Raw genomic sequence first — 121,896 nt, 5'->3', positions numbered from 1 at the left:
GAGAGATGGCCTAGTAGTTAAGACACTTGTTTGCAAAGCCTAAAGACCCAGGTTCAATTCCCTAGGACCCACACAAGCCAGATGTACAAGCTGATGCATGTGTGTGGAGTTCTTTTGCAGTGGCTGAAGGCCCTAGTGCACCCATTCTCTCTATCTGCCTTTCTCTCTTTCTCTCTCTCAAAGTAAGTAAATAAATAAAATATTTTAAGAGTACTTTATATTGTTTTCAGTTCCCAACTATCAAACTGAATACATCAAGAGCTACTTACCCCCAAAATCTTGCTGCCATGCTAACGCAGAACAAAGCAAAGCTAAACTTTTTCCACTTCCTGTGGGGCTCTCCAACAAACAATGTTGCCTACTGTTTAATCCTCTGGCAATCTGTTAACACAGAATAAACAAAAAAATAAAAACAATAAACATTTTACTGAAAAAAAAAAAACAAAGATAGCAGTAGAGGAGAGTCACTGGAGAGGTGGAACTCCTGTCTGGTTTTGGGGTGTCCTTGGCCCAGATGTGGACAATATGGGTAATAGGTTCTTTCAGGAAGTGGTCAAAGGAATCTGGAGCATTCCCAGAGAACCAATTATAGTCACAGGCAATGAGATCGAATTTGAATGATGAAATGAGAGCTATAGGCCAAAAAATAATAATAACTTGCAAGCAAGATTTCAAAGGTCATGGGGATGTTGGCAATAACAAGGTCTAGATGATGAACTAAGATGGGCTGAAGAAAAAAGTGACTGGAGAAATTTTGAGATGGAGGGCAGTCTGTGCTGGTTTAGGGTTGTGAAAAAGGCTATTGGGGCTGAAGCTGTTCAAATTTGCTGCTGTCATATTTAAGAACCTTGGTCAAATAATGTTTAAAAATATTGCTGGTTTGTAGAAAATCTTTAAATTGTAAAATTAATATTTACTTAGTATACTAACTTAAAACATGAGATCATGTACAAACAGTACTTTATGTAAAAGAAAAAAAAAATAATGGGCTGGAGAGATGGCTTAGCGATTAAGTGGCTTGCCTACAAAGCCAAAGGACCTAGGTTTGATACCCTAGTACTCACGTAAAGCCAAATGCTCAAGACAGCGCATGCATCTGAAGTTCATTTGCAGTGGTTAGAGGCCCTGGTGCACCCATTCTCTCTCTTTCTTAAATAAATAAATAAAAGTTAAAGGTGCTTGCTTGCAAAGCCTGGCAGCCCAGGTTAAAATCCCCAGTACCCACGTAAAGCTAGGTGCATAAAAGTGACACATGCATCGGAAGTTCATCTGCAATGGCAAGAGGCCCCAGCATGCCCATTTCCTCTCCTCTCTGTCTCTTTCTAATTTCAAACAAATACAAATATTTATTTAAAAATTTAAGTCTTACCAATACTAATTTAACTGATGTTTGTCTTTTCCTCTTCCTGTAGTTTATCTTGATATCTTAATAAATTTTCATACTCCTAAATTTCAATTGACTTCCAAGTTTTTTTGTTTGTTTTTTTGAGGTAGGGTCTCACTCTAGCCAAGGCCAACCTGGAGTTCCCTATTTAGTCTCAGGGTGGCCTCGAACGCTCAGTGATACTCCTACCTCTGCCTCCCAAGTGCTGGGATTAAAGGCATGTGCCACCATGCCCGGCTATTTCCAACATTTTATCTTTTACATTTCAATTCTGTGAACTATCTCCAAGACTTCATTTAGTGTGAAGTTTCTTTATCTTTTTATCATTCATTTTAACTGATTCATGGAATCTGAGTGCAAATGTCATGGTAGCTGTGCTGGCATATTCACCAGGCAAACAGCTCATGCTGACTAGAACAAGGGAGCAGACCTCACTGGCGGTAAAGGGTTCCAGTTAGTAAATATCCTTTTCTTTCTGTATAGCAAATAACTTCAGCACTTTGGTCTACTGATTGGGAACTTTTATCTATGACGGTCTTCAGTCCAGCAGGATGCTGGGCTGTCATCAGCTTTCTACTCCCAGAATAATATTAATTAAAAGATGTAGCAGCAGCTTTGCATCATTTTTCCTACTTCCTAGTCTTGTCCTCCTCAGAACGTCAGTGCCTTTAATGAAGGTCCAGGCCTCACCCAACCTTTCTTTGCTTTCTTGTCATGTCAAAATTATCTATCCCTCAGTTTTGTTTTGAGATGATCACAGTTCACTTAGCTTGTTCAGTCCCTTGATAATCCATGCAGGATCTCTTCCTGCAGAAGAAGACAACACTGCTGTGTGCTATGCAGTCTGCATAAACTGAAGAATGGAATAACAGGTGAGCAGTAGCCAGTAACTGGCAGACTCTAAAGAAACAATGATGAGAAGAAACAAGACGCTATGATAAACTAAACTTCTGTATACCCTCAAACACCATACATTGAAACCTTAACTTGGAAGTGAGGTTTGGGGAAGTGATTAAGGTTAGACAAGGTCATATGGCAGGCCTCCATGATAGGTATTAGTATTTACATAGAACTAGGAAGACACAGAGCTGGCACTAGGGAGGCAGAGGTAGGAGGATTCCTGTGAGTTTGAGGCTAGCCTGGACCACAGAGTGAGACCCTACCTCAATAAACAAAATAGGGAGACCCACAAACCTGCCCTCCTCCACTCCCCATCTTCTCCCTATTCCCCTCCTTTTCTCTCTCTCCCTCCACGCACCCACCAAGGAACAGCCATGTAAGGACATAACCAAGATGAGAGCCCTTACAAAGCCCTCTACCACAATGGCATACTGCTCTCAGATTCCCGCCTCTAGACCTTAAGAAATAAATGTTGGTCAAGCTATGGCATTTCATCATAGCAACCAGAGCTCAGATGATGTCCATCAGTTAATTACATGGTGTGGTGAGAGGCTAAAGCTGTATGAAATTAATTAATATACATATGGTTGGGGAGCTGGTGTTATAGAACTATTGATAAGAAAATCTACATATGAGAACTATACGTACTGAGGACAGCTGTGCTATATGGCTTATCTATGTGTACACTGAAATCACAGAGAGCAATGGAAGACCTGATGGTGTACCTCAGCAGCATACCTAGCCACTGTTCCCTCAAGAAAAATGTTCAATAACTCACCATAAAAAGCTTGGAGAAGCAGAAGTCAGTCCAGGGATGTTCAGATTTCTTATAGTGACTTATGTAAACATTCAATCTTTACAGTTCGTTAAAGACTGGAGAGTTGTACAGAAGCTGTAATGGTCTGGAGGCTTTGGGGCAAGAGCACCCTATCATCACCTTGCAATGAACTGCTTCCCGGTGACATGGACAGTGGTGTTGATAGCATGGCAGAGACCTGAGTGCCAGCCTCAGTGTAGCTATCCTCTAGAGGAAGAAAAGGGTGAGGGGTGTAATGTGGGAGTGGCCATAGAAATGGTCACAATACTTTTGCTGTGGACAGGGTTAGCAATCAATGGCTCCTTGTCTGAAGACTTGCTGTGCAACAACTGTAGTGTCTATGTTCCAAATATGGAAGTGCTAGTCCCAGAGTGGGTGTTAGTTCAGCTTCCAATGTTAGAGTACCCTAGAGTCATCTGAGAATGAGCCCAGCCAAGTTTAAGCTCTCTGTGCCCAAATGCAATTGGTTGTATTCAGAAAAGAATGGCCATTCAGCTCAGCTCCTCAACACTACCCCCATATACTGAAAAGAAATCATATCTATATTTTCTGTCTTCATGTTTATAGATATTTCAATGGATATGTGTTTTTACTGATCAGTGAATTTGACAGTTTTTTTCTGTTCAGATTTTAACTGAAAATCATACTGATCACCTTAGTTATTCTGGTTGCCTCCCCATTTTTCACCCACTGTTCCATGGTAGAAGAATCTCAGCCTGTATATTGATTCCACTGTTTGCATAAATCTTAACTCCCTTAAATCTAAAAAGAAATCATCACTATTTCCATGTATTTGGAATTCATACACTTGCTCACCTCTTCTAATACTTTGGGGTAGTATAATGGTAAAAAGAGCAACTAGATTTTGCTTATTTGAAAAGAATACTTGAGACTCATAAATCTAGATATGTCATTTATTTTTGAAAATTTGTGGAGTAAAAAACTTTAGTCTTGTACTGAGCTATTCACAATAGAGAGCAAATACCAAGACTAATGCCACATAAGACTCAGTTTCATGTTTTGCTTGTACCCAGCTGTCCCATGCCACATCCCAGATCCATCTGCTGGCAATCTGTGAAAGAAAATTTTAAAAGACTAACCTTAGATTAACTGTGTTCATTTAAAAATCCCTACTAGTTTGATTTCTTTAAATACTGCACTGATATCTCAGAAAATTGCCTTTAAGAAGTAATGTGTGGGGCTGGGTATGGCTCAGTGGTAACACACCTGTCAAGTATGCACAAGGCCTTGGGTCCAGTCCTTACATTGCAAAGAAATAAAAATGAAAAATAATTTGCCCAATTTTCCCTTTCATAGAAAGACTCCAAAATGATGCTATTTGTACTCTGTTTTTGCTGGTCATTATCTCAATGGATCCCAAGCACAGGGGCCTTGTAACAGGGTCTAGTAGAAACACCAACAGAAAAGGTCTGCTGTGTGATTAAGAATGGCAAGGAATACTCTGCTTGCATACCCACAGGTGATCTAATACAGTTTTCACTCTGTAGTATTTCTAAAATGGCCACACATCCCTTGTGGCATCTCCTAATAAGAGACTGTTTCCCCACCTGTTGGATATGAGTAGGTCTTATTTATGTCTTGCTCTGACCAACAAAACATGATATTTTACAACATTCAAGCAAAGCCATCCGAAGTTCTGTAGTTTCTGATCTTACTTGTGAGGGATGGTGTGCAAGATGTCCATATAAGGAAGCACACTCAGTTTATGGGATAATAGTCACATGTAGAACTCAGGGCCCTAGCCAGCAGCCAGCATCATATCAGACAACTGAGAAGGAGAGATCCTCTGGGATCTTCCAACCCCAGCCAAGTCACAAGCAGAAAAGTTCATGAGTGAGGCCAGCAGAAGTGCACACAGCTGGCCTGGGCTGAGCTGCTCCACAGAATGGTGACAGGATGCTGTCCCTTTAGATCCAGAGCTCTGGTCTGTTCATTATTCCATCACACCCATTCTACCATGCTCCATTAGCCAAAGGTAGCACCCACACCTATTACTGATCAAGCACACCAAACTCACTTGGGCCTAAGACCTCTGTTGGCACATTCTCCCTTGCTTGGCACACCTGGCCTTCCCGTCTCTGGGCAATTCTAAGTAGCTACTCTAACACCTCATCATATCTATGTAGAGCACTTACTGATGAGGAACAGGAAGGACAAATAGGGACATCATTATAGTCTGTACTATAAAAATTCATTTGTACTCCAAGTTGTTAAAATTTAGCCTGTACACATCGTTAAGGGTTTGCTTGTTCTGAATTAACTACCCCTCTCCTAGACTATATGCTCCTGGAGGAGTACAAGGTTTATACTTGCAAATACTAACCAGACTTAGTATTTCAAGAAGTGTCTGGTCTGAGTCCATGCATCCATAAAATGAGGAAAGACTTCAAAGGATAAGAAGAAACACAGACATCACAAATCTGAGAAATGTGGCTGACCACCACACCAGAGGAGCATCTGAGCTCTGAAGTGATTGACTGTCCCCTTTCTCTGTATATAATCTTCTGGCAAGAGATGAGATGGAAGGCAGTTTTTAGGGTGCTAACCTCCTGTCCTCTAGATTACTGGATCTCTGAATAAAGCACAGCTTAAAAATTCAATTCCTGTTTCTGCTCATAGGCCTTTGTATGACAGGCAGCATGAGTCTTGGTGTTCCAGTTGTATTACCACAATCTGGAACTTTCATATGCTTAAGTGAGTTTTGAGTGAGTTATATATGTAGGACTTCCTCCTTGGAAACCAGGACCACCTATGTTTCTGTCTCTTTTATCACCAGCGGCTGTTCACCTGTCCAAATCCTCCAGGCTTCAGTGAGTGGTTGCCTGCTCCATGACATCTCAGATGGCTACACACAAAAGTTCTGCATCTCTTTTCCCTCCAACTCCTATGTAATAACCGTTACCCTACCTATGTAGCCATATAGCCTATTGACATCATGTTTTTATTTATACATAACAGTAAAAACAACTTTCAGATGCAACATTTTTAACATTATTCAATATAACCTTTTTTGTTTGTTTGTTTCTTGCTTTCAAGATAGGGTGTCGCTCTAGCCCAGGCTGACCTGGCACTCACTCTGTAGTTCCAGGCTGGCCTCAAACTCATAGCAATCCTCTTACCTCTGCCTCCCAGGTGCTGCAATTAAAGGAGTGTCCTGGCTACCACCTTTATTTTATAATAACTTTTATTGCTGTTGAGTACTCTATGTTGACATACTAATCCTTATGGCCCCTCTAGGAAGTAGGTCTCATCACTATTTCAAAGGTGACAAGCCCATACTGGGGCCACAACAATGCTCCCCAGATTAAGCAGGTTCTCTGAAGACCAGCTGCTGCCAGTACCCATGGCATTCTAAGCTGGCTCAAGTTCCTTGACTAGTCAAAACTCCTTGAGATTTATGGCTCTTAATTTTTTTCCTGTCTCTTGTTGTTAGCCTTTGTAGTTACAGGCAGCACCAGCTCCAGGATTCTTGTTATCTTACCATCATCACATATTTAACATATATTAGTGTCCAACATAAATTTACTGATTAACTTCAATGACATTAAGATACAAGATCATCTGCTGGGCATGGTGGTGCACACCTTTAATCCCAGCACTTTGGGAGGCAAAGGTAGGATCACCATGAGTTTAAGGCCACCCTGGGACTTGTGAATAGTGAATTCCAGGTCAGCCAGGGCTAGAGTGAGACCCTACCTTGAAAAAACAAAAGAGAAATACAAGATCACTATGCAATTTAATAAATTATTGATAGCAAAGTACTATTTTAGGATAGTACTTGTCAGATAATTGACAATTACATAGTTCATTTCATAAAATGATCCATGATTTGAGGCAATCAGGACCTCCAAATTCCTGGGGGGAGGATGTGTCTCAGTTCTAATGAATGGACTTCAGGACACTGGGGCACTTACATTTATTGCTTGACCAGTCTTCTGAATAAACAATACTTTTATAATGAATTTATAACGGTGGTACCCAAAATCTTTGACTACTGTCAATATTTGGTCTGCCAATTCAAGTGACAAGTGAGAGAAGACTTTCTCATCATATTTGACATCTTTAAGACTTTCCTTTAAAAAAATTAAGAAAATATTCAGTTTTCAAGTCAAATGTTTCCAATATAACAAGTAGAAACCATATATTTACACTTGATCTTAGCCAAAAGGCCAAGAAATGATAGAAAACATATATTTGAATAACATATAAAACTGTTTTAGGCCAGGCATGGTGGCACATGACTTTAATCCCAGCATTCAGGAGGCAGAAGTAGGAGAATGGCTGTGAGATGAAGGCCAGCCTGGGCTAGAATGAAACCCTACCTCAAAAAAGAAAAAAAAAGCTTTTCAAAATGCACATATTTCTGAAAAATATTCCATTTTTATGCTTACCAATTTGTTTTTTCTAATTTTACCTTTTTTTTTTTTTTTTCGAGGTAGGGTTTCACTCTAGCTCAGGCCCTCCTGGAATTCACTATGTAGTCTCAGGGTGGCCTTGAATTCACAGTGATCCTCCTACCTCTGCCTCCCAAGTGCTGGGATTAAAGGCATGTGCCACCATGCCTGGCTTAATTCTACCTTTTTTATTTCATTCTTTATTCATTAACTTATTCAGTTAGATATTTAACATAAAATAGTTTATGTCTTTAGTGCCAAATATGACTCATGTTCATTTTTTGGTATATCCCAGTCCCATGAACTATTCATTCCTTTTGAATGATTGACTTTTTTATTCTTTATTGAGAACCTTAATATGTGAACATATTACAGTTGGGCCATATTATCAGTGAGTGATATTCTATTTACCCTTTCCTCTTTCCCCATTCCACTGAGGGCCCATCAGTAGGGTTATCAGTAATCATTGTGGGGTCATAAATGCACCAGTCTAGGGGGACACAATGCTTGAATATACCTTACCACCCTGTGACTATTAATTTTGCCTCCTCTTTCCTCAGCCTTGGAGGGTGGTGGTTTAAGTCTCCCTTAGTGTAGAGCTCTCAGCAGTCTCTAATTTTCTGTTTTGGTGACTTTTGAGTCTTCTCAGTCTCTACCACCATCTTTGTGGAGGAAACTCTTAGGCTAATGTCAGCTTCATTTTTAGGTGAGGTGGAAACCTAAGATGGAGACGATGTATGTCCTAATAGAGAGCCTGCTTCAACTCCTGTAACTGCAGGGCTGAAACTGTAGAACACTGGTGTGCTGCCAACTGATGCATGACACAAGCCATACCACAGAGAATACTGACTGCAAAAGGGACCTATAAAGCTGAGGTTATACGGAGATCAGCTGATCAATGGAGTTTTAACTCAGGTCCATTTCACACACAGGGAAATGTATGTGCCCTAAACCCATCCTGGGCCAGTTCTTGAACCAGCATAGTTAAGGACAATGCTTAGTAGCTGGCAGAATACCCACATTGATGCTCTGACATGTAAAGAAGTTTTTATGGGAGAAAAACCCAAATGATAGCACTTACAATTACCTCTACTTGATTCAAAAATAATATGATACTCTGGAAGGGACTGCAAAAATCAGTGCCACCATAAAACCCTCTAAATACAAGGGGTGATTACCACTACAGCCCATTTCAGCCCCTGTGTCTGTTTTGTTCAGAGCTCAGCCAGATGGCAACTCCAATTGCAGCTACTATGCAAGATATGATTTCATTGCTTGAGCCAAACAGCATCCTCTGGCACCTGGAACACAGCTACTGACTTGAAAAATGTTGTTTTCTCCATACCCATCAATAAGGTCACAGAAAGCTGTTTGCCTTCAGCTTGCAAAGCCAGCAGTATATGTTCCCTGTCTTACCCTGGGCATATCAACTATATAGTCCCACTTTAGAATTTAGTTTACAGGGGTCTTGATTGTTTATCCCTCCCAGGAGGTACTGAGGTGATCCATCACCAGATGACGTTGTGCTGACTGCACCTGGTGAGAGACAAGCAGCAACTACTCTAGAATTACTGATACCATACTTGTGTGCCTGATGAACTAAACCCAACAGAAAGTTAAAGGCATTCTAGCTCAGTGAGATTTCTAGACATTTGATGGTGTAGGACATACCAAGATATCCCTTCTAAGGTTAGCCTGTTGCATCTGTTCCTTCCTATAGCCAAAAAGGAAGCACTAATGTATAGGCCTTTTTGGATTTTGGACATAACACATTATGTATATGCTACTGTGGCACATTTTCTGGTTGACACAGACAGGTGATAGTTTTTCTTGGGGTCCAGACTTCTGTAAACTGCTTTGCCATAAGGAAACCAGTGGTGCTATAAGTGTTAAGTAGTAGGTAGGGGTACTGATGGTCCCTGTAGGAGATCCTTGCTTGAAAACTGTAGGATCAAGGCTTTGCCATGGTCTGCAGTTGGTTACTCTGAGAAACAGCTTGCAGCCTGCTGCTGGGCTTTTGTAAAGACTGAAATGAACCACAAGCCACCAAGTTGCCACCAGTGGCCCATCATAAGCTAGGAATCATCATGCTTTGCATCTCTGATCAACGGGAGGACTGTTTTCACCAGCAAGCACAAACATGACTCCACTGAATTGGAAGATGACAGTAACATTGAAACTGTGGGCTCTGCATGCCTCTGAAACAAAAGGCAAAAAAAAAAAAGAGAGAGAGAGAGAGAGAGAGAGAGAGAGAAAAGAAAGTGGGGTGGGGTGGGATGGAAGTTATGCTTTTGGCTGGGGTGACTGATCCCAAATTGGACCACCAGTCTGCAATGGAGGTAACAAAGAGTATGTCTGGAATAGAGGAGTTGCTTCAGGGTGTCTTTCTGTATTCCATGTCACAGGATTAAGGTTAAATGAAAACAACACTAATCTAAGTATGAACTATGCATGGCCTTTATTAGGGGAGTGAAGGTTTGGGTTGCTCTCCCAAACAAATATCATGAGCAAGTGGGGTGCTGGGTAAAGGTAAAAACAAATGATACTAGGACTGGAGAGATATCTCATCAAGGTTAAGGTGCTTGCCTGCAAAGCCTATTAACCCAGGTTTGATTCCCCAGTACCCAAGTAAGCCAGATGCACAAGGTAGTATATGTGTCTGGAGATCCTGTGCAGTGGCTAGAGGCCCTGGTGTGCCCATTCTCTCTCTTTCTCTCTCTCTGTGTCTTTCTCTATCTCAAATGAATAAAAATTTTAAAAAAGAAAAATTAAAAAAGAAACTGCAAAAAATGATAGTAGAAGGTAGTTATAAATACCAGGTATTCCCATGTAAACACAATGGAAAAGAGGGACATAATCACCATAAGTATTTCCTTCTTACCTGTGTGTGTATAAAAAAGCACATGTATTTTTCTTTTATTAATCACTTACCATAAAACATATTGACTCATCAATATTGCTAATTTTACACCATAGCACTACAGATTATTGGGAGAAGAGGGCTGGGTGAGGTGGCAAACACCTTTAATCCCAAAAGAGGTAGGAAGATTGCCATGAGTTCAAGGATTGCCAGAGACTACATAGTGAATTCCAGGTCAGCATGGGCTACAGTGAGACCCTACCTCAAAAAAACAAACAACAAAAAAAAAAAAAAAGGAAAGAAAATATAAAAGATTTACTTCCTCTTCTAGGGAAGAGATTAATGCAGGTTATTGTATCATAATGGGGGAAATTTGTGCTGGGCATGGTGGTGCATGCCTTTAATCCCAGCACTCAGGAGGCAGAGGGAGGAGGATCGCTGTGAGTTCGAGGCCACCCTGAGACTACAGAGTGAACTCCAGGACAGCCTGGGCTAGAAGACCCTACCTCAACAACAACAACACACACACACACACACACACACACACACACACACACACACACACACAACTTTGACTAGGGATGGAATCCGGGACCTCAAATATGTTGGGCAAGTGCTCTATCACTGAGCTATACTCACAGCCTCCAGCTTACCTTTAATATCTGCTGAATTTTAGTTTCTACTGGATGTGCTTGGAATTTCTTCAACGGCTCCATTCTATATGAATTAGCAAACTTTAATTTGGACAGGGCACTCTTCCATTCTTTACCTATGTCAGCAATGGAGTCATCAAATGGAGGTTCCACATACTGGACATCATGAAAAGATTCTCTCAGTCTTTCTTTTAAGATCTGTGCATACTAAAGAAATGATAAATATATTATGTTTTATTTCATATTTAAGCATCCTAATACAGTGGAAGCAGGACTGACAAAAGATATCTGTCAAAACAGACTTCTATGAAAATGTAGTCCATAAATCCTAGACTTGCTCTTATCAACTTGGTAAGAGGAAAAAGTCTCTTTCTGTGTATATATACACACAAGCATACATATACAAATTTGTGTGCATATATTTAGAATACCCACAGAAATTTAAAAAACAAAAACAAGAGTAGATTCCAAAAAGAGCAACTGAGTGGCTGAGGGATAGGGATATAAGGACAACTTTGTATGCTTTCCATCCTGCAGTTGTGAATATATTATCCATGAATTTATTTTACATTTATTTTCAAATCACAGAATTTACTTAACACTTTTATAAATTTTAAGTTGAAAGATAACTAAAGCACACACACACACACACACACAGAGAGAGAGAGAGAGAGAGAGAGAGAGAGAGAGAGAGAGAGAGAGAGGGCAGCCCACGCTTTTTATATGTAATATTTATTCTGTAGCAAACACTTATATTGACTCTAATACTATCTAGATTAATTTTATAGCCTCTTAAAGTAGTAAGCTTCATTTTTGTAAAGCCAGAAATTTCTTTCTTTTACCTACTAGCTTTGGATCTGTTGTGCTAGCTATACTACATTTCTTCAAGATTTTAGATTGCATATCTGATACTGACCCTTTATGTCATCTTTTTTTAAAACAATCTGCCAAGCTTAATAATTTTTCTGATCTTTTAAAAAACAGAACTTTTGGGTTTTATGACTTTTACGTGCTTATTTCTTGTGTATGAAGTTATTCATTTGGCTATTCTTTTTATTCTTTTTTTCTGATCACTTTGGATTTCATTTGGCACACTTTCTAGTTTCTTCACATGGAAGATATTTTTACAGTTATTCAGTTAACTTTCCATCTTTCCAAGATCAATTTCTAGTTTGATTCTAGTGTTGTCTGAGAGTGGACATTCTTATGATTTCCATTTTTTTTTTCAAGGTAAGGTCTTTTTTTAGCCCAGGCTGACCTGGAATTCACTCTGTAGACTCAGGCTGGCCTTGAACTCACAGCGATCCTCCTGCTTCTGCCCTCTGAGTGCTAGGATTAAAGGCATATGCCATCATGCCTGCCTGATTTCTTTCTCCCCCCACCCCTTCTGTTTCTGAGGCGAGCCAAACAGACTGACTTTTTTTTTTTATTTTTTAAATAGGAGATAAGATGGGCATGGTGGTGCAGGCCTTTAATCCCAGCACTTGGGAGGCAGAGGTAGGAGGATTGCTGTGAGTTCAAGGCCACCCTGAGACTACAGAGTGAATTCCAGTTCAGCCTGGGCTATAGTGAAACCCTACCTTGGAAAAAAAAAAAAAAATATATATATATATATATGTATGTATATATATATATATGTATATATATATGAGAGAATATGGGTGTGTCAGGACCTCAACCACTGTGTGTGTGTATATATATATATATATATGAGAATATGGGTGTGTCAGGACCTCAACCACTGTAATCGAACTCTAGACATTTGTGCATGTGTGACATTACATGCTTGTGTCACTGCATTTGGCTTATGTGGGACCTGGAGAGTTGAACATGAGTCCTTAGGGTTTGCAGGTAAGTGTCTGAACTGCTATGTCATCTCTCCAGCCCTGATTTCTATTTTTTTAATGTCAGACTAAAGAGATGATTTAGTGAGTAAAAATATTCTTTCTGCTACAATCTGTTAACTCACAGCAGATCAGCTGACATCATGTTTTCCATAAGCAGAAGCTGAACTTCTCCACATCTGTATAAATGCTTAACATAAATACTATAGTATTTTTTTTTCTTTTTCTTTTTTTCCCTAGGCTGACCTGGAATTTGCCATGTAGTCTCAGGATAGTCTTGACTTCATAGCGATCCTCCCACCTCTGCCTCCCTCTGCTGGGATTAAAGGTGTGCACTACCATGCCCAGTTTGTAGAAATTTTTTTAACTCAATGAAAATTTCTAACTTTTTTCCTTTCTTATTATTTACATGCTGTTTGTGGGCTTACTTGATCATTTCTCTTTCTCATTTTGTGTCATAGTTTTCTTCTTCTTCTTTTCTTTTTGTAGACCTACCAATACTTATTATTTTTGCCTTCTTATATGCTTTGCATTTGTTTTCAAGCTTATTTCCCCCTCTGTTGAAGCAATACACTTCTTTTTTTTTAAATGTTTTATTTATTTATTTGAGAGCAACAGACACAGAGAGAAAGACAGACAGAGGGAGAGAGAGAGAATGGGCACGCCAGGGCTTCCAGCCTCTGCAAACGAACTCCAGACGCGTGTGCCCCCTTGTGCATCTGGCTAACGTGGGACCTGGGGAACCGAGCCTCGAACCGAGGTCCTTAGGCTTCACAGGCAAGCGCTTAACCACTAAGCCATCTCTCCAGCCCGCAATACACTTCTTAACACTAATCTTATGCTAAGCAGTGAAAAGCCATTTGATCTTTATGGCCTTGTTCTTTTATTTGTGGGGATACAAACTATTTTGAGTCTGTAGACTTATTTTTTGCTACCTTTAGGTTTTTATTTTTCGAGGTAGGGTCTCGCTCTAATTCAGGTTGACCTATGTAGTCACTATGTAGTCTCAGGGTGGCCTTGAACTCAAGGGGATATTCCTACCTCTGCCTCCCCAGTTCTAGGATTAAAGGTGTGCCAACATGTCCAGCTATTTTTTTTTTTTTATTTCCACTCTGACTTCAACTGTCTTTGGCACCACATATTTTAAGGACTGAAGAGAAGCCTGGAGCAGACCTGGACTCCCAACTAAGAAAGACCTGAAGTGCTGCTCATAGAAACTCACAAGCCAGCAAATTGGAGACAATATTGAGGCTCAATTTCCTATTTCTTTTCGGAAATTCCCATTTTGTGTTATTTTATTATTTTTTATTTTTATGTATTTATTTGTGAGAGAGATAGGGAGGGAGGGAGGGAGGAAGGGAGGGAGGCAGAGGGAGAGAGAGAATGGGTGTGCCAGGGCCTCCAGCCATTGCAAATGAACTCCAGATACATGCACCACCTTGTGCATCTGGCTTATGTGGGTCCTGGAGAGTTGAACCTGGATCCTTTGACTTTGCAGGCAAATGCTTTAACCACTAACGCATCTCTCCAGCTTATCATCATCATCTGTCAGACTTCTGTACCCATCTTTTAATTGTGGAAGATGCTTCCCTAAAGCTAAGGACAATGGCTGGGCATGGTGGTGCACACCTTTAATCTCAGCACTTGGGAGGCAGAGGTAGGAGGATCACTATGAGTTTGAAGCCAGCCTGGGACTACACAGTGAACTCCAGGTGAGCATGGACTAGAGCAAGTCCCTACCCCCAAATATCATCCCTACCCCCCCCCCAAAATTATAATAAAAACCTCTTAAGGACACAAACCTTAAAAAGGTTTACTAGGAGAATGCTTCTCTAGGGAAGTGACTACCATCTTTCCACTCGACAGATGTAACTACATGAAACACTAACAGTGATTTCAGACTGCCTGATTATTGTGGGAACAGGACACATATTTGTAGCCTCCAGTTAACACTTAGTGAACATACAATTCTGCACATTACATCTCTACTATTTATTCTTTATATTCTTGAACTATTTTGTCCCTTTAGTTTGTAAAACCTCAAATAATCTCATTGTTGTGCTTGGCATAAGTGTATGCAATACACTGACTTCTGACTGGTAAATTAGCTATGTAAATACTAAATCTGCACAGGTTTACAGAAAACAATACTGCTGTCTGATTACTCTGGAAGTCTGCAAACTGTTTCTTTGAACTGAAGATGATTACTCAACGTGAGCTTCTCTGGGTAACCCGAATAAAAAAACATTTTAGCGCTTCCTGTCAGGCTTGCTCCGCACGCGCGCAAGGACGAGGAGAGCGCTTCTCGGCGCGGAGCCAGAACTGCGGGCGCGATCGACGAGGGGGAGCCTCGGTCCCGCGCGAGCCTCCACTCACGGCCTCCCTCTCGAACATGCTCGGCCTCCTGTCTCTCCTGAGGGCCACCGGGGAGTGATGGGGCCCCTGGCTCGGGGACGGCTTCAAGATCCGGCTTCGTTTCTCCATCTTGCCAGCCTTCAAGGACTACGCTTCCCGCCTCCACCCGACGCCCAACGACCCCGACGCTTGCAGCGGAAGCGGAAGCGGAAGCGGAAGCCCCGCGCCCGCGCGCAGGCGCCAGGCGGTGCGTCATCGGAGAGCGCCGCTGCCCCGGCCGGAGGCGATGGAGGTAGACCCGCGGCAGCGCTGCTTTGGGATGGGCCTGCGGGACCGGCGGCGGTAGCAGCTGCTGCTCTTGGAGCTCCGCTCTCTACGTGGCTAGCTCCTTGGGGGTCACAGTGCAGGGATGTCTGCAGGCAGAGGGAGACTGGCTGCCCTGGGCCGGCGCCGTGGCCTTCTGTGTCGGGGCTTAGATCAGCGACGGGGTGGTGGGTTCGATGCTGCGGCGAAAGCTGACTTGGACGGGCCTATGTGTCTAAGGGTTGTGGGGACGGGGAAAGTTAGGTCAGCTCAGGGCGAAAGGAGCCGCGTGGTTCCTGCAGTCTAAGTGATTGTGGGCCAGGACGCAGGGACGCTTGATTTTCTGCTGTCACACTTCCCATAAAGAATTGTTGATTTTTATAGCTCTAGAATGAAAAGGCATACCAGAAGGAATAGTTCACTACTCAGAAAGCCCATAGAACCTCTTATAATTCCCCTATCAACAAGTATTGTATCAATGAGGTGATTCAAGTAATTACACTGTTGCAGAAATTCTCTGGAAAGATCATTTCAACCCCAGTATGAATGAAAGTAGAGTAATTTTATTTACCCAGGGGTCAAAGAGCTTGAGATAGCCCTCCAAAGAAGCTGTGGCCCAGAGCTGAGATTTTATACCCGTGTTATGGTTTTTATAGCTGAGGGGAGGGCTAAGTGAACAAACAAGACGTGGCAATTTGTGTATCAGCCATTTCTGTAGTCGGGCCACTATAACAATGAACTTTATTTCACTTTGTTTTAGCGTAAACTGTATTTTCCTTTTTTATCGCCCCTCTATGAAGTTTTCTCTGGGATTTTTTCCCATCTGTTGACCAAACATTTGCACAAACATCCCTTTTCACTATGTATACACATATAATTGTCCTGCTATCCAGGAATCATGTTAACAGCAGCCATGTCTTAATACTTAAGTACTTAGAACTTTCCTCTAAATTAAGTAATACCTTTTTTTTGTTTCATATTTCAGATTTTAAAAGAAGATCCCATTACTACATGTCATTCTCCTTCAGTGTATGACATGATTTGTAACCTTGGGTTTGAAGTCAGAGAAAACTGTGATATCAATAGCATTATAACTCAAAATGGTGAAATATGCTGGAAAACAATTACCAGTCGTGTGAGCTATGCAGAGTCAGGTTGGTACTGTCTTTGTACCCCAAGCTTGAGTTAGCACTGTTCCAGTGACAATAACTTGGACTGTGAACATCCCCTTCCTAGTCAGCTGTTTGTTAGTGGATGTTCTAATGCAGCCCTAACTTAAAGGAGAAAAGGAATCAGTGTGAAAAGAGGATGAGCCCAGAGCAGTGTAGAAAAATAGTGAATGCTGAGCTAAAACAACTGCATATGATCAAGAGGGTCAGGGGGCAGGCTGGACTGGAAGGCTGTTGGAATAGATCCGAGGACCCTAAGACAGTGCTGTGTAGAAGTCTTGTGAATTAAGGTTGTGAAATGACCAGTTGTAGATTATACAGTTATTTTACTTGCCTTCCAGGTATATGCATATAATTTTTGGAGAGTAATAGTTGGTAAATTTAATTGTAGTTACAAAAATTACAAATGTGCATACTCTGGCCAGCAATTCTGTTTCCAGGAATTAGTAAGTCAAGTTCATTAACAGATGTGAAAGTGTGTGTATTATTGTCGTAGCTAAATAAAATAAGTCAATAAATGTGGAAACAGCTAGATAGTAAACAGTAGGGCATTAACTCAGTAAGTTATGATAAATATATGCAGTGAATATTATTCAGTAATAAAAAGAAAAGGTTTACCTAATTCAAACTTCTGTCTGAGGCAGGTTAAATAAATAGAAGCAGCTGGGTGTGGTGGCACATGCCTTTAATCCCAGCACTTGGGAGGCAGGGGTAGGAGGATCACTGTGAGTTCAAGGCCACCCTAAGACTAGATAGTGAATTCCAGGTCAGCCTGGGCTAGAGTAAGACCTTACCTCAAAAGAAAAAAAAAATGTAGAAGCATTCATATATGTGCATTTTTTATATGTAAATATTTGTAAACATGCTGAGAAAGTTAATGACTGATTATAACAGGAAGGAGAATCAGAGTGCCAAATAGGAGATATTCACCCTCTTGTGCTTTTTAATCATGAGCCATGTGGATTTTTGATTCCAAATTTACCAAAACAATAAAAATTGATGTATAACTTATGTTTTTAGAACATAATAATTCATCACTAGAAATCTCACAGTTGTGCTGGAGAGATGCCTTAGTGGTTAAGGCACTTCCCTGTGAAGCCAAAGGACCAAGATTTGATTCCCCATGACCCACATAAGCCAGATGCACAAGGTGGTGCATGATCTGGAGTTCGTTTGCAGCATCTGATGGCCCTGGCATGCCTATTCTCTCTCCCTCTTTCTCTCTTTGCATCTTTCTCTCCCAATAAAAATAAAAATAAATATTTTTAAAAAGAAATATCACAGTTAAACTTAAAGAGTCAGTTTCTTTATTAAATGTAGTAATCCTTATCCTTAGAGTAATTGTCCCAAAATCACCAATGAGTGCCTAAAACTACAGTACAGAACCCTACATATATTGTATGTTTCCCTATACACTGTGCAGTGTGGCCACATGGTACTCGAGTTAATCCATCCCTGTGTGATTCTCTGTTGTCTCCTTTTTGCCATTACTCTTGCACTTTGGAGATGCCACTAAATAAAATAAGGGTTATTTAAGCACTGTGATACTGTAGAAGTAAACCTGGCAACAGAGGTGGTCAAGTGACCAGTGGGTGGGCAGTGTGTGCAAGTGTGGAGACTGGATAAAGGACAACATAGAGCAGGATTATGCAAAATTTTATATTATGCTACTCAAAATAGCATCTAATTGAAAAACTGAGTTATTGATTTCTAGAATTTGCCATGTAGTGTATTGTGCTGCAGTTCACCATTGTTAGCTAAAACTACAGATCAAGGGATACTGCTGGATAGATTGTGAGTCTTATTTCATGTAAACTTGTATGAATATAATCATAATCAGATAAGATTTTTCCTCCTCTAAAAATTTTTTTTGCACCGGGCGTGGTGGTGCACGCCTTTAATCCCAGCACTCGGGAGGCAGAGGTAGGAGGATCACTGTGAGTTCGAGGCCATCCTGAGACTCCATAGTGAATTCCAGGTCAGCCTGGGCTAGAGTGAGACCCTACCTCGAAAAACCAAAAAAAAAAAAAAAAATTTTTTTTGCATTTTACATTCCTTCTACTCTACTTACAACCTCTTATAATTAGATGAGTGTCAAGTAATTTACTTCTACTGATGCATAAGTAAATTTGTTATATGTCCACTTACAAGTTAATTGATATCATTGAAAATCTTATAATCATAGCATGTGTTTATGATTTAGAATTTTTCTTCATATGATGCAGAGCTCTGGCACCAAAACTTGTTTTCTCATCCTTCAAGGCCAGAGTCTGGATTACCAGAGAAGTGTACGTCTGCTGGGCCCTGTGTGTGAAACCATCCATCTACATATCTTATCTCTGACCAGTGGGCAGTTTGAATTCCAGTATTCACCATGGTTTCAGTGGACAAATTTTCCAGAGGTTTGGCATTTGCACACTTTTCTGACCGAGGGGCAGTTTAAATTACAGTATTCATCATGGTTTCAGTGGAGCAAATACAACTGAGAAATCCTCAATGCTAGCCAGTATTACATCTCTTCCATCTTCCATCTCTGGGTCCTCCAGCTGTGAGGAAGTCATAGGGGTCACAAGAGAAGTTTGCGTTGTTACACACACACTGCAGAGCCAGAGTTGGGGAACACAAATGTCACTTTGAGCACCTCTTGGGTTGTCTTAGATCAGGAGTTAGGAAGATAGTACATGGTACAAGGTGCTTATTCTGGGATCAAAAATAAGAAACAAAATTCACTCCAGCATGCAGGTCAGACTTCCTGGAAAAATGATGAGGTGTTTGGAAACCAAAGAGAAGGAGGCTTGGGTTGTTAACAGTAAATTGAAAAAACTGATGCATCATTTGGGGCCCAACCCAAGTCTCCTTTGGTTTGCTTTCTTTTCACTTGACATGTTAAATGACCATAATTAAGCAGTGTCTGCAACATGTCCAATTTTGAAACAAAAACTATTTATTTACTTTCTTGAGAGAGAAAGAATGGGTGTACCCGGGCCTCTAGCTACTGCAGACAAACTCCAAATGCATGTACCACCTTGTGCATCTGGCTTTCATGGTTAGTTGGCACTTGAACCCAGGTCCTTAGGCTTTGTTGACAAGTACCTTGACCACTGAGCCATCTCTCCAGCCCCAAATTGACTTTTTTTTTTTTTTTTTTTTTTTGGAGGTAAGGTCTCACTCTAGCTCAGGCTGACCTGGAATTCACTGTGTCGTCTCAGGGTGGCCTTGAACTCATGGCAATCCTCCTACATCTTGCCTCCCAAGTGCTGGGATTAAAGGCATGTGTCACCATGCCCGGCTTCTTCTTTTTTTTTAAATTCTCAACTTTTGTTTATTTATGAGAGAGAGAGAATGAGCACACCAGGGCCTCTAGCCACTGTAAACAAACTCCACATGCATGTGCCACCTTGTACATCAGACTTACATGGGTACTAGGGAATCAAACCTTGGTCCTTAGGCTTTACAGGCAAGCACCTTAGCCTCTGAGCCATCTCCAACCCCCAAATTGACATTTCTAATTAGAGTTAGGATCACTGCTTCTCTGTCTGTAATTGCTCTTCAAGCAGCAAGGTGAACTGCCTTGTATTTATTATTATGCAGTGGGAAGTAAGAGGTAAACTAGAATATTTGGCTTTAATTCATGATTATTAAGCATTTAAAAAAAATTTTCAAAGAACTGCATGGATATTAAAATAATTTTCTTGATTCTTTATGTATTATAGCATTTAAATAGGCTATTGACTTACACCAAAAAAATAAAATTAACAACAATGAAAATCTTTAGAGGTTGGAATTTTAATAGCAGTATTGTTATTTTGAGAAGCATTCCTTATTTAGGATGAGCTCTGATAGGAATCTTATTTTGAATAGCTGTTTCCTGAAATATTTGATTCCTTGAAAAGCCTATACTCTCCTGCAATCTCCCTCAGTGTGATGAAACTGGCATCATGTCTGGAAAGAGCTTTGGGTGATGTGAGTATGGAAATCTCATTGTTGTCCTGTTAGGTTATCTAGATAGACATGAAAACTCAGATTTTTTTTTTATTTTTACTGTTATAAAATACAATAATTCTCTTTTTGGATAATTAAAAAAAAATCACAGTGGAGCCAGATATGACTCATGCCTATAATCCCAGCATTTAGGAGGCTGAGGTAGGAGAATCTCCTTGAGTTTGAGGCCATCCTGGAGCTGTAAAATGAGTTCCAGGTCAGCCTGGGTTGGAGTGAGGTATTGCCTCCAAAAAACAAAAAGCCCCCCTCCTCTGTCCAATAAAAAAGAAATCATAATGGCTGGGGAGATGGCATAGTGTGTAAATTGCTTGCCACACTTAAGAGGGCCTGAGTTTAGATCCCCACCACCCTTGCGAAAATGCCATGGTATGGTAGTATGTGCTTGTAATCCCAGAGCTGGGAATGCAGAAATAGGAGAATCCCTGGGACTTGCTGGCTAGCTGGTTCAGTCAAATCAGTGAACTCCAGGTTCAGTGAGAGACTCTCCCTCAAAAAATAAGATGGAAAGTGATTGAGGAAGACACTTGATGTAAATCTCTGGCCTCTACACACATCTACCACCACACATACGAACATATACATATATAACAAAAGAAATCTTAACATTGTATCTAAGCATTTTGCTCTATTGCAAATAGTTGTTTTGTGCATGTTATTTTTCAATACTAATTGCCTTATGATAACATAATTTTTGTATGATTTTTATCTGAAATTTAGGTATTTTTACTGACTGGGAAGGAGTGCCCCTTTCTTCTAAGAGATCTGCTTGCCTCTGAGGAGCTTGCTGGAGTCTTTGGGCATTCTGTGGTAAGCTTGCTCATTAAAACACAGAATAGGGCTGGAGAGATGGCTTAGCAGGTAAGGCGCTTGCCTGCAAAGCCTAAGGACCCACATAAGACTCTCCAGATCCTGCACAAAGGTGAGGTAAGTGCATGGCCACACATGCCCACTAGGTGGCCTAAGCATCTGGAGCTAGATTGTATGCAAAAAGTGGTTTTTGAGGATTGAGTTTATGACTTAGAAGCATGTCAAACATGCATTCAACACTTAGAGTTGGTTTTATTATTGTTCTTTTGGCTTTCTTAGTTCTAAGTGAGAAAATAAATATGTTGAATTGGCCCACTCAGCAATTCAGTAGTCATTAACCATTTGGTGATCTGCTGTCCTTACGGATTAGATGGACATTCTGAAAATCTTCATTGGCTCCCCCTGTGGACTCAACCTGAGAAACATCTTGTGGCATGGGTTTGCATCACCTCATGAGGTTCCTCCAAAGTAAGTTGCTGATGAAGTGCCTTTCCTTCTCCCCAGGTCTACTTAAATGTGTGCTTTGTGTAAGTTTTAGAAGAGGTAAATGTGAGTTTTGTGAAAGATGAGAGTATGACAGAAAACAACAAGCTGCACATTAACAGTGGAGTAACTACAGTGGTGCTGGGGTGAGGCTTCAAGCCTTGCATCCCAAGCGGTCTACAGAAAGGTGTCAAAACAGTTCAGGTCCTGAGTTGGTAGAAGACTCAGGAGTATTGGGATATTAATGTGTCTCCCAGCCATGGCACAGCTTCACTCAACCTACTGAGAAGTTTCTGAAATTTGATGGTGGTTTTCTTTCTTAATTTTACACTTTTTTTTTTTTTTAAAGTAGAGCCTTTTATATATATGGCTGGGTGTTGTCTTCCCACAAATCTCTGGTCTTCTCATCTAGATACTGTTCAGCCATGCTTTTGTTGACAGCAGGACTGGGCCAATTACTGAAGAGGTACCTTCAGCACATGAAAGTCACATTGGCACATCGGCCTTTCATAACTCTTAAGAACTTAGAGGATTTGATTGTTTTTCCTGGTAAGTATCCTATTTCCCATTGCCCCCTTCCTGTGTCTTCACGAAGGTATTTACAGTGTTTGTAAGGAGCATCAGACATGGAATGTTGGTGAAGTGTTTCCTGTGATGGCAAGATTGCTTTGTGTATGCTTGGAGAACATCTTAAACTTTAACCTTCCTCACTGCTCTGGCATTGGTGGGGGCCCACAGAATCACAGCTGTGTTAATCAATGTCATGATAGAACTGGTCTGGTTCTCAGATGTGCTGTCATGCAGAATTCCTCAGAGCCATTTATGGCTGCATGTGTTAACAGTGTGAAGGGTTTCCTGTGCTCCACTTGGTCATTGTATTCCACTAATGCTCTTGAGTCCTGTTCTCAGCTTCTGACTCCACTCTCTGCAAGCTTCCTGAGGCCTTTGCACTGTGGCTCCAGGCCAGGTGTTCTTTCTTTTTGAAAGGGCACACTGCCTTAAGGTCAGAGTACACTGCCTGAGGACATTGACTCATTGGTATGCCTCCCCAACTATGTTCCCATCTATTTTTAGGTGGTTCATGTGATTGTATTTAAATATACTTGCTCTTTTGCAGGTGTTACGTATGAGGTACTTTCAGTATTAGAAAAAGTGATGACAAAATCTACCTTTATGTTAAAAATCATGATACCATATTGGGAAATGATAATGAGCAAATTCAAGTCACACAGGTAATGGAGGTAGTGTGGCAGTATGACCTTCTAATTATGCTCTTTTGCTCTTGGGTAGAAATGAGTGAATGTAGGGTTTACTCAGGAGTGGGCTGAATATGAACTATCTTGGCTTGATTACCTAGGAGACACTTATAACTGCGCTTCTGTGCTTCAAATGTTATGTGTTATCTTCTTGGTGCAATTGATACAACTTTGGGGGGCAGGGCTGTGGGGCTGGTGTGTGTGTGCATGCAATCACATACTAGACCAGAGATTGATGTCAAGTGTCTTCCTCAGTTGTCTTCCATCTTGTTTTTGGAAGAGGATCTGTCACTGAACCTGGAGCTCACTGATTGACCTGAGCTAGACTAGTCAGCCAGTGAGTTCCAAGGATCCTCCAGTCTCTGCCTCTCTAGTGATGGGATTACAGACACACCCCTCCTCCTCCAGCTTTTATCCACTGAGCTGTCTCCCCTGCACTCACCTCTGGCTTTTGTTAGTTTTTATTTTTTTAATGTATAATTTTATTTTGTTTTATTTTTTTCTTTATTTACTTGCTTTAGCTTTTTAAATTTTATTTATTTATTTGAAACCAGAGAGAGAGGGAGAATGGGCACATTAGGGCCTGTAGCCACTGCAAACAAACTCCAGATGCATGTGCCCCTTGTGCATCTGGCTTACCTGGGTCCTGGGGAATCTCACCTGTATCCTTTGACTTCGCAGGCAAATGCCTTAACTGCTAAGCCATTTCTCCAGGCCCTTAATGTATTTTAGTATTGACATCTTCTGTCCTTACAGACAATAAACCATGATAATTCCTTCCCCTCCCTACTTTCTTCTTCACAACTCCACTCTCCATCATATCCCCTCCCTCTCTCCATTAGTGTCTCTTTTATTTTGACGTTATTGTCTTTTTCTCCTATTATGACGGTCGTATGAAGGTATTGCTAGGTACTGCAATGTCATGGATATTGAGACCAATTTCTTTTGGAATAGTTGCATTGTAAGGAGTGGTACCCTTCCTTTGGCTCTTACATTCTTTCCGCTACCTCTTTTGCAATGGACCCTGAACCTTAGAGGGTGTGATAAAGATGTTTCAGTGCTGGACACTCCCCCGTCACTTCTCAGCACTATGTTGCCTTTTGCATCATCCCAGTGGTCACTGCCATCTGAAAAGAGAAGTTTCTCTAACCAAAAGTGAGAATAGCAGTAATATATGAATATGAACATTAAGTGTCTTGCTTGCTGGGCAGTTTGGTGAGCATACTATATGCATTTAACCTCACTCTGGCTTTTAACTTTGGTCTGCATGCTTGTACAGCAGGTGGTTTACCCACTGAGCATCTCCCTAGTCTCTAATATAAATGTTTTTAAAATAAATGTTTTATTTTTTTTGAATTACTGTAGGAGAAACATTGAGCCCAGCATTAGAGACTCTTGAAGCAAAGACAAATAAGCTTGGTCACCATGTTCCCTATAGAACAACCTTACATGAAAGCCATATACATTTCTGAATGATAGAGACTGTAGGAGGACCACTGGGTTGGTCTTTATTCTCAGGTGACCTCATCCTGGTACATTCATTTTATGCCCTAACTGCCTGGGGTCTTAGGGTTCAACTAACCTTCAGAAGTGATGAATTTCATGGGTCTTTGATGATATTTTGTTCTGCCAAAGTTACTAACAATGACTCACCAAACACTAAAACACCCCCCCCAAAAATTTTTAGCATCACCTCTCTAATGAAACTTTGATTCTCTTTATTCTCATTCTTGTATTAGCATGCTCTATTACTTCTTGCTTTGATCCCTCATTAGTGTAGAATATAATTGTGATATTTTTCCAATTTCCATGGGTTCCACAGGTTTGCTGACTGCACAGTACTGTTGCTGTCACAGCTGGAGACTGGACTTCGGAGAGTTTTCACTGTAGCTAACAAGTGTCCAGACAGGCTCCTTACTGCTGAGGTGCATGGCTCATTACTCATCGTGTCTGTCGTTACTGCACTGACAATTTCTGTAGCTGTTCAGTAGTTCTGAAGGCTGGTGGGTAGCTCCATGATGGAGCACTGGTCTAGTATGTGTGAGACCCTGGGTTCAGCCTCTAGCACCACAAAAAAAGTTCTTAAAAAGAATTTATCACATTTTATTTGCTGTTAAAGTGATTATTTTAGCTAAGAACTTTCTTTGCAAAGCCTTGCTTATATTGTGTGTCTTCCTACAAAGATGGTCTTATAGAGGTTACGTTTATTACAACTTTGATTATGCTGAGTAAGTAGCTCCACCTTTCCAAATGGCCCTTTTAGCTTAGCAATAGCACACGAGGAGTAGCGCCCTTCTCCCCAGGTTCACCTAGTAGCACGTCATTTTAACTACATCCGTGGTCACGGCCTCCCATGTCAGTGCCACTGTGCACATGTGGGTTGTGAGCCTGTGTGGAAAGTGTTTATAAAATGTTTATTTTCACAAGGTTATTTTTTCCAATTTTTTTTTTAACTCAGTGAATACAGTCAAGTTGGTACCATTGTTATACTCTTCTCTGTCTTCCCTCCTCCACAAAGACCCTCCTTGTTGGGGTATATGGGTCATGCATTGTGGGGTTAGCCTTCAGTTTTGGGTTGGAGGAAATGTCTGTGCGTGTCATGACCCAGTGTGTGGCTCTGACATTCTTTCTGCCCCCTCTTCCGCAAATTTCCCTGAGCCATGTTGGGTTCATTTTAGGTCTGCTTCAGTGTTGAGATCTTGGGAGCCTCTGTGTCTCTGGATATCTGGTTTGGTAGAAGTTGATTGTTCTCTTTGTCTATCTCCTTCACCATTGTGCTGGTTCCCAGTTTGCCAAGAAAAAAGCATTCTTGCATGTTTCCCCAATTATTCTTAGTTTCAGCTGGGGCCCTTTTGAGGTATGATGGGGTGGTTCTGTCCTTAGGATCTGCGTCAGTCTGACAAAGAGAAGCAGATTCTCCAATGGAGAGTAAAGTTAGCACCAAGTAAATATGATAACCATTATTTTGTAGAGAGAGTTTAATGGAGAGCGGGCTCATTTTTTGATATGGTTCTGACTTCTGTCCCAGAGTCAGCTATGGGATCCAGTCTATTGAGCAGATCAGTTACCCAAATCAAGAGCAGTTGGTTTCCCATCATGACTATGTGCCACTATTGCACTTGTGTGAGCATCACATCAGGTTGTTTGCTGCTAGGTAAGTTAGACCATGCGTTGCTTGGACAGATATTGGTCATTTTCCCCCAGTCGCTTCTGTAGCACCTTCTGGCACTAGATGCACTAACTGTCTAGGGAATGACTTTCTTCCAGCTTCTAGCCATGTCACTCCATGTTACGGCCAACAGTGTGTGGTGTCTTCAGCAGTAAGGTCTTACCATTAACCTATGGTGGGTCATCAAACACTTTGACATAAATTTGTCTTCTTTTGGGAAACCTTGTAGGTCTCTCTAATCAAAAGTTCATTGTGGATGATATCTACCTGCTGGTACTGGGAGTTAACAGGTCAGCACCCAAGAAGAGAAAGAAGAAAAAGATGAGTGATATAAAAGAGATAGAGAGATGAGAGAGAAGAGGGAAGAAGGAGGGAGGGAGGGAGAAGCAGAAACAGGAGGAGATAAAGGTCAGTTTTCGTAGTATCCTCTTAAGTGTGTTGTGAATCAGGTGTTCCCTCTAAGGGCCTGGTGAATATTCAACCATTTGGTCTGTCTTTTAGGATGTAGAGTTTTTATGGTACCATTGCTGTTTGGGTCCAGTTTTGTGTTTTCCATCCCCTTCCTTACCCTCCTGTCTCTCCCCACCCTTCCTATTGTCTAGGCCTCAAGGTACTTGGTAGGTATGTCAGCAACTTGGGTAGATTCAGGTTAGGAGCTGTAGATGGGCGAGACTATGCAGTGATCATCTTGATGTGATTGGGTGAGTTCACTGAGAATGATCTGTTCCAGGTTTGACCATTTTTCTTCAAATTTCATCGTGTCATTTTTCCTTACTGCCATGTAGAATTCCATTGTGTACATATACCACATTATCCATTTGTCTAATGATGGACATCTGGGTTGATTCCAGCTCTTGGCTATTATGAATTGAGCAGCTATAAACATGGTTGATCAAATCTCTCTGAACTGAGGCGTGGAGTTTTTAGGGTACATGCCCAGTAAGGGAATATCTGGGTCTGTTGGTAACTCTATAGTCAACTTTTTTAGGAGTCTCCATATTGCTTTCTATAATAGTTATACCATCTTACATTCCCACCAACAGTGGATGAGGGTTCCGATTTCTCCATATCCTTGCCAGCATTTATTTTCATTTGATTTTTTAAGGTTTATTATCCTTACTGGGTAAGGTGGAATCTCATAGTTGTTTTAATTTGCATTTCCCTGATGATTAGGGATGATGAACATTTTCTTAAGTGTGTGTTTGTCATTTGGATTTCTACCTCTGTGAACTGCCTGTCCAGTTCTTTGCCCCATTTTGTGAGAGGGTGTTTGACTTTTTATTGTTTAGGTTTTGGAATTCTTTATAGATTGTAGAGATTAGGCCTCTGTCAGTTGGATATTCAGCAAATATTTTCTACCATTCTGTGGGTAGTCTATTAGCTCTGCTTATTGTATGTTTGTGAAGAAACTTTTAAGCTTCATAAGATCCCATTGGTTGAGTGATTGTTTAAGATCCTGTGCTACTGGGGTTTTGTTCAGGAAGTCTTTTCCCATTCCTATATCATGAAATGTTCCTCCTAAATTTTCTTCCAGTAATTTCTGGTATTATATTGAGGTCTTTGATCCATTTGGACTTGATTATTGTGCATGGTGAGATGTGTGGATCAAGTTTTAATTTCAAGCATATGGTTATCCAGTTTGTCCAGCACCATTTGTTGAAGACACTGTCTTTTTTCCAGCCTATATTTTTAGGGCCTTTGTCAAATAACAAGTAGTTGTAGTCACTTGACCCAAAATCTGGGTCCTCATTTCTATTCCATTTGTTTATACTCCTGTTTTTATGCCAGTACCAAGCTGTTTTTATTACTATGGCTTTGTAATATAGCTTTAGATCAGGTATGATGATGCCTCCAGAGGTGTTTCTTTTGGTGAGGATATGCTTGGATATACGAGGCCTTCTGCCATTCCATGTGAATTTTGGGATCATTTTTCCTATCTCTGTGAAGAACGATGTTGGGATTTTGATTGGAATTGCTTTAAATCTGTACATTGCCTTTGGTAGGATTGCCATTTTCACAATGTTAGTTCTGGCTATCCAGGAGCATGGGAGGTCTTTCCATTTTCTCAAGTACTACTCAATTTCTTTGAGTATTTTCATATTTTCATTGTATAGATCTTTCACTTTCTTGGTTAATGTTATTTCAAGGTATTTTATTTTTTTGTTGCTATTGAAAATGGGACAGTGTCACTTATTTCTTTCTCTGTATGTTTGTCATTTGCATATAGAAAAGCTACTGATTTTTGTGCATTGATTTTGTATCCTGCTACTTTGCTGAAGGAGTTTATTACCTTTAAGAGTTTTGGAATGGAGGCTCTCAGGTCTTTTATGTAGAGAATCATGTCATCTGCGAATAGCGCTAACTTAAAGTTCTTCCTTTCCAAATTGCATCCTTTTTATTTCCTTCTCCTGTCTTATTGCTTGAGCTAGGACTTCCAGTACTATGTTGAAGAGCAGAGGTGAGAGTGGACACCCCTGTCTTGTTCCTTGTCTCAATGGGAATTCCTTCAGTCTCTCCATTAAGTATTATTTGGGCTTTAGGAGCTTTGTATATAGCCTTTATTGTGTTAAGATATAAACCAACCATGCTGATTCTCTTCAATTTTTTTTTTTTTGAGAGTGACAGACAAAGAGGCAGATAGACAGATAGAGAATGGTCATGCCAGGGCCTCTAGCCACTGCAAAGGAACCCCAGCTGCATGCACCCCGTGTGCATCTGGCTAATGTGGGTCCTGAGGAATTGAGCCTTGAACCGGGGTCCTTAGGGTTGATAGGCAAGCACTTAACTGCCAAGCCATCTCTCCAGCCCTCTTCAATGTTTTGATGTAGGGTTTCACTCTAGTCTAGGCTGACCTGGAATTCACTATGTAGTCTCAGGTTGACCTTGAACTCAAGGCAGTCCTCCTACCTTTGCTGGGATTAAAGGCATGTACCACCACTCCCAGCTTCACGAGGTTCTTGATTTAACCAAAAATGTTTCTGACTTTGAATGTTTCTCCATCTATTTTGCTTTAATTGTCTTTTCATTTCTTTCATTTTTATGCAGTCAACAACTCTTTATACCACCTTTGATGAAGTAAGTAATTTAACTTACAACTTGAAGTAAAATATTATATTTTAAAATATAAACTGAAACACAAAAATTGGTATAAGTTATATGCTTTCAATAAAACGTTGCAGTAATAGACAGGAAAAAAAAAGAAAGCTTAGACTAGAATATAGCTATGAAATTAGTTTTGAGATCTGGTATTACTAGTCTCATTTACGTGCTTATCACTGTACCATCAGTGTGCCACTAATCTCATTTCTGAAGTTGCACAGAATGGAAAAATGCCAAGAGATTCTGAAACTGTTGGCTTCTGCTTTAGGTCTAGTATTTGTGATCTTTTTGAGTTTGTAAAATGCCTTAAATGTTTTATGTGGATAGTATATTCCAATATGTTTGATTTGAATATTAGGATGAGATTCTAAAAATAAAATCCAAGAATAGTAAGAATACAACTGGATAGGTTTTACATCCCACAAAATGTGTGTGATCCTAGGCTTGAGTTCTCATGCATCTAAGGACTGACAGAACAGTCAGACTGTCAGGGAGGCTGGGGGTTGAGGTACATTACCATTGTGGATACTCCTTCTGCCTTAAAGATGACTGTTGACTCTAAGTGACCCACAGTGGATTGTTAAAAATGTGCCTGCCTGCCTGCCTGCATAGCTTGTTCCATCGGTAAATAGTTTCTATTATTTCAATATGTAAAACATTTGATAATGTCAATGTCATCAACTCTATAGAAGGTTAGTGCTCAAGGACTGGGCCAGGGCTATCAGATTCCAAAGCCAAGGTGACTTTCATTAAAATCTATAATATACTTAGTGTCCATTTTCTTTTTTTTATTTATTTGCACACACACACACACACACACACACATACACACACACACACAGACAGAGAGAGAGAGAGAGAGAGAGAGAGAGAGAGAGAATGGGCATGCCAGGGCCTCTAACTGTCGCAAAGGAACTCCAGATACATTTACCACCTTGTGCATTTGGCTTATGTGGACACTGGGGAATCGAACCTTGGTCTTTAGGCTTTACAGGCAAGCACCTTAACCAGTAAGCCATATCTCTAACCCAAGAAATAGCATTTTCTGTATGTCACTCTGTATATTGGATGTGTGTGTGGGCATGGGTCTGTATGCATGAGTTGTATGTGTACAAGTCAGTATACATGTGTATAGATATGTGTCTCTGTATAGCTGTGTATGTGGACAAACCTGTGTATATGTGTGGGCATATCTATGTGTATGGATTGGGTGTGTATGTCTACAATTCAGTATCTCTGTGTATGGGTTGTGTTTGTGTGTGGTAGCTTATTTTTATTCACTAATTTAGTTTTGGTGTTTTAGATACTGGCGAAACACTTGAATGATGGCAGCGTCAACCAGCTTCCTCTTCTCCTTGGAGAACCTGCTATGGTAATGTGTTAGGCATTTACAGTCCCCTGTCCTGGTGTTTATGCACATGCTGTCATGGGAGTTAGCATGGCATGTAGTGCATTGATAAGCAGAGCTCACCTGTAGCTGGCTCTGTCACCTCCTGTCCTTTGTAGATGCTCATCAGGGGTGACTACACTGTGGGCACTGTGCTTTATCAGTTCTTGTTACTACAGTGCCCTTTGAAGGTCTGCCCTCCTCCTAAGCAGTATTTGTTGGTTTGTGTTGTTGTGCTATAGAAAGGACTATGCTTGCTTTGTGAAACACAGCAGTCAAGACTAAGATTAAACACTGGATGATAGAGAATTATTGCTTAGAACCTTTCTTTACCTGTTTGTATTTTTTTATTTATTTAGACAGAGGAAGAGAGATAGTCATATATATAAAAGGAATGGGCACCCCAGGGCCTCCAGCCACTGCAAACGAACTTCACATGCATGTGCCACCGTGTGCATCTGGCTTACATGGGTCCTGGGGAATCGAACTTGGGTCCTTTGGCTTTGTAAGCAAGTTCCTTAACTGCTGTCTCCATCTCTCCAGCCCTATCTGTTTGTATTTTATCAGGTAACTATAGTGACTGCTGTGAACTATAGTAGATATTTTATGGCTGTTCCTCTGAATAAGCACCAGCCTAGATTCTGGTTCCTGTCCTATGATGGTGGAATCTCTGTGTACTTTCAGTATCCCTTTCTGCCATCAGACAACAAAATGACTAAACTAATTTAACTAATACTCTTTTATATCTTGAATCCCTGAAAGAAGTATTCCCACACCAGTAAGGTTTGATCTCTTCCTATAGCCTGAAGGAGAGGTCCTGGGCATGTGTGTTAGAGGAGGGAGCAGTTATTTTTATTGGCTTAAGATGGAAGAGTCAGTCACATCAATGCAAGGGACAGAAGAGATCCAAGAATCATAAGTACAAAGGGCTGTGCTCATCCAAGCAAGGGCAGTGACTTCTTTTGCTGCTTTGGGAACTTTTGCTTCCAAATAATGAAGCCCAGTTCCCTTCCTTGCAGGAGGCTAAGATAACAAAGATGTTTCACTAGGCACCAGCACCTTCCAGGCAGCTTTGGCTTAGCGGTTATTCCTCACAACCTTGCAGGCTCTCAGAACAAGGGTTCCTGGATAAAGTCCCAACTGTAGGTCTATGACAAATGCAGCCTTTGAGGCACAAGTTTCCCATCATTTCCACAAAAGAGTCAGGAGCTGGCTGGCAAGGCTCTGTGCCTTCCCCTTACTCTTTCCTCTGCCTGAAACAGTAACAAAACATTTTCTCCATTTATTTTTCTGAAAGGAATTTCTCTGGGATTTTCTGAACCACCAGGAGGGTCCCCGTATTCGTGATCATTTAAGCCACGGGGAGATCAACTTTCATGAGTTTCCAAAAGATGCAGCAAGTCAGCTGCTCACATTTTCCCTTGTGCTTTCACTCAGATTTGCGAAAGAAGATGTGTCGTCAGTGCTTAAGGTACCAGTGCAAGAAGGGTGCCCAACTATCAGGGTTGCTGTCATCCAGCAATGAGAGAGTATGGCTTGCCTTTCAAGTGTAATGCCTATTAATTATTTTTTTGTTTTAATTTGAGTTACATTTCTGCTCCAGTAGGGTAATTATGACTTGATGAAACATATTTGTACATTCCCAGTGAAAGCCCATAGTATGTATCCTAAAACAATTAAATTCATCTCCTAAACACAGTTCAACTTTATTTGGGGGGGAGGTTGAGAGGTGGGGTCTCGCTCTAGCGTACACTTACCTGAAATTCGCTATGTAATCTCAGGCTGGCCTCAAACTCACAGCAGTCCTCCTACCTCTGCCTCCCCAGTGCTGAGATTAAAGGGGTGTACCACCATGACTGACTCAACTTAATTTTTAAAAATATTTTCATTTATTTATTAGAGAGAGAGAGAGAGAGAGAAGGAAGCAGATAGAATGGACAAGCCAGGGTCTTAAGCCACTGAAAATGAACTCCAGACTTATGTTCCACCTTGTGCAACTGGCTTTACAGGCAAGCACCTTAACTGCTAAGCCATCTATCTCTCTAGTACTCAACTTTATTCTTCATAGAAACATGATATTGAAAACCAAAGAACAAATTGTGAAACATGATTAGCTAGATAATATGAAACTTACCAGGTATCTGTTAAGTGGGTAGAGTGGAATATTTGCATCTGTCAGTCAACTGTAATTCTTTTTTTTATTTTAAAATGAATAATTTAGGTAAGAATGTTACTGGTTTTTTTTTTTTTTTTTTTTCCCCAAGATAGGGTCTCATTCTATCCCAGGCTGACCTGTCACTGTAGTTCTAGGCTGGTCTTGAACTCACAGCGATTCTACCTCTTGCTTCCTGAGTACTGGTATTAAAGATGTGCACCACCACACCTGCCTGTTATTGATATTTTTATTTTCTGATCATATGTATGGCAGTTATTTTTAAAGCATTCTAAAAGTTCAAACAGGAAAGCCATCAGGAATCTCATCTGCCAGAAATGACATCAATTAATAGAGGTCTTTGCTTCCATATTTTTTCCATAAGCATACCAAAGTTGACTAAAAGAAAGAAATGTTCTATCTTGTAAGTAGAGTTTTTCATTGTGTTTGGGGACCTTTATTTTGTTGTGCTGTCAGTCAGCTTCTGGCAGAGTTGCTTCAGGAAACCAGTGTGTTTTACTGTATTGAGGACTTGGTGACAAGCAGGTCTCAGCCTCCTGTCTGCATAATATATCCCTGCAAGTAGTTTCTAGTCTTCCTTCACAGTCTGGACTCCATCTTCCATCTTAAAGATGTCCTGAATCTGTTACTCTCTGTCACTCCAGTCCATCACTCCCTGAAGGCACTCTGGCTCTAACTGATCTGTTTCCTCCCACGCTGCTCTTGCTCAGCATAGTACCCAGATCCTTTTTCAAACATCTTGTCCTTCCACCCTATGTCCTCCTGTTGTTTAACCTCTAGAGTGGAAAGGGCTCCTCTACAGGACACACCTCCGCTGCCCACCTCAGGACCCAAGCCTATCATACCTACAAGTCTCTGTCTGCCCTGCTGGGACTGCTGTCATGAGGATACTGCCCACAGCATGGCTGTGACTCAGATTCCCAGGGCCAGTGAGTGGATTGGTGGGCACATGCCCCCATCACTGATAACCTTGTAGCCATTTTAGTCACTTGCTGTGTGCTGTTGAGAACTCAACGGTTTATGCTTCTGTTATGTGCTAGCTCTGTTCCCTGACTTTTTACTTCTCACAGTTTTCTGGGACTGACTTGGGGTTTTCCAGTTATATATTTATATCAGTAGCAGATAAATTGTTTGTACTTTTTCTTCAATTAACTATTTGCAGCCATGTGATTCTCTTCTAACTGTATCAGTCTTTATCCCTAACATTGTTTCTGTTTGGAATCTTCTTTCTTACGCTGTTATAGTTTTGCCATGTCATGTTCAGAGGGTGGCTATTCAGCTTCATTTAAATAATTTTGTTGACTGTTTCACTACCAGCCCAACTTACCTCAATAAAGAGTTTTAGGGGGCTAGAGAGGTGGCTTAGTGGTTAAGACACTTGCCTGCAAAGCCTAAGGACCTAGGTTTGATTCTTCAGATCCCATATAAGCCAGATGCACATGGTGGCTCATGCATCTGGAGTTCATTTGCAATGGTTAGTGGACCTGGCACACCCATTCTCACTCTCGCTCTCTTTGTCTCTAATAAGTAAATAAAGAAAAATAAATTAGAATTTTTTTAAAAGAGTTTTAGGGCTGAAGAGATGGCTTAGCAGTTAAGGCACTTGCCTATGAAGCCTAAGGACCCATGTTCAACTCTCCAGGTCCCATGTAAGTCAGATGCACAAGATGACACAAGCATACCGTGTCACACAAGATGGTTCACATGTCTGGAGTTCAGCTGCAGTGGCTAGAGGCCCTGGCACACCAATTCTCTTTCCCACCCTTGCTCTCTCTCATTTAAAAAAAAAAAAAAAAAAAAAAAAAGAGTTTTACTTTGCCCAGCACTTAGAAGGCAGGTAGGAGGATTGCCATGGAGTTCAAGGCCACTCTGAGAATACATAGTGAATTCCAGGTCAGCCTGGACTAGAGTGAAACCCACCTCAACAAACTTAAAAAAAAAATAAAAAAGTTTGTTTTAGCTGAAGAAAGTTTTTGAAGGAAGATAATGAGAAATTAGAACTTTAAATTACCTATGATTCAAAACCCAACCTAAAATCATAGTAACTAATGTCTACTTTTTTCTAAACTAGGAGGAAGCAGAAATAAAACTATTGGTTGGTCTTGCAGAAGGCTACAGGTCTCGCTGCCATCCGATTTTCCAGCTTAGAAAACAGGTGTGCCACACGGAGTGCATGCGGGAGAAGGGGATGTGTGAAATTACTCCTTCCACAGAGGTGTCAAGGGGGTCCAGGGCCTGGTCCAGCCAGAGATTCTGACCACAGTGTCTCACTTGTTGTGTGGCCAAGAGGCTCAGTCTTTCTGAGCTTGTGGTTCAGGAACTGTATTCAGCAGTTGAAAGTAGTCATGGTGATTGTTCCATCAGATGCTTGTAGTCTGAATGGGTAACTGTAGGAAGTGTTTAGTGTGAAATCTAGGAGGCTGCTACTGCCATCTTATCAGCCAGAGCTAGGACAAGTTTTGTCAAGTGAGGAGTAACATTCATTTCTTCTACCATATAAGACCACTTTTTGTTAACTTACGAATTTAAACAGTTGACGATGGTATTTAGTATATAGTATAGTATTTTCTAGAAAGCTATTTAATATCGATGAGACTCAAAAGCATACTTTGTAGAGTATTACTGAAACTTCTTTAAAAGCAATTTATTTCCTTGCAGATTTTGAGTTGTGAGAAAAGTCTCAGAACATGGCTTCTACTGCCTTTTTCTGAAGAACTCTGTCAGGAAGCAGCCAGGTATGTGTACCCTGTGTCATGCAGACCATGGCTGTTGGTAATAGCCAGTGCCAAAGGAGTTCATCCTTCTCATGTCAGGCTGTTGGAAGAGGGGAACTCCTGGGCCATGTTGGCAGCTGGGCACAAACTGGAGCTGTGTGGGGGGAGAATGAGGCGCTCCCCAAGAAAGGCTCAGCAGACAACAAGAGGGTGGACTCAGGATGAAGAGGAGGAAATACAAACTTGGGGATCACAGGGTACAGTCATGATTGAGAAGCCACAGATCACTTTTGATCTAATACTGTGTTGCTTTCATCTCACTGAGTCTTGTTTTTATCATCCTTGTTCATGGTGATGTTTTCATTTTATGTTGGGGGAAACTAAGCTTTACGTTTTTTGTTCATTGAACATTATTTTGCATACACATTAATGTGGGTATTTTAAATACTGTTTTGTGTCTTTATTCTTTATCATTTGTTCTTTAGATTGGAATGTAATCCTGAAATATGTGCCTGCAAGTCTTTAATTGCCAAGATCTTACATGAGCTCTGCCACAGTGCCCCTGGGAGCCTCTGTGCTGTTGATGGCATGGATGGCATCCCCCAAGAGAAGTAAGTGCTGAGGGAATGTTGTGCAAGTTAGAATAGCAGACTTAGATTCTTTGTTTTAATTGTAGTAGCTTAATATTGGCCTGGAATCCCCTGTTAACGGGAACTTTGGTTTGAATGGTATTGGTGTTTCCTAGGCCTTCAAGGAGGTACAAGGGTCATCAGGTAAGGTTTGGGTCCTGTGTCTGAAGATACAGGCTTGTACTTTTTTTTCACCACAGTTACATGTTTCTTACCTACCACCTGTCAGTGATCTTCCCATAGCACCTCCAGCTAATGCAGGCATAAAGCCAGCAGTAGGCTCAGTGGAGGAATATGTTCCCTGACTCTGTGCTGTCATTTGTAGGTGGCCTCAGCTGCTCACTGAACTCTGCGGTACACACATCCCCACCCTGTTCTGCCCTAGAGCAGTCCTTGAAGTGCTGGTTGTGCTCCGAGGCATCAGCTTCCAGTGTCAGCGAGTGTCTGGCCAGGTTGTCACCTCCTTGCTGCTGAGGCACAGGCAGTGGGTGGAGCGGAGACTGCGCTCACGACAGCGGCAGAACTATCTGCGCATGCTCAGCAGGTGTGCTGTACCCCTTCCCATGGAGCAGGCTTGGGGAGAAGTCTTGGGTGGGTGCTGGTTCGTTCAGAGAAGAAAGTTGCAGAGTGTCCTGTTTTCATACAGTGTTTGTTAAGTTGGACACATGGGAATGTAGTGCTGTCTTCCCAAGTGACTTATAGGGTTTAAGACCTAGGGGTAAGTTCATTTGGATTTGCCAACATTGGTTTCTTTATGTTTCCTTAAGGAAAGGCCATTTTGGACAAGTATTAAGAACTTTGGTTTGAATGGTATTGGTGTTTCCTAGGCCTTCCTGGAGGTACAAGGTCTACACAGGAATTCTGGTACATCATATCCCTCCTAAAACATCTCTGCCAGTTTCATGAGAAAAGATAAGCTCTGGCTTTATTTGGAATTTCAGAGTGGCATTTTTTTGGTATTTCTCTTATGAGAAACTCCTTTAATGAGAGTGAAGTTGTAACAAGGGTATTGGTAGGTACACAGATCAGGACCAAGAGGAGACTGTGGTGCTGACCCAGTGGTGCTGGTGTATAGCACTGATGTGGATTATGACCATGACTGGGCTGGACTCAGACTGGGTGCTGCTTGGGGAGTCTCATAGCCTGAGCATGAAGGGTGAAGAGGGCTGGGTTCACACACTTTTCAGATCTGGAAGACAGGTGTTAGGTGGGATCAGACTCACAGAGACTGGAAAACCATCTTCCCAAATGTTTTCATTTGAAGACATTGGTTAGGTGAGACATTGTTTCTCTTAGGAAAAAAGTACAATGCTCTGTCAGATCTTAACCTGCTTTCATCCATGCTCAGTGTCAGACTTCTGTCTTCCGTGCTTTACCTGATCTTGTTGCTCCTTGCACTGGAATTGGTCAGTGTTCATGATGTCCAAGGAAAAACTGCTCAAGAGTATCAGCAGTATCTAAAGTAAGTATGTCCTGCTTACAGAAAGGAAACCACATTTGGATAACTGTAGTAACTTTCACCTATTGATTGTTTCTTTTCAACCCCCACTAGTCTCACAAACCTTGCTCTGTTGTTTGTGGATTTTGATGCTATGTTTGTGAACATTTGACACTGACATCCATGCAGGGACATTTCACAAAAGTGAATCTGGCTTATGTGTGAATCCTTTCAGAACTTGCCAGTCTACAACAATCTGGTGACTAGGTACATGGTAGGTGAAGAGTGAAAGAATGCCATTGGGTCCTACCATGGCTTTCACAGCTGCCTCAGGCAGTGGGCCTAAAGTCAGTGCCACAAGGCAGACCCTGTGCCATCTAAGTGGCTCAGCACCAATCAGATTAGTTGTATATAACTAATAATTTTTCTTTAATAATTTCAAGTTGAGAAGTCCTCATTTTAAGAGCCTCCAGATCTAGGAATAAAAACCCATTGCCAGGTGTGGTGGCACATACCTTTAATCCCAGCACTCAGGAGGGGCAGAGGAAGGAGGATCTCCGTGAGTTTGAGGCCACCCTGAGACTACATACATAGTGAATTCCAAGTCAGCCTGGCATAGAGTGAGACCCTATGTCGAAAAACCAAAAAAAAAGAAACAACAAACAAATAAACAAAAAAACACCTTCTGTTGAGCACTTGACATGCGGAGATTCCAAACCTGAGGAGACCCCCTTGGTCAAAGCTGCAGTCATGGTACCTTGTGGTCAGATGCAGCTGCTACAACACAGCCCCATCCATGCCCACAAGTTCTCAGTGTCTTCTGGCTTTATACAGTGCTTGGCAGAGTTAAGCATCTATGTATCTTAAAAATGTATATGAAAATATAAACTGCAATATTTGATGGATGGAAGCATAGAACTGAGGCCAGTGGGCTGGTGACAGAATTGGTGTTCTCAGCCTCTTCACCATTGGTGGGCCACACACAACCTTCTTTGTGTACTGTGTGGTGCTGAATGGTATCTGACTACCAGCCACCATATTCCGGTAGCACTCCTAGTGGCAAATTTAGACATGACTAACTGCCCCTGGATTAAAACCTGCTTCCTAGACCAAAAACAAACAAACAAAAAGTTGTGGATTTTCATTGTATCATTCTTTCAATTTCTCTTCAAGTTTGAAAAAATTATAAAAAGTTGAGGAAAGTTTTTACTGCTTGGGGAACTGAGGAGAAATTCAAAAAAGTAAAAATGGGGCTGGAGAGATTGCTCAGTGGTTAAAGATGCTTGTTTGCAAAGCCCAAGTACATAAGTTCAAATTGTCCAGTACCCATGTAAAGCCACACGCAATGTGGCATGTGTGTCTGTAGTTCATTGGCAGCTGCAAGAAGCCCTGTTGTGCCCATACTTGCTTACTTTCTCTCTCCTTCCTCTCAAATAACTACATATATAAATAAATAACCCCCAAAAAGTAAAAATGGGGCTGGAGAGATGGCTTGGAAAGTTAAGTGCACTTCTTGCACAAGTACAAGGGCCTGAGGGGCCATGAGTTCTAATCTCCAGATCCCATGTAAACAGCCAGATGTGGCCACATGTACCTGTAACCCCAGTCCCACACAGGGGAGCCACCATATCAGTAAGAGACTCTGGCTGAAATAGAAACAGGTGGAAATACAATGGAGCGGGACCCCTGACATTCAGCTTCAGCCACCACAGGCTGTGCTTCCAGTTGTAGGTGAGTACCACACACCACATTACACACACACACACACACACACACACACACACACACGCACAGAGAGAGAGAGAGAGAGAGAGAGAACAAGCCAGATGTGGCACACACCTTTAATCCCAGCACTTGGGAGGTGGAGGTAGGAGGAGTGCTGTGAGTTTGAGGCCACCCTGAGATTACATCCTGAATTTCAGGCCAGCCTGTACTAGAGCGAGACCCTACCTCGAACCCCCCCCCCCCAGAAAATAAATAACATTTCTTCTAATTAGTCAGAACTTGCTTCCATTTTGATGAATATATTGAAGGAAAGTTGTTTTTAATGGCAGCAGCTCTGTCATAATGGAGAGACTGTCATGAAGAGGAAACCAAGGGGCACAGCCCCAGCACCCAAAGGATCCTATGGGCAGAGTCCTGCTCCTTGGATGTGCCTTTCCTGTGTCCACATGGCCCTTGGAACCTTTCTGGAATTGCTATCACTTAGAAACATCATGTCTATATTTCAGAGCATGTGAAAAGGATCTTGGGTTTATACAGTTTTGAGAAGCTCATCCTGATGTCAACAACATTCACTTTCAGTAGTTTCTTTTCTTTTTCTTTTTTCTTTTTTTAATTTTTGTTACTTTTATTTACTTGAGAGCAACAGACAGAGTGAGAAAGAGGCAGAGAGACAGAGAGAGAATAGGCGTGCCAGGGCTTCCAGCCCTGCAAACGAACTCCAGATGTGTGTGCCCCCTTGTGCATCTGGCTAACGTGGGTCCTGGGGAATCGAGCCTCAAACCTGGGTCATTTGGCTTCACAGGCAAGTGCTTAACCGCTAAGCCATCTCTCTAGCCCTAGTTTCTTTTCTGTAACGTGTATTATGTCTCATTTTGCTTACATTTCTTTCCTTGAATCCATGAACAAAAATTAAGTAATGTTTAGGAATAATTTTGAGTAAAGACCAGACATTTATGCTACTGCATTTTATAATGGAACAGACAGGAAACTGATAGTCTCGCTGTCTTTCTGACAGGTTCTTGAAGTCAATGTTACAGTACACTGAGAACCTAGCAGCCTACACCAGCCAAGGGAAGAACAAATGGAATGAAACTATCGGTCTTACACATGCAGCTCTGTTGAACATTTTGACTTTTAATGAGAAGGAACAACTATTAATACATTTAGCCAAGAACTCCCCAAGTAACATAGTCTTGTGAGAGTACAAGTCAGATGCTTTTGGTTGTAAGAAAAAAAAAATGCAAACACTGATAACAGCAAGAGCATCCAAAGGTGGAGTGGATTTCAGGATCTGTTTTATCAGAGCCCAAGCTGTGCTTTTCTGCAGCTTCCTGCTTGCTCTGTCCCTGTGACCCTCAGGCCAGCCTTGATGCTGCAGCAGGTTTGGGTTCCTTGTCCTCATGACCTACAGTGGAGGAGTGGTCACTGCCCTGGTAATTAATTACCTAGAGACACATGGGTTACTCTTACTGTCACTGTGGCAAGGGTCCAGCCAGGCCAACTTCTGGGACTGTGATCTGGCGTGGTCTGATGTTCCCTTCTTGGAGGCAGGATAAAGTGGGTCTACATCCTGTGAGCAAGCACTGGTGAGGAGCCTTGGAAGGTGGTGGGCCATGTAGCTGGGTGGTGGGCTGCAGCCATGCATTTTGAGGTATGAAGACTGAGTGCAGGCTCTGGAGATCTGGAGGAAAGTAGACACTTGTGGCTTAGTTAGAACCAAAATCACTGAGCCTCAGGGGTTCCCTGCAGGGCCACTGAGTCACCTGAAGCACTGGGAAAACCATCTATGCTACTTGGCAGCCACAAAGGTGAGTGTTCCACATTGGGAGGCTGCACTGTCCACCTAAGTGTACAGATTCAGCATGCCAGCCTTCATGAGTCATGACTTACTCATCTTTGAGACCTTTGCTGGGGGTGGGCTGTGGCCATTTAGGCAAGGGCATTCTGCAATGCATATTGTGCTATAGGGGAGACCTGGGTCCATTGTGTCAACAGGCAGTTCCATCCCTCTGAACTCCACCCCGATTGTCCTATGCTGACTTCTGGATAGGAGAATAAATGTGCTCCTTGCTAGTATGACAGTTTCTTATGACTGAAGGTCATTGTCCTCTTGGGAAGTGGAAGAAAACTGATGACAGGTACATGTCAGAGTGGGGCAGGACACAACTGTGTCTTGTTTTGTACCTGGCTTTCTGGCAGGTGGAGTATTCACAAGTTCTGTTTCCACAAGTCGTTCCCTGTTCCTTTATCCCTGCACTCCTAGGGTGGTTCTTTCACATGTAGTCTTTCTCATTTGAGGTAAATATTTTATTTATTTGAAAGAGAGAAATAGGCAGGGAGAGAGAGAAAATGGGCACACTAGGGCCTCCAGCCACTGCAAATGAACTCCAGATGCATGTGTCCCCTTTTGTATCTGGCTTATATGGGTCCTGGGGAATCAAACCCGGGTCCTTTGGCTTCACAGGCAAGCACTTTAAACACTAAGCCATTTCTCCAGCCCTGTAGCTAGGTTTTTATCGATATCTTGGAATTAAGTTTTCCCAGAAAATCTCCTCAGTTGCAGACATACTGCTTCCTGTCCATATGTGGTTGATGCTCTACCCCAAGGTAGTGTGGGAAGTCACTTAGGCCACTCCAACCCTTTCTTTGTCCCCTGGTCCACTGGCTGTCAGCCTATGGGAAAGTGGCACACACTGTTTGCTGAAGGTCCCTCTTGAGAGAATACCCAGAACTTTGCTGGGGGTTCCCAGTGTGTATGCTTCCTCAGCCAGTGTGCTCTGGCCATGGGAAACCCATACATTAAGTGGTGTATAACACAGGGAACTTCTTAATGTGGAGCCCAAAGCCCAGCCAACAGAAGGCCTGTCTATGGCTGGGTTCTAGGAGGCTGTCCACCCAAGTAATGGACACAGATCAACACACTTGACAGACCATGTCACTGACCTATAAAGTGCGCCACTGGGAAGCCACACTAAGCAGTTGTGTAGTGCATGGGGTTGTGAGACCTATGGCCTTCCTATCCCCTCCAATGGACAGTCAGTGTGGTCAGTGCCTGTTCTAATGAAGTATGTTGGTCAGACTGCTGTCAGGTTGGATTGCTGTCAGGAATCATTCCAGGCCAGTCTCAGAGCTATAACCCCTGAATCTAAAACCGTGTATGCTTGCCTTCCTTGTCAACATGGCCACTGTAAGTCCAGTGAACAAAGACAGTGGGATGATGAGAGAAAGGCCATGGCGTCCCTTAATACTGAGGGCATGCTCGGCACCTTCGTGAGAACACAGGTGTCCTAACGTCTACTTACTCTTCCCAATCTGTCACTTGTCACTAAGTTCCAATCTTGTTTCTTCCGAGACTCTGATTTTCCAGCCAAACTTAGCTGTTGGTCACTATTGTATCTCTGGCTCCTATGGGCAATGTAGGGTCATCTCATTAGTGCTCTAGTTTAGGGCCACATTGAGTGAGCTATTAACCTTTGCTTTAGGTTTACAAAAATCAGATCTAACTTTTGCTTTAGGTAGCTGGTCATAGGAGACTCCCTGGTAGCATAGGTGCATGTGGAGGTGTTGGCAGCAGTGTGTTTACTGTGAGCATCATGTGCCTTCAGAACACTTCAACACTATCTAACACATGCTCTTTGTCCATAACTGTTCATGGAGAAATGTGGGTCAGTGTTGGCTCAGGCCAGCCAAGAGCTGCTGCTCAGCAAGGCAACAATTATATTATGTAGAAGAAGGTTCCAGGTTACGGGCTTCTTTGCATGCCCTACAACATCTAATCACTCACAGACCTATAATGCATCTTGTTGGGACTGTGAGCACGGCATTACTGCTTTGGAGCTTCATGTCTCTCCAGGCTTCCTGTGGAGTGGAGTGGTCCCTGCTCACTGCAGCCCGTGCTGATCATGTGGTCAGGTTGCTCCTGTAGCCCTACAAAGGCTGTCTTGCCTTTGTCTTGGTATTGGCTGGTGCAATGTAAAGCAGCCAGTCTTTACGGTGGTGCTCTTAGCGTTTAGATTTTGCAAAAAAAAAAAAAACATAAGGGGATAGTTCCTATGACTATCTTTGCATTACTAATGACTATTATGCTATTCTATATGGCAAGACAGCAGTGGCTGTTCTAGATCTCCCTGAAGAACCAAGAGTTGGCCCAGTCTTACAACTAAGTCTGATGGTTTCTGATAGGGCTGTATAGAGAAAAGCTGTCTGCTGTAGACCAGAGATGCAGTTAGGGGTAACAACTGTCCTCATTTCTGTTTTCTGCATGGTCAAATGACTCCATCCAGGTAATTAAGCTCTCCAGCTTTTCCAGTCAGACAACATTCCATAGAGTTTACTGTTCTAGAGGGAAGCAGCTTTGCCACCATGTTAGTTATAATACTGAGAGTGTCAACTTAAAGGAGGAATGACTGATTTTTGTCCCATGGTCTCAGACAATCACTTGGGCCTCTTGTTTCTTGACCTGAGCATGATGGTGGGGAGTGCATGGTGGAGCCTCATGGTGACCAGGAAGCAGAGAGCTCGCAAGGGGCTGAAGACAGATAATGTCATCCCAGGCATTACCCAGTAACTTGCATTCTCTTAGCAGGTCCTATCCCTTAAAATTTCCATCACCTCCCAATAGTCCTTTCAGCTATGACCCCATTAATGGTGTTGCATTTGCCTTTTCACTGCTGAGACACTCAACCACAAGCAGCTTTTGGGAGGAAAAGGGGTACTTCAGCTTCCTGATTCAATGGGAGGCATCATGGCAGAGGAAGGAACCTCGCTCCACCATCCATCCATAGCAGCGAGAAAAAGCAGCAGCCAAGACCCACAAGCACAGCCAGAGCTCCCACTGGCTTTCTGTACACCTCAGTACAGCTGGATTCAAGATCTGCCCCCAGTGACACACCTACTCCAGGAAGGCTGAGCCTGCTGAGGACTAAGTAGAAAGCTTAATCAAATCATACCTCAGGCTATGGGTGACATGGATTTACATTCAAACCACAAGAAGAAATAGACAGCCTTCTAGACCCAGGCTGTTAGGGGACTCTTAAGGTCTATACTATAATATCAATTCCTACTCAAGACCTTTCATCATGGGCCAGGGAGCCAGTGTTGGGCTCTACTAGTCACTGTGCTGACATAGACAACCTTCATGCTGCTGCAAGCCAGAGCTTAACCACTTGGCCTCCAGTAGCTGGTGCTTAGAGTCTCTAGGACATCTTCAGAGCCCAGGTATTTCCTTCTATCATCCACAGTAAGCCTGGCAGAAGCTACAATGCCATTACAGGACAGACTGAGGGCAGGCATGGGTCCCTTCTAAAATCCTGGGTCTGAGGCCTGGCTCCATCCTGGGAACTGAGGAGGGTCTGACCTATGGCATGGTGCTATGAAGTCGGTCCACCAGGCCTAGGGATATTTATGTCTATAGATAAAGGTGACTACCTGTCTCAGTACTCAGGGATTACGACAGTCTTCCCAAGCATATGGTACCAGCTGACCATAGACCCAACGCCCCCCCCCCCTTTTTTGAGGTAGGGTCTCTAGCCCAGGCTGACCTAGAATTCACTGTGTAATCCCAGGTTGGCCTCAAATTTACAGTGGTGCTCCTACCTCTGCCTCCTGAGTACTGGGATTAAAGGTGAGCACCACTACACTTGGCTCATTCAAATCAATCAACTCCTGGCAACTCAGCTTCCTTGTCTGCACCGTATCAATACTGACACTGATATTTTGTTCCTGGTTTGACATTTGGCTCCTTGTCCTTCCATTATGCTGGGAGGACAGAAGAGATTTTGTTCCCTCCATCATGTCAGCCTCGGTGTATATGCAAAAGTATCTGAGGTTTTGCACAGTCTGTGTAAACAAGCTGGTAGGGAAACCGACTGCCCAGCTTCAAGTCCTCACCTGCCAGCTGAGGCAGTTTTGGGTTCTGCAAAATGAGCCCTTTACCTGCAGGTCTGAACTACTGGTGTGGGCAGCATTCCTATCTGCCCACACCCTTCTCCCAGTTGTCAGTGGACATGCTGTGGATCCCCTCACACTATATAGAATCTCCTTTTAGCTTTGTTTCTTTAATGTTTGGGGAAAGAAGCTATCTTATGGAGAAGCTTGGATGCTCAAAGCACAATGCTGCCAGTTTCCATGATAGAATTTTCTGGACCGTTTTTTTATTGTACTTCCTCCAATCAGGCACAGGGTGGCACTCTTTGTCAAGTAATTCCATGGATTAAGCAAGCATGATTCTGGTAGTGATGAAGGAAAATGTCTTCACTGACCTTGACTACAGGAAAATGTCCTCTCCTTTTTTCTCCAATGACAGGTAGAAGTAAGGCTTCATGAATTGTAAGTGGCTGGCTGGCCGGCCCAGAACTCCATTGATTTATGTATTAATGAAAGGCAATAACCATGGTCTGAAACCGTTCTCATCTGCCTGAGACTGGTGTGAGGATGCATTATGTGAAGTAATCTTGTAGGGGAGGCTAGTGGTGGTCACAGGAGAGTGATGGAGGTGCTAAGGTCATCATTAACCCATCCCTGTCCTGCTCTGAATGCCCTTTGTCTAAAGGAACATAAGTAAGCTTTGAAGAGAATAAGCAGGGTGTAGGCTTGCAGTGGAAACTATCTTCTACCCACACATGTTCCCACTGCAGCCTGAATTCACACCTCAGTGTCATCATGAGTCTGGAGATACTCCTCAACAAATATATAAAGAAAGGCCCATTTGGGCTCAGCTTAGGCACTGCCAAAGGAAACTCTTTGATTGGCTGTGGTTTGGTTTATAGCCCTACTAAACAACTGTAATAAAACTAAGTCACCTGGTTGCCTCCTGTGTCTCTGAGTGTTGGAGGGACCCGAACCACAGTCTTCCTGCAGCCCTTGTCTCTAGATTTCCAGGGGCACACATAATAGAGTATTCTTCTAGATTAACCAACAGGCTGGTTAAAATAGATTCATGGTCATATCTTAAGTTTTTACAAAGAAGACCCTATATGAATGTGGGAAGTGCTCTTGGCATGTAATTTTATTAATTTAAAAGAAATGTGCTAGTTTCCAAAAGGCCAGTCATAAAACTAAACCCTTTGCCAGCAATTATAGTCTATGGAGCTATTAGCACAGACTTGTCAGTATGGATATTAAATGCCACCATATGGAAAGCTCAAGTATTTCAAAGCACTTTGTAGTGACTAATTGCTTAGGTCTCTGAATACTTTCTAGGGAAGACTGTATTAGTAACTCTACTTCAGAGAGAAGAAACTTAGCCCAGAATACTTGGAACCCATTGCCCTTCAAGAGAGGAGACATGGGGTTGGTTAATGTTCTAGCTGCCTGGCCCCTTCTTCATTGGATCTATTGTGTCCTGTGATATCCTCTCTCATTCTCTTTGTAGATGGGCTCCCTCTGGTGTGCTGCCACCAGAAACCTGATAATGACATCTGTTTGAGATAATGATGTTCGTTATCTCAAACTCTACTCTCCCAGCAACCTGTGGAGGAAGCAGTGCCTGCCCATCTCCCAGAAGCAAAATAAAGGATTAATGAGGAAGTTACTGTGTCCCTAGTCATGGAAGCCAGGGCTGCATGCTAAGTATGGGCCTTGGGCTGTGGAGGTGAGCTAGCATCACTGAGGTCTGAGGCTTCAGGAGGCCAAAGTCAGAGATCAGAGAGGAGGGCGGGGCCCTGCAAGTGCTGTGGGGGTGGTGGGCACAGAAGCTTTGAACCCACTCATGTTTATCTCAGTTTTATTTAAGAAGCCAGTAAAAGTGGTTTAGGATCTTCTTGAAGTGTTAGCATGCTTAAATTCTGGTGTTAACTCCAGCTGTCATGGGCGGGCAGGAACAGGGAGGTGTGAGAACCACACCTTAGGGATGCCCCAGGAGGTGTGACACTTACAGGCTGACAAATGGTGGGAATGTCACCTCTCTTAAGTGCTCTTGGTGTCCAGATGGTGATAAAGATCCAGTGTGTGGATTATGCCCTCCGGGGAAACACCATCCCCATGTCCTCATCCAGGAATGGAGGGAGCCCTTAGGATGGTGGGCAGGAATCCTGACAGTTTTCCCTGGCTCTGCCGTGCTTTGTGAGTGAACGTGGTCCCCTCCCTGGGACCTGGAATCTCAAGCCCTGCAGAGCACCTCCTGATATTCCACTTGTCACCCTGAGACAGCCATCTCCCAAAGTTCTATGCCATGACACCCACTTTCATGACTTTTCTTGTAAAGGATCTCTAAATTCTGAAGAGCCACATGGAGGATCAGTGCTGTGCTGTTGCTCCCGGGCACGGGGTGACCCTCTCATGTTCAGACTATGGCCAAACTTGCTGAATCTGTGACTAAAGCACTTTTATCTTTGCCCCACTGCTTCCGTTCCTCCTTCCTGGAACATGTGGCATAATGTGCTCTGGTCCCTGAAGGATGTAGAGGAAGGAACTGTTCCCATATCCACTTGATCAGCTAGCATGGGTCAGCTGCCTGCTGAGCAAACTTCACCTCAGATGAAAGTCACACACTTGCAGGGGTAGTTGTACTCATCCTGTGTCACTAGGAGACTGTCAGTCACAACTCAGCTAAGTTCTCTGGGACCCTGCTGAAAGGTGGGTGTCTGTTCTGAAGGTGCCTGTGAGTGCAGGTGGGAGGTCTGATGCTTCCTAAGGCTCCCATAGGCCACAAGATCCCACAAGACTCTAGCAGGAATGGCTAAGGGGACAACAGGGACAGTCAGTAAAGAGCTGACAGGAGTGGGCAGGGAACAAGAGTGACTCAAAGGGGCTTCCTCCCCAAGTGGAGTGTTGTTCCTGGCCCCTGAGTATAGCACCAGGGCAGTCAGCTGCAGGTCACCGGGCCACCCAAAATGAAATGGAGCTAAGAGAAATAAGCAGCAGGGTTGTCACTGTGACTGTGTTGACAAAAATGGTTATGTATGAGCCATCATGTTCTGCCCACTCCCTCTGAGTGTTAGTGACACAGATATGCTATCAGAACTAATCCTCAGTCATCGAGGAGCAGTGGACACCAATCTGAGGAACAGATGGATGTCAGATTGGTCAACAAGGCCCAGCCTAAATCTCGGGGCTGTATCAGAATGAGGGCATTGTATGTGAGAAAGTACACCATCAGATCACTAGGCCAGCATAAAGCCCCAGCCTCCACTAGCCATGAACACAAATTTCCAGAATTTGCTGATTTGATTTGTCAGCACTCATCTTTTCCTGTCTGGCTTCTCACTGAGTCCAGGAAAGCTCTGGGCAGGTTGCAAACTAATGCTTTGAAACCACTCTTGTGGGGGTTGGGGGTGGGGTGTAAGGAGACCAATAGCAAAGGAAGAGCTATGTTTTGCCAACTGCCCCCAGTTCGGCTAACCTCCCCAGCTTTGGCATTTCACATACTAGACAGGTATACTCTCCACAGAGCACATGGTGAATCTCCTGTGGTGGGATGTGCTACATGAAGACAGCATCCAGAAGCTCCTGACTTCCTGGTGTCCTGGTGATTTCTGAGGAAGCAGCTTAGAAGTTACTCAGGGCTCCAAGGAGTTGCTTAGGAAGTGGCTTGCAGCGTCATAAATAGCAAGATAGAGATCATAAAAGAGGAAATGGAGTTGGATAGCAAGGAAGTTTATGGTATTTGAAGATTGATCCATAAATATAACCACATGACATTTAGGTCCATCAAAATAATTGATCTATGTAGTTAAAGGGAGTTGAGTTTATTTATCTGGAAAATAGTTACTTGAGGTCTCTAGCATAACAGAGTGTTGTTTCAATTTTTTAAAAAGATATTTTATTCTCAAATTAAGTTTTACTTCTCTTTTAAAATTCATCTATTGGGCTGGAGAGATGGCATAGTGGTTAAGCGCTTGCCTGTGAAGCCTATGGACCCCGGTTCGAGGCTCGGTTCCCCATTAGCCAGATGCACAAGGGTGCGCTCGCGTCTGGAGTTCATTTGCAGTGGCTGGAAGCCCTGGCGCGCCCATTCTCTCTCTCACTCTCTATCTGCCTCTTTCTCTCTCTCTCTCTCTCAAATAATCAAAGAAATAAATAAAAATCTTTTAAAAAAAATTCATCTAGTAAGGGCTGGAGGGATGGTTCAGTGGTTAAAGGTACTTGTTTGCAAAGCCTGCCAGCCCAGGTTCAATTTCCCAGCACCCATGTAAAGCCAGATGCACAAAGTAGCAATGTCACTGAAGTGTCTCTCTCCATCCCCTCTCCTGGCAAATAAATAAATAAAAGTATCTTTTAAACGTTTTAAATATATTTACTCATTTGTGTTTGTGTGGTGGGGGCTCTCCAGGGTCTCTTGCCACTGTGAATGAACAGACACTTATGCCACTTTTTAAACCACTTTTATTTATTTATTTATTTTAGTTTTTAGAGAGAGGGAGAGGGAGGGAGGGAGAGAGAGAATTGGTACACCAGGGCCTCAGCCACTAAAATAGAATACTGGACGCTTGTGCCATCCAGTGGGCATGTACAGACCTTGTGCTTGCCTCACCTTTGTGTGTCTGTCTTACCTGGGATCTGGGTCCTTAGGTTTCACAGACAAGTTCCTTAACCACTAAGCCATCTCTCCAGTGCTGTCCCACTTTTTGTGTCTGGCTTATATGGGTGTCTTGGAGCTTGAATCCAGATCTGCAGGCTTTGCAAGCAAGTGCCTTTAACCACTGAACCATATTTCTAGTTCCAAGTGCTGGGATTAAAGGTGTGTGCCACCACACCCGGCAGAATTCGGTTTTTAAATATATTTTTTAATATTTTTCTTTCTTTCTTGACAGAGAAAAAGAGAACAAATATGAGCATGCCAGGGCCTCCAGCCACTGCAAACAAACTCCAGATGTGTGTGCCCCCTTGTGCGTCTGGCTAACATGGGTCCTTAACTGCTAAGGCACCCCTCCAGGCCCAATTTATTATTATTATTATTTTAATTTTTATTAGCATTTTCCATGATTATAAAAAAATCCCGTGTAAATTCTCTCCCTCCCCCCACCACTTTCTCCTTTGAAATTCCATTCTCTATCATATTACCTCCCCTTAACAATCATTGTACTTACATATATACAGTATCAACCTATTAAGTACCCTCCTCCCTTCCTTTCTCTTCCCTTTATGTCTCCTTTTTAACTTACTGCAGGCCCAATTTTTAAATATTTTACTTATTTGTTTGAGAGAGAGAAAGAGAGAATGGGTGAACAAGGGCCTCTAGTCACTGCAAACAAACTCCAGACACATGTGCCACCCTGTGCATCTGGCTTATGTGGGTACTGGAGAATTAAACCTGGGTCCTTAGGCTTTTCAGGCAAGTGCCTTAACCACTAAGCCACCTCCCCAGCCCCAGCATTCAAACTTTTATATATATATTTTTTCTTTATTTACTAAGCAAGAGAGAGAAATAGGCAGGTAGACAGAGAGAGAGAGAGAGAGAATGAATGGGCGCATTAGGGCCTCCAGATGTTGCAAACAAACTCTAAATGCATGAGCCCCCTTGTGCATGTGGCTTATGTGGGTCCTGGGGAATTGAACCTGGGTCCTTTGGCTTTGCAGGCAAATGCCTTAACCGCTAAGCCACCTCTCTAGCCCCAGCACTCAAAATTTAAATCCAAATATTTGAGCGGGATATAATTCATGTAGGTCAAAAATCAAAAAACAAGGGCTGGGAAAATGGCTCAGTGAATAAAATATTTGCCATACAAACATGAGTGCATGAGCATGGCTCTCTAGATCACACATGGGCCAGATGTCACAGACCTAGCATCTGTAATCCCAGAGGCCCACAGAGAAATGGAAGGTAGAAGCAGGACACTCCCTGAAAGCTTGGGACCAGCTCCCCTGGCATTCATAGCAGTGGACAGTGAGAAACCCGGCCTGAAACAAGGTGGACAGCAAGGACTAGCACCAGTCATGTTGTCCTCTGACCTTATATGCATCCCATGGCAAAGCATGCTCACACTCACATGTAAACATGCCCACATGTACATGTATACACACACATCCCCCCAAAAGAGGAAAAAAGCCACAGACAGATGTTCAGCATAAAGCCTGCTTTCTATCCATGCCCCCACAGTCCTCTGTGGAGACATTGATTTAGAAGCAGATTGTCCAGTTCTCTCTCAGCAGTAAAAATACAAAGATCCTGAGAACCCTCAACTCACTCTTTGTTGTTTTGCTTTCTTTTTTTTCAAGGCACATTTAATTTAATACCAGAGTGCAATACAAAAGGCCCTAATGCAATGAAGGAACACATTCCCCCATTAACACCAATGGCAGTGCTCTTTAACATGTGCCTGTTGAATAGGATGAAAGTTTACTGAGTCTCATCACAGCCAATATTCTTATACAGTCTAGTTGTGAAATGAATGTTCATAATGCTTCAAAACAGTTTAAACCTCAAGTTTGAGACCACACCTTCATATTTGTATATTCCTCAAGTAAGATTATCTAGTTTCTGTGACCATTCAAAGAACCCTTGATTAGAACCACATTGCTTTATTATGTAATAGAAAGCCCAAAACTAATTTGTTAAGTATATGTACTACTTGTAGTTGCATCTATTATCTGATTGTCTCTTGACTATTAAAGTTGGTGCTTGGCTGGGCATGGTGACACACACCTTTAATTCCAGCACTCAAGAGGCAGAGTAAGAGGATCACCATGAGTTTGAGGCCACTCTGAGATTACATAGTGAATTCCAGGTCAGCCTGGCTTCGAACAAGATCCTACCTTGAAAAACAAAACAAAACAAACAAAAAAGTTGGTATTTAGCACATAAACTCTTTAAAGGTAAAATTCACCTTATTTGAGTTTTGACCTAGGTAGTTCAGCAATCATGGAGTCCACAGTCTTAGTGGCAAAACTGATACACAGTGTTTCTTAAGTCACTATGTTCAAGGTTAAGAGAGATGCATATTCTATTTTTATATTTTACTGGTATTTTACGTGTTCAATTCATGATTTCAAACTTCTAGGTTTTCAATACTCTAAACTGTCTGAGACAGTGTGCCCCAGGCTTAAAATTTCTGTTTCTACCTCTATTTTCTTCAAACAGAAACATTTCTCAAGTGTCTACATGTTCTAGAAGGGGAATTTTTTGGAGATGGCCTCTTCTTTGGAATAGGCTAATGGCATCAGGCCTCTGAAGCAAGGGAAAGGGGAAGATTAAAAAAAAGCTGAAATGGGGCTGGAGAGATGTCTTAGCAGTTAAGGCACTTGCTTATGAAGCCTAAGGACCCAGGTCCAATTCTCTAGTACTCATGTAAGCCAGATACACAAGGTGGCACATTCATCTGAAGTTTTTTGCAGTGGCTGGAGGCTCTGGTGTTCCCATTCTCTCTATTTGCCTTTTCCTCTCTCTCTCAAATAAACAAACAAATAAAACATTTGAAATAAAGTGTTTCTTAAAAAGCTGAATTACAAAGTTTATCTGGCAAATTTTACACTAACCATTACTGGACAGTGTAAGAATGTGGCTTTTTGACTAAAAAAAAAAAAAAATCTGAGTCTTGGTATGGAAACAAGTATGGCTGTCCCATCAAGTTTTCTCGAGGTGGGACTATCAGGGAAGTCTTGACTAGGGGTATGATTTGCTTACCAATCAGGCATAAACTTCAGACACTCAGTTCATTTTGGGCTTGTTCCAGTTTGTCTTTAGTCTGTTCCAGTTCACCTTTCATTTGTGGGAAAAACAAGTTGGTCACTGGCTCTACCATTATTGATATCAGTTGGTCAACACTCAGCTGCTGGACTTGCTTGAGGTATTGGATTTGAGTAGTAGTGCATCATTCCATCACTAGTCACATTACCAGTATGTTCTCCCTGCGTGCAGATTCCTGTGGTTGTTGCTTTAGTTTTTCTTCAGACTCCCTTAGACCAGCGACTTCATTTAAGACCTGTGTACATGCCCTCCAGGGTTTGAATATATGTTTCATACTGTTTTCATCTTAGAATTAACTCATCCTGGGCCATAACTTTGAAGTCTGTCTCACTTGAATGAACATTTTGGGGAAGAGGTTCTTTATTGGCCATCTTGACTTCTCTCCAGAAAGAGGCTGTGTGTGTGGGGGGGTGGGCACTGCTGTTCTTTTGCTGAGCTTGCCACAAGCTCCTAGGAAATTCTCCTGTCTCTGCCTCCCATCTCAGCATCAGGGTGCTACAGAAGCCCACCACAGCTTCTGGCTTTCTACATGGGCTTGGGATTGAGCTAAGGTACTCAGACTTGAGCAGTGAGTTCTCTATCCACTGAGCAATCTCCCCAACTGCTATAATCTTAAGTTTTGATGCTGAATTTTATTATGAGATTGTTAGGTTTGATTTTGACCTGTAATCCTATTTACCTATCATCAGTAGCATGCGTCATTCAAAGCTCATTTTTAAATAATGATATGTTGTTTTCTTATTTTAAGCATGTTTTATTTGTTTATTTATTTGAGGGGGAAGAATGGGCATACCAGGGCCTCGAGCCATGGCAAAAGAACTCCAGACACATGCACACCTTGTGCATCTTGCTTATGTGGGTATTGGGAACTCAAACTTAGGTCCTTAGGCTTTGCAGGCAAGTGCCTTAACCTCTAAGCCATCCTTCTAGCCTGGATATGTTATTTTCTTAAGCATCCAAAATTCAACAGCATACTGAATTCATGTGACAAAATACTAAGCTAAAGAAAACTTAAAAGTATAGTTATATCATGATTGAAAAGCTATGTATGTTCTCTAATTCTGAAAGAAGAATGAACGCCTGTTTTAAGGATAAAGGTCAATTTGTATTATGCTTGTATTAAGTTCTCTTGTGCACAGCAGGTAGGTGTGGATGGGTGTGTAGAGAGTGGTGAATAGGTTGATATTTGGATTAGATAAGCACTGTAGGTAAATTTAAATTGGCACAGCACACACTTTCTAAATCCTTTCTTAAATAAACAGTATGGTAGGAGCTCTAATATACAGATACACCCTGATTACTGGTCTCCATGGAAACCAGGCAGTGCAGGAAAGAAAGGCCACCGTGATGCCACCTTAAGACATCTTTTGTTCTGAAACAGTGACATTTCCTCAGTTCTTTCTCCTCTTTGGAATCACACTACCATTTTATTCTATCTGTCTTGAAGGTACAGAGCAAGCTAGTTAAAAGAAGCACTTTTCCATTGTTTTACCACACATTGTATCCTAAAATATAGCAAGACAAAGAAGAGTGGTCACTCTGTTGGCATCATTATCAGCCTCGCCTTTCTCATGCCACTGTGTCACTTCTATGCCTCTCAATGGTCGACAGGCAGAGATGTCTGGGTGAGCCTCATGTTTCCCTATGATAAACCAGTCATGAGTACACACATGCTCCAAAAGACAGGGGGAGGGGAAGACTATTAAGTTGAAGTCTTTCAAATGGATGGTCATTTTCTGTCCCTCTGAATCAACTTCCTTAAAATACGTGGACAGGGACTGCACACCCCACCTGGGCTGGTTCTAACAGTGGGTGCCATGCTTCTTGAGTGGGGCAAGATGCAGGTATAGCTCCCATTGCCTTGTGTCAAAACTAATTCTGTTGACACCAATCCATGACCTTTGAAAGTTTCAATGTTCTCATTTTTTAAAAAATATTTTTGTTAGGGATTGAGAGATGGCTTAATGGTTAAGGTACTTGCCTGCCATGCCTAAGGACCCAGGTTCAATTCCCCAGTACCCACATAAGCCACATGCACAAGGTGGCACATGCATCTGGAATTGAACCCAAGTCATTAGGCTTTTCAGGCAAGTACCTTAACTGCTAAGCCATCTTTCCACTCTCAATGTCCTCATTTTTCAAAAGGGCTAACAACCACTAACACTGAATTCATTCATAGCAGTATTGGGAAAGAGGCCTGCTTCTCAGCCATCTATGGTCTCTGCATTTGTGATTTCATCCATGTCCAATTCCCATTATCATTGTTTCATTTTTCCTGACAGAATTCCTGATTTCATATATAAAGAGAATAACAATGGAGAATCAAGTGTTATTGGGCAGGGCAGCACATGACCAGGACCTGGGGTAGTGAGTCCAGGTGGAAGGCAGTGGACAGCAGCAGTGTACAGCAGGGCAGAATGGCCAATAGAAAAGTAGCTATAGATGGAGTAGATATACGTTTACACTAAAAATGCATTTGGTACTGCCTTCCTCCTGCTGCAGAGCTCAACTCCAGAATGACCAATAGAAAAGTAGCTACAGATGGAGTAGATATACGTTTACTCTGAAGATGCATTTGGTACTGCCTTCCTCCTGCTGCAGAGCTCAACTCCAGAATGACTAATAGAAAAGTAGCTATAGATGGAGTAGATGTACTGTTGCAGTCAGGTTCACATTGCTGGTAGAAATCACCCAACCAAAAGTAGCTTCTGGGAAAAAGAGATTTATTTTGGCTTACAGGCTCAAGGGGAAGCTCTGCGATGGCAGGGGAAAACAATGGCATGAGCAGAGGGTGGACATCACCCCCTGGCTAACATAAGGTGGGACACAGCAACAGGAGGGTGTGCCAAACACTGGCAAGGAGAAACTGGCTATAAAGCCCATAAGCCTGCCCCCAATAATACACTCCCTCCAGGAGGCATTAATTCCCAAATATCCATCAGCTGGGAACCTAGCATTCACATCACCTAAGTTTATGGGGGACACCTGAATCAAACCACTACATTCCGCCCCTGGCCCCCATAAACTAATAATCATACATGATGTAAAATGCAATGCATTCATCTCATTTTAAAAGTCCCCATAGTTTTTATCAATCCCAAAGATGTTCTTACATCCCCATAGTCCAAGATCTTTTAACTGAGCCATAATACCAATAAAATAACCTCAAAAAACCCACAATGACACAGAATAAATATTCACACTGCAAAAGATGGCATTGGGCATAGCAAAGAAACATTCAACCAATACAAGATTTAAAACAACCAGGGCAAAGATCAAACTCTGTAGCTTCAAGTACAGCAACTCTAACCAGTGACAAATCTTCAAGTCCGATAATTCTAACCAGCAACAAGTCTCTGGCATTCCAATTCCGCCCCTCCAGCTAGGCTACTCACAGTCCTGGGAAACTTCATCGGGGCTGGCAGCTCCTTGGCAGCCATCTCATGGTCCCAGCATCTCCAATGGGTCTCCACTGCAAGCCACGGTTCATCCTCATGGCACCATGGGGTCTCCATGCAGGCAACCAGCAAACCTGCTTCACACTGCCCATGGCCATTTCCAAAACACAAGACCGTGTTGCAAACTCAACGACCCTCTTTCCAGCATTTCTTATACTCCACGATACCAGGTAGGGTGCCAATTTGTTAATCCAGGGGGGATTAAAGCAGACTTTGAAGAACAGGACACTCCTTGAGCACTCAGGCCCCTTCAAAAGAATCTACATTCTTGTTGCCCCAGCGCAGGTCAGCTTGCCCAGTCTCGTAGGTTGTAATCTCTCAGTTGCAGCTAAACAGGCAACAGTTCACCCAAAGATTTTTCTTTGTGTGCCATATTCCTCTGCTCACACCAGTTCATTTCTACGTAAAGAACCCTGCACAACTTCTCAGGACACGGGCATAAGAGCAAGCTTCTCACACAAACTGCTAGCCCAGTCCAGGCAAAGCTCTTTCTCACCCTCATAAGCCAAACCTCACAGTCCATAGTTCTGCCTTTAGGTCTTGCAGCTCAGACCAGAACAGTCCATCAAGCTGTACTTACAGCACTGCAAGGCATCTCTTAGGCCAAAGTTTCAAATCCTTCCACATTCCTCTTGAAAATCACCTCCAAAAGGCCAAAGCCACACAGTCGGGTGTCTAGCAGCAATCCCACTCCTTGGTACCACTTTACTGTTGCAGTCCGGTTTGCATTGCTGGTAGAAATCACCCAACCAAGAGCAACTTCTGGGAAAAAGAGATTTATTTTGGCTTACAGGCTCAAGGGGAAGCTCCACGATGGCAGGGGAAAACAATGGCATGAGCAGAGGGTGGACATCACCCCCTGGCCAACATAAGGTGGACCACAGCAACAGAAGGGTGTGCCAAACACTGGCAAGGGGAAACTGGCTATAAAGTTCATAAGCCCGCTCCCAATAATACACTCCCTCCAGGAGGCATTAATTCCCAAATATCCATCAGTTGGGAACCTAGCATTCACATCACCTAAGTTTATGGGGGACACCTGAATCAAACCACCACATGTACGTTTACTCTGAAGATGCATTCGGTACTGCCTTCCTCCTGCTGCAGAGCTCAACTCCAGGGTACAATGAAAGACACAGGTGTCTGTCTCTGTCTCCCAGCCCTTTCCATTAGGAGAGCTATACAGGACACCCCCCATGGAGGGCTGCTGTGGGGAGGTTAGCCATGTCCTCTGCCTGACATTACAAGGGTGACTTCTGAGTTCTTTTTATTATCATTGGATAAGCAGAACATTTTGCTCATCTGTGCACACCACCCTGTGGTTTGCCGACTGGTAGACACCCACTGTGCTTCAGAATTCCTGCCTGAAATCCCGGTTTTGGGAAGTGGGAAATGGCTTAGAGGTTAGAGCCTTTGACTCTGAAATCCCGGTTTTGCCTTTGTCCTAAAGTTTTTTAAGGCAATCCATAGCAGATCACATATTACTTGGGCCAGCAAGTCCTGTGTTTATCAGATGCTGTTCTAGGAGGGAAGGAGCATTGATTTGGGCTGAGGGACTATAACAAGCAGAGTTTCCATATACTAATCCCAGGTCAAAGAACACTCTTAGCCTGGCAGAAGCAGAGAGGAAGTGGTAGCACCTTCATCTATAAGGAGGACGTTTTGAACATTCATAGCAAATGGAAATAATTTCCCCAACATATGTGCCCAACAGGTGTGGTCACTGCAGCCTGAATGAACCTGAGGTCTGTGTGACCACAGAAGGAAATCACCCAATAGGCATTCTATTGTAGAGATCCATTTAAAGTAAGGGAAATGAGAGACTTCTAAATTTGAGAATGGAGACCTTCTGGTCCTTCCCTGGCTCCCCTTCCAACACCAGCTCTTCAATGGAATGTTTGAACAAGAACCGATAACATGCTGCCCAACGGCCCAAATAAAGTTTTACAAGGAGAACAGGTGGGCCTGTTTGCAATACCAGCTTTCCCTGAAGCAACAATCAGACAAGCATCTCAATCTTGCAACTTGGTTAATGTTTCTCTGAGGGGCCTAGGAGCAACAAAGGTAGGTGAACCGTGCGCACACTGTCTGCAGCACCATTCACCTGCTGTCTGCCACAGTGGCCTCCATTATTACACATTGTCACTCTCCACTTAGAGTTTCAGGTCTCTGCCTCCACTCCCACCAGCTGTCACCTCAACTACCCAAATAGAATCTGTCCTGCTGCTGGGTGAGGCTAGTGGATGCCTGGGTGTCCACAGTGTCTCAGGTCTGTGTGTGGCAGCCTGAATGATGTCCATATACACCTCTCTTCCAAGTAAGGTGTCTTCTAAGTGACCTCTCTGGCCAGGAACATAGCCAGTGGACCCTCTGGGTGCTTCCCACATCATTTCACACTAGCCCCAGTGTTTTGTACATGTTGCTCTCATTTATCAGACCTGGCTGACAGCGGTTCTCCAGGTGGTCAGTGAACTGACAAGGTGTAGCTTCCAGGGACAGAGGCCTTGGCGTGGAGAGGTGGCCCTTCCTGATGCTAATTTCCAAGTTCTTTGTCCTAGTCTTGGGGAAGACAGACAAAGGCACACCTCGCAGGCTAGAGGGCATGGTGTTCCTCTCCCATAGCAACACAAATCATGATGTGCATGCACAGCAAACAACTGGATGAATGGGGGGGGGGTGCAACTCTGCTTAGCCCATGCAGAACACACTTGAGAGGCAGAGCTAAGAGTTCACTGGGTGGCTGAAACAATGACACATAGTTGTTGTCCTGGACAGGAATGTGCTCCATGCATTATCTTATATGAAGAGCTACTAATCTTGGGGGCTTCTTTGGGCTCCCTTTTACTGGGTTTGTATGTATACAGGCTGTTTTGGTTACTGGAAGCAGACTGACCACTGAGCACTGACCATTTATTTCTCCTGTCTTTGGACAGAAGATATATATTTCTGGTCCAAAGCTGGGAATCTGTGCTGATTTTGGAGCCCCTGTGTTGGTTTCTAACAGACTGCTTCTTTCTCTCCCTCATTCTCAAAGGTCTGGAGCACTTCCACAGTGCCTGGACATGAGAGCATGCCTACTACTTAGCATGTCGCAACTCAGCTCCATCCTGGTCCCTCATACTGTCTGGCCTGTGAGCTAGTTTAGTGGCACCCCAGAAACCTATATGTTTGCAGGGGGCTCAAGATGTGCTTTCAGATTTGCCTGTCAAGACTGGGCTTGCTCTTGGCAAAACTCCAAGCCTGGAACTCTCCCAATGCACTGAAGGTTTAGGTCCTGCTGTGATTCATTACTTGATCTCATCTCCCAGGGCTCAGAAGCACACACTCAGCAGAGGACCAAGGCCCAAGCTATTAGCACCCTGTGCCTCCCCTCTGCTAGGGTTCACTCCCTTCTGGTTGCTGATACTACCCACAAAGCTGTGCCTAAATGCTCCACCCACCCTCCAATCCCAGCACAGTAAGACTATCCCAGTGGCTTTCTGCTCATGAACACTGCCCTGTCCATTCGCAGACCTGCAGTGACACACTGCATTGTGAGGTAGGTTGCTCAAGCATGCCAGGTACATCTGTATGAAGCTGCAGGGCCATACTTCCCCTCCCTGGTCACCAATGCAGCAAATGGCCCACTGGACCCTTGTCAGTGACTTCTCCCCCCTGAAAAGGGACAGATCCACTGTTCTCTCCATTGAGCCAGTGTGCTACTCTGATAAGTTGAGCCAGATCATGCTGACTGAAAGGCTGTGGGTACCTATAATGCCTCACCACAGGCCTGTAACAGACTTTTTTTTTAAACTCCAGAATGATGTAACAAAAATGTCCCAAGTTTAGGGGCCAGTACAGAGAAAGTTGATCCCCTGCATTGCAGGGCTTCTCCCATTAGTAGCTCCCCTTTCCTGAGGGCAGGGTTTGCAAATAGCCAGGTAATGGGGAACTTAGCCTTGTGACTTTGTGGGCTCCTCCCATTGACCCCCTTAGCCTACTCTAGTCAGAGCCATGTCTGGTTTCAAGAAAATATTAGCTAGGGCTGTCCAAGGTTGCAGGCTGTGATTGTAGTTCAAGGGGCTGCTATCCTAGGCTGGGAGATCATCTGTTGGCCACAACAGTGGGGTCTATGGTAGGAGGGCAGTGGGGTCTATGGTGAGTAGCCAACTGTCTGTGTTACATGTTGTCATTATTAGTTTATGGTGGAGAAAACAAGCCAGCTAAGTTTCTCAGGTTGTCATGTCCACTAGGCTAGGTCAGAATTTGAACCTTTGAAGGCTGTCTGATGAAGCCTCTGTGCTTTCCCTAGTCTGAGCTACAGTCTCGTTCCCACAACCAAGGCATGACCTAGGCAAACCACAGAGCCTCTCTTGATATCTTGTTTAATATACAGAGTATAAAGATTACTTCTCATCTTTCTTCCAATGCTGAAAAACTCCTACCTATAATTTGAATACCAGGGTCCAGTGGTCAAACACAGGCCATTCTGAGAAGATGACAGATTTTCTCTTTTGGGATCAATTTGACAAGGTGCTGAGAGATAGGATGGTAGAGCCCTTGGAATCCAGGGCAAATCTGCCAGTTTCTGAACTGCAGGGTGTGTGTGTGTGTGTGTGTGTGTGTGTGTGTGTGTGTGTGTGTGTGCACGCACGCGCACGCATATGCATGTGGAAGCCAATATCAGGTGCTTTCTCCTATTATGTTTCCACCTTATTTTTTTGAGTCAAGATCTCTCACTGACCCCTGATCATGGGTTGTTAGGCACTTGCTTGTCTTCTCATCTGTCCTGTCCCTGGGGACATGCTGGCTGTATTGCATGTTCGCCTGCCCCTGAGTCTTTGTGGTGGAACTTGGGCTGTTGGCTATTGAGGTCTCACAGGGGAACTGATCTGCGTCCCAGCAGTAGAAAAGAGTTTGCATTTTCCTCATCTTTACAGACACCAAAGTTTCAAACTTCTGAGAGTTTTCAAATCTGAAGAAAGCAAACTGACACTTATTTCTATTCAAAAATGTTCATTTCCCCCAACAAAGACTATCTATCAAAACTTGGTGTATGGGAACATTGTGTTGTATGCATTGAACACACACAGCAATAAAAGGAAGAATTGTTTTGTAAGAATATTTTTAAATCCTGTACACTAATACTCCTGGGTATATATACTTCAAATATTTTCTGGTTTTTTTTTTTTTTTTTTTGAGGTAGGTTCTCTCTGTGATCCAGGCTGGCCTCGAACTCATGGCAATCCTATCTCTGCTTCCCAAGTGCTGGTATTAAAGGTATGCACTATCATACTCAGCTATTTTCTTTTTTGATTTGCACCATATTTAAACTTAAAAAAATATTTATATTTACTTAGTTGACAGAGAGAAAGAGGGGGGTAAAGAATGGGCATGCCAGGGCTTCCAGCCACTGCAAATGAACTCCAGATGCATGCACCACCTTGTGTATCTGGCTAATGTGGGTCCTGGGGAATTGAACTAAGGTCCTTTGGCTTTGCAGGCAAATGCCTTAGCTGCTAATCCATCTCTCCAGCCCAGCATTATTTTTTTAAGGTAAAGTCTCACTCTATCCCAAGCTGACCTGGATCTCACTCTGTAGTCCTAGGCTGTCCTCAGACTCATAACAATCCTCCTGTCTCTGCCTCCCTAGTGCTAGGATTAAAGGCATGTGCCAACATGCCCAGTTCAATTTGCAATTTTTTTGATTAATTATTTTGTTTTGGAATTATGTTAGACTTACTGAACATTTGCAGAGAAATTAGAGAATATTATCACAGGTCCCTCTTAGCAGGTTTCCCCTAAAGTTGGGGTCTCATATCACCACATAGAGGTGTAGAAACTAAGAAACTACCCTAGGCTCAGGTGCTGTGCACTTAATATCTCAAACATATTAAAGTTTATCCTTGTGGTAAAATGAATGTTTCCTTCTACATACACATATATACACATACAATCATCTCTCAATCATATACCTTTTATCATCTATGTATCATGCCTATATCTAACTAACATATTTTTCACTCATGCCACCTATCAACCTTTCTTTCTATCTACCCTATCCACCTACCTATATATCATCTGTCTATAATCTATCTATGTATCTATCTATCTATTACCTATCTGTCATCTCATCTACCAATCATCTATCTACTAGTCTATCATCTAATCTATCTTCTTCATCATCATCACCTGTCATCTAGTATGTGTCATCTGTCCTGAGGTACACTCTGTAATCCTTTTTGTGGTTTAAATCTAAAATGTCCCAAAGGCTCGTGTATTTGAATACCTGGTCCTCAACCGAAGGTGCTGTTTTGGGAACTGGTAAAACCTTTAGGCAGTAGGCCCTGGCTGGTAGAAGGAGGTAGCTGGGGGTGGATCTTTGAAGGTTACATCTGGGCCCCACTTCCTGTCCTGCTTTCTGCTTTCTGATCTGCCAAGATGCTTCAGTCAACATGGCCTAAGCTGCTCCTGCCACCACGCCTTCCCTGCCAGGGTGGACTGAAACCACAAGCCACATTAGCCCTCTCTCTCCTTAAGTTGCTTCTACTGGACATTTTGTCACAGCAATGAAAAAAGTAACTAATACAACCTTTTAAACAAAAACTTCCTGTATTAGTTACTATTCTTGCTGTGACAAAATACCTACAGAAACAACTGCCAGAGAGGAGAGGTTTATTTTGGCCCACAGTCAGAGAATGCACAGTCTGTTGTGGCAGGTCAGAAAGTAGAGAAGGATCCATGTAGAACCCTCAAGACCTGTCCTTAGTGACCCGCTTTCTTTTTTTAATGTTTATTATTATTACTAACAAGATGTTTCATATGGATACATCCTGTGTTGGTACCCTCCTTTCCCTTGTCCCTGGCCCCCTTCCATTGAGGATGCTGCTCAGTGGGGTTGCAGGTATTCCCCATGGTATTGTAGTTTATGCATTGTCGGAGCAGCAGTCAGTTAGTTTATGGGGGGAGGAGGGAATGCCTCTAGGCATGATGTCTCAACCTATGGCTCTTACAATCTTTCTGCCCCCCATTTCTGCAAAATTCCCTGAGTCATGGTGGTGAGTTTTAAGTCTACTTCTGTGATAAGCTCGTAGAAGTCTCTGGGTCTCTTCTTTGGTAGGTGTTAAGTATCCTCAGGGTCTGTCTCCTTCACCCTGGTGCTGGTTATCAGGAACAGCATGGAAGTAGCACTCTTTCTCATCTCCCAATTCCTCTGTGGATTCAGCTGTGGCTTGGCTGAAGTGTGAGGGTTAGTTTGTCTCCTCTTCAGTGACCCACTTTCTCAAGCTACACACCACCTCCTAAAGGTTCAACAACCCTCCCAGCAATGCCATCTGCTAGAGACAAGATGTTTAAGTACATGGGCCTGTGGAAGACATTTCACTTTCAAAACATAACACTCTCCATACTTTGCTCTCCAGCCCCTGGTAGCTTCTTTGTTTTCTATCTACTAATTTCCCTGTTCTGGGTACTTCACATAAGTGTAGTCATACAATATCTGTCCTTTACAGCTGTTTATTTCACTCAGTATACTGTTCTCATGATCTATGTATAACATGTTTTAGAATACCCTTTCCTTTTATGATTGAATGATATTCCATAATATGGGTAAAGTATACTGTATCTATTCATGCAGTGATGGACATTAGTGGATTTTTTCTTTTGTATCTTGTGAGCGTTATGTATACTGCGATGAACATAGTTGCTCTTTATGGACTTTCTTTTAGTTCCTTGAGATGTCTGCATAGAAATGGAATTTATGGATCACATGAGGATTCTATATTTAATCACGGGGAACTGCCCAATGTTTCCATGGCTGTGACACTATATTGTATTTCCAATAATGGACAAGGGTTCTAGCTTTTCAACCATATCCTCACCAAGTCCTGTTATTCTCCATTAAAAGTTTATTGGAGGACTGGAGAGATGGCTTAGCAGTTAAGGTGCTTGCCTGTGAAGCCTAAGAACTCATGTTCAAATCTTTAGGTCCCACATAAGCCAGACACAGTGACAAAAGCATGCAATGTCACACATATGCACAAGGTATAAATGCATCTGGAGTTCATTTTCAGTGGCTGAAGGCCCTGGTGTACCCATTCTCTCTTTCTCTCCCTCCCAAAAGAATAATAAAAATTTAAAAATGTTTATTGGAGTCAGTGCATTGTTTGTGAAGTGCCATCTTAATTATAGATTTGATTTGCATTTACCTCATGACTAATGAAGCCACACGACTTTTTAAAAAATATTTTATTTTTTACTTATTTAAGAGAGAAAAAGGAAGGGAGGGAGGAATAGAGGGAGAGAGAGGCATGCCAGGGCTTTCAGCCACTGCAAATGAACTCGGGATGCATGTGCCACCTTGAACATCTGGTTTACATGAGTCCTGGAGGATTGAACCTGGGTCCTTTGGATTTGCAGGCAAGCACCTTAACTGCTAAGCCAGCTCTCCAGCACTCATAATTTTTTAAAAAACATTTATTTTTATTTATTTACTTATTTATTTATTTGAAAGAAAGAGGGAGGGAGGGAGAAAGAGAGAGAGAGAATGGGCCCACGGGGGCCTCCAGCTACCGCAAACGAACTCTAGATGCATGTGCCTCCTTGTGCATCTGGCTAACGTGGGTCCTGGGGAATCAAACCTGGGTCGTTTGGCTTTGCAGGCAAATGCCTTAACCTCTAGGCCATCCCTCCAGCCCCAGCCCTCATCCTTTAATGGCTCATTCTTTGGGGAAATGTCAATTTAAGTTCTTTTGTGCGTTTGAATTTTTTTTCTTTTTGCTATAGTGAGTTGTGGATATTTTTTATTCTGGATATTGATCCTTTGTTAGATTTGTGATCTGTAAATCTTTTCTCCCACTTGGTGTTTTGTTTTTGTTTTGTATGTTTTCCAGGTGATTTTCTTCAGTGCACAAAGACTCTCAGTCTTGGCAAAGCCCCACTGACTTGGTGTTTCCTCTGTAGTCTGGGCTTTGATGGCATTGCTTTTTAGCAGTTCCTTGTTACTGTTGCCACCTCTGTCACATATGGGAATTTTGACATGAGCCTTTCAGTTTCTGGCTATGCTTCTTCCTGTACCACCAAATTACAAATTACAGTATGTTTTATATGCTGACATTAAACACTTCAAATATATTTGTTAAATAAAATTATTAAATTATAAAAATTAGCTTTCCAGTTTCTTTTTCCTAAATATTTTATTTTTATTTAGTTATTTGAAAGAGAGAAAGAGGCACAGAGAGAATGAGGGGGGGGATGGGCACACCAGGTCCTCCAGCCACTGCAAATGCACTCTAGACATACGTGCCATCTTGTGCATCTGGCTTATGTGGGTACTGGAGAGTTGAACCTGGGTCCTTAGGCTCTTCAAGCAGGTGCCTTAACTGTTAAGCCATCTCTCCAGCCCCCAGTTTCTTTTCTTAGTCTAGTCCACGAGATGCTTGCTGGGTATGTAAGGCATCTTGGGTAGATTCAGGATAGGTGCTGTAGATGAGTGAGACTATGTGGCGTTTTTTTTTTCTGTGATTCGGTAAGTTCACTGAGAAGGATATTTTATTTGTAAACAGAGAGATAGAGATAGATAGATAGATAGATAGATAGATAGATAGATAGATAGATGATAGATGGTAGATAGAGTGTATCAGTGCACCAGGGCCTCTAGCCACTGCAAACAAACTCCAGATATATGCGCCACCATGTGCATCTAGCTTTTCATAGGTACTGGGGAATTGAACCTGGTCGTTAGGCTTTGCAGGCAAGCACCATCTCTCCAGCCCCTCAGTTTCTTTTCAGTTTTCAACATTGCACTTTATACCTTATTGGTATAGTATTGATCTGTAGCAGGGCCTAGAATGGTTTAAGAAGACACACCTTAATGGAGAGTCCAGGTAAAGCTTGAAATTACCGATCCGGATGTGTGTTCTTGAGAACATTCCCATGGCCAGTCTGCCTCAGGAAGCCATCCTCTGCAATGTCCTCTGTGCTTTCCAGAGGTGCACACATGCTGCTGGGCATTGCTAGAGTTTGCTGACGAACACAAACACTTGGAACACACAATGACTTCCCAGTACTCACTTCTGTTTAGAGCAACTCATGTGAACTCTGCAGATAATTAAACTCTCCAATATTGGTCTTTCAGACCAGACACGTCTGGCTCCCCAGTTTCCAAGGTACAGAAGCGTATGCAATCCAGGAGGGTCTTGGTCACCAGAGGTCCCAGGGGGAGCATTTCCGGAGGGGGGGGGATTAAGCCTAGGGCTGAGCCTTCTTATGATTCACACACCTCCTAGTTAAAAGACCCACCTTCTAAAGGGGCTGCTGAAACCTTTGCCCCTTGGCAACAAAGGCAGGAGATTAGCTCTGTTATCAATCAGCATTGTCAAGATGGAATAAAAAGACTGACTTCACAGGCCTCACCTGCTGAAGCCTTAGAGCTCCCAGTGGAATCAAAGGTCACTCCTGCTCAAAGTTTCGTGTCCCAAGTCCTCAAATGGGCACACTGAATTACCTTTAAAAGTGACCTCAAAGCACCGGAGATGAAGCATGGATTAGTGTCTTAATCTTAATAGCATAAGACCTGTAGTTAGTGTCCAGGACTCACCAGACTAGGTAGCATTGTCTAGGGCTGTCCCTGGCATGAGGCACTATTAGAAGTGGGTGGGGGTCAAGGGTGGGTTTTGTGCCTCAAAACTCTCATCCTTTAACAGGCTTTGTGGGTATTCTCTCCAAGCACATTCAGCTGACTTGGCATCTACCCTGAGACAATGGGATTTGTCAAGAGCCAAATAAATGAAATCTTAGGCTCAGGCAGAGAAGGGCGGACTCCCTGCCTCTGGTATTTATGTGGAGAACAATGGAAGCTGAGCACAAGCCTGGGACCAGAGGAGATCTGGCATGGAAATGCTACCTGGCAGCTCAGTCCTCTCTCTGAGGTTAGAACCACCCAAGAGCAATGGAGATAGATGGGCACTATTCTTCCTGGTTGTTGTCCCTACCCAGTGGTGAAAGTGGGTTCTGTTTGTATGCAGGTGGACCCTTGCTATAGAGCCATGTTCACCTCAAAAGTAAATGGTGGCTAGAGGCTTGGAGGCCCTTGCTCTGGCTTCCTGTTGTAAGCATGCTATGTCAGAAACACAGATGCATATGTCTGTGCCTTTCCACAATGTCAGAATGTATCAAATGGCAATAAATTCACAAGACACTTCTGTTTGGTTGTCTTTGTTACAGGAGCTATTAGAGTAAGAGCCTGGACCCTGGCTGACCGAACAACCTAGGCTCAACCACCTGTCCTCAACAGGCCAATTAAGCAGACACGTGGTAGCAAGAAGTAAAGAAAGGATATTTACTCATGTAGTCACATTGGGAGAGGAACAAAGAAGTCCAGTAACCCCAAAGTTCATATTTGGGGTTCTGACATAAGGTTTAAGTTTAAATTGAGGGCAAGAGATATTCATAACTAAGCAGTCATGGTCAAGGTATGGTTCCTACTATCACTGGCTAGTCACCATCTCAGCTTCAACCTCTCCTTCCAGGTGGTCTGACAACTTGTAAGCACTACGTGGAGTCTTTTCCTGGGAGACAAGTTCCTCACACCAGGAACTTTAGTCTTCCCATTTTTTCACCATGAAATTCATGAGGAACTTCCAATTTTGTGGGGACCATTGCGTCAATATTCTGATAGTCAAAGAAAGAGGCACAAGTATATTTTTTTAGAAGGCCTTTCTTCCTCGGTTTTTCTTGCTAGGACAGTTATAGCTGCAATTTTCCAAGTAGTCCCAGTTTCTCTTGATAGGTGGCTATTGATAAACACAGGGATAGGTTTCTATTCAAAACTTTGCTACTAATATATTAACTTTCAGATTATACTTTACATATCACACAGTGCTTCTATCAATATATGTGGATTGCAGAATGGCTACAAAAGGGTTAAAGAGATAGCAGCAGAACTCAACAGTTCAAACAGTCCTCCCTAGAGGCAGAGGCAGAAGCTTGACAGAGACAGTCTCTTCTAGGGTTAAATGAAACCCTGTGGGAGAGCTGCTGTTGGAGAGGCAGATCCAAGCGGCAGGGTCCCAGTTTTGGATTTGATCAAGCTGTCAAAGTGAGGTTCAGTGGTGAGAAGGCCTTAGAGATGATGTATAGGATCCAGATGGACAAATGAGTGGAGAGGTGAATGGCAGAGTAAACTGTACCAGTAGTAGGCACTGAGTTGAGCTGAACTCCCTGTAACAGTTGGAAGTTCTCTGCCTGTGTCCCTTCACACACACACACACACACACACACACACACACACACACACACACACACACCGTGTGTGTGACAGGTTTGTGAAGGCCACTGACATCACAGTGATGCAAGATTTGGGGGTTCAGAAGGAGTCTCTCAAACTTATCAACCCAAATTTTGGGGTCTTTATTCTACTTTTAAAGAAATGATAAAATGGACTTGAGAAAGATAAATTATGAATTATTGAGTTTTAGGGAGAAATCATAACTCATGAGGTTTATTTAGAGGAAATTGTTATGTAGGAAAAGGCTAGGGCAGTAATACACATACATACACACACATGGAAGATTGGACTTAGAGGTCCCTTCAAATAACAGACCAGAGAGGATTAAGAAATAGTTACAGATTCAGAGATCAAAGATAAATCATACATATAGTAAAAGTGAGAATATATCCCCACAGTCTGACACAGATCAAAGGCAAGAAGAAAACTTCCAAGGCCAAGAGTCCCAGTCAGGGTCACTGTGGGTGTTCAAGCCAGGTCATCGAACAAAAGGAAGAGAGAAGGATTTAGAAGAAACATGCACTCATGTGGAAGGCATAACATCTGCTATAAGCCTCCTTATGGAAGAAAGTTAAGAGAGAAAGTGGTGATGGCTAAAGGAGATAGAGTTCCAAAGAAAAGACCAGGAGATTCAGATGAGAAACAGGTAATAAACAGAGTTATACCTATGGTTAGCTCGAGTTTGGAGAAATAGCACAGGTAGCAGGTCCAGAGTTTAGAGAAGATATCCACATTATAACCTAGAGTGTAAAGGAAACACATATGTGATAGACTCAGGGATTAGAGAAAAACCACATATGTAATTAAAGTGAGATGTTACCCCAAAGCATAAGACAAACAGTAAAATACCCAGGCCAAGCAACAGTGTTCTCCTCCATGGGCAAGGCCAGATAGGGGAAAGCCAGACTGACATGTGTCTAGACAGAGATCACAGGGCAGAGAGGACAGAGAGCTCTAGAGTATATGGGTAACTGCCTTCATATGTATTCAGAATCCAATCAGGGCGAGCCTTTTCATGAGGCCCAGGTGTGCAAGCAGAGACCTAATTGGTTTGGATCCAATAGGCTGACTCAGGAGGGGCCAAGATCTGAGGAGCCAAGATCTGATTGGCTTGTGGACTTAGAGGGCTGACCCAGGGAGGCTAAACTGAAGAAGAAGCAAGAAGTTCCCACTGGGCATGTCACTGGCAGCCATCTTTGAGAGACAGGATCACATTCAAGTTTCCATTTTGCCATGATGGACAGAATGTTCCTTTTTTGGGTTTCTGTCCCTGACTAACTGTCTGAAAGAAGCTAGCTTTCTCTTGTCTCCAACAGTGTTAGGTGTCTTTCTTAGTGTTATGGGGTCCAGGTAAGAGTGTTGTACCCTTCCTGGGTCTGATATGTTTAATAATAAGCTCTTGGGCTTGATTTTCCTGATACCATTTTAATATAGTCATGTGCTCATATGGTCCTAATACACTTTTATAAAGTTTATAGAGTGATACCCTTTTTACTTTTGGAGTTCTACTCAGAGGAAAAGAAAAATGAAGTTATGAAATTTGCAGGAAAATGGATGGATCTGGAAAGGATTATACTAAGTGAGGTAACCCAGGCCCAGAAAGCCAAGAGTCGCATGTGGTTTCTCATATGTGGATCTTAGCTACAGATGACTGGGCTTCTGCGTGAGAAGGAAAAAACTCAGTAGCAGAGGCCAATAAGCTAGAAAACAGATACAAAGGGAAGAGAAAGGAAGGGAGGGGGGTACTTAATAGGATGGTATTGTATATATGTAAGTAGAAGAATAGATTAATGGGGGTGAAAAGGCCCAAAGTGAGGTCATGGGAAGAGATCGAGTAAAGGAAAGGTGGATGGAGAGCTAATCAAAATCTAAGAGGATGTAAATAAATCATATGGAATCCTGCTCTGCTTTTTTGGATGAAGGAACACTCAGGAGCCATAGATTGTTGCTAGAAAATTTTCAGTGCCAGGGATGGGATGCCTTCCAGTGAGTTGTTGGCCAGGGAGGTCCCTGATGCCCCCAAAACATTATAGGCCATTGCCAAGGCCCTTGGTTTCCCACCAGGAATAGATGGTAAGATCCTATTGGTGAAGATTGCACATACTTGGGCTGCAAGGCCACTGAGAAATCCTGCTGGAACTGAGCTGATAACCCCCTCCATGTAGACCAGCTGACAGAAAGCTGGAAGAAGCCATTCTGCATGCAGTTCAATGGGAGAAAGAGAAATCACCAGTGAAGATAGTCAACAGTGGACACTGCAAGCCTTATATTTGGCCAGCCAGGCCAAATGAGCCAACTGGTGCAATAGTGGCATGTCTATCATATATGTCTATCATATATCACCAACCACCCTCTAATTGGACTGGAGGCCCGCTCAATGGGAGAGAATACATCCCTGATACTGAAAACTTAAAACAGGCTTAGTCATGAGCCCTAGGTGTGTAATGTCTGCTGCTGTCTGGCTAAATGTATATACTATGCTTATCAAATTGCCCAGTAAGCACTTCTCTTAATGTTCATACCCTTATATTAGTGCTACTCTCATTTTGGTAGAGATAGACGGACACTATTCTGTGTCTCATGGATGGTGCTAGCCAGCATTGTTTAGATGCTCATAGAGGTGTAGTCATCTCACCTCTGCATTTGCACTCAACATGGAGTCAAATGCTCATGTAAGATGGCAAGGAAAAGGCTGAAAACTGCTGTTTTACACACACGGAGTGACTGACAGCATGGCAAAGCCAAGCTCCACCTTTCCAGTGTTTTCACTGCTTCTTGATAGCAAGGTGACTGGAGACATGTGCTATGGGCAGGTGAGGGCACGTGTGCTGCAAAGTGTATGTTTTAGGGCCTGTCTATGATGGCTAAAGAATAGATGCAGTGTGCTAGAGCAACATGCCTTGCATGGTGGCTATGACTGCATTTCTGTCCTGAATGGCTGGTCTGGAAGAGGCTGCACCATGGCCTCATGGTTGCAATGCTCTGGGTGGACACTTCCCAGAGTGGTAACAACTGAGTTGATAAAGTTTGCCACACTCCAGTCTCTGCCACATTGAGTCACCATAAAACTAAAAGGGCTCTCTCCAGTTATTTCTTCCATGGTGATATAAGCCAGTGGGGCTATTCTCCCTCCCGCCCACCTTCCTCTCTACCAGAAACTACTCAGATGCCCCCTGCATGGCTCAAATCAACCACTAATTCTGCAGATACACAGACTAAGAGCCCAGGGGCATGACAGCCTCACTTAGATTCAAAGAACTACCCTAGATAACCAGTGGGGAATTTGGCACAAGGAGAGAGCCACCACAGAGCCCCACCAGTGCACCCATGAGGTTGGAGCTGCCTTAAATCCCCCAAATATAGAACTGTTAGCATGTAACCTCCACCTCGAGCTGCTGGCAGGAGACAGCAGCCTGAGACTGCAAAAGTACAGCTGAGTCCAGTCAAGCTGTTGGAACCAGGCTGCCCAAGGCCTTGGGCCCAACCCCTTCCCACATGTCCAGGAGACAGCACATGTTGTGAAAATTTATCAAGAGCCATAGGATTTAGTGTCTACCCTCTTGAGTTTGATCTTGCTTTGGGCCTTGATGTTCTTTTCTTCTTGTCTGTTTCTTCTGTTAGAACCAGCTGTCTGCCCTGCTGCTGTATTTGGAAGTGACCACTGAGTTCCAGGACTGATGACTGGATAGGAGGTGTGTTCTCACAGGAGTGGCCTAGTCATAACACTGAGCCCTTCTGCAGACTCACTTCCATTTCTGCTTTTCTGTGCTTGTGAGCTCACCCTGAAAGTCCATCCATGCCCTTTGATCTCCCACTCTCCAGGATCCTGATACTCATAAGCCTTTAGTAACCAACCAGTTCATGTTTCCTATATTAGGGCAACAGAATTGGCTAAGACTGTGCCTGAAGAAATTCTAGCTAGCTTTGGAACAAGGCATGATAAGATGGCCCTGGTGCATGGCATCTGAGGTCTTGACATCTGCTGCTGTTGCCAAGCTCCTAAGAGGGCCTGGCCATACTGAGTGTTTGGATACAGTGATTCTCCTCTGTTCTGATGACTGAGGCAACTGGCAGCCTGTAGAAGCATAGATCCAGCAGGAAGTGGCCACATCAGCATTGCCTGGAATCACCATGGCAGGTTACAATCCTCATCACCACCACCCTCACAGACCCTGAATGCCATACATCCTCAAAGGCCTTTGGAGCCCTTGAGATGCCTTTTCCCCTTCTTGGTTTAAATGTAGCCTGAATGACATTTACTGAGGGTTGTGCATTCAATGAACATTGAATTTTGGAAGTTGATTTTTCTTGGAGATAGTTGGCTCATTTGTGTTCCTGAATCACATCCTAGCAGACAGCAGAAGAGGAAGCATCAGGCCAGTCTTTGTCTTGCCCCATCTCTACTTAAGCTAAGGGTGGTTCGGAGTTCCCTACACACTTTGGCTGATAGGCCCTGGCTTTCATCCCTGGCTTGCTTCCCACATCAGCTGGGTCACCTGGTAGTGGCCAGGTGCTCGTCTATGAGTAATAGAGAAAGGAGGTAGGGAGAAAGGACTGGAGTTGGGATGGTTGAGCTAGCTAGGGTCCCCCAGGTTCTTCCAGAGTTTTTTCCTTGTTTTGTTTTGTTTGTTTGTTTTTTATTTTTATTTTTTGGCAAGCCTCCATTTCTATTTCATAGCTGCACAGAGAATGTGCTCCAGGCTGTCTGCAGGAATTGTCTCCTGCCTGATGGAAACCGGGGACAGCTGAGCAGGCTGGAGCATGGTCACAGCTGTGGTCACTGATAGAAGGCGAGAGGCCAGGTGTGCAGAGGTAGGGCTCCTCCCCCTGATCACAGAGGTTTCTCTGTATGTGTGGCAAAGACTATCACACGTCGCGAAACCTGGCCTGTCCCTTTCCTTGGTGAACAACTGGATGGACCCTTCTCCTGAGCCAACACTGATGGTCCTGGAATCTCTCTTCCCAGGATCCTTGCTCCCTGCCTGCATAGGTATGGGGAGTAGGGATGACTCCATGTATTAGAAGGCTTTCACTAAATGGAGGCAGCAGGACCCTGTCCCTAGCCCATGTCGTTTGAAGTGCAAGTGAGAGACTTCTATTGTGATATAGCATGGAGACACAGACTGTCATAGCACTGTGCCATCAAAGCCCAAGTCACTCTGTGCAGTGACTGAGACTGATTTCCATTGCCTCCATCCTGTAAATAGGAAAACGAGCTAAAGCTTTCAGAGCCAAGCTGAGAAGTGCTAGAAAGAACACTTAGGGCTTGTGACTGGTCCTATCGGAAAGGTGCTATAGGCTAAAATAACTGGCCTCATAGAGTTAGGTGACTCTTAGCTGAGCCTAATGTCAGCTACCATGTGTCTCCTTCACTGTGCCATCTATTGGGCTGATGATTTTTGTTGGGTAAAGTGTAGCATGTCACCCCAAAATGGCGATAGGAAGTAGGAACATTGGTAAGGTGTGTTAATGAGTGGTGTTCTGATTTGGCGAATTTAAACAGGTTTCTATCTGGTGTGGCTGGCCCACCCAGGTACCCTTTCAGACAGCCTTAAGAGAGTTCTCCCTGTGGCAAAGGGCCCAGGCAGGTGCAAGATGCTTGGAGAACATGCATGGACTGTACCCTATGTTAGGGTTGGAGTCTCAGGTAGGAGCATGGAGGGCACAGCAAAAGGCTATCATCCCCAGGTCTCAGTCACATCTTCCTGCTCAACCCACCCCAGTGAGTGGCTTTTCTCAGCTTTCAGTCTTTGTCTTATAAAATTCTTTCTCTATGTCTCTTCTGAGCCATCCGAAGTCCCCAGTTATTTCGCACTAACTTCCTTTACTTTCATTGACATGAGGTTCTTAAAATACACCAGTGACAAAATAGGTTATGAATCACTGATGAAGTCAGATGTTTGAAGCCTATGACCTTAGCTCTCAGGACCATGCATGAATGGCCATCCCAAGAACTCTGGCTCCCTCCAGTTTGCAGCTGGCCCTTCAGGGCTTCATGACATCTGGTCCTGGCTCTGAAGGAGGGGCATCCTGATGCTGGAGGATCACATACTTCTTCTGTCCTGCCCATGGTGGGGAATCTTTTGAGCCCCTGTGGACAGTTTGGTTCCCTCTGGGTTTTCTCTGCCCATGTTTGCACCCAGCTCCTGCATCCCAGCTGGTGCCCATGGATGTGTCCTCGTTTGCTCAGATGGCATAACCCTGGAAAGGGGCCCTGCCCAGTCCAGCTTCTTCTCCTGTTGTCTCACATTCAACACAAGCTAAACTCATGTCTCAGGTGCCAGGGACAGAAGTAGAGGGCAGAAAGCTACAGGGGCTGAAAATTCTGGATTCCAGCCTGAAACTATCACATTTACCATGAGCTTTTTTAAAAAGAAGTACTGTGGGCTGGAGAGATGGCTTAGCGGTTAAGTGCTTGCCTGTGAAGCCTAAGGACCCCGGTTCGAGGCTCGGTTCCCCAGGTCCCACGTTAGCCAGATGCACAAGGGGGCGCACGCGTCTGGAGTTCGTTTGCAGTGGCTGGAGGCCCTGGCGCGCCCATTCTCTCTCTCCCTCTATCTGTCTTTCTCTCTATGTCTGTCGCTCTCAAATAAATAAATAAAAAGTGAACAAAAAAAAATTAAAAAAAAAGAAGTACTGTATAGGTCCCATAACATATCTACAGGAAATATGAGCCATTGATCCACAAGCTTACACCTTCTCCCTACCCTGCTCCCGCTGCATACCTCATTATGGATTCAATGTATTCATTTATTTAGCATTAACTGTGTGGCATAATTAGGCTTGGGACCAGACACAATGTGCTCTCCTGGGCCTTACAGATAAACACACATGAGCTCAGGACATAATTGCTGTAAGCATAATAAAAAGAGACAATGGCTGTACCAGTTACTTTCTCATCAGAATGATAGAATACCTGGTAAAAATGACTTAAGTGGCAAAGAGCTATTTACTTATTTATATTTATTTAGACAGGGTCTAATGTAGATAAGTATGGCCTCACTTTGTATAGTCAAGGATGACCTTAAACTACTGATCCTTCTGCCTTCTGGGTGCTGGGTTTATAGGCATGTGCCCACTCCTGGTTTATGTATTGCTAGCCATTGAATCCAGTGCCTCATGCATGCTAGGTAAGCATTCTGTCAACTGAGATACATCTTTAGCCCAGGAAGGATTTATTTTGCTTTTCAGTCCATTATGGTTGGCAGGGAAAGGTAGAGGGGACCAGTTCACTTCAAGGCAGTCAAGAGGCAGAGAAAGGGAAGCAGACTATAGATATAATCTTCTGAGGCACAACCCCTACTGAAGACCTTCTTCTCCAGTTATGCTCCATTTCCCCAAGTTGCCACAACCTCCCCCAAACACCATGGGCTGGGGACCAAGTGTTCAAAATGTGAGTCAGTCTCTTTCTCTCTCTTTCTCTCTCTCTTTCTGTGGTGTTCACATTTAAATCACAGCAATGGCATTGGGACACACGGAGTTTGAGTAGGACACCAGGGAAGGCATTTATGGGGAGATGGCACTTGAAGTTAAGTGAGAGGAAGGGCCAAGTCATTTCAGAACAAGAAGTACAAAGCCCAAGAGGTAGCAAGAGGCGGGGTTGCAGGGATTCCTGGTGGGTGAGCCTAAGGGTTTCAGCCACCAAGATGGGAGGAGCAGGAAGGGGTTGATCCAGCCAGCCAGATGTCCCTATTCAAGGAGAAGCCAGGGAAGAGCCTAAGTGGAGGACTTTCATTTGTGATTGTGGTAGTCTTGTTTTGGCAGTGCTGGGGATCAAACCCAGGGACTTGGCACATGTGGAACCACACTCCTGCCCTTTTGTTATGTTTTAAAGTCCCACTGCAGCTAAGGGTGATGACAAGGCAAATATAAAGTGGTTTAGGCAGGACTGGGTAAGGACAGTACAACTACATTTTAGGGTTAAAGTTGATAGACCAGAGTGAAAGTTGAGGCTAGGGCAAGGAAAGGGGAGGATTCAAGGGTGACTCAGTGCTTTGGCCCAGAAGAGTGGGCAGATAAACAAGCCATTTATTGGCAAATAAGGGAAGCTTGGTGCATATAGGTGGTCAGAAGCCATCCTTTTCACAGCATCCACTCAAAGGTGGAGGGAAGTGGCCATGGCTGGGCTACCGGTAAGCCTCTAATAACAGAGCTGGGCAAAATCATCTAGGACAGACAAGTAGAGGAGAAATAGCTCTTGAAAGGGGAGAACAGGATGTCAGAAGCTAAGGAGTGACCATTCATGAGGCAACTGCTGACCACTTTGTATGAGCAAATACAGTGCCCAGCTACCCCAGCCTGATGAATGGCTGGAGGGAAGCGTCCCGGAACCTGACCCACTGACAAGCCCCAAGCCCTGGGGCTCTTCTCTGTGTGAAGTTCACACACACATTTTTTTTTTTTTCATTTTTTTGAGGTAGGGTCTCACTCTAGCCTAGGCTGATCTGGAATTCACTATGGAGTCTCAGGGTGGCCTTGAACTCATGGCAATCCTCCTACCTCCGCCTCCTGAGTGCTGGGATTAAAGGCATGTGCCACCATGCCTGGCACATATTTTTTTAATTTTGGAATAAGATAAACTTTAAGCTATGATGTTATAATAAAATGCCCTAGATTTTCTGATTGCAAAATTCTTGGTAATTTTATTCAAATCAACCCTTTTCTATATTTTACTGACTTTTATGAATCCCCTGCTTTGCACATGCTCAGTACACTTAGTTTTAGAACTCATTGCTTTGTTGGGATGGCTCCTCTCCAGCCATCCTGAGCTCTGCTGATGAGTAACTGTCTTAAACAAATATACTCAACTGCATTCCCAGCCCAGAGTTAAAACCTCAGAGCAAAAAGACCTTGAGTCTATGCAGGCCATTTGCTTAGGCCACTTCCTGGTTCAGACTTGGCCTCCTCTCATGTCCTCACAGATTGGAAAGGCCAGGGAACTCTTTGCATCACATTCAACTTAAATCCACATCCCTTTCGAAACTCAATGTGTTGGGGCTTCTGTACCCCAGGTCTTGCTGTCCTCACTTCCTGGCAGCGGTCTCCCTTAGCAGCCCTGTATGGTTGAGCCCCACCTCTGTGTGGGTCCCAGGAATTTTCTACTTCTGTGTCTCTCGCTTTTTTTTTTCTTTTTTTTTTTTTTTTGAGGTAGGCTGACCTGGAATGCACTATGTAGTCTCAGGGTGACCTTGAATTTATGGTGATCCTCCTACCTCTGCCTCCTGAGTGCTGGGATTAAAGGTGTGCGCCACCATGTCTGGCTCAGGAAGGCTTTCTGAGAAGTTTTTACTGCATCTTCAGGCCTGATAAGAAATCTAGCCTTCTTTTGGCCAGGTCACTTGTGTAGTTCTGCTCATTTGCTTAATCAAGGTTTCCACAGGCCTGGCTGTCATAGAGCAGAGCAGGAAAGAATTGTACCCTGGGCAGGTCTTTCAGGGCAGCTCAGTTTCTGATACAGTTTGCCTCGGTCAGTGCCTCAGTCCCTTTTGCTCTGTTGTCACACTGTGAGGTACAAGGTGGGGCCTCAAGCAAACACTGGCAGATGGTGACACTTGGTCTCGCTGATGATCAGTGAGAACCTCCTGTTGGAAGCACCAATTACCACCCCATCCCCTCAGGGAAGACCTATCAGATGGCTATGGGGCTCATAATAATGAATTGGAAGGAGAAGCTGCCCTCCAAGCTCTGAGCTCTGGGTATTCATGTCAGCAGGTTGTAATTAGTTAATTAAACGCCTGGGTTGACAGAATGGCCCCATGGGGTTGCCACCATGCAGGCTGCTGCATACAGGGAAGCAGGAAACACTGGAATCCACAGGGCTGCCATGTTCACCTCCAACCACATGGGCTCATTTCAGGAAAGGGCACTGGGAGGCTTGGGAGGAGCATGGTGGGCATTAACGTCTGGCGTCACGGAAACAAGGATAGAGAGAAACAGGTGCTCATAGAGATCTGGCCATCTGCAGATGCTGGTGCCATGGCTGCAGTGGGCAGGAGGGGTCACATAGAACCCAGGGAGCTCGTACCCTCCAGGAAGAGCAGGCAAAGTACTGTGGGGCAAGGAGAGCTGGGGAGGGGGTTAATGGGAGAAAGAGGACAAGAAGTGGAGCAGAAGCAAAGGAGCTGCTAGAGAAAAGCAACCGAGTGCCAAGGCCTCAAACTTACTGTTGTCAGAATGAGCTCTGTGCCATGAGAGGAGGTGTGTGAGTATGAGGCACACAGAGCATTTGTAATCTCAGCTACAGGCAGCTCCTTACAGAAGTCAATTTGTGTGAGCATGTACTAGGGCAGAGGGAGATAAATTAAGTGATCTCAGACATCTGGTCAGTCCCCCCCCCCCCCAGACCTGGCCCCTCTGGGTTTTTTCGAGCTTGTGGCCTATGTATTTTAAACTTAGCTATTGGGTCCTATGGCATTAAGAGGCATGTGGAACATCTAGAAGTAAGATCTCCCCAGCATTCATATTTATTTCCTTCATATCAGTCGGTCCCACTTGATTCCCACCTACTTGTGCAGCCTGAGTTTACAGGCTTCTCCTAACCCAGAAGTCTCTAGCTGGGTTCAAGCCACTGTGACTTCTCAGTGGACAACAGTTGCTCCAGGTAGCCTTTATGCATCCCTTCTGCCTTATTTCTGTCCTTTCTTCATATACGATCCAAAGATCTTGAGATACTTGCACCAAGTAGTACTGTTCTCCCTCCCTCCCTCTCTTTTTTTTTTTCCCTCTCTCTCTCTTTTATTAAGTATATACTTTGTATGGATACATCATGTGTTGGTACCATCATTTCCCTCCTCCCTACCACCATTCTGCTGGGCATTCCTCAGTTGGATTACTGGTATGTCCCATGGGTTTGTAGGCTAAGAGTTGTGAGAGCAGCATTCAGTTTTTGTGGGGGGAGCAATGCCTCTGGATATGCCCTCCCAACCTGTGGCTTTTACAATCTTTCTGCCCCCTCTTCTGCAAAATTTCGTGAGCCATGATGGGTGGGTGCCTTTTAAGTCTACTTCAGTGTTGAGCTCTCAGGAGCTTCTGGATTTCTGCTTTTTTATGTGTTGGGTATCGTCAGTGTCTCTCAGCCTGGTGCAGGTTGTCAGGTTCACCATGAAAGAAGCACTCTTGCTCATCTCACCAATTCTTCTGTGGTTTCACCTGCACTCTGGCTGAGATGCGAGCGGTGGTTCATCTCCTCAGTTCTTATTATCTTCTGAAAAAGAAAAGATTTTGATGGATATAGCCCCTCTTTTGGCCAAAGACTAGTGGAAGCTTGTTGTTGGAAACTATAATTTTGGTCTCCATAGGATTATGACCTGGTTTCTAGTTTCAGATATGGGTTTCTTTCCACTGAGCAGATCTCTTAGCCAATCAGAAAGCCACTGGTTACTCACCAAGGCTGGGTGCCACCATTGCACAGGTGTGTATGTCTTGTCAGACTGATTGCTTTTGAATAGCAGTGTCTCTTGCTTTCTCACAACATTGTTGGCCACTTTCCCCAGCAGCTCATGTAGCACTCCCCAGCACTATACAGGCTAACCATCTGGGAACTGCCTTCCTTCTGGATTCCAGCCAGATCTCCCAGTATTTTGTGTTGGCAGCATGTGGTGTCTTCAGCAATAGGATCTTACCTTTTACCACAGGCAGGTAATCAAGTGCTTTGATGGAATTCTGTCTTGTTTTGGAGACCTCGTGGTTCTCTATGATGAACAGCTCAATGTGGGTAGCAAATGATTTCTGGTACTGGGAGTTATAGGCCAGAGCCAAATGTCTTAAGATTAGGCTTCATCTCACCCTTTCCAGGGCCCTTCTTGTCAGATGATTTCCCATACTCCTGTTGTGGGTTATATCTTTTAGTTTACTATCCAGGAGAAAGGTTTCTATAGTACCAATTCATTTTGAGTTTCATTATGTGTGTACCTTCCCCAACCTCCCATTCTCTTCCCCCAAAACCCTGCCATCCCTATTGTCTGGCCCTCACATTGCCTGTCAGATATGCCAGCAACTCAAATTTTTCTAGGTTAGGAATCACAGACAAAGAAGAACATGCAGTGTTTGTCTTTCTGTGTTTGTATGAGTTTGCTGAGTATGATCTGTTCTAAGTCTGTCCATTTTCCTACAAATTTCATTATATATATATATATATATATATATATATATATATATTCACTATATATATAATATATATATTTTAATGCTGTGTACTCCTCTTTTAGCAGAAAGTATCCCATGAGCCCATGAGTTCTCATTGGTCTGAGCACAGCTTGCCCCACTAGCATGCCCTAAGGACCTCAACCCACTCCCTGCCTGTCCTTCTTTCTCTCTTGCCCCAGTTCCATGTTTCTTTTGGTCTTCAAATACCCCAAGACTGCCTGCCTTAGAGGCCTGGCATTTGTTGATCATCATGTGTTGGTTTTGTTTAAAAAGGACATGACACTCCTTTCTTGCATTCTCTAAGTTGAGCAGTTTTGAATGATTTCTTTAGGGGTTTCCACATCAGATGACATCTGCAAATAATAACAATAATCTTATTATCAAACTATGGTATTATTATGTATTTTATTAAGCTGCTTCACTACTCTCAGCTTCAAAAAATAGTAATTATCTAATGGTGGTATCTTCCCAGCATGTCTCCTTGTTGTTTGATTGTAACTTCTCAGTGTGAGGCTGACTGCTATAGTCTGTAAAGATGACACTAACATTAGATACTATTGCTATGGTCTCATGATTACTCAGCTGGAATTGAAACTATCACCAAGCTCTGTTGTCTCTGCAGATTCCATACAATAGACTTTTGGATATGGTGTCTGTTTCATACTGTTGTTTTGGTACATGTTAAGATAATTCACCAGATTGCAATCCAGCTTCTTGCACATCCAGACTTCCTCAAACTTGGAAGAAAGTTCTTAAAAGTTAGAAGCCAGGTAGTCATTATTGCTAATTGAAAGCTATTAAGATAATCACATGATGAGCACAAATTACATATCCCACTTGTCTTGAATGGAAATAGCTTGCTGGTATGGCTTTCTGACAGATGAAGACAGTTGATCAGAGATGACCTAAAAGCAACCCAGCTGGGAGATACTGTTCTCTAGGCAGGAGCAGAACACAGAAGCCTCATGGTCCTTGCCCACTGAAAGAGTGATGGAAAGGAGCCCAGGAATCACCCTCAGTTTACTTAGCAGATGTACGGTTCTTAGAAAGTTGAGTGAAATTGCATGTCTTCAAGTAGAATTGTTTAATGTCTAGGGAAGTCTTACTCTTTTAAGAGCATTATATTAGAGGAAGTTTGGCATGGGTACACACTGTAGAGGGGTGAGATGTGGCTTCACCTCTCCTTCCTATGCCATGTCCCTTCTTTCCTTCCTCACCCAAGACTGAGTTCTCAGAGACCGTGCCTCTGCCTCAGCTGCAGCTGTGGTAAGAAAACCCAGTAGTGACAAGTAAAGCACTCTGCTTGGTTTTCGGTTAGGACTGATGTTTTTCACCAACAGGAATCACAATATTGCTCTTTAAAGATTATTTCAAGCACTATTAAGATCTGTATTTAGTATAAAACAAAGCAAAACAAAAGCAAGAGAAGAGATGTATAGTAAAGGTAATTGTACTTATCTATAACACAAAAAACACCAGAGAAATGGTGCTTTGTACAAATGTACATTTGAGAACTTGTTGAAGACAAAATGAAAACAGAAACATTTAATATGTCAATAAATCTCCTTTTATAGAAAATACTTGCTCTTTTGCAGAGTGTGGTTATGGTAGAAAATGGACCTAATGAATGTATTTGTACCTCACAACCCCTTCTAGATTAACAGATTCTTGCAACTGAACAGCAGAATTGAATAGTTTGTGGTGCTTATGGAAGTGCTTGCCAAGTTATATTTCTGAGTTAGTCATTCTTTCCACCAGCCATCAGGGCCTGTGCAGATGTGAGCCTACAAGGGGAGCTGGCTGGTCGGTAGGGATCCCCTGTGGGCTCAGCACTCCCTTCCTTTTCTTGAATGAGCAATCCATCTGGCTAAAAGCATGGCCAACCTCAGCCACCTGGCTGCACCTGCTGTTCATGTGGGAGCCCTTGCCCTGCTGGGGCTTAGCACACAGGTACACTCCTTGGACGTAAAGTTGGTCTCTTCTTCCCTCCCCACTGAGCAGTGCTTTCAAGGGTCTCACCTCACTGGGCAAGTGATCCTTTTCTTGTATAGTAAATAAAGTTCAGAAACTTCGCCCTGCTTAGTAGAGGTCCAAGAAGAGCCACAGAGGTTAAAAGACCTGGTTTCTAGAGGACACAAATATTTTCAGTTGCAGGTAGAAGCCTTAAGCTGCCTGTTTCCAATATATTCATTGCTTTGTTTTTCCACACTAAGACAGTTTGCATTCTCTAAGTTTCCACCCTCTTTAGTTTTCTTATGGATACAGCTTTACCAAGGTAACCCCCAACATTCTTGGGAGACTCAGGTGATCTAGATGGATATTTGGGGGGAAAATGAAGACAGTGGCTATATTGGTCAAGGCCAAACTAGGGAAAATGCCTCAGATATAGGTGGATAGTGGCTACCAAGTCATACCGGTGGCAGATGTTAAGACATATGGGGCTTTGGCTGGCATACCCTCCTGTGCACTGTGGAAGCATTGGCTTTGACGGGATTGCCTGGCAGCAGCTTAGTGGATGCAAACAAACCTGAGTTGAACCTGCATTACCCACTTCACTGTAAGAGTTTGAGTGGACCCTGATTCTGGGTGCCTCGGTTTTCCTCATCAGTAAATGGGAATAATGGACCTCCAGATCGCAGGGGTTAAGGATTTGTGCACAACTTGTGTTCAATTAATGCTAAATGTTATCCCCACTGCAGTTCTATTGGCCGTTTGAGAGTCATAAGAATTGATGCAATGAGTGTGAGTGCAGGGAGACCTGAGACTATTTTCACAGTGAGATCCAGGCTACTCTGCGTAGCCAGACACCACAGTTAGGTCTCAAGTGAGCAGAAAGGTGCCTAGCATGATGTCTATATGCAGTAAGTTCCTATAGAAATATTTTAAAAAATAACGATAATTTCCCGGTAAGCTTCTCAGCTAAAGAAGGCAAGGCTAATGAAACAACGGGCCCAGAGGCCTTGGCACACAAAGCATGAGTTGATAACAAGCCTGTGCTAAAGAAGTGAGTGGGAGAGAAAACGAGCATTTGTGGTGGTGTCCAGCTGTGCAGAGCTACACAACCACTGAAAGAGAACTCTCAGAGCCCTACTTCATTTCCATTGAGCCCCCGGGCCACGACCTGAGATACAAGGGTGGGTTGTTGTGCTTGAAGGCTGTGCAATGAGTTCCACATAGGCCTCCTTCTCCCTCTGCGCAGCCAGAGAGGCAGTGCTACTTTCTGTCTCTCGTTCTGTCCTGGCATAGGACAAGCATATGGTTGGGCTCAACAAGCAATTTAAGCAAACAACAACAGAAAAAGGGCAGAGATTTAAAACACTTTGGAAGTGACATGTGTTAGGAAGGTTTGAAGCCAGATGTTGTGGGTGAATAGAGCAATAAACAATGGCTTGGTGGGGTGGGTACATGGGTACCTATGTCAGAGAAGTTGGTGGGGGACAGTCAGCCTGCAACTGATACTTTTGGGGGTCATAAAAGCAGTCTTGGAAACTAGGGTGAAGGTGACTTTTTGGCAGTGATAAAAGGTGAAGCAGACTTGGTTCTGGAGACTCCTGGGCATGGGCCAGAACTCATATCCAGAAAGGAGAAAGTGCAGCATTAGAAAGGGTTCTCTAGCTTGGGGTCTGTAGGACATACAGAAGGAGGAATCACAATCCATAGGGTTTATGTTTTGGATGTCTATCTTTGTGCAAAGAAAGAAGATGGAATAGGATCTTTTGGAAGGGGCAAAATTGTGCGAAAGGCCCACCACATCAGGAAACAATGAATGAGATGTGAAGTTGGTAAAGATGCAAGATACCACAGTGTCAAGTGCCCTAGGTAGGTCTAGCTGGCTGAAAAGCCATTCATCTGCAGGTAACCTGCAGACCTCTTTCTACTTCCGAAACTGCAAGAAATCTAAAGAGTGACTCTGGCCAAGAGAATAAAACAGGAAGATTCAGTTTTTGTAATGGACCCCAAGAAGCATAGTGGAGGTGGTAGAAGAAAGGCTGAGTCCAGTGGGAAAAGCCCTGTAATGCATCCAGTTCACCCGAGGAGGAGCCCTGTGCAAGAAGGGATCCTCCTGGGCCGGTGCCTCATCCTGGCACAGGCTGTGGAATCTTTCATAATGGGTGTGAGATAAGAGGCCATGAGGTAACGGGATATGGGAAGGGTGGCTCCAGTCCCTTCCACTGCTGGCACAACCTGTTTCCTTTCAAAGTGGCGTTCTCATCTGGTGGAGGGGTAGCCAGCCTCTCTTGCTGTGAAGGTCACCATTGGAAACAGCCTCCTGGCATGCTATGCATCCACAGGGCCTTCTTCTATAGCTCTCAGGGCTTGGAAAAGCACCCACTCTTGTTTTTTTAAAGATACAATGTGTCTTGTGCATTTGGGGCTTACGGTACAGGGGTGTGGGATGCATGCAGAAGGTAAAGTAAAATGGTGACCTTAGTTTGCAAAGAATTGTTACATAATCCACATATATCATTTCACATGGTTCATATATGACAAGAACATATACAGCACAGGATTTTTTTTTAACCTGAAGTCTTCATGTGGTCCATGAGCTCTCTGGACTTGTCCATCCTACAGTCTGTGTCCCCCCGCCCCCACTTCACCCTTGGCAACCACTGTTTCAGTCTCTTGTTTTGGCATATTTGAGATACATCCAAATCCATGCACACATTTATATTCCCTGTGGGTGAGACTTGTAATATGGGTCCTTCTGTGTCTGGCTTCTTTCATGTAACATAATGAACTCCCTCAATGTTGTTATAAGTGACAGGAGTTCATTTTTGTGGCTGACAAGTGCTTCCTGGTATACACATTGTCTTCTGGGGTTGACTGTGTGTCTTGACCACAGTGCCTAGTGTCGAATTGCACATGGGCATGCAGGTATCTCTCCTGCAGACTACCTTTGTTTTCTTTACATACATGACCAGAGGTGTGGCTAGCTGGTCCTATTTTTTTTTTAATTTATTTGCAAGCAGAGAGCGAGAGAGATAGAGAGAGACAGACACAGAGAGAATGGGCATGCTAGGGTCTGTAGCTACTACAAACAAACTCCAGACACATGTGCCCCTTGTACATCTGGCTTTTGTGGGTCCTGGGGAATCAAACCTGGCTCCTTTGGCTTCGCAGGCAAACGCCTTAACCATTGAGCCATCTCTCCAGCCCAGCTTGTCCTGTTTTTAAGCTTGGCTGCAGGAGCTCGTACTGCTGCTAGTATGCTGGAAGGCACCATCCTTCTGAGGTCAGAGTTAGTGGTTCAGAGGAAGTGGGGTCAACAGTCACCTCTCCTGCCACCCTTATGTTGACAGCTCTCTTCTGGGAACATCTCCAGCCTTCCTACTCTGCTTCATCTTCAGCAGTTTGTCTGCACACTCATAGGAGGGCTTTGGAACTCAAGAACTTGATGCATTTTCTTGGAATTCCAGAACTTTGAAGCAGGCCTGTGGGAGGCTAAAAGCACTCCCAGTGGTGTGGTGACTGGCCTGGGGCTGTTGGTCAGGGACCGAATTTATTTGGACTTGAGTAGACAACATTGACTAGTGGGGCCTACTGTTATACAACACAGCCCTGCATGATGGTGAGGAGGTCTGTGGGATCAGTAGCCATGGCACTTTTGCAAACCCTATGGAGGAAGGAACTTTCCTAATATTTTGGGGCTGTGGTGAAGTTCTTTCTGACATAATAAGAGGATATATTTTGTTTTGTGTCTGCTCCTGCCACATCATTTTTGTTGTCATATGGGGCTGGCAGCTGCAGCCCCATGAAGAATTCATTACCAAAGAATTGCTGAGGCAAAATGCATTTCCATGAGACTAAGCCCAGTGGCAGGCATGGCAGTATTGTCTGGTAATGCCATGAGTACCCTGCAGTGTGCTCCAAGGTCATGAGGTTAGAGGAAGTGAGGGTCAGAGGCCCTGATCTCCTAAGGACGCAGAGTTTTATCACTGCAGAATGCCTCTCTTATAAGATGATGTGATGAACCTGTGAAGGCTGTGCTGTGGAAATGGCTCTGTGGATTCCAGGTATGACTCCTTCTTTCTCTCGTGGCTGTGGGAAGCTGGGTGTTCTTAATTATCATCCCCATCTAGCTGCACATGTGAGGGAGCAAATGGCCCAATCAGAATGGTGTACTGAACGACACTGCCAGTCAGTCACTCAGACTTGCTCTCTACCGTGCAGACCTCCCTGACAAGCAGTCTCACTAGGCCATGTGTGAAGCCACTGATAGCTCTCAGAGCATCCAAGTGAATGTCAAATACTCTTTCCTTAACATGGCTGCTGCAACCTGGTTCCTGTCAGAGTTCTGTTCTCATCCCACATCTATCCCCTTTCTTTCTTCAGTGGCACCAAATCACAAAGAAGAACTGACCCTCATTATCTGTGAATCCACCTACTCCTGGGACTTTCTGGTAACTCAGAATCAGTACTCATGTTACTTTTGAAACCACAGGACATTTATAGAGCAGTGAAAAATTCAAATCCCTGACTTTCTTTGCTGAACAAGGTGAGGCTCTGCCTATTGCCTCAGGTGAAAACAAGTATTCTCACTGTGGTAGTTTGAATGTATGTTGTCCAACAGTCTTGGGAGTTTTATTAAAGCTTGTAACTTGGATTTCTAGCTGCCTGGCTGGTAGAGGTATCACTGGGGGAGGATCCTGGAGTCCAGCCCAAAGGTGTGGTTTGGGGTGGATCTGATTTCTAGCCTAGAGGTATGCAGAGTACTTGAGCTCTGCCTGGTTCCCTGCTGTTTTGCTATTTGTACTTGTGTGTGCTGGATGGTGTGTCTCTGCTTGTATCTAGAGAGGGGATGGCTTCTTTTGCCATTTGATGGGACTTCCCCTGGATCTGGAAGCCAGAAATAAACCCCTTCCTCCCATAGACTGTGTCTGGTCTAGATGTGCATCTCAGCAATGTGGAGCTGACTATAACACTTGCAGTGGCCCTTTAGTGCCACCTTTGTATGGCTTTCTGCAGAAGGCCTGTGGGTGAATGGCCCAACAGGATGTGAAGTGCTAGCTTAGGTTTCTAACCACAAGAAAGTTATGAGAAGATATATGTGTTAAGGAAGTCACTCAAATCTAAAGTACAATGCTCCTTCAGTAAAACTTGGGGTGGAACCATCGTTCTTTGACAGCCACTTTAGAGGGGGTTACAGTTAGGGTGACTGGACCCCTGAAGGTAAACAAGGCAGGAAAGTTTGCATTTGCTAGAAATCAAAGATGATCTAACTTCTTATCTGTTGTCCAGTTCCCTAGGCCCGTTTTCCAAAAACAACCTGGACCGCTCCTGGGAGGGAGGTCTTTTTATAGGCTTTAAACATGTGGTTGATCAAGTTCAGCCCCTGGAACTTGGTATCAGGGCTAGTCTGTTCCTGAGACAGCTCCTAGCCCTTACCAACTAGCTGCCCCTGTGGTTCATCTGAGCTGGAAGACAGCCCACCACTCTCAGGTTATAAATACCTTTGTAAGGAAAGGGCAGGCTCTCTTGATCACTTAGGAACTTCCAGCTTGGGTGAATTTTTCCCTCTGTTGGGCCCAGGCTGGCTCAGCCTAGGGCCAGTGGGGAGGGCCATTAGCCCTTACTCTTCACATGGGTTCTTTATCCTCTCCAGCTCACCACATGGCAGGAACTCCTTGAACTTTCTTTTCTCTTTTTCCATAGTTTTTTTTTCTTTTAACAGACCCACCACATGGGATCTCTAGCCACATGGGTGCCTTTCCTTGGCTCTATACTTCCCTCAATGAATACAATATTTTAATAATTATCCTTCTCAGTCTTCTTTTTATTCAATTCTCTGATTAAAATTAGAAACAAATCTAGGGTTTGGGGTTCAAGGACTTTCCTAGACCCCTAGCACCCTATTTATTACAACTTAGTAAGGCTGGTATCACACAATACCTTGAATTGAGAGGGCTATATGAATGCTTGTTGGAGAAACCCATGAGAAACTCCTGTAAGGTCAAAGAGCAGATGGTGGGAGCCAGCTCAAGGCATGGGACTATATGGCTTGGTCACTTCTGGTGGCTCCATTTCATAGCACAGTGACCATCCCTGTGGGATAGGGAGTCTTATGTTAAGGAACTGCTCCAGTTAGCTTACTCTTAAAGGGCCTACCATTTTCAAACATCTCCCAGAAAAAGCTGGAAGAGAGAAGTTTCTGAGTAGAAGGGGACAGGGCAGGTTCTGATCTTGAGTAAAGACAGAGTTGGGAGAGACAGCTTCATGAGCAACTTCCCCTCATGGGCATGAACTCATGTGTCTCATTATCAAAGGCAATGTATAACTAAACTTGGACTGAATTTGAAATGAGGAGAGATCAAACTCAGCAACCAAGATGGATTGATTGAGCATTGGCACTGGGCCTCAAGGTAATCCTAACAGTCCTGCTACTGTTGTTCACACCCTGCTGCACTTGTTAGTATTGGTCTGTGTGGCTGATAGAACATGGCCAAAATGATGGTGGGACTTCCAGGCCAGGATGGAGACACAAGGTGGCTTCTCTCTCTGTCGCACTCAGATCTCTTGCCAAGTGTTATGTTGGGATGATGGTCAGTCATCCCTGGAGATAAACCTGTGTTCAAAGAACTGAGGCTTCTGCTGACAACATGGCAGTGAGCCAACTGGGTAGTGCTTTCTCTGGCCTCTAGCAAGTCTTTAATGCTGCAGCCTCATGAGGTTCCTTGGACCAGAACCATCTGGCAAAATCACTCATAGATCCTTGGCTTCCATAAATCATGTGTGATGGTCAATATTTGTTGCTTAAGCTGTTCAATATCTTGGGGAACTTGTTATGCAGCAGGATTAACTGATACACAGCCTTTGTTAGCTCAAAACAGGAGACTGTACAAGTGAACTTGCTGGGTCCATTTGACTTCACTAACAGTGATGTCCTGAGTATGCAGAGTCATTAGTGAGGTCTCCCTGGAACCTGACTTTCTTTCCATCACCTGGGTGATGCTGTGCTATTGGAAAGCATCTCAAAAGGTGCCACTGGGAGATTTCCTGCCCCATGAGAAGTATTTTTCCAGATGTCAGAAGTGTTGAAGAACCAAGCAAATGTAGTACTGTCTCTTCAGCTATTCCTGATGTTTCAGCCATATTGTCACCATTTCCCTTATCCTCTAAGATCCACAAATAGACATGTTGACCTGAAAATCTATACTTAAAGAGCCTGGCAGTATTGTCTGATGTGGTAGCCCTGAGCCATATGGGGCTGATTTGATCTGACTTAAAACAAAATGCAGTTTAAAACTCACTGGATCATGTGGCTCATGGCTTCCCTAGTCTACAATATGGATTAGAGGGTACCCTATGTTGTGAATATTCTCTTGGTCAATGAGGATCTAACCACCTGCATCCTGAGTCTCCTGAATGGCTTTCTTGGCACTTATTCATGAGACAACAGCCATGTCTGTGTCATCCTGACCGTGTTGACCCCCTCTAGAGTTGTGCCTGCTGGGCACTCACAGGAATGGAGTTCAGATCCCAGAGCAGCAGTCTAGCCTCTTTTTTAGAGGCAAGGGCCTGTTTTTATGGGTGTTTTGTATTGAAGCTGATGAGGTTCATATGGAACGGGAAGGTGTCAATGGATCCAAGACTTCTTGTAGCATACATTTCCTGGGGAGCAGAAGGCTGACCTGACACATTGGCTACACATGTCTGCAGAGCATCTGAGGTTCAAAGAGAGCCCAGCACTACCTCTGCAGCAGGGCCGCATCCGTGGCTGCCACTGAAAGACTTTCACTGCCACCAGGAGCAGGACTGGCTTGGTTTGGTACCACCTGTGCATATCAAAGAGTCTTGGATGTCACTTGTTATGTGTAACAAATCTGTCAAGGCAGCAGCCTACCACACCCCCAGAAAGCCCCTAGTTTGCTTGGGCCCCACATTCAACAGCTGTTACCTTTGCTCCTTGATGGCTGTTCCACGGCTGCCCAGTGACCATGATCTCATGAAGCACAGCTGAGCTCATTAATGCTGCTTGTGCAGAAAGCCAGTTTTTCCCCTGGACCTTCACACATTTGTGGTCATTCTTCTTCTCCTTCCTTCCACACTCCCTCCTATTTGTTTTGTTTGTACAATGCAGCAATGTCTCCTTCACACTGTAATAACTGCAGTGGCTTTGTGCAGGCTCTCTCTCCATATCTGAGGTCAAGGGCTCTCTCTCTCTCTCTCTCTCTCTCTCTCTCTTTCTCTCTCTCTCTCTCTCTCAGTGTCTGAGGTCAAGGTCTCTCTATCCATGTCTGAGGTCAAGGACTCTCTCTCCTTGTCTGAAGTCAAGGACTCTCTGTCTGTGTCTGAGGTCAAGGGCTCTCTCTCCATGTCTGAGACCAAAGGCTCTCTCTCTGTGTCTGAGGCCAAGGGCTCTCTCTCCATGTCTGGGGCCAAGGGCTCTCTCTCCATGTCTGAGGTCAAGGACTCTCTCTCCTTGTCTGAAGGCAAGGGCTCTCTCTCTGTGTTTTAGGTCAAGGTCTCTCCATGTCTGAGGTCAAGGGCTCTCTCTGTGTGTGTGTCTGAGGTAAAGGTCTCTCTCTCCATGTCTGAAGTCAAGGTCTCTCTCTCCATGTCTGAGGTCAAGGGTTCTCACTCCATGTCTGAGATCAAGGGCTCTCTCTTCATGTCTGAGGTCAAGGTCTCTCTATCCATGTCTGAGGTCAAGGGGTCTCTGTCCGTGTCTGAGGCCAAGGGCTCTCTCTCTCTCTGTGTGTGTCTGAGATCAAGGACTCTTTCTCCTTGTCTGAAGTCAAGGGCTCTCTCTCCGTGTCTGAGATCAAGGACTCTTTCTCCTTGTCTGAAGTCAAGGGCTCTCTCTCCGTGTCTGAGGTCAAGGTCTCTCCATGTCTGAGGTCAAGAGCTCTCTCTCTGTGTCTGAGGTCAAGGGCTCTCGCTCTGTGTCTCTGATGTCAAGGGCTCTCCGTGTCTGAGGTAAAGGGCACTCTCTCTGTGTCTGAGGTCAAGGGCTCTCCATGTCTGAGGTCAAGTGATCTCTCTCCATGTCTGAGGTCAAGGGCTCTTTCTCCATGTCTGAGGTCAAGGTCTCTCCATGTCTGAGGTCAAGGGCTCTCGCTTTCTGTCTCTGATGTCAAGGGCTCTCTCTCCATTTCTGAGTCAAGGGCTCTCTCTGTGTGTCTGAGGTCACGGGCTCTCTCTCCATGTCTGAGGTGAAGGGCTCTCTCTCCGTGTCTGAGGTCAAGGGCTCTCTCTCTGTGTCTGAGGTGAAGGTCCCTCTCTCCATGTCTGAGGTCAAGGGCTCTCTCTCTGTGTCTGAGGTCAAGGACTCTCTCTCCTTGTCTGAAGTCAAGGGCTCTCTCTCTGTGTCTGAGGTCAAGGTCTCTCCATGTCTCAGGTCAAGGGCTCTCTCTCTATGTCTGAGGCCAAGGGTTCTCTCTCCTTGTCTGAGGTCAAGGGCTCCCCCTTCCATGTCTGAGGTCAAGGACTCTCTATGTTTGTCTGAAGTCAAGGGCTCTCTCTCCATGTCTGAGATCAAGGGCTCTCTCTTCATGTCTGAGGTCATGGTTTCTCTCTCCATGTCTGAGGTCAAGGTCTCTCCATGTCTGAGATCAAGGACTCTCTCTCCTTGTCTGAAGTCAAGGACTCTCTCTCCATGTCTGAGGTCAAGGGCTCTCTCTCTGTGTCTGAGGTCAAGGGCTCTCTCTCCATGTCTGAGGTCAAGGGCTCTCTCTCTGTGTCTGAGGTCAAGGGCTCTCTCTCCATGTCTGAGATCAAGAGGTCTCTCTCTGTGTCTGAGGTCAAGGGCTCTCTCTCCATGTCTGAGGTCAAGGACTCTCTCTCTGTATCTGAAGTCAAGGACTCTCTCTCTATGTCTGCGGCCAAGGATTCTCTCTCCTTGTCTGAGGTCAAGGGCTCTCTCTCCATGTCTGAGGTCAAGGGCTCTCTCTCTGTGTCTGAGGTCAAGGTCTCTCAGTGTCTCAGGTCAAGGGCTCTCTCTCTATGTCTGAGGCCAAGGGTTCTCTCTCCTTGTCTGAGGTCAAGGGCTCTCTCTCCATGTCTGAGGTCAAGGGCTCTCTCTCCATGTCTGAGGTCATGGTTTCTCTCTCTGTGTCTGAGGTCAAGGGCTCTCTCTCCATGTCTGAGATCAAGAGGTCTCTCTCTGTGTCTGAGGTCAAGGGCTCTCTCTCCATGTCTGAGGTCAAGGGCTCTCTCTCTGTATCTGAAGTCAAGGACTCTCTCTCTATGTCTGAGGCCAAGGGTTCTCTCTCCTTGTCTGAGGTCAAGGGCTCTCTCTCCATGTCTGAGGTCAAGGGCTCTCTCTTCATGTCTGAGGTCATGGTTTCTCTCTCCGTGTCTGAGGTCAAGGTCTCTCCATGTCTGAGTCCAAGGGTTCTCTCTCCTTGTCTGAGGTCAAGGGCTCTCTCTCCATGTCTGAGGTCAAGGTCTCTCAGTGTCTCAGGTCAAGGGCTCTCTCTCTATGTCTGAGGCCAAGGGTTCTCTCTCCTTGTCTGAGGTCAAGGGCTCTCTCTCCATGTCTGAGGTCAAGGGCTCTCTCTCCATGTCTGAGGTCATGGTTTCTCTCTCTGTGTCTGAGGTCAAGGTCTCTCCATGTCTGAGTCCAAGGGTTCTCTCTCCTTGTCTGAGGTCAAGGGCTCTCTCTCCATGTCTGAGGTCAAGGTCTCTCAGTGTCTCAGGTCAAGGGCTCTCTCTCTATGTCTGAGGCCAAGGGTTCTCTCTCCTTGTCTGAGGTCAAGGGCTCTCTCTCCATGTCTGAGGTCAAGGGCTCTCTCTCCATGTCTGAGGTCATGGTTTCTCTCTCTGTGTCTGAGGTCAAGGTCTCTCCATGTCTGAGATCAAGGACTCTCCCTCCTTGTCTGAAGTCAAGGACTCTCTCTCCATGTCTGAGGTCAAGGGCTCTCTCTCCATGTCTGAGATCAAGGGGTCTCTCTCTGTGTCTGAGGTCAAGGGCTCTCTCTCCGTGTCTGAGATCAAGGTCTCTCTGTGTCTGAGATGAAGGACTCTCTCTCCTTGTCTGAGGTCAAGATCCCTCTCTCCGTGTTTGAGGTCAAGAGCTCTCTGGGTCTGAGGTCAAGGGCTCTCTCTCCGTGTCTGAGGTCAAGTGTTTTCTCTCTATATCTGAGGTCATGGGCTCTCTCTCCATGTCTGAGCTCAAGGGCTCTCCATGTCTGAGGTCAAGGTCTCTCCATATCTGAGATCAAGGGCTCTCTATTCGAGTTTGAGGTCAAGGGCTCTCTCTCTCTGTGCCTGAGGTTAAAGGCTCTCTCTGTGTGTTTGAGGTCAAGGGCTCTCTGTGTCTGAGGTCAAGTGCTTTCTCTCTATGTCTGAGGCCATGGGCTCTCTCTCTGTGTCTGAGGTCAAGGGCTCTCTCTTCATGTCTGAGATCAAGGATTCTCTCACTGTGTCTGAAGTCAAGGACTCTCTCTCTATGTATGAGGTCAAGGGTTCTCTCTCCATGTCTGAGGTCAAGGTCTCTCCATGTCTGAGGTCAATGGCTCTCCATGTCTGAGGTCAAGGGCACTCCATGTCTAAGATCAAGGTCTCTCTCTCTGTGTCTGAGGTCAAGTTCTCTCTCTCCATTTCTGAGGTTAAGGGTTCTCTCTCCGTGTCTGAGGTCAAGGGATCTCTGAGTGTGAGGTCCAGGTTTCTGTCTCCTTGTCTGAGGTCCAGGTCTCTCCCTCCATGTCTGATGTCAAGGGCTCTCTCTTTCTGTCTGAGGTCAAGGTCTCTTTCTCTCAGTGTCTGAGGTCAAGGTCTCTCTCTCCATGTCTGAGGTCAAGGGCTCTCTCTCCATGTCTGAGGGAAGGACTCTCTCTCTGTGTCTCAGGTCAAAAGCTCTCTGCATCTGAGGTCAAAGGCTCTCTCTTCATGTCTGACATCAAGGGTTCTCTTGCTGTGTCTGAGGTCAAGGACTCTCTCTCCATGTCTGAGGTCAATGGCTGTATGTGTCTGAGGTCAAGGGCTCTCCATGTCTGAGGTCGAGGTCTCTCTCTCCATGTCTGAGGTCAAGGTCTCTCTCTCCATTTCTGAGGTTAAGGGTTCTCTCTCCGTGTCTGTGGTCAAGGGCTCTCTGAGTGTGAGGTCAAGGTCTCTGTCTCCTTGTTTGAGGTCCAGGTCTCTCTCTCCATGTCTGATGTCAAAGGCTCTCTCTTTGATGTCATGCTTTCATAAATACTGTGCCCTGAAGCCCCTAGCCATATAAAACACATCTTTACTAAGAAATCAGGACTCCTTTCTTTGTGGAATGCCCATATTCTGGATATTGCTGATTGGGTAGTCATGGGGTTTCCTCTTCTCCATGAGCCCTGACAGTTGTGTTTAAATTTAGCCAAGCTCAGAGAGCTCACCTTCCTATCTGGCAAGTCCTTCCAAAACCAGGCTCCCAGCTTTCTCTGGTGTCAGGTCAGAAGGTATAGGAAATCACACTGAAGAGTCAGGACTTCTGTTTCTCAGGGAAGCAAGCTCAGGAGTATCTGGAGATATATCAGAATAGCACACAACACCAAAGAACTATACCATGAAAGGATGGTTTTCTGAGTGGGAGGCATATCACACATGTTTCTGTAGCTGTGTAAAGCCCCCTGCCCCACCCCTTTCCTCTAACAGGGCACACTCCCCTGCCTCTTGCTGGCCTCCCATCAAGCCCATTGGCTCTTCCCTTCTGTTATTGGGTTTTCTCATTCTGCTTTCCCCTCTTCCTGTCACTCCTGCATCCACCCCCTTGGTTGTTCCCAGCACTGCTCTTATCAGGTCATCAAGGATCTGCCCTCTTGCTGGGTCCATTGAGGTCCTCTCATGTGTGTATTTTGAAACTCTTTAATTTTTTTATTTGAAAGGAGAGAATGAGAGAGAGAGAATGGGAATGGGCACACCAGGGTCTAGTACCGCTGCAAATGAATTCCAGACACATGCAACCTTTTGTGCATCTAGCTTTATATGAGTACTGGGGACTAGAACCCAGGCCTTCAGGTTTTGCAAGCAATTGCCTTTAACTGCTGAGTCATCTCTCCAGCCCTGTTTTTCTTGTTTTGAGATATGGTCTCATGCAGCCCAGGCTTGCCTCTAGTTTGCTATATAGCTGAGAATGACCTTGAACTGAAATCCTGATTCTCTTATTTCCACCTCCCAAAGGCTAGAGTGTAAAAAGATCTTGTGACCTTGACCTTAGGTAGTAATGGTCCTTGCTAAGTTGGTTTCCAGAAGCAGATTTAGTTTACCTGCCTGACTCTGGGCTCACACTGAGCTACTATAGTAGAGGATATATATATGTGCTGAGTGCTCCTGGCCATGCCAGATTTAGGCTCCTCCACATGCCCACGTAGAATTAGCTCAGGAAGGGTGTGGAGGACAGCCCTGCTTCTGTCTCGCTGAGGGTCTCTTCCCTCTGGTTTTGGCTCCTGCTCAACATGCCCTGGATTCTCTGTCCCATGTTACTTGGAATCCACCAGGACTCCACAGAAGTTCCTGTCGTTGAGAAGAAGAAATGTGGCAAGAACCTTTATTGCTGTGTGATCAAATGGGCAGAGCTGAGGGCATGTTCTCAGCAGTTCCTAAACCAGGGTTCTCGAGTCTTAGCTGCACTGTCACTGCCAGGACTCCCTGATTTTACAGGACCTACTGCTCTGGTCTGTATGGTCACTGCCTGGGTACCCTGACTTTACAGGACCTACTACTCTGGTCTGGGGCTACAGAAATGCAGAACCGCCTAATATGTCCTGGAAGTGGGGTCCACACAGTGAGAGGTAAAAAGCTGCTTGGCCCCAGTGGCTTAAATGTTAGGGAGCTAGTTTATGCAATCCATATTGCTATATGTCTGTGTGTGCATACACACACACAAACACACACTCAGACTTGTGTTGCAGCCAGCTTCACATTGCTGCCAGAAAACACCAGACCAAGAGCAGCTTATGGGAGAAAAGGGTTTATTTTGGCTTATAGACTGGAAGGGAAGCTCCATGATGGCAGGGAAAAACTGGTGGCATGAGCAGAAGGTGAACATCACCCCCTGGTCAACATAAGATGGCCAACAGCAACAGGAATGTTTGCCAAACATTGGCAAAGGAAAGCTGGCTAGAACACCCATAAACCTGCTTCCAACAATACACTGCCTCCAGAATGCTTCAATTTCCAAATTTCCACCAGCTGGGGACCTAGCATTCAGAACATGTAAGTTTGTGAAAGACACCAAAATCAAACCACCACACTATGCATGTGTAGGCACATGTACATGAATAAATGTATATGCGTGCAGATGTGTGTATATGCACACATGTTTATATAGAGAGAGTTACAGGTATGTATTATGCAAATATTGGGAAGTGTATACCTATGTGTATGTGTGCATGCATTCCAGAGTAGTGCACACACCCTTGGGGGCAGCTTTGGGAGAGTTTCTTGTCCTCTCACATCCTGCTTAAGCTGTCCTGGACCTCTGACATAAAGAGCTAGCTCTCTCCACTTCTAGGACTCCATTCCATTTAGAAGTCTATGCTTGTGCCTCTCCTGAATCCCAAGTCTGAACTAGCTATAGAATTTCAGACAGTGTCCCTGGTGCCTCAGTTTCCATGGAAGTCAGGCCATGCAAATGGACAATTGAAATGCACAGGAAGAGAAGGTGGTCAACATTCCTCAGGGTTGACCACTGAGATGTCAGCTACAGCTGGAATGTCAAGCAGCAGACCTCCTCTGGGTGCTCAGTGCTGGGGGTCCACATACCCTCCTCTGGGTGGTCAGGGCTGGAGGTCTACACATCCTCCTCTAGGTGCTTAATGCTGAGGGTTGATAACCCTTCTCTGGGTCCTCAGTGCTGGGGGTCAACACATCCTCCTCTAAGTGCTCAAGGCTGGGGTCCACACACTCTCCTCTGGGTGCTCATTGCTGTGGGAGATATTCCTTTCCACTAGGGGCTGAGTTCTACTTTAATGAACAATTCAGTCTCCCTCCTACCTGCTCTGAAGAGCCAAAAGAAATAAATAAAGGGCTTGAGCAAAGTCATATAACACAAGTGCACTGCTTTTAGAATTAGTTTTGTTTACCCCCTGTCCTGACCTTAAGGCATGGGAGCTTGCATTAGAAGTGTTTATGAAGTGAGCTAGTAGGATATCTGGTTGAAACAGGCAGGGCTGTCTTCGTCCCATGCTGTTTGGAAGCAGTTGAGTCTTCAAAGCCACATAACCAATGGTTAGATAATCAAGGAGTTAGGTATCAAAGTTAGACAATTGAGGACTTTGTAAGCCCAGAAGCATGTTTTGTTGAAATTTCTTTCTGGCTGACATAATGGGTGACTGTTAAATGACATCTGATCACAATTATATCAAGTGTGTTGATGTTCCTGTGGGGGATCAACTGGGGAAATCCACCCAGCATATCTGTAGGGTTGTGGTCACTATACTACTCTGGCATTTTGCTTGTCTGGTGACCAGCATGGACAGGTGAGCACCTTGGCTGGGACCCCAGCCCCTTGTAGAGGTCTTATCCTGGTTGTTGCCTGGCTGTGAGAACAGCTGCTTTAGGAGGGTCTGCGCAGAGGAAATTCTTCCAACCACATGTGTATCTGGATATGGAGTATCATGTTTGTGGTAATATGTGCATGTGCAAATGCTATTGAAATAGCTACACAAACACTAATATAACAATATATAATATATATATATATATAATATATAATATAACTCCTAAGTGAATTATCTAACTCTTAGTTATTTTAAAATTTGCTCATAAAAGAGTGATCAGTCTTTGACGACCTGTAGTTCCTGGAAAACAATCTTATTTTGGTTCAAATTTTGAAGGTACATTGTTTTTCCACTTTATTTTATTTTTTGACAATTTCATGCAAGTAAATAATGTATTTTGATCATATTCAGTACTCCCATTACCTTCCTTTATGCCACTCTAAGAGCAGATTTTTGATGTCCAGCTTTCCAGCCTCAATGCCAAGTCTCAAGGATGGTACCTTTATCCTATAGGGTCATGAAGCTCACAGGAAGAGAGGCAGGCTCAGTGTGTGCATAAGTGTGTGGTGTATGGGTATGTATAGTCTGTGTGTGTGTGCTGGTGGGAAGGGGGGATTGGCGAGGTCATCTCTTTGCTTCCCTGCTGAGATAGCTCAGCCCCTGGGAATAAATGGGCATTGCTTCTGAATCTTAGTTACACTTTTATTTTATTTTTCTTTTTAAGAAAGTATCTTGCTATATAGCCCTGGCTGGCCTGGCTAGATCTCACTATGTAGATTAAGCTGGCCTTGAACTTGTGGCCATTCTTCTACCTTTGTTTCTGCCCCTTGAGTCCTGAGCCACAGCATAAAGCACCACACCTAGGTGGTTATAGGGTGCTTTCAGTGAAGTGAGAAGTGGGTAGCTGGGCTAGAACTTGGCAGTGGCCTGGTTTTGGGAAACAGAGCTCTAGTTTCAAGGTGGACATTGACACTTTACAGAAAAGGAAATAAGATCTGAAGACAGTGACCACAGGAGAGGTGAAGGGATAACCTAGGTACAGAGCCACAGGAGGGAGAGGTTCCCTAAGAGGTCTGCCAGTTGAGGTGGGGGGGGGGGCACAAACATGCACATTTGACTTCATGTGTGCTTTTATTGTGTAAGTGAAAACAAAATGCAAGAGTCCTGTGGCTTTCCAGATCTTGTTTTTGGGGCTAAAAATCTCCTCAGTCTAGATTATTCCATCTAGGTGGATGTGAGCTAACAAGACCTTCAGCCATGGTTTGGAACCACTGGATTTTGCAGTGTGAGGTGCTGGCTAAGAGCTGCTTTGTGTTTAGCCTTTAGGGGGCTGTTGATGACCTGAGCATGGGAGTATTGTAGGGTAGCTCAGCTTGGCTGGCTCAGCTGTTCCCCTGAGCTTTCCTTCCCCTGCATCCCAGCTGGTGATGGACCCCAATGTGCTCCTTTCAGAGGCCCCTGTGGTTTGTTGTTGAAGCATATAATACACATGCACACTATTGCAAACACTGGCGTGTGTCTGCCATTGGGCTGTGCATCCCAAGATAGCAGGAGTAGTTGTCACAGTCTTCAGTCAATGACCATTGAAGAAATAGGTGAGCAGCCATGGAGCTTCTGTTCCTTTTCCTACACTTAGATCTAGCTGACAGTGCTATCACACACCTGTGCTGTGCTGCACCTGCCCACAGGTATCCAGAGATCCTGACTGGGGTGACCATCAGCTTGGCAAGGCAGGATAGGTGAGACTAGAGACTCATGTGATCTTCACTTTGAGACTTCCCAGAAGGGGCTGAGCACCAAGACCACCCACTTCTAAGCTCTCCTGTCTGAGGCACTGTGGACAAGGGCCAGCTTTTCAGGCCTAGGTGACGTCAGCCAGCAGAAGGTCTTTATCCAAGTAGGAACAGCAGACTCCTGGGACTGGATGTATGGGCTGGAGTGAGCATAGGTGGAACAGGGGAATGAAGGTCACAGTCATGCAGGGAGCATTGCTGTGAGTCCCATGCCAGGTTCCACGTCTCAGAAGACACTGATCCTCCCAGAGTGAGGACCTGCATGTGGCTCTGATCCATCACCTTGTTAGGTGTGGAATGTGCTCACTTCTAGTAGTGGTAGGTAGCATGGTCTGAGGAGCTCATGCAGACACACCTCCATGCAGGCCATAGAGGAGAGTGGCACCAGGGAGCATTACTGTGGTCCAGGCTCCCTCCATCTGGGAGACAGAGGAAGGGTTAGTGTGTTTCTTGACCCAGGGCTAAGAGGAAGGCAGACTGCACTAGGCCATGCTGGGCCTGCAGAGTGTGTGCAAGCCGCAGGGAGGGTATGTACTCCTCCTCACTCTCCTGTCATGTCTCCCAGCTCCTCCCATCCCAGACGAGACAGAAACGTGTCTCCAGGCAAAGTGGCCGAGCTGTCTCAGAATGGGCAGCTGGTGACGGAGCTGAACGCATGTCTCCTCTGTGGTTTTCATCTTCATACTTCACAGGACCACAGTCTGATTGATGGAATTTTTTTTTTGAGCGTTGCTTTCTGGAGGCCTGGAGCCTCCCTCCTCACCCGCACAGAACATATGTGCACATATTCCCTGGGGTGGTGTTTGAATGTGTGCATCGTGTGGCTGCGTTTGTTTAGTGGGTGCCTCTCCCCATCTGAGAGGACCTTTCCCATGACCTGAATCTTCCTCGGTGGGCTGTTCACTGCTGTCTGGTGTGAGGGTCTCTCTGGGAGTGGCCCCCTCCTCCCTCAGCTGCACTCCAGGCTGATGGATCCCCTGATGCTGCAGCCTGCATTCTTCTCCCCATGGCTGCTGGAGAAGGGGGGCGAGGGAGAGGAAAAGGAATAAAAGATCCTAAACAGCTCCCATCTGTTGCCACGCTGTGCTGGAGGATCATAATGCTTGCATTTTACCCAGCCTTTCGACTGACAAGCTCAGAGAGTTTTATTATCTCGTTAACCCCTAGAGTCCCCAGAGCATGGGCCGGCCCCAGTGAGCCAGTTTGGGGTAGTTGTGTTGAGGGTCGCTGGCCCTCCTCAGGTTTGGGCTTCTGGCCCATCTGTCTTCCTGACCCACACATGTCCTATACTGTTCCTCATGTCTGCCTGGCCAGGAATCCCTTGGCATGGGCAACAAGGAATTACTTCTCTTCACCTCTTGCCTGACTCTTTCTCCTCTGGCTACAGGCTATCTCTATAGGCCATGCTTTGTTTATACCCTCCTAAGTCTGAAACCTTCCTTGGCCTCTTAGTTGCCTATCTGCCTGCATTCAAGGCTGTGAAGCCCAAATCCCAGTTCTAGCATTTGTGCTGTAGTCCCTGATCCACCTGAGCCTATGTGTCCTCATCAGTATGGATATAAACAATGACCACATTCAGTGAGTATGGTCAGGGCCCCAAGGCATGTTAATAAATGCTCAGAAAACATGCTTGGTCATTGTACCCTTTGTGGTGGCCGAGGCAAGAGGCCATTACTAAGTTAGCTTCCAGCCACATTCTCCACCAGCTACAGCCTGGCATGATCATGGGAGCAGGTCAAAGGTTAGAAAGTCACCTTGCTTTTGTCCTTCCCTCAGCTATGACCTTGAATAAGGTAGGGGAACTATGCAGTCCTGAGTTGGAGGAGGGTCTTCTAGAAATCTAGAATGCTCTTTTTCATATGGTGTGTGGGCCCATCCAGAGACCTGCAGAAGGTGCTATTACCACAGCCTCCATCACCCCAGCTATGTAGCAGCCAAAACAGAGAGTGCAAGTCCCTCACAGCAAGGCCATTCAGATGCTGACCTGTGTGTAAACAGGTGATGCTGATTCCCAGCACACAGGGAGAGAGGGAATCTCCGTGTACCTTCTCTGTCCTGGGTGCCTGTTCTGTGACTGGTAGCTGACTCCAATGTGCTCTGCCTGCCTAGAGTGGCAGGAATCTGATATCACCGACATTTTTTGTGTGATTGGAAGACTGTCCAAAACTCGGGGTTTAGAACCTACTCCTCTGAGAGCAATCACCATCTGTGCTAGATCCCTAATTCGAGGCTCTGGTTCTCAATTCTATGGGATGCATAAAATTACAAGTCAAATTTCATACTGTACATTAAGATATAATTGTATAAGTAATGATGTATGACATACTTTAAAAATCAATTAAGGTCTGAGCACTTGGATAGAGAAGCAATGTCTAGGGACAGAGTCTGTTGGCTTTCACAGGAATCACAAAAAGAAACTGTGACATTGAGTGCTTAATACATTTGCTTATGATGCTGCTTTGATTTGATTCTTCACTAGGCTGGCAGTCGTCACACTTTCGTACCTATCTGCATGTTTCTTAAAGCATAGACCCTACCCCCATGCCCCTCAAACCTAAGATGGAACCAAATGCCAGTTCCCAGTGAGTGATGCTGCTGCAGAAGTTTCCAGTTTGATGTCTGGTTGACTACCTTTCCTGGAAGTTTGTTGGCTCTCATGTGTTTTGGGGAACAGGAGCTTGTGCCATCACTGCACAGAGGTCCTGAGGCTCTACAGGGTCTGTGCAAGAGGCCAGGGGCCTATGTGTCAGGAATTCCAGCTTCCCAACAAAGGAAGCAAAAGATGTATAGATCCTGGTCAGTGAGTGGGAAGTCAGACAAGCCCATCCTTGAGCCCTGGCCATGAAGTATAGCTGGTTAGCACAAAAGGGCTGAGCATCATCCTGAGAGCATCTCAGTTCAGAGCTTCCTGTAGTGTCTCATAACCCAGGATTCAAGGTTTTCTGGAAGACCAAGTCCTCTTCAGTAGAATAGATGAGCAACAGTGGCATTCCTCACCAGCAATTCAAGAGGGCAGATCACTGACCAAGCAGTATTTATTTACTTCCAGTGTGTCCAATGTTGGCTGGCTACATAGGACACTAGTTCTCCTGGACAGGGCCACAAGTTTATGGAACTAACTGGATATAGCTCTCTGCCTTGGACAGCCCAATCAGTGCCATTTGGAAGAAACCTACAGTGGGTGAAATCTCAAGAACTACTTCTCACTCACATAGTCTGGCATCAGCCCTTGCCAGGATTGCTGAGAAGGTCACTTGCCATTTTCCTGCACACAACCCAGATGGAGACATTGGTCATGACATTGTGTGATCAGGAATGGACTGTTGATGCTTCTGTAAGCTGTTCTGTTTACCCAAGGATAAACATTAATCCAATGTCATTACACACATTAATATACTGCCACCCTATTTCACACACATATGTCCTCATGGACACATGGACACTTAACTCCATTTGTTTCATGTCTGTGTTTTAAATATTTAACAAAGAGAATACAATGTTATGGGAAAGGCAGCTCAAAATCTAGACACATTGACTTGAGGAAGTGATTTTGCCTCTCTGTTTAATTGCTTTTATTTTTAGCAAACACACACACACACACACACACACACACACACACACACACACACAGAGCCCTGAGTCATTTCTGTCTGCTATTTGGGTAACTTGCTGTCATGGATATGCAGTGGCTCTGTCTCTGCAGAGCTACACTTTTTTTTTTTTTTATCCCAGTGGAAAATGCATTCACTCAGCTGGCCCCAAATTGGGGGTAGGGGTCAGTCTGGAAGGATGGGCTCTGTGGAGAGTTCTGGAATGCCAGAAAAAGCCCTGAGGGATGAGGGACCTGTGGCCAGGGTCTAGGTGTCTGTTCACCCTGTCTTAGCACTGTAGCCTCACTGCCTCTAGTACAAAGACAAGATGGCCATGTGCCCAGCTTTGAACTGATGTGGCTGCTAGCAGAGAGAATCAATGGGAGCCTGTACTACTCATGGACACCTGGTGTGAGGACTCTGCCAGGGAATATCTCAGAAGCGTCTACCTCGGGATGCTGTTGGCTCAGCCCTGCAGGTTGGGAGATAACTTGTTATGGAGGGACTAGTGCCACTGTGCAAAATTTGTCTGAGTTTCCCTCAGTGGCAGGAGAACATGAGTGGCCTGACCAGGAGCAGAACGTGGCTCCGGAGGGTCTACTACCTGGCGCGGGTTTCTTACCTCTGCGGATTGGGCTGTCCTCTCCTGAGGACAGTGACACTACTAAACAAGGAGACTTATGTTAATTACCTGCTGAGAGAGAGCAACAAATGTTCAGTCCCGTCACAAGGGAGGAAGACAAAAACAAGGCTGTGCTTGTTGTGGGGCAGGACCAAGTGACTTTCTGCTCTGGTCACATCTGTGTGCACTTGGTTCTCTACCATGAAGGTAGAGTGCACACAAGCTAGGTACTGCTCACCTCTCCCTCACCAGTTCAGTCTGCAGCTCCGGGACATTTCGTTCTAGCAAGGGACTTCGGGCTGTCTCATCTGAGCAGTCTCTGGACATGCAACTAGGATTCGTTACTGGCCAGAGGGAATACTTGCTATGCCTACAACAGGGCCAGGGGACAGGAATTCTTTGAGGTGTTAGCATGTGGGAAAGGTTTCGCTAATGAGATGGCTGTATGCACCAATGAGCATGGTGTCAACTGTGTATGTATACTAGTTAGAGTTCTTCAGGGAATAAAACTAACAGGACAGACAGATGGGCCCAGAAGGCAAGCAGGCAAACATGTAAGGGACAGAGAGATGGATGGATGGACAGATAGATAGATGACAGGTAGAAGAGAAATGGTAGACTAATGATAGAGATAAATAGATGATTGATATATGATAGATGGATATATAGAATGATGGATTTAAGAACGTTCATGAAATGAAGGAAGCTGAGCTAGAGATCTGCTGTCAGCTTGACACCCAAGATGGTTTGGCTCAGGTTTGAAGGCTGACAGGACTCACATCCTCACTCTGTTATCAGGCAGCAAGAGTCCCTCTCACCTCAGAAAGGGCAGCATTTTTGTTGTGCTCAGCCTTCAGATGATTTCATCAACCCTACTACCACCCACATGGGAGAGGGCCTCTGCTGATTAGTCTGCCAACTGTCCAGGAGTGTGAGTGCCCATGAACCATCCAGACTAACTGATATAATCTGCCATCTTACTGTCTTAGCACCAGCACTCTGGGGCTGGAGAGATGGCTTAGTGAATGTTGCAGTCAGGTTCACATTGCTTGTAGAAATGACCCAACCAATAGTAACTTGTGGGAAAAAAGAGGTTTATTTTGGCTTATAGACTCGAGGGGAAGCTCCACATTGGCAGGGTAAATGCCAGCATGAGCAGAGGGTGGACATCACCCCTGGCAAACATAAGGTGGACAATAGCAACAGGACAGTGTGCCAAACACTGGCAAGGGAACACTGGCTATAATACCTATAAGCCCGCCCCCAACAATACACTGCCTCCAGGAGGCTTTAATTTCCAATTGCCATCAGCTGGGGAACCTAGCATCCAGAACACCTAACTTTATGGGGGACACCAAAACTACCACAGTGGTTAAGGCTCTTACCTGTGAAGCCTAAGGACCCAGGTTCAATTCCTTAGTACCCACATAATTCAGATGCACATGATGGTGCATGCATGCTTCTGGAGTTTGTTTGCAGTGGCTAGAGGCCCTGGCATGCATGGTCTCTCTCCCTCTCTCTCTAATAAATAAAAATAAATAAAATATTTTAAAAATGAAGCATTCTGACTCATAGGAGCTCCCCTCCTCCACCTCTCATCACAGATGCATCGTGTAATGTTTCCCAGATTACAACTGAAAGACACTACGAATTCCTTGTTAAGGCTTTTCCTAAGTAATAGTGGGTTAAGAAGGTTGAGGAGGGTCTTTCTTCCTGGTAGTACCAAGAAGGGAAGTCAGTGAAGCAGAAATCTAAATTAGTGGGATGCCTCCAATGTGCTTTGTGCTGAGCTCAGTACAGAGATGGTACTTCTGTGCTGGGTGTGTGCTAAGTAAGTGCTTGGCACCTTTCAGGTGCTGGGTGCTCTGCTAAGTACACAAAAGATTTTTTTTTTTAATCTCATTACAGGTTTGTGTCAGGTTATTACAATGTCCTCTGCATAAGAACTTGGAAGCATATAGAAGTTTCTTTTCATTCTATGTTCAGAAATAACAAGAGCAAAGACTTTAGGCCTTCACATTAGGTCTGTGAGACTCAGGAACATTATATGTTCTCTTTACAGTTAGCCTTGATGTGGTCTTTGTCTCAGAGGTCCGGAAGTTTGGCTGGAGTTAGGCCCAGCAGCACTTCTCTTCACAAGTCAACCCCCCAGTTCCAGGCAAGGGAGGTCTCTTAGCAGACTGCAGCCAGGTAGCTGCAGATGTAGGCCTAGCAATACTCTTGCTTCATGTCTGGACTTGGGGTCTGCATCTAAGAGTGAGGCCAGTTGCAGCTCCTGACTCATGGGCTCAGGGATTTCCTGCAAAGACCTTAGGGCACATGGAAAGATCCCCCCAAAGGGCTGGCTATGTGGCTGTGTTCACATGGATTCAGGGTGTGCAAAGACTGAAGTTTGAGCCTGAGATTGGAAGATGGCTTAAATTTTGTTTTCCTAAACAACCATTTTGTCCTAAACAAGACTTTGAATCTCTTCAATGACTTTTAGAAAGTCAGGCTGATCCTTCCTGTCACCTTGAAGTCCTTGCAGTCTGAAACTGAGGGTGGGGATCTACAGTGTCTGTGTCTTTGCAGACATGGCAGACTGTCAGCTCAGCACCTCAGACTTGTAGGACAACAAACACTTTGTCTTCTTTTGTTTGTGTTCTGTTTCATGCTGTTGGGCATATAGAGTTGCTCGGGAATTTCATGTTATGTACTACAAAGAGTGTGATGTGTCAGTATGAGGTAAGTAGGGGCTCATCTTTGGGTTATGCAATCTGAGAGTGAATTGTTCCTGTGTTCACACCTGTTATTCCTACATGAAGACCTAACTGTATCATTTCAGGTTAGAAATTCCTGATGAGGGTTTTCCCACACACCTCAATAAAAGATTTTGCATAACATAGAGTCACTTAGTACATCTTTTAGAGTTTGAAGGCCATGGCCTGTCACAGCCACTCAATCCTGCTGTTGTCATGAAGTAGCTATGACCAAATGTCCATAGAGGGGCTGCCGTGCTAGAGACTAGAGAAAGTTTGGTAGGGGAGCTGGGTGTACCCACAACCATGTTGTGCCAGTCCCCATTCTGCAGAAACCACAATCTTTATGTCCTACATCTGTAATCCACTGGGTATGTCTTCATAGTAAAGATCAATGAAACTCTGGGCCAGTACATGTGTGAGCCCATCCATCTCATCTGCCTCATTCCTGCAGAACTCTAAGCTCTTCATCTGGAGCATGAATGCCTCTATCATACCTCCTGCCCTGGCTCCCCAGTGGGAAGAGAGCTAGATCTATTATTAATGTCTGCCATGGGTGTATGCACGTGGACAACACTGAGCTTCCCTTTCTTTTAACTCCAGGGTCTGCTGTTGTCAGTCCAGTCTTATGGCAGTCAAGTTCAGGAAGAATGAGTCATCTGAGACAGGGCAGAGAGTATGACACTTAATCTCAAGAACATATCTGAACTTGGGTGGGGTCAAATTTAGTATAGTTGAATGACTTGGGCTGCCTCAGAAGGCTTTCTTTCACTCCACAAGGCAAATTTTACACAAAGAGCTTCAGAGTGCTGGTTTAGAACTGCTTGTTACTAGACTGTGAAACCTAATCTGCTCTAGTTATTGCTCATTTTTAACATCAAACTCCATCACTCAACTTCATCACATACTATTTTCTAGGTTTGATTCTGCTTGACACTTGGCTGTAACCCAAATCAAACCTGTGGTAGCAGGGTGAAGACGCGCCTCTTCTTAAAGTACAGACAGCATCCAGCTGAGCTGAGGTGGGTGGAGATGAGGCTCCAGTTCCTCTTTTTTTATTATTTAATTTTTATTAACATTTTCCATGATTATAAAAAAAAATCCCATGGTAATACCCACCTTCCAGCTCCCACACTTTCCCTTTTGACATTCCATTCTTCATCATATTACCTCCCCATCTCAATCATTGTACTTACATATATACAATACCAACCTATTAAGTACCTTCCTCTCTTCCTTTCTCTTCCCTTTACATCTCCTTTTTAACTTACTAGCCTCTGCTACTAAGTATTTTCATTCTCACGCAGAAGCCCAATCATCTGTAGCTAGGATCCACATATGAGGGAGAACATATGGTGCTTGGCTTTCTGGGCCTGGGTTACCTCACTTAGTATAATCTTTTCCAGATCCATTCATTTTTCTTTACCGCTGAGTAGAACTCCATTGTAAAATGTGCCACATCTTCATTATCCACTCATCAGTTGAGGGACATCTAGGCTGGTTCCATTTCCCAGCTATTATAAACTGAACAGCAATAAACATGATTGAGCACATACTTCTAAGGAAATGAGATGAGTCCTTTGGATATATGCCTAGGAGTGCTATAGCTGGGTCATATGGTAGATCAATCTTTAGCTGTTTTAGGAACCTCCACACTGTTTTCCACAATGGCTGGACCAGATTGCATTCCCACCAGCAGTGTAGGAGGGTTCCTCTTTTTCCACATCCCCACCAACATTTATTTTATTTTTTTAATATTTTTTAATTAATTAATTATTTATTTGAGAGCAACAGACACAGAGAGAAAGACAGATAGAGGGAGAGAGAGAAAGGGCACGCCAGGGCTTCCAGCCTCTGCAAACGAACTCCAGACGCGTGCGCCCCCTTGTGCATCTGGCTAACGTGGGACCTGGGGAACCGAGCCTCGAACCGGGGTCCTTAGGCTTCACAGGCAAGCGCTTAACCACTAAGCCATCTCTCCAGCCCCCCCACCAACATTTATGATCATTTGTTTTCATGATGGTGGCCAATCTGACAGGAGTGAGATGGAATCTCAGTGTAGTTTTAATCTGCATTTCCCTGATGACTAGGGATGTAGAACATTTTTTTAGATGCTTATATGCCATTCATATTTCTTCCTTTGAGAATGCTCTATTTAGCTCCATAGCCCATTTTTTGATTGGCTTGTTTGATTCCTTATTATTTAACTTTTTGAGTTCTTTGTATATCCTAGATATGAATCCTCTATCAGATATATAGCTGGCAAAGATTTTATCCCATTCTGTAGGTTGCCTCTTTGCTTTTTTCACTGTGTCCTTTGCAGTGCAAAATGCTTGTAATTTCATGAGGTCCCAGTGATTAATCTGTGGTTTTATTGCCTAAGCAATTTCGGTTGTATTCAGAAAGTCTTTGCCAAGACCAATATGTTGAAGGGTTTCCCCTACTTTTTCCTCTAGCAGTTTCAGAGTTTCAGGTCTGATGTTAAGGTCTTTAATCCATCTGGACTTAATTCTTGTGCATGGTGAGAGAGAAGAATCTATTTTCATCCTTCTGCAGATATATATCCAGTTTTCCCAGCACCATTTACTGAAGAGGCTGTCTTTTCTCCAATGAGTATTTTTGGCATTTTTATCAAATATCAGGTGGCTATAGCTACCTGGGCTTACATCTGGGTCCTCTATTCTGTTCCACTGATCTACATGTCTGTTTTTGTGCCAGTACCATGCTGTTTTTGTTACTATGGCTCTGTAGTATAGGTTAATATCAGGTATGGTGATACCACCAGCCTTATTTTTGTTGCTCAGTACTATTTTAGATATTAGAGGTTTTTTGTGATTCCAAATGAATTTTTGGATTGTTTTTTCTATTTCCATGAAGAATGCCTTTGGAATTTTGGTAGGGATTGCATTAAATGTGTAGATTGCTTTTGGTATGATTGCCATTTTCACAATATTGATTCTTCCAATCCAGGAACAAGGGATGTTTCTCCACTTTCTAGTGTCTTTTGCAATTTCTCGCTTGAGTGTTTTAAACTTCTCATTGTACTTCCTTGGTTAGGTTTATTCCAAGGTACTTTTTTTTTTTTTTGATGCAATTGTGAATGGGAGTGATTCTCTGACTTCATTCTCTGTGTGTTTGTTGTTAGCACATATGAAGGCTACTGATTTCTGTGTATTTATTTTGTATCCTGCTACATGGCTGTAGGTTTTGATCAGCTTTAACAGTTTGCTAGTAGAGTCTTTAGGGTCCTTTATGTATAGAATCATGTCATCTGAAAATAATGATACCTTGATCTCTTCCTTTCCAAATTGTATCCCTTTTATGTGTGTCTCTTGCCTTATTGCTATGGCTAAGACTTCCAAAACTATATTAAATAAAAGTGGGGACAGTGGACACCCTTGTTTTGTTCCTGATTTTAGTGGAAAAGTTTCCAGTTTTTCCCCATTTAGTAATATGTTGGCTGTAGGCTTGTCATAAATAGCTTTTATTATATTGAGATATGTTCCTTCTATTCCCAATCTCTGTAGGACTTTTATCATGAAGGGATGTTGGATTTTGTCAAATGCTTTCTCTGCATCTAATGAGATGATCATGTGATTTTTGTCCTTCAATCAATTTATATAATGTATTACATTTATAGATTTGCATATATTGAACCATCCTTGCATCTCTGGGATAAAGCCTACTTGTTCAGGGTGAATGATCTTTCTGATATACTCTTGTATTCTGTTTGCCAATATTTTGTTGAGAATTTTTGTGTCTATGTTCATGAAGGAGATTGGTCTGTAATTTTCTTTTTTTGTTCTGTCTTTGCCTGGTTTTGGTATCAGGGTGATGCTGGCCTCATAGAAGGAGTTTGGTAGAATTCCTTCTTTTTCTATTTCCTGGAAAAGCTTAAGAAACAATGGGGTTAGTTCTTTCTTAAAGGTCTGGTAAAATTCAGCAGTGAATCCATATGGGCCTGGGCTTTTTTTAGTTGGGAGATTATTGATAACTGTTTGGATCTCCATGTTTTTATAGATCTACTTAAGTGATTAATCTCATTTTGATTTAATTTAGGTAGGTCATATAAATCAAGGAAATCATCCATTTCTTTCAGATTTTCATGTTTTTATAGATCTACTTAAGTGATTAATCTCATTTTGATTTAATTTAGGTAGGTCATATAAATCAAGGAAATCATCCATTTCTTTCAGATTTTCATACTTTATGGAGTATATGCTTTTATAGTATGTCCCTATGATTTTTTTAATTTCTCTGGAATCTGTTGTGATGTTACCTTTTTCATCTCTGATTTTATTAATTTGTGTCCCTTCTCTCTTTCTTTTGGTCAGATTTGCTAAGGGTTTATCAATCTTGTTTATCCTTTCAAATAACCAACTCTTTGTTTCATTAATTCTTTGGATTTTTTTTGTTTCTGTTTCATTAATTTCTGCCCTAATCTTTGTTATTTCTTCCCGTCTACTAATTTTTGGTTTGCCTTGTTCTTCTTTTTCCAAGGCTTTAAGGTGAAGCATTAGGTCGTTTACTTGCGACCTTTCTAATTTCTTAATATAGGCACTTAAGGCTATAAATTTACCTGTTAGAACTGCCTTCATTGTGTCCCAGAGATTTTGGTATGTTGTGTTCTCATTATCATTTGACTCTATAAATTTTTTGATTTCCTTTTTGATTTCTTCATTGACCCATTCATCATTTAGTAGTGTATTGCTTAGTTTCCATGATTTTGTGTATGTTCTATAGCCTTTCTTGCTACTGATTTGTAGTTTAATTCCATTGTGGTCAGAGAGAATGCAAGGAATTTCAATTTCCCTGAATTTGTTAAGATTTGCTTTGTATCCTAATATATGGTCTATTTTAGAGAATGTTCCATGTGCTGCTGAAAAGAATGCATATTCTGCAGCATTTGGATGAAATGTCCTGTACATATCTGTTAGATCCATTCCTTCTATGACCTCATTTAGTCCAGATGACTCTCTGTTTATTTTTTTCCTGGGTGACCTGTCAATTGATGAGAGTGGGATTTTAAAGTCACCCACCACCACTGTGTTTGGTGTTATCTGTGACCTTAGTTCTAATAGTGTTTGTTTGATGAATTTGGGAGCCCCCATGTTAGGTGTATATATGTTTAGGAGTGTAATGTCCTCCTGTTGGAGTGTGCCCTTAATCAATATAAAGTGACCTTCCTTATCTTTCTTGACTAACGTTGGACTGAAGTCTACCTTGTCAGATATTAGGATAGCAACCCCTGCTTGTTTTCTAGGCCCATTTGCTTGAAACACTGTTTTCCAACCTTTCACCATAAGATAATGTCTATCCTTTGTAGAAAGGTGAGTTTCTTAGAGACAACAAATTGTAGGATCCTGCTTTTTAACCCAGTCTGCAACTCTATGTCTTTCGGTTTGGGCATTGAGTCCATTGATATTAAGAGATATTATTGAAAGGTGTGTATTTATGTTTGCCATTTTTTTGTGTGTGGTTCTGGTTCTACCTTTGCTTTCTTGTGTTAACTAGTATTTGAGTATTGCTTGTTTTTTTCAGGTTTCTTATATGTGTGTTTTTCCTTTTCTTCGGCATGGAGGATCCTATCAAGTATTTTCTGTAGTGCTGGTTTTGTCTTCAAATACTCCTTTTACCCGCTTTTGTCATGGAATGTCTTTATTTGTCCATCTATTTGTATGGATAGCTTTGTAGGATAAAGTAGCCTTGGTTGACAGTTATTATCTTTCAGAACTTGGAATACATCACTCCAAACCCTTCTGGCTTTTAAAGTTTGTGTTGAATTATCTGCTATAATCCTGATGGGCTTGCCTTTGTAGGTAACTTGATTTTTCTCTCTAACTGCTTTCAATATTTTTTCCTTGGTTTGTGTGTTTGGTAATTTGATTATAATATGGCGAGGAGAGGTTCTTTCCAGGTTTTGTCAGGCTGGGGTTCTAAAGGCTTCCTATATCTGCATTGGCACCTCTTTCCCAATTTGGGGGAAGTTTTCTTCTATGGTTTTGTTGAAGACACCTACTATGCCTTTGGTGTGGTATTCTTCTCCTTCTACTATGCCCTGAATTCTTATATTTGATCTTTTCATAGTGTCCCAAATATCGTGAAATTCCCATTCATACTTTTCTATAAGTTTGTCTTTCTCTTTGTTGGACTGTATCAGATCTGCCACTTGGTCTTCTCGCTTAGATATTCTGTCCTCACCTTCATCCATTCTACTGGTGAGTTTTTCTACAGAGTTTTTGATTTCATTAACTGTGTTCTTCATTGCTAGTAATTCTGACTGGGTTTTCTTTATTATTTCTATTTCCTTATTTATGTCTTGTATTGCCTTCTTTATTTCATGGAATTGGTATCTGCATCTTCTTTGATTCCTTCAATTTCCTCTTTGAGTTAGTCTTTGACTCCTTTGATTTGTTCTCTGACTTCTTTGAACATATTTACAATCATTCTTTAAAAATCTTTCTCAGGCATTTCCTCTAACTTGTTCTCACTGGCAGTCATTTCTGATGCATTAATACTGTTAGGTGGATTTATATTGTCTTGATTTTTAGTGTTTCTTGTGTTATAATATATATATTTTTGCATCTTGGATTAAGTTAATGCTTGGATTTTCTAGTCTGTAGGTATTCTTAGCTGTATCAATTGATTTGATATTATATATCTTCAGGATAGGAGCTTAAGGTGTTAGGTGTGGCTCTTAAGGCTCTCAGAGTATCTACAGAGGTGTTCCCAGGGGTTGAGTTTCCCTGCTATGGGAGTATTCAAGTAGGCTGAGTGGAATAAAATACAAGTAGATTCTAAAATTTAACTAAACACTGTACACATTCAATCAAAAACAGCACCAAATATTCATGCAAGAGTAGTTATTATAACAACCAGATCCTCTAGCAACAAAAAGGTTAAGATTTGTGGTTTGTTGAGGGATCCAAGTCAGCTTGTGACCAAGTGCTACCCTTCCCTGGTGCAATCAATCCCAGTTAGCCTTTTGGATGATTTTGGTCTCAGTCAAGTTGCTGGCTGGGTCTTTGGGCTGCTGTTCTGATTTCTGGAACTGGGCAGTGGCTTTTCCTGCGGGGCAAACTGAGCCTGGAAACTGTGGCCCTGCAGATTGGCACCCCCGCTGCTGGAACCGCCACTGCTGGAAAGCTGCCGCTGCTGTGTCTGTCACCTCTGCTGGGTCCACCGCTGCTGCTGCCACTGCTGTTGCTGCTTTAGCTGCCACTGCTCGACCCTCCGCTGCTGCTGCTGGATCTGCAACTGCTGCCTCTGAAGCTGCTGCTGCTGGATCTGCTGCTGCTGGGGCCACTGCTTCTGGTGCCAGAGCCGCTGATGTTGCTGCAGGAACCTGCTCCTGCTTGGGTCCCGCTGTTTGCTCAAGTTGGTGTGGCCGGGTCCCGGGACCACTGTTCTGTTCACTGGAGCTGGGCACAGACGGTGGGGGAGGGGAGGGAGCCGCAGCTACTCTGGTTCTCTCGCTGTTCCACGTGTTCTTTTACCTTGTGGTCTGCCCTCCGTTTCTCACTGCCGCTCTCCCTTCACATTTCCTGAGTTGCAGAGAGCTCCAGTGTAAGTGGAAAATCCCCACACCTGGCTTTTCCTGCGGCTGGAGCCGAGCCTAGTGGCTTTCCGGTGTGCTGCCACTGCCACGGTTGGCGGAGCTGTCGGGGCTGCTTTGGCCGGCCTGTGAGGGCTCTGGATGCTCTGGGTCTCTTCTACTTCTCCACTGTTGTTTCGATTTCCTATACACCTCACTTTTTAGTGAAAGTGTGCATTTTGCTGAGTTTTTTCGGTCTTTTCCCCCCTAGGCAGCTTTGGTGTGGTACTTAAGCCGCCATCTTAACCGGGAGCCTCAGTTCCTCTTAAACAACATGTTGTTGCTGGAAAAGCAAATCTTCCCCAGTGGCAGTGGGAGGGGGCACTTCTCTGCATTAAGCAGTGTATTAGTGGAAGTGATCTGTGCCATCTAGGGCAAGATCAGCCCATGTTCTTACCCTGTGGTCCATTCAGTAGCCAGCAGGCTCCTCTAGGGCCATTTCAATATGGACTTTGGTTTCATGTTGCCTCAGTCACTTTTCCCTTGCTACCATGTGAGATGAGCCCAGATTTTAAAAAATGATTTATTCATTTTATTTTATTACCATACAAAGAAATAGGTTTCATGGCATTTTCTAGCTTTTGTGTTTGTTTCCTTTTCCCCATCTTTCCCCTATCCTTTCCCTTTTGTGCCCTTCCCCTGCCAACTTAGCCTCTTTTCTTCTTTTATGCTATAAGTTTCCTTTTGGTATTGTCCCCTTCTTATCACCTCTTATTTCCCTCTTGTAGTTTCCTATCTCAAATAACAGCCCATACTAAGTCTCACTTTCACTTAATTTGCATACATAAATAATTAAAAGTTAGAATCTACATATATAAGAGAACATGCAATTTTTGTCTTTGTGGGTGTGCATTGTCTCACTTTGTATATTCTTTCCAATTCATCCATTTTCCTGCAAATTTCATAACTACATTTTTCTTTATAACTAAGAAAAACTTCACTGTGTATATGAACCACATTTTCATTATCCAGTTATCAGCTGATGAACATTTAGGGTGATTTTATTTCCTAGTTATTTTCAATCGAGGAGCAATGAACATGCTGTGCAAGTATCTCTGTATTGGGTTATAAAGTCCTATGTGAGTTTCTGCTTTGAAAAGACTCCCGACTCAGGTGGTTTTTCTCCGGTGGCCAGGAGAGGTTTTAAGTCGTCCTATTCTCATCTTCCCTTGGGAGGAACCAGAAAGCCTGGTCCTTCCACAGCACTACCTGTCTGCTGGCAGAGCCCTGGTCTTTCCACAGCACTACCTGTCTGCTGGCAGAGCCCTGGTCTTTCCACAACACTACCTGTCTGCTGGCAGAGCCCAGCAATAGTATTGCTGGGTCATATGGTAGTTCAATTTTTAGCTTTTTGAGAAATCTCCACACTGATTTCCATACTGGCTACACTGGTTTACACTCCTGTCAGCAGTGAATAAGAGTTTCTCTTTCCCTACAACCTCACCAGCGTTTGTTATCATTGATTTTTCTTGATCGAGCCATTCTGACTGGGGTGAGAATAAATCTCAAAGTGGTTTAAATTAGCACTTTCTTGATGAGCCATGGGACTTTGTAATGAAAAGAGGGTTACTTATAACATAGTTTGGGAGGATGATAGCCCAAACATCCTGGTTCTGGCTCTGGCGCATGGCCCTTGTCTGCATTGCTTCATGGTGGATGGCATGTTGGTGAGAGTGAGAGCAGGAGGGAGCAATCACATCGCCAGACAGGAAGCCAAGAGGCTGGGGAGCACTCAGATTTGCTATAGTATGATACATCTCCCCTGAGGACTCAGCAGGATCCTAAGAAAACAACATCTGTAATCACTTCCTGCTTGGTTTCACCTCTTAAAGGTTTCATCACCTCCCATTCCTGGCACTGGAGTCAAAGTCTCCAGCCCACAGCCCCTTTGGGAGTAAGACCACATCCAAGCACAGTACGCTCCTAGGTGCCCTAGCACAGGGCACTGAAGGCTGCCAGGAGTCCGCTCACTGTGTGCAGTCTCCTTTCCTTTTGCTGACACCTCATCTGCAGGTTCTGTCCCTTCCCCCTGTGGGAAGAGTCACTCCTGGAACTGAAGACTGGACCATCTCTCCCTCCCAATTCCTGATCCTTCAGTTCCAGTCCTGGGGGTTATTTGTGTGTAGGCAGAGGACCCAGCCTGACCAGGGGCCCCTATCGTTGCTTCTAAGGACCTGAGTTTTATGAATCATTAACATTTGCTCAAACTGCTACCATTTCAACCCATAGAGAAGTTCTAAGCATCTACAAACTGCTTTACTCCAGAGCTGTGTCCATCTGCTCTGGGCCCAAGGGTTTCTCTAGGAATACGGTCTGCTTCTTGCAAAGGAGAGAAGAGGGCTTTCCCCAGGCTCTTGCTGGAGAAGGCAGGAGAAGCAGAAGTCTATCCCAAACAGCTGGACAGGCCAGTACAGCCTCGCCTGGCCTGTGATCCTGGAAGAGCTTGGCCTGCGGCAGGGATGGAGCACAGGGACAATAGTATATTGTTACAAGGGCCAGCTCAGCTTTCCATTTAATTTTTTTCCCTTGGAAAGAAAAATCCTTCTTTGTGTTCAAAAGGCTTAGCTTTAGTCTCAGGTTCCCTCTGAGCTAATGAAGTAGTATACCACAAGACAGAGATGTCATGTTACTTCATCAGCATATGGCACTCCAAGAACCAGTTTTAAAGGATAATTTAAATGATTGTTAATTGAAATTTTAGTCATAGATGTTTACCTGCTACACCAACTATGGTCATTTGTACTCAGATTTACTGCTTGAAGTGCAGTGAGACAGCTGCTGGCTCTCACAACATGCATTCAGAAAGAATCCTGGGTGCTTTACTCTTGCAATAACCCTACCAGCAGATGGCTTAGCTTCCCATTTTACAGATAAAAACTTGCAACACAAGCAGGTCATCAGTTGCCTTGTGACAGTAGACTTTCCATGGCCTCTTGCCTGCACATGCTGCCGTAATGTGTACACATCTTTCTTTTTAATGTTTTTGTTATCATATATTAATTATGCATAACAATAGGTTTCATAATGTCATTTTCATCCATCTCTCTTAGGCCAACTTCATTGAGTTTATAGATTTTCATGACAGGTGTACTGTGGTGTGGTGGTTTGAATGTAATGTCCCCAGAGCCTCATGATTTTTTTTTATAAATTAAAATTAAACTTTCTACTTATGTCTGTAGCAGGCAGAGCCTGCTGGAGGAAGTGTGTCACTGGGGGAAGATCTTGAGTCCAGCCCTAAGGTATTCAGAGTTAGCTTGTGCTTGCTGGTGCTGGCTGTTTTCCCTATTCTATTGATGTATGATGAAGTGAGCCATTTTCTTCTACCATGATGAAGCTTGGCATGGAATCTGTAAGCCTGAAATAAACCCTTGCTTCCCATAAGCTGCCTTTGTCCAAGCAGTGAGAAGGTAACTACATCACATGGATCTACTGCCATTTCTAATATCCTGAGGCCTCTGTTACAACTTAGGGTTCACCTTCATAACTTCATGCAATGGCTTCTTAGGACCGCCTTGCAGGGACACCAAACCTGCTATATCACCTGGCTTTGGCAGCTCTCTGTCCAATACTTCACAACTCCCCATCAACTTTGCATTTATGTGCCTATAAAACCAGTACCACATGGATAGTGCTGCCAAATTATAGTGACAGCTCAGGATAAACCCTGGCCCCTATGGACCACACATGTAGCAACCTCCTCATGCCTTCCAGGCTGACCTTGGTAAGATACTTTCCTGACTAGTGGCATTTCAGAGGCAGAGGATTCATCTAGTATTTTCTATTTAGGCTTTCTCCTTTCAAAAGAATTTGCATTCTCATAAGCTATAGACGTCAGTGAGTGGGGTCTTGTCTTTAGAACATCTTTTCTATTGCCTCAGTGCAAAACAGTAGGCTTTTCCTTAACGATGTTAATTTCTTTAAATGTTACAGCATGCTCATTTGTAGGTAATTTCTAACTTGTTCCTTTCCTAGCTAAATTGCACCTGTTTTTGCTGTTTGTTGTACTATTTCACTGTAAATCTGGATAAGAACATCAATAGGAACCACACCATATACTCAGTGCTATTCTGCCTTAAAATTTCCTCTGCCAAACACATCAGTTCATTATTTTAACTTCCACTTACTCAAGTTCTCAGGTCACAGGCAGAGTGCAACCAGTTTCTTTGCCAGAACATTACACTAACTGCTTCTAGTCCAGTTCACCACAGAGTTATTGTTTCCCTCTGAAACCTCATGATTGGAGCCTCCTCTACCTGTGTTTCTGTCTGCATTCTGGCCTTCTGAGCACCAACCAGAATGGCCTATTAAGCTCTGCTTATAGCAATCTATGATGTTTAGCCCCAAGTTCCAACCTCTTCTACATAACTCTTACAGGCCAGTTCAAAAGACTATGAACCACATGGTTGATTAGGTTTACCACAGCAACAAGCCCACTCTCAGTGCCAACTTCCTTATTGCTATGAAAAAAAGAAACCAAACAAACCTAACAATGTAAAATTAAGAAAGGAAAGATTTGGGCTGGAGGGATGCTTAGTTGTCAAGGCATTTGCTTGTAAAGCCAAAGAACCCAGGTTTGATTCCCCAGGACCCATGTTAGCCAGATGCACAAGGGGACGCATGCATGTGGAGTTTGTTTGCAGTAGCTGGAGGCCCTGGCATGCTCATTTGCTTACATGCACACACACAATCTCTTTCCCTCTTTGTCTGTCAAACGAATAAATAAATAAAATTTAAAAATAGGAAAGGAAAGATATAACTTGGCTTGCAGTTCTAGGGAAGGACACTCTGTCATGGTGGGAAAGGTATGGTGCTAGGAGCAATAAATTGGTTTGTCATATTGTAGCCAGGCAACAGAAGATGAACAGGAAGTTGAGCTGAGCTATAAAACTTCAAGACCTTGGGCTGGAGAGATGGCTTAGTACTTAAGGCACTTGCCTGCAAAGCCTAAGGACCAAGGTTCAATTCCCCAGTACCCATACAGAGCCAGATGCGCAAAGTGGTGCATGCATCTGGAGTTCATTTATAGCAGCTAGAGTCCCTGGCATGCCCATTCTCTCCCTCCCCCTCTCTCTGTCTCAAATAAATAAAATATAAAATATAAAAAACTTCAAGACTTTCCCCCAGTTACCCATTTCCTCTACCTCACAGAGGTTCCATAACTTTCCCAAACAGTGCCATTAGCTGTGGACCAAGTATTCAAACTCCTGAGCTTGTGGGGACATTCTGCCATTACAGCACAACGTGCAAGGACATGGTGCAGATCCTTTCGCCTCTCTGACATAATGAACAGCATTGTTTTTATTGCATGCAGACCAGACCTAGATTTCTGCGGATGTGTGTGCTGTTCTAGAAGCTGAGCAGAACCAAATATCAAATTCTGTGGTCGTTTTAGCTCTACATGCTAGTCTGGCCTTCCCACTATTCTTCTATCTCTACTACATCCTCTGCTACATGTGCTGCCAATCTGAGGAAAGGCCAGCATCCCACTGCATTATGCCTATTGAGCATATCCTCCTATCCCAGCTGGAGTCTGACACCTGGCACCAAGCAGGTACACAGTAGTTGTCTGTTGAGGGGTGAAGGAAGGTGAGGACAACTTTGCTGTGTGTCCATCTGGTAACATGGTAATGAAGGAGTTTTCAGATAGGGTTCATGGTGGAGTCCATCTGAACAGAAACCCCAAACATAGCATTTCAACTGCCAGTTTATCTTCTTTCAGTATATTGTCAAGTACCATGAATTAGTGAGCTGAGAAGTTGGTACCTTCCATTTCATTTGGTCATAAAGGGGAGAATACCCCAGAGAATCTAAGTTGGGATTAGTATCTCTGAGGATGAAGATTTTTTTCTCAGCATTACAGTGTGTGGTTTTCCTACACTTCACCTCGTCAGTACTCTCTGTGTCTGTGTGTCCTTCTGGATCTTTCCATGGTGCCAGCCTGACCATTTATGTTCCTTTAGCTGTCTGATAATGGGGTAAGCAGCACATAACAGCACATATTGCTATGCCAAAATAGCACACCACACAACACACTGCCACATCACACCATGTCACATAAATACCACACTACACTGCACATAACACCACACCACACAAAACACATAATACCACATCACACAACATCACAACACATAACACAATGCCACATCCCACTGTGCCACATAATACTATATCTTATCATACCTTACTGCATAACATCACACTGCACCATGCATACCATAAAGCACCATACCACACAATAGCACATAAAACCACATCACAAAACACTATACAACACAGAACAGTACCATAGCAATGGCATTTTACTACCTAATACCAAAGTACATACAACCATAACACACTACAAAATAGCACACAATACCATATCGCACTGCAAAACATTCCTACAAACACATCACACATACTCAAAATAACACTCCACACCATGCAAAAGATTTCCTAAACACCCCAGCATGCACTGTGACACAAACAAAAATCACACACCACATAGTACAACACCACAAAACACTATGTAAACCCATTCTACATAACACAAAACCACCAAAAGAATATCACACTATAACACACTACACATGAAACACAATGCCAGGTAATGCTACATACCACCACCAAACACCTTACCACACACATCTATCATGCAATGCCATACAATATGGCATGTCACATCATATCACACAACATAATACAATGCCATACAACACTACACCATACACACTAGCTCAAAAACACCACACTAGGGGCTGGAGAGGTTTGTCAGCAATTAATACACTTACTTGCAAAGTCTAAAGGACTGGTACCCATGTAAAGCCAGATGCACAGAGGAGCACATGCATCTGGAGTTCATTTACAGTGGCAGGAGGCCCTGGCTTGCTTCTTTCTTTCTTTCTCTCTCTCTCTCTTTCTTTCTTTCTTTCTTTCTTTCTTTCTTTCTTTCTTTCTTTTCTTCTTTTTTCTTTCTTTCTTTCTTCCTTTCTTTCTTCTGTCTCTCTCTCTTCTTATAAATAACTATATTTTAAAAAGCACACCTCATGTGTCACACCACACACACTATATCATACCACACCAGTCATAA

At 43.8% G+C, this 121,896-nt stretch overlaps 2 protein-coding genes and 1 pseudogene across 8 annotated transcripts; 1 reads left to right on the top strand and 2 right to left on the bottom strand.

Moving 5' to 3' along the window:
- Positions 1–4,062: 4,062 nt before the first annotated feature.
- Positions 4,063–15,393, bottom strand: Dynlt2 (dynein light chain Tctex-type 2). 2 transcript variants are annotated; one of them, XM_004651070.3, is made up of 4 exons: positions 15,250–15,393; positions 11,030–11,236; positions 7,037–7,195; positions 4,063–4,173 (listed from the first exon to the last, which is right to left on the bottom strand). In XM_004651070.3, the coding sequence occupies exons 1-4, from the start codon at positions 15,355–15,357 to the stop codon at positions 4,063–4,065; spliced, it is 585 nt and encodes a 194-aa protein (XP_004651127.1). In that variant the 5' UTR covers positions 15,358–15,393. The 2 variants fall into 2 exon arrangements, with proteins under 2 accessions (XP_004651127.1, XP_004651128.1); XM_004651071.2 differs by lacking the exon at positions 7,037–7,195.
- Positions 15,394–15,470: 77 nt separating this feature from the next.
- On the top strand, positions 15,471–41,658 carry Ermard (ER membrane associated RNA degradation). Of its 6 annotated transcripts, XR_006638981.1 has the most exons (19): positions 15,471–15,520; positions 16,517–16,685; positions 18,963–19,102; positions 20,562–20,663; positions 21,420–21,509; positions 21,880–21,977; positions 22,405–22,541; positions 23,110–23,224; positions 25,071–25,173; positions 29,463–29,492; positions 30,820–30,888; positions 32,201–32,374; positions 35,148–35,231; positions 35,735–35,811; positions 36,276–36,401; positions 36,745–36,963; positions 37,187–37,283; positions 37,768–37,881; positions 40,598–40,622. XR_006638981.1 is itself a non-coding variant. In XM_045159502.1 (18 exons), the coding sequence occupies exons 1-18, from the start codon at positions 15,515–15,517 to the stop codon at positions 40,779–40,781; spliced, it is 2,037 nt and encodes a 678-aa protein (XP_045015437.1). In that variant the 5' UTR covers positions 15,471–15,514; the 3' UTR covers positions 40,782–41,658. The 6 variants fall into 6 exon arrangements, 5 of the variants coding, with proteins under 5 accessions (XP_045015437.1, XP_045015438.1, XP_045015439.1 ...); XM_045159502.1 differs by lacking the exon at positions 37,187–37,283 and having other exon boundaries at positions 40,598–41,658; XM_012951671.2 differs by lacking the exon at positions 37,187–37,283 and having other exon boundaries at positions 15,510–15,719; positions 40,598–41,658.
- A 10,928-nt stretch (positions 41,659–52,586) lies between these two features.
- Positions 52,587–53,577, bottom strand: LOC101611636 (annotated as a pseudogene).
- Positions 53,578–121,896: the final 68,319 nt, after the last annotated feature.

The sequence above is a fragment of the Jaculus jaculus genome, chromosome 9, assembly GCF_020740685.1.
Source record: "Jaculus jaculus isolate mJacJac1 chromosome 9, mJacJac1.mat.Y.cur, whole genome shotgun sequence".
In the NCBI taxonomy this organism is placed as follows: domain Eukaryota; kingdom Metazoa; phylum Chordata; class Mammalia; order Rodentia; family Dipodidae; genus Jaculus; species Jaculus jaculus.
This window is presented reverse-complemented; position numbering and strand designations above follow the sequence as displayed.

Excerpts from the sequence above, each read along its gene's own strand:
- Dynlt2 (XM_004651070.3), bottom strand. The coding sequence starts at position 15,357 with ATGGAGAAACGAAGCCGGATCTTGAAGCCGTCCCCGAGCCAGGGGCCC. Across the intron at positions 11,237-15,249 it reads GCATGTTCGAGAGGGAGGCC|TATGCACAGATCTTAAAAGA; the intron begins GTGAGTGGAGGC and ends TCATTTCTTTAG. Across the intron at positions 7,196-11,029 it reads AAATTCAGCAGATATTAAAG|GAAAGTCTTAAAGATGTCAA; the intron begins GTAAGCTGGAGG and ends ATTTTTTTAAAG.
- Ermard (XM_045159502.1), top strand. Across the intron at positions 21,978-22,404 it reads CCTCATGAGGTTCCTCCAAA|ATACTGTTCAGCCATGCTTT; the intron begins GTAAGTTGCTGA and ends CTTCTCATCTAG. Across the intron at positions 30,889-32,200 it reads TCCTTGGAGAACCTGCTATG|GAATTTCTCTGGGATTTTCT; the intron begins GTAATGTGTTAG and ends TTTTTCTGAAAG.